This window comes from Spea bombifrons, chromosome 1 (genome assembly GCF_027358695.1).
Source record: "Spea bombifrons isolate aSpeBom1 chromosome 1, aSpeBom1.2.pri, whole genome shotgun sequence".
NCBI classification, from domain to species: Eukaryota; Metazoa; Chordata; class Amphibia; order Anura; family Pelobatidae; genus Spea; species Spea bombifrons.
Window position 1 is genome coordinate 137,654,547 of NC_071087.1, and position 116,117 is coordinate 137,770,663.

The 116,117-nt window shown below is 37.9% G+C and overlaps 1 protein-coding gene across 1 annotated transcript; it reads left to right on the forward strand.

Moving 5' to 3' along the window:
• Positions 1–5,274: 5,274 nt before the first annotated feature.
• Positions 5,275–72,339, forward strand: LIX1 (limb and CNS expressed 1). Its single transcript, XM_053474728.1, has 6 exons — positions 5,275–5,456; positions 28,857–29,020; positions 45,655–45,795; positions 58,055–58,150; positions 64,361–64,438; positions 71,717–72,339. The coding sequence occupies exons 1-6, from the start codon at positions 5,348–5,350 to the stop codon at positions 71,999–72,001; spliced, it is 873 nt and encodes a 290-aa protein (XP_053330703.1). The 5' UTR covers positions 5,275–5,347; the 3' UTR covers positions 72,002–72,339.
• Positions 72,340–116,117: the final 43,778 nt, after the last annotated feature.

Genomic DNA, 116,117 nt, shown 5'->3' on the forward strand with positions numbered 1-116,117 from the left:
TACTGTGCGGTTGCATTAGGTGACCCTACTGCTCTTCTGCTTCCTATTGCGGGCCTGTCCTGTTTAAACGATTGGGACTGGTCCTTTGTGTTGTACTATCAATCCAGTGAGTTGAAACAATGTGCCTTGCTGTAACTAAATATAACAAACTCGCCCACAGAGGTATGTATGTGTACAAAGCATGGGCTACCACATATGTACACCCTACGTGAAGCATACATGTCAGGTCTCCTGTAAAATTACTGAATATTATCTTTAGAAATATCACCTTTTTTTCATTTGGTGTATAGATATCACCATTTTGCTATCTGGTATATTAAGCATATTCTATTATATGAAAATAATGTATGGTGAAGTCATGAAGCACAATTATGTTGCAAACTCTCTCTTTAGTGAATAGACCCTTTAATCTCAGATGTATCGAAATGGCTAGCCCTCAAAAATTAATTCTCCATAGCGTAAGTCATGACATTTTAATACTCCCGAGTCCTCTTCTACCAAACTAAAATTTAAAAAAAAATGGTGTATCCACGTACCATGATGTTCCCATAATTGTTTTCTGCTGTATATAAGAAAACATCTGTTTCTTTTTGATTTATATTATATTTACGCCGTATCACAAACCAGTACTTTTGCTCGTGTAACTCTTAAAAGATCAGGATCCAACAGACATTGAAAGAAGTGTTGTGGTCTATTTTGCTCTCCCCATTGCCTACCAGAACACACAACAGTTAATGGAAGAACAAAAAAAAAACATTTTTGTCATCATTAAAATATTACAATTTGACTCAGACTTTGTTCAGAGTAACAACATTCTTGTAGAAGGTCATGTTTGGGTTTACAAGAGCCGGAGCGCTCAGTTCTCGTTTTACGAGTCAATACTCGACAAGTTCTTAACTAGAACAATTTATGGATAAGAAAGGTTATATTAATACAGCATTTGTAACACCTAATAAATGAATATCCTGTATAATTATGCTCTATTATTTTACCCCAAGCATTCAGGAGTTTCAGACCATGATGGTAACTACAGTACCGGTCGATTAAAACACTTGGTGGGAATGTCTCGTATGTACGCGATCGTTAAACCTAAACCACATTTTAAGGAAACTCATTTGTTTTTGTATAGAAGAGCCAGTTTTCAATCTGACTTAAGATCATTGGAAAAGAAAAATGATTATGGCGCAGAGATAGTATTTCCAAATAAAATGGTTGTTCGGTAGTTTAAATGCATGCTTTATTAAGCCGTCACAGAAAGTCCGTGATCAAGGCTCTGCGACACGTTTCTTTGATGGTGTGATAAAACATGTTTGTTACGCTGCTGACACCACATCGTTTCTTTTGTATTTGATGTTGGGGGAGAACGAAAACCCTTGACCTGTATAACCCATTTGGCTCCTTCTACTGTGTCCAGCCTATCCAGTTCTTATGGCAAGGCCCGATACAGTAAATCGATTACCTTTATTTATGTAGTGCCAACAGATTCCATAGCGCTGTCACAATAGACACAACTGATGATAACTTTCACACAGGTTAAGCCATATTGGTACAGAAGGTGAAGAGGACCTTGTCCTTGGGAGCTTACTATCTATTGTGACATATTACATCATCTCAAGGGGAGATTTTATTAAAACATCATTTAAAGGATTAGCATCATGCCAGCATTAACTTGGGTAATTTCCAATCTGTCCTGTGAGAGTCCCGAACATAAATCAGTAAAATTCAGGATACCTGTAAGGTCCAAACTTGTTGTTTTGAGGACTGGCACTTTTAGGATCTGTTGCAGAGGCATGGACTGTATTGCACCCCATTTTCTAGCAATGTGCTTTAGATATTACTACCCCCTTAAGAGAACTCAACTGTCATAACACCTCGGGTCAATAAAATGACTCAAGACTTTATTATAAAATTAATTTAGAGGAGGTGTAACTTTAAAACTCGGTTTATATATAGGGTAATATAGATAGGGTCATGTAATAAAACTCTACTATTTCCAAATCCTTTTTTTTTTTTTTTTTTTTTTACTTTCAAGCGCAATTTATATTAAGACATTACCAACAAGGGTCATAAAGGATCATTATTAGAATTATTTATTAATTTATATAAATGCCACATAGTATAAGAGAATTCTCTAAAAAAAAAAAAATAATTAATGTTTTTACAGGTAAAGATGCTAATTGTGTCACAAATCTGTTAGTTTTATACCACGTACACTTTTTATGGATAAACCTGTAGTTTTTAACCACATTTTAGAAAGATTAGCCTACTGTTGCCCCATCTGCGTTACGAGACAGCTAGGCCGGACTGAGGGGAATCCAGTGGCTTTTCATAAAGTTAAAAGCCTAAAATGTATTAAATTCAGCCACAAACCTTGTCACAAAGCAGGGAGGCAGAGGATGAATTGTTAAAACCACCATCTCCACCAAAAGCTTTTTTTTTTGAAGATCACATTTCACATTTTAAGCCAATAAATCCAGTATTATGAGGTTTGATCACATAAATGATACCAGAAGGAGCATTTTCTACATGCGCAATTATAAAGGAATTATTTGTCAGCGCATGGAATTATTGTGAATTCAAATTGATACGCTGAGCGAGAAAAGGGAGGGTGACATGATACAATAATGGCCATTGAAACCATTGAAAAATGAGTTGGCCCTGTTAGAAGGAAGTGCTCACGGTGAAACATGTTCTTTGATGGTTCAGTGAAACAATATCAACAGCAATTTGACAGATGAAATAAAGAGTAGTTCTGTGCTGTTTACTTTGAGATGTAGAGAGTTACGCAGTGCCTGGGACGTGGCTCTTGCACATTCACTCTCCGGCGCTGATTTTGGCCTGAAGCACCAAAGACTTTCCTGTGTCATTTCACCCAAGCCATTCATTTGTATCTACTTAGTCTGCAATCGCGACGGCCTGTCCTCTCTTCCCAAATCTAACGAGCACCATGCGGTCGCACATTAGTATCTGCGGTATCCTGAATAACCGCCCTGGAGCAGATGACGGAAGACTTTACGCTGGCCAGTTCCAAAGCTTTAGCTACAAGGAGACAGCTGCTTAGCACAACAGGATTGTGTTTTCTGGAATTGTGTTCCACATTGTACTTTGAATTGGGTTTTTTTTTCAACATTAAGGAACTTGAGATAACGTAACTGTTTATTTCTTAGCTCAACAAAGTAAAATATGGTCCTGACCACCTAAGCCAACTACCACGCTTTTAACAGCTTTATTACTAATAACTAGTTGCACTTCAGATACAGGGTAAATTTTGTAATAAAGAGAAAACACTGCACACATTATATTAAGGAACAACACAATCAACACAAAATCTCTGCATATAACATCAGCGATTCTGATTCTGTATGTAATGACAAAGAAACCTCTGAGCAATTGTACATAAGAAAACAGACGTAGTCAGTCCGGGTGAAAGCACGTCTGTCTGTCTTGAGACTCATTCCAACATCTGCCTATGAAGTCCACAAATCAAAATTGACCAGTCTGCTCTGTCGTGCCAAGAGTGGATGATCCTTTGTACACATAAGTACCCAAGGTCAGAGTAATAAAGAGCTCTTATGGGGCTACATGCTAAATGTACTTGAGTTGGCAGGAGCATTTCCTCGGTTGTTTCTTAACTGCACCACTATTACCACTATGGTTGTTATCAGTAGCGTAACTACAGGGGGGGGGCGAACTCACCTCTCTAGGGGGCAACCCCTGCAACCACTTGTTCCTTTTTTCTTATGCCTGTCTCTCTGTGCCATTTCAAAATTGTTCAGTAAGGGCCAGTTGAGGTCAAAAAGGCCCTTTCTAAAATATTTTGAGCCGACACATGACCCTACGGTGAAACCAAATGTGTATGTGTGTTAGCCTGTGTACATTTGTGTTGTTGCATATATATGTGCCATATTGTATGTTGGAGGGCAAGGGGCAAAGATGGCACTGTGGCGCATGTTGCTTGGTGAAGTTGGGGGCCCAAGGCAGTTTCTAGTTATGCCCCTGGTTGTTATACATGAGGACTAGCTAGCTGATGCATCCCACTTTGGGATCCAAGTGCCCTTACTTGCTTTCCTTCCCCTGATGCCCTCAGTGCGTAGGAAACAGTAGAAAATGTCTTTCTAAAATAAATTGTGTAAATCAGACACACTCTTACACGTGCATTACTCAGTTACATATATATAAAACTACAGGGTTATAGAATAATAACGCTGACTAAAGCTGACTAAACCTGACTACCACCGGGTCTCTAATACACCTCCTAAAGTGCCCCTCTTTTCACTTTGAAATGGTAGGATTTATCTTATGTTAAATGGACAGATCAAAATATCAGCGTTAGAAATATATTATTCTTATTCTTATTTTCTTCTGAAACCACCTGATTCAGCTATGCACTAATAGGATGCTTGAAAAACATGTCTAATTTATCTATGAATTATGCAGGGTCCCTCAAAGAAGAATTTACCTTTCATGATGCATAGTAAAAAAAAAATTGAAAAGTTTCAATTCGCAGTTTAGTGAATAATCCCCTTAATGAAATGTCTAAAAACATCTGGATAGTTTGGCAGGTTTGACAAAGTTTGTACTAAAGATCTCAAAACTAGTAGTGGTTGATCATGGGCTTGAAGTACAACCATGGCTTAGGGGCGACCCTAAATCACAGAGAGGCGGAATCTGGGGTTCTGACGTATCACCCTAACACCGATCATCGGATAAGGGGTAGATGAAATTGTAATTTGAAATGGTACAATGTTAAAACTACTATAATGCCATGTACTGCTGTTCCTTTGTTATAAAATTATTAAAATGTGTAAAAAAAAACTTTTATAAAAATATACAACCATAAGGTTAATTTAAAAAAATAAGAAAAATGTTAAAATAATCTTCTAACCAGGGGCACTAAATAAAAAGAATGCACTATCCAAGGCAACCCTAATTAAATACAATTAAATAGAAATCCTCAAACTAATGTTATATCCCCTCTGCAGATTTTACCAAGTTAACAGGTTTTTCTTAAACAAAAATAACCCAATACGAATGATTCCCTGGAATCCATGTAGGGAAAGTTTGGATGAAAAGAGAAATGCTTTTCTCATGGCTGGCTGTTCTCAGTGGCCTGTAGGTGGGTGTGTTGAACAGAAGGAAGCAGTGGGAATGAAGCTGTCAGCTAATTAGCTCAGCCTACAACAAAGATAAGCAAAGCCAGGGAGGAGGACCCCCTGAGGGTCTTTAGATCCTGGCCCATGTCTGATTGGCAGATGTTAAAAGAGATTTCTCAGTAATCCACTGCATCAATGAACTACACAAATTCAGAGGAGAGCTGGACTGACTCAGGCATGTGGACACTTTCTGCATGGACCTTGAAGACTTCACAACCAGCATGGAGAGAAGTCTGGATTCCCTGCAGCTTCTAGTTACCCAGGTGTTGCCCCAGAGTGACCCATCCATGGTATTCAGAGACTGTAAGTACAGGTTAATATATTATAAACTCCTTATAGCCCAGGACATGTCTGTATAAGCACATGGGAATCTAAATGCCATTGTTAGCTGATAGCATTGATTTTCTTGGAAAGTTGATTATTTTAAAGGAAATATGCATTAGACTTTGTGTAATGAGCTGAGAAATAATCATTTGCCTGTCTTAAGGATATGGAGGTGTATTCTATAAGGAGTAGAAAATGAAGAATAAAAGAATAAACAAAATAACAATAAGTATCTTGGTAATATGCATTGCTATTATAAAATGTTACTCCTTATATAAAACAATTGAATAACATTATTATAAATATATTTGTAAGACACTGAAAAACTCCGCCAGCATGTAGGAAAAGTTTTAGTGACTTTTAACCCTTTGTGTAGCATTGCAGGCTATTATGAAACTTTTATGAAACGTTTTATTAAAAATACCTTTTATGGATCCTCAAAAAAAATGTATTTTTTCATAGTCGGTAATCCAATGACATTCAATCAGCTTTGCTTTCTGATCCATGTATTAGAGGTTATTGCCTAATTTTTAATTTACATTCCTTAAATAATAAAATAGATAAGGCAATGGCAGTATGATATTTAGTATATAAACACGGTCTCATTGTACAGATCAAATACTAATATCCTCGTGCCTCCAGGCACAGAGTGGAAGATATTTTTTTTCCATCGCTAGTGTATCAAAATCTGTATTACTCTTAATAAAATCAATTTACTCCTCATAAGGCTCAATTTAAACATACGGAAAACAGCAGGAAAGATTTATCTTAAGACTTCCTGGAGGCATATGGCATGCCAAATATACATTTGTGTATGAAATGAAATTTTCCTGAACATGAAAATGAGGCATTTGATAGCTACAGACGTACCCAGGGGCTGCTAACTCATATTACTGTATGGAGCAAATAGCTGCTGGTATGCACAGTGCTTTACATTGGAGTTAATTGGGTATTTCAATTGCTATATAATTAAATCTCCCAACCATAGATTGTTACATAGATCTACATTTGCGCTAGATAAATACTGGTTAGATTTAATTTTTAGGCAGATTTGGTTGGGAAAAAATAGAAAGTGAGTAAAAATTAATCTGGCTCTCCGTTATTTTAATAGCGCTATGGTATCTGCTGGCGCTCTATCAATAAAATGTAATGTCAATTCTGAGTCTTTCCATCAGCTACCTTATGTGAGTTTATTGTACAAGGTGATTAGAATGTGTTACAGAAGCCAAATATATAAGTGGCTATATATATAATGTATATATATAATAATTTATGCGCTAATTACTAACTGGATTTATAACTCTTTGAGTGCCGGAGCTGTATACCTTGGAACCCCATATAGTTTCAAATTGCTGCTCTGTTTAATTGTTTGTGTTATTTTGTAGCACCTGCTCACCAATATTTTTGTTTTTACACATTATGCAGGGCTCTATGTGTGTGTTTTAAATATTGTTAACGTCGTCTGCATTATATGTGTGTCATGTAGGCTGCTGAAATCGTTTATTTTAAGGCAGCCAAACATATGTTCCCTAAGGAACGAGCCAGCGGCGGCTTATGATGTGTGGTCTGTTCTCTGCTGTCTATCACTATCCAGCTTTCCCTGGCATTGGATAACATGCATTTTCTGTCCGTAAACTTTATCCACAGTGTACATTTTTATATCTGGTTGGAGACGCTCCTTATAATATAATAACTGGCGTTTTAAGCCGTTTGAGAGTGGAGTATTGGGTAATAGCTAGTACTAGGTCTGTACTGAGCGATTGGGTATTGTGGTATCTATGTAACCCATTATTACTATTATTATAATTGTTATTATTTCTTAATTTATATAGCTCATATTATGTCCTGCTTTATCAAAGATGCAAGTGCATTACCCACTAGGGAAGTTTTTAAGGTCCAGCAGGTGAAATAATAATAATAATAATTAAATAATAGGGTCATTTAGAGCATTAGACAGGTAGATGCCAGCCGGCGCAGGGACCCCTGGAAGCATATACTTTCCCGTTCCTGGCGCGCTAGAGGCTCCGGCAGCAAGCACATGGGGGGGGGGGTTGGCGTGACTCTGACGTAGAGGTGCGGCTGTGAAGTAGGTTAGAGCTGGGCTAGAGCTGGGGAAGGATGTAAAAATACGGAAATGCTCTTCCCTGGCACCCTGTTGTGGTCCTATACAGTGTATTGTAGCCTGTGCTCCTGACCCTTTGCCTGTCTGACTATTCTATTGCCTGGTTGATTTTGTATTTCTGTCTGATCTCTATGTGTACCGGTTTGGTACACATAGACTACCTGATTCGTGTATGGACCCTTGGCTTGTATGACTGCCCGCTACGTGAACCCACCCTGCTATCCTGACTGTCCTGTTCGTTTTAACCCCTTGGGTTGCTGAGTTACCAGTTCGGAATCCTGTCCTTAGCTGGCACCCAAACCTTGCTGTATCTACTCGGTACCGATACTTACCTGCTTGAACGGAGGCCTCCTTGCTGTTGGGATTGTCTTAAGTCCTGGTTTACTCTTACCGAGGGCTTTTCTCTTGGTGGTTGTATTCTAGGCAGAAAAACTTCCACGATAAGTGCCTCTGGTGTGGGCACATGCAACGCTTCTCAGACATATAATGGGAGACATAGTAACACCCTATGACCCTCTCCATGGAGTTCAGTGGTGCTTAAATTTACAACCACATATAGGATACACATATAGGATACACAGTTTACCAAGTGAACCCTGGAAACCAACCATATATCCCAAATTTGACAGCAACCCCTGGCCATCTGTTTCTATAGTGCCTTATAGTCCCTTACCTTGGGATGAAGCCGTGCATGTTTACATGTCCATCAGACAGTGCTGCAGATGTGTCACTGACTAATCACCAGCTCCTCTTTACCATGAAGTACACTATATTAGCTAAAGTATGCGGACACCCCTCCTAATTATTGAGTTTAGGTGTTTCAGTCACACACATTGCTAACAGGTGTATAAAATCAAACACATAGACAGCCGTCTCCAAAGACAAATATTGGCAAGACAGTGGGTCATACGGAAGAGCTCAGTTACTTTAAACTTTAAGTCAGTTTGTGAAATTTCTGCCCTGCCAGATCCGGTCCACTGTAAGTGCTATAAATAAAGTATTTGCTCGATTATAAGACGACCCCCCAAAATCTGAATATTAATTTATGAAAAAAAGAAAAAGCTTGAATATAAGACAACCCTATAGGAAAAAAGTTTTACCAGTAAATGTAAATTCATGTAAATTTTTTTTTAATAAAAGCTATGATTGAGAAAAATATTTTGTTTTTATTTCCTTTTTTTTTCAACCTGCACCCCAGTTATGCACATCTGCCCCCTGTCTTGCCACTCTGCCCCAGAAATGCCTTATACCCCCTATATGCCACTGTGCCCCATGATATGCCTTTTAACCCTCTATATGCCACTGTGCCCCATGATATGCCTTTTGACCCCCTATGTGCCACTCTGCCTCTAGAATTGCCTTATACCCCTATCTCTGGCATTTAGGGGGTTAAAAGGCATATTATGGGGCATTTCACAGAGCACTCTGCCTACAGAAATGCCTTATGCCCCCCATTTAACAGTCCCTCCCTCCTCCAAACTTACCGGTGCTTCTGAGTCCCCGGTGCGTAGTCCGGGCAGTGTGTAGAGCTCTACGCGATTCGCGTAGACAACTTCCGCTGCAGCTGGGAGGAGGTGCGGTTAGCAGCGGGGGTTGTCTGCGTCCATCGCGCAGACCTTCCCCGGCTGTCAGAGATCAGAGTTCCCCGCACCGGTGCATAACACAGGAGGATCCAGGTCCCCTGCATCGCTGCGGGGGATCTGGATCTTAGTCTCATAGTCAGACCTAGTTGAGGTCTGATTATAAGACGATCCCGATCTCTGGAAAAAACCTCGTCTTATAATCAAGCAAATACGGTAATAGAAGCGTCTAGGGGTAACAGCTCAATGATAATGTTCAGGATTTTGGCCCCTTATTTTCTTTAAAGGGTAAAATGAATGCTACAGCATACAAGAGAGAGAGAGAGATTTTGGAAAATACTATACTTTCAACTGCAAAACAGTGTCACGGCGCACCAAGCAATGTCCATAAATACATGGTTTGACAGGTTTGTTGAGGAGAAATTCGAGTGTACTGCACAAAGTCCTGAAACTCCACTGAACACCTTTGGGATAAATTGAAACACCAATTGCGGGTCGGGCCTTCTCCTCCAACATCCATGCCTGACCTCACAAATGCTATATTGGCTAAATGGGTACAAGTTCCCACAGAAACACTCCAAAATCTTGTGGAAAGCCTTCCCAGAAGCATGGATGTTATAATAGCCGTAAATGGGGGGCAAGTCCATATTAATGGTCATGGATTTGGAATAGTATATACAACAAGCTCATATAGGTGTGGTAGGTGTACACATTTTTGGTTATATAGTGTATGTGTGTTTTAGCCACTGGTGACAGAATCACCCATTATCCTCGGCCAGATGTTGATCTGCTGTTATTCAAAGCAAGAACCATGGTAAGGCATAACCACAGGGGCAGCCATGCTCATAAAAACTAAATTCCTATCACCTTCATCCAGGATCTGACCAAATTTCCTTCCATTAGGTCTGAGTTTGCCATCCTACGCTGTGCAGTTTGTGTGTAGAAAAAAACCGCCATTAATATTATGGTTTTAATAACTAACCCCTGTTAGACAATATAGCATACAATCATTGCTTGATAATGAGTGCATGCTACCAATAAAATGCACAAATAATTGCTCTATAAACAAAAAGGGCCAAAGGTAGAACCATCCAGCACATCATTATTAGAAACCATCACCTCGCCAAACAAATTCCAAATCAAAAGAAGGCAAAAGAATGACTGCAGTACAGTCAATTATTGAAAGCACCTTCTATATGAATTGAATACGTTCTTCAAAGGTTTGTTTTTCATAGCAGTCTTATGAATCAAGATACAAGTGTCCATCTGCTTCTGATTTTCAGTAGAAAGTAGAATAAATGCAGAACAGGCATTCGTGAATGTGTGTGAATGTCGCTACGCAGCGCCCCTTCCTATATTTTCTACTCTTGATTCTAGAAGATTGTTTCTAATTGTCGGCCGTCGTACTGTTTGTAGCCCTAACGTCCTGTTGTCCAGGCGGCTTGGCTCGGAGGGAGGTGGGCATTTGCTCCCTGGGTAGCTCAGATTTCAGAAAGGAGGGTTGGCCCAGCGTGACTCTTAATATTAGGCCGAAATTCTGTGGTAGCCTCAACTATGTGCTCAAGGCCCAGTCAGAATGGTAAGGGCTGTCCTGCAGTATAAGCACGGTATAATTGAATAATATATTCCCTTTCATGAATTTATGCATCTCACATACTCCAGGGCAGAACTTTATATGTTCTGCAACGTGAAATTTGCATGTGTCTCGGAAAAAGTGACTAATGTGGTCACCCTAAATGTGTGGGTTTATTCACTAAGCTGCCAGTTGTTTAAGAGTTAAGGTAAACAGAGACATTTCATCTTAGCAACTTAACTATGCATTAAGAAGGGCCAACCCTATTAACTGTCTTACTCCAAGAGGTGTTGGGCTGGCAATGAATAATGTCTGCGCTTCTTACCCTAATAAAGTTGGCAATAAATATATAAACATAATATAAATTAGAGGTTTTGGTTATATGAATTGGCAAAAGCATAATTAAGCTCACCCGCCACGTCAAGGCACACTCTCAATAGGGTGAGAACCTACTCTCACCTCCTACATAGTGGACACAAAGCAGTTTATACTGCTACCAAAACCTTATTAGGCTAGGTTTCCACTTGGGTTTTTGTCCGGCGTTTTTTTCTTGATGAAAAACGCCAGGAAAACTGCCAAGAAAACTGCCACTGCATTTACCTGCGTTTTGGCGTTTTTTCTGCAGTTTTTTCTGGCGTTTTAGCCTTTCTGTGGAAATTGCTTTTTTTGAGCTTAGGCAGTTTTTCCAGCCTTTACAAGTTAGAAGTTTCACCCAGCTAAAAGGGATTAGGATAAATGGCAAGTATCTGCCCTCTCCTGATGTCATTTACTTGGTAGACCCTTTTGTCTCTTTTCTGTGGTTTGTAAGGCATGCTTTATTCCGAATGTCTGCTCCTCTGGGAAGATTGGCCCCAAATGATGGTGCAAATTGTTTGCTGTTGCTTTTGGCACGCAGGATCCAGTTGATGCGTTGGGTATGTTTGTTTGTAATGGCATGTTTGTTCCAAATGGTGTAAAATTCAATATGAACCAGTCCAGGACTTTGTTTTGTGTGAAACTGTTTGTTTTCAGCCTATTTCTCGTAGGACACACAGATACTGGGTCCATCCTCTGCATTGTAACTGGAAAAAACGCCATAAAAAACGCCAAGGCAATAAACCCACATGGCTTTTTCATGGCGTTTTTTCTCTCCCATAGACTTCTATTGGAGAAAAAAAGCCAAGATTTCTTGCAAAAAACGCCAGAATGTCAACATGCTGCGATTTTGAAAAACTGCCACAGAGCCCAAAAAAGCAGAAAAACGCCAAAGAGGACTGAAAAAACGCCAAACAGAAAAACGCCAAGTGGAAATGGCATTTTGCGATTTCCTATTGAAGAACAGCTAACATCTGGCTGCAGCCGTTTTTCACAAAAAAAAACGCCAGGTGGCGCTATTGGCGTTTTTATAGGCGTTTTTAGCAAAAAAAACCAAATGGAAACCTTGCCTTAATGTGTTGGGGGAGGTGCAATTAAACCTCCTCCCTATTAACCCCTGGACAGCAAGCTGCAACCAGACTGATGAGGAGCCAACAACCTCAAATATGTGCAAACAGGGAAAAGAAAAAATGTCGGTGCGCTAAGCTAGTCACAGGCTCAAATAATACAAATGTGTAATACGAGGCCTACCAAACAGGTGTAAGCATGCAGCAAGAAACAGTGTATTGGCTGTACAATGTATACAAAAAACAAAAACTGTCTGCGCTTCTTACCCTAATAAAGTTGGCAACAAATATATAAATATAATATAAATGAGAGGTTTTGGTTATATGAATTGGCCAAAGCATAATTAAGCTCACCCGCCACGTCAAGGCACACTCTCAATAGGGTGAGAACCTACTCTCACCTCCTACATAGTGGGCACACAAAGCAGTTTATACTGCTACCAAAACCTTGTACAGCCAATACACTGTTTCTTGCTGCATGCTTACACCTGTTTGGTAGGCCTCGTATTACACATTTGTATTATTTGAGCCTGTGACTAGCTTAGCGCACCGACATTTTTTCTTTTCCCTGTTGGCAATGAATAATGCATAGTTAATGTGAGAAGAATAGTGCAATGATTTGAGGATATATGATGCAGAAAGGCTATCTAAGCCCTCCTTGTAGGAGACCGTTGCAGGGTTGACCTTATATAATGTATTGTTAATTGAAGTGGAATTTCATCTCATCTTAACTCTGTTGTCTGTCCCACTTAATCATTCAAATGAATATAGCACTTCCTCCCTATTTTTATGTTGAACTCATATTGGAGTCCATATTTGCGCTTTACTGCATGCGAACAGGTGCAGCCATTCCTTAGTCATTCTTATCTTCCAGCTGCCTCTACTGAAATAAGGGAACATAACACAATGCATTTTTTGTACATTATGATATAATATATATACAGTATATAATCAACAATTTGCACAGGGCTTCTTATAATACATACATTATTTAAGGAGGGCCTGGCGGCTCGCAAACTTACAATATGTGAAAAAACGCAGCAAATCTTTATTTAATCATAAGTCTCGTATTCAATGGTTTAAGTAAAAGTTAAGTCCAGACGTTCTGTAGTTTTTTGGGGGTTTTTTTTTTACATAAAAATTTAATTCAGAACTCCTAAAACAGAAAGTTGTGACTACCCTTTCCACTGCCCGTCATCCATAGGGTTTTGCAATATGCTTCTCGGTCTGAGCGCGGCAAGCTCACAGTCTCATGCTTTAAGTTACAATTTATAATGGGTTACAGCTGCAAAAGGGCGCGCTTATGATTTTTATGTCTAAGTGATATGGTTTTAGTGATTATGTGCCATAGATTGATTTAAGAAATGTAATCTAGCCTTAGAAGCCCTCTCACAAAAGAATTTCTTTATGTAATAGATTTCATATTGGATTTTCAGCTCTAAATGCTTCTCTTGTGGTCTTTTCTTCTTCTTCACTTTAGGCTTTGTTGTAATTTTTTTTCTTTTGGTCGCGGTATTTTTTTAGATGGCGATATAAATAATCCACCTTGACGTTCCTGTTTTTATAGGAAGGATAAAATGGGCGAGGTGTTTTATAATTCCAGAGCCTCGCACAGATCAATCATTTATGTCGCTGATAACAGCCGCCTGTATATTGAAGACCTTGTAGCTTAAATGATGTCAGAGGTTTGTTCTGCAAGTTGATGAAGATATTTGACCCTTATGTCTTCTTTCTCTGTATAAGTCTCCTTAGTTTTCATTTTAACTATCCTGTGTTTAAATCTGTTAAGGGTACAAGAAACACCTCAAAACATATAAAAATGTCAACTTCATCACACAGCGCTCGTCTAACAAAAAGTGTAACATATTGGGATTTATTCACTAAGCAGTAATTGAAGCAGCACTATCCCCAGTTGTTATTCTTCTACAAGGGCAAGATTAATGCGGCAGGATGAAATCCTTATACAATGTAAGAGCCAGGCAGACTTTCTTGGTAGCCAAAATGGCAGATGTAAGAGCCAGTACAGAGGTTTGGTCCAAGCGTAGCAGCACCTGTAGCCCTCAATTAGATTACCACTAACGATTTTTTTTTGGGGGGGGGGTACGCTTTCCTGCCACTGATTGGCAGGTTCAAGCAGCCAATCCATGAAACATTGGAACACAAACAACTTTTAACCCCTTAAGGACAATGGGCGGTTCCAAAACCCATTGAAAAGAATGCATTTTGAGCCCGTACATGTACAGGCTTTGTCATTAAGGGGTTAATATGTGTTCTTTGTTGAATATCCTGTCTGGGACACTAGGGTGTCCTTTTAACAGAACAAACAAACATAATTCCCACACTGCCGTTCATCCTTATTTTTTTTCTTTCTGTTTATTCTTAGATGTTGTGGTCCGTTCTTTTCCTTATTTGGATGGCTCCACTCGTAGAATTTTATCACACTTCTCTAATCTTTTAAAGGACAACTGGGTAGATCTGCTGCGTTTTGCAGAATTTTCTCACGGCTACTTTCCTTATGAATCCTCTTAAATGTATTTGTAATTGTGCAACTATGAACATCCCATAGCATTTAAAAATTCCAGCTGTGGAATAGCATCTTTAAAAAATGATGTGTCTGCTTTGCTTATACCGCAAAAAACAGTGTTATCTAACCTAAAATAAATGAGTAGTGCTAGACATAATCTAATGTGCATTACCCATTGGTACAAATTGTTAAACCGTAGCATCTTTATTATGTTTTTTTTTTTAATAGTTGTTAGGGACTGTCTGGTGTCCCAGTCATCTCTTGATTTTTTTTAACGTTTTACTTAGGGAGAAGCTGCAGCTCCCAGTTTCCACTCTGGTGTGATCATTTGTGCCAGCAAAATATTTTTCCTTGCCTGCACATGGGGAATTATTAGACCCCCACAATGATAGCTGTGCTGGAGCTGACTGGAGGTAACTAAATCACGTTGTCAGGACTCGGGTGATCAGGTCGGGTAGGAGCCCATGCGCAGGGGTTACTTGGGGTTCAGTATGTAACCCAGGGTGCATGATTATGCAAACAAAGACAGCACCAACAGAAATCCAGGTAATCCAGTGTATTTTATGTATATAACAGAACCAGCAAATAAGGGTAATAGTCTAAGCAAGTAACCGGACGTATGGCAAAATAAAATACAGGTAATAAGTCTTTTGGCAGGGAGCCCACTTGGAAGGGCACGACAGACAGAGAGCCCGCTTGGAAGGGCACAAAAGGCACACAGCCCGCTTGGAAGGGTACGAAAGGCACACAGCCCGCTTGGAAGGGTACGAAAGGCACACAGCCCGCTTGGAAGGGTACGAAAGGCACACAGCCCGCTTGGAAGGACACAATAGCAGGGAGTCCACTTGGAAGGACACAATAGCAGGGAGTCCACTTGGAAGGACACAATAGCAGGGAGTCCACTTGGAAGGACACAATAGCAGGGAGTCCACTTGGAAGGACACAATAGCAGGGAGTCCACTTGGAAGGACACAATAGCAGGGAGTCCACTTGGAAGGACACAATAGCAGGGAGTCCACTTGGAAGGACACAATAGCAGGGAGTCCACTTGGAAGGACACAAAAGCAGGGAACCAGGAACAGTACAGGTGCAGAGCCACAGCAGGAAGGTCCATAGACTTCAATACAAAGGCCCTGACTGAAGGGCAGGGCAGGTTCATAAAGGCAGGGCAATGCAGGTAACAAGGCCCAGCTGGATGTATTCACTAGGGCTCAACCCAGGTAACAAGGCACACCTGAGTTCTGAGTGCTCCAGAGGGCGGAGGGTGGCCACAAGTGGTAGTAGATGTAAATGGCACAGGTATGAAAAAGCCATGGTTCAGGCAGCAAAAAAAGTGGTTCCTGACAGTACCCCCTCCCCAAGGAGCGGTCACTGAACGCGAACAGTCTGAACAAAATCTGTACAACTTTAATAAACTGAGCAGAAGGGTGTACTTAATGTGATTTCTTCTTCTTCTTCTTCTTTTTCTTTTTCGGTAAAGCTTGTTCACCGATCTCCAGGTCTTCCTTTCTGATTATATTGCCATTAGAGTTAATAACACAATCAAAGGAATCGTAGGTCAAATTATGACTGGATGCTGAAGAGGTTGAGGAGAAGGTATGATTCAGGGCTGTCTCTTTCCATGTACCAGGGGTCACATAGCTGCCCTGTACCCAGGGTACCACTAAGGGCAGTTCAGTATGGGAAGCATTGATGGAAGGCCCCTTCTTACCCAGAGATGGAATAGGGTCATGCATCTTTGTTACCAGTCCAGAGGTGATACTAGGGGCTTTGGTAGTCTCTGGTGTATCACACTTTGCTGAGGTAGCAGTGATAGGAGTTGCAATCACAGCTGAACAGAAAGCAATAGGAAGTTCATCCATATGGGAGCAACCCACACTGCCACAGACTGTAGGATCACAGCCGCTGCATTCCATCACAGAACAATCATCATCAGGCTTCAGCTGGACATCCACTGGAGTTTGATAAGCATTAGGAATCACAGGGGTTGGTATATACTCCATAGGTTCACTGTCCTGGGGAATAAAGCTACTTCCCCTTTTAGGAGAGCTCTGTAATTGTGACGTAGACTGTTCAACCGGTACAGAGGGTTTAGGAGGTTTCAGAGGACATTGGGTGATCCAGTGTCCCTTTTTGCCACAGTAAAAGCAAGATTCCTCATCACGCCTTTGTTGCAATTCGGTTGCGGTAAGGGGTTCACGTTTCCTAGATTTCCTAGGAGATTCCTTTTTAATACTGGTAACAGGCTCGTTGGATTTCTCAGGTGATTTAGCAGGTGTAGGTGAATGGTCTTCATGAGAGTGATTGGAGTTGGAGTCCCAGATTTGCATTAATGATTTGCACAGTTCAAGCAAACATTCTCCTATCACTTTGATGACTGAAAGTAACCCCGCAGACTCCTTGTAATGGCCTTTGTATTCTGTCAGGACTCGGGTGATCAGGTCGGGTAGGAGCCCATGCGCAGGGGTTACTTGGGGTTCAGTATGTAACCCAGGGTGCATGATTATGCAAACAAAGACAGCACCAACAGAAATCCAGGTAATCCAGTGTATTTTATGTATATAACAGAACCAGCAAATAAGGGTAATAGTCTAAGCAAGTAACCGGACGTATGGCAAAATAAAATACAGGTAATAAGTCTTTTGGCAGGGAGCCCACTTGGAAGGGCACGACAGACAGAGAGCCCGCTTGGAAGGGCACAAAAGGCACACAGCCCGCTTGGAAGGGTACGAAAGGCACACAGCCCGCTTGGAAGGGTACGAAAGGCACACAGCCCGCTTGGAAGGGTACGAAAGGCACACAGCCCGCTTGGAAGGACACAATAGCAGGGAGTCCACTTGGAAGGACACAATAGCAGGGAGTCCACTTGGAAGGACACAATAGCAGGGAGTCCACTTGGAAGGACACAATAGCAGGGAGTCCACTTGGAAGGACACAATAGCAGGGAGTCCACTTGGAAGGACACAATAGCAGGGAGTCCACTTGGAAGGACACAATAGCAGGGAGTCCACTTGGAAGGACACAATAGCAGGGAGTCCACTTGGAAGGACACAATAGCAGGGAGTCCACTTGGAAGGACACAATAGCAGGGAGTCCACTTGGAAGGACACAAAAGCAGGGAACCAGGAACAGTACAGGTGCAGAGCCACAGCAGGAAGGTCCATAGACTTCAATACAAAGGCCCTGACTGAAGGGCAGGGCAGGTTCATAAAGGCAGGGCAATGCAGGTAACAAGGCCCAGCTGGATGTATTCACTAGGGCTCAACCCAGGTAACAAGGCACACCTGAGTTCTGAGTGCTCCAGAGGGCGGAGGGTGGCCACAAGTGGTAGTAGATGTAAATGGCACAGGTATGAAAAAGCCATGGTTCAGGCAGCAAAAAAAGTGGTTCCTGACACACGTGAGGTGTATTGGACCGAACCCTGGCTATTCCTGACTGATGTCCACTTCCATTACTGACCCCCTTCCTCACAACTCTAGCCAGATCCCCCAACCTAGGTGTCCTAAAATGTTGCAGCGTATATTAATATCACTGTGAGCAGGGTCGGCCCTACCATGGAGCCAAGTGGGGCAGTTGGTCCAGGCCGCCCCAAGCCCTTCTTTTTTTTAAAGCGGAAGAGAGAGGGGGCGCCGAGTGGTTTTCACTTACCAAGTTGTCAGTACCCGCTCGGCGCCCCTCTCTCTCCTCTGCGAGCCCTCTAGCTCGGTCTTGGTGCCGGCTTGTAATGCTGAGCGCCGGAAGATGACGTCATTTCCGGCGCTCAGCATTACAAGCCGGCACCGAGACCGAGCAGGGAGACTTGCTGCAGGACTGCTTAAAGGTAAGTACAAGGGGGGGGGGTAGGGTAGATAATAGGGAGGGAGAGTAAGGGTAGATAATAGGGAGGGAGGGAGAGGAAGGGTAGATAATGGGGGGGCGGCATTTTAAACTTCGCCCCAGGCAGCATTATGTCTTGGGACGGACCTGACTGTGAGTCTCTGTAACTGTAATTCTTAAATCACACTTCCTTAGTACTTGGTGTTTTAACATGATTTCAGTTGTTGCCATTACCCCCAACCACAGTGTCTGATTTGGCTATTGCTCATACACAGTATCTAGTTGGCCTTAAATTCAGGACATTCGTTGAAAAATACGTCCGGCTGGTACATAAATCCTGTTGTCAGGACCGTCCTTACCAAATATGTTGGACTGTTGACAACTATGTGTTCTGTATGTAATAAATGCATTATAATACAACCCTGATATGTGTTATTGAGATATCATATGCATCATTGAATGGTTCTTCATGGATCCCTTGATAATTTAACAGTTTGAAATTATCTACTCTCTTCTACTAAAAAGACCATGCTTTGTTATAAAGAAAATAGAACCTTCTATTACAACATTTTACTACCCTAGAGGTACTTTGTCAGGTTTCTGGCAGTAAGAAGATGAAATTCCACACATGGTCACATAATTCCTATTTGTTCATAAATCATCTTCATTGGATGAAATATCTTGGCATGTTTCCACCTTCACATTATCACCGGTTTTGAGTCTGAAGAACAGCAGAGGCATTCAGTTGTACAAATCCTTTACAATTAGAAGTATGCTTGTTCTGCAGAGTACATACATGTGAATAATGTCACTAACTGCTAGTTTAACGCAACCGGCCTGAAATGGCCTTTGCTCTAATATAATACTTGCATATGTAGAATATGCATTCTTCAAAATGAAGAAAAGGAAAAATAAAGCACTTACCTAAGGTACAAGCTGCAGCCCTGAAGATTCAGCTGCCCTCCTTCGCCATAATCTGATGATTTTTCGCTGCTTGAGGCATTGAAATCAATGGGAATGCATGTGCCCAAAGATATGAACAGGAAATAGCTGGGGAGTGGGAAAAGGGGCAAATGTCCCGATTTACACGGGAAAGTCCTGATTCAGGGGCTGATCAAGTTCCATGAAGTGGAGATCGGGCCTCTGTTCCAGTCTTCCCAGTCTCATGTACTGCGTGTGGGATATGTTAAATTAGATTGGGGAGTGGGGGGTTGGATGCCAGCTTCAGGAGTGCTCCCCATGAAGGAGACGAGTGCAATGAGTTTTCTTCAGCCCTGTAATCACAATGTACACTAAAGAAAATGACTTTATAACTCAAATGTATGTGAATAAAATGTATAAATACCTTGCTGTTACATCAGTAGGTCATAAAGTCACTTGAGACATCTCAGTAGCACCCTAGCTACGCCACTGACAACACACATTAAAACAGTGTCCCCTTTTGGCCATTTTAAATGTTGGTGAGCAGGTTAATAGATCAGTCCCCTTCATTACACACTTTTATTTTTAATGTTCATTGTAACAAAACAAAGCTTGCATCAAAACCTTATGGTCTCATTTTGTATAACAACTAGATGCAAGTTAAATGTACCCCAAATACTAAACGGATGCAATGTGTCTGTAGTTAATAATACCGGCTATTTTGCATGTGCACTGAGATGGTGCCTTTTAGGTTGGATGCTAGCCATATTGCCATTAACACTCTAAAGGGACTTGAGTTTTTGGCACTGGATTCATTTTAATAACTTTGAATGATGCCATGCAGCCAGTTCTCATTAGCTAACAATGCCTATTAGTCTATGTTTATACTTATTTGAATAGTTTTTTTAAAATTGTTTATTTCATATACGCTAATACAGTTGACGAATTAACTGTAAAAGACAAATATGAATTACTTATTCTAATACTAATAGTCTAATACTAATTAATAAAGCCTGCGGTACCGCAGACACATTGGACGGGATAATAATAATTCTTGCATATAAAAAATCTCTTTCTAAACAACATTTGGGGTATAAACTGTTTTACTTGAGGGTACCAAGCAACCCTGAGTCATCTTGACTGCCTTTCCACCTGTCGTTCTAGAAAAAGTGACATACAAATATCCATCCTAAATACATGTTGGGATAAATATATTTAAAGTCTGACCCTGACTTTTGTTTCATTGGAAGACTAAAACGTAATGGAAATTGACTTTGTTTCAAAATGAAAGAATAATCACTATTCGAAGGCACCAAATGATACAGAGACTGCCAGGGTTTTTTTTAAAAAACTTTTGTGCAATTCTGTTCGTGAAGTCTTGTTTAGAATTGAAGGTGTCAATGTATTTTAAAATTCCTCTGGAAAATGTTGCTTTTTTCTGCTCATCATCAGTCAAGATTGTATCCATGCTACTGAACACAACAGTGTCTTCTAGTGTATTCAGTGCATCTTTGTTTAGTAAATCTTTGTTTTATTGTGCAAAGTATTGCACCGTCCATGAACAGAAGCGCATCTTCAGGCCTAAAGCAGGGGTGCCAAATATTTCCTCTACCAAACATCCAAAAATTCTCTGGGATGTCAATAGTCCCTTCTGAAAGACTTTCATCACCAAAATGTTTCCCCATTACCTAGCTGCATCAGTCCTCAGTTAATTTTATTTGTTGGAAGTACCTCCAAGCTTCACTGGATTTCAAGCTGTTTTCAACAGTTGAAACTATGTTGCCATGTTTAATTTTGCCGTTACTTTAGCTTTAAAAAGCCATTAAAGTCTTTAATGAGCTTGGTTGAAAACAATGTAGTGGCATACTGCATTACTCACTTAGTTACCCAAGTCTACCTTATTATAGAGATGCTCCATAGGCAACAAATGTAGTTGCTACACAAAAGTCTGATTCAGCATTTTATTCCTGACAACCTAAGTAACCTTGATTTATTTATCACTGGGGCTCCTTAAAATATATATATAATATTTTGATTTCATGCATCTGGTTTAAGTTATATGCTGAGTTCTAAGTAACCCATCCAGAGTCTTAATTGGCTTCCTAAAAACACATTTATCAAGATAGATAAAATAAAGACTTCTTTTTTAGCCCACAGAGTGTCAGGGCAGTAACTCATGACAGAAACAAAGCATATGGGAAGTCCAAAATAAGTTGAAAAGGTAAGACCACCCAATATGAACACACACAGTTTTGGAGATTATGTACCCCAGTCATCAAAACGCATTATCTGCCTCAGTCATGCATTATATTAAACATGCCTGAATTTAACCCTTTTGATGGTTTGCTTGATATTTATACCGTTTTGAATTAGGCATCCAGTAGAGAGCAATGAGCATAAGATTGGTATGGTCAAAGAAAAAAAACAACATGCCTCAGCATCCAGCCCTGTTCTGCACCAGCTGAAGACTGTTACAGAGTATCATGGTAAACTCTACATATAATATTCCCCAACGACCAGATATATACATTAAACTGTAATGGGGACAGTACAGCACATTAGGGAAAATGTCATAAGATGACCCATTCACCTGAAATAGCCAAGGGTATTTAATTGCACTATGGGTACCAACTGTGTGAAGTTTCCTTCCACCCCCCACCCCCCCACACTAAAATTATTAAATGTTTTTCATGAGCGGGACAGCTCAAAAAGTAGAGTTCATAAACATATCCCCATGTAATTTAATGCTGACATGTTTTCCCATCCTGTTCACTTTATGCTTCCTTACTGAATATTGAATCATACATGGTTCTAGGGTTCTTGGCTACTACTTTGATTTCAGAATAATTGATGGCAGGCATATAGGATATGTTTTTTTTATTCCGTGATGCTGAAAACAAGAATATTCTTTTCTGTACAGATACAGTATGCATTCCACTGTTCGCAAAATTAATTGGTCTGAATCAGAATCCTCTATATGATATTTGTTTTCAACTGGAAATGTCAAATTTCCCTGTAGTTTTGTGTGTATGAAAGTTAGAACTGAATAACATCATTGTCGGTGTCTGGAAATGGATCTGTGCAGTGATACAAATCCTGGAGTGATATTAACCAAGACATCTTTATTAGATTATGCATTCTTCTATAGATCTTTATTTGTGAAGTAGTATTTGCTAATGTACACACCCGCTGAATTATAATGCTTAATAACCCTGGCAAATAGTGACATATGAGTGTCTACATGAAACAAATTATCTGTCACGTTCTGCCCAGGCTGCGGAGCTTCATATCTGTCCTGCTTTAGTTTCTCTGCGTTGCTTTGATCCATTCCTGGATTTCCTTTTGCTTTGTTCTATTTTCCATTCCTTGCTTCTGCTCCGGCTCTTTGCTTTAGCTCTGCTTCCTTTATTAGGTGTGCCCCACCTGTGTGTTCTGTTTGTCTCTGTCTGCAGTCTTCAGTCTAAGGTATGTCTCAGTGCTGTGTGTTTGGTTTACATGTGTGGTTTGTTTTGTATCTTTGTCAGCAGGGATTAGCGTTAGGACCCACCGTCATTGGAGTACTTTGGCGTAGTGGTGGGCTAAGCATACTATGGCCATATCATGTGACGGAATCTCCAATAGTTATCATGTAGTCCTAGGCTAGTTTCTGTATTCATGTTTGTCTGTCTCTTATGTACCTTTGCCCTTCTTCCTTGAATCATCTGAGGATTCCGGTTCCTCTCTCCTCTCCCCATGTCCCAGTTAAGATTTCCTATCCTTGCTTAAAGGAAGAAGCGTCCGAGGGTTCCGGCTCCTCACTCCTTCCCCTGTGTTCCTTGCCTTCTTCCCTGTCCTTTGTTGTGCCCTGTACCATGTATGTCTTGTCAGGTTATGTTTATTCCTTGTCTTGTGCCTGTTTATACTTTACGCTATTCATGTCATGTTTCTAGCCACTTCTCGTGTATATCTCATATCATGTTTCTTGCCTGGTCTCCCTTTCCCTTGCTTGTTATGTGTCTGCTTTATTAACCCTTTGCTTAGCCTTCATTCTCCCAGCCTGCAGCATCCTGCTCGTGATTCAGTGATATGCTTCATGCCTGCTCCAGGGTGCCTGCAGGATTCGTTTGGTTCTGGATTACATCTGCTGCCATATCAGGGCGCTGGTGTTTGGCTGCACTAACCTAGGTGCTCAACGCCTGGGCGAGTGTGGTCACCCTGCAACCAGGCCCTGCCCCAGACTCCACTGCTGCATCGTGACTCCTGCAAACTACATCGGGTGCGCTGGGTCCTTCCAGTCACCAGCTTGGACCCAGTCCGTGACATTATCTTGGTAAAATATACATTGCAAAGGATAAAACTGCAAGTTACCATATATTTAATTATGATATAATTACATTTATAATAGAGAAACAAGAAACACATGTCGATTATTTTTATTAGGCCTCAAGCTGTGTTAGTTCCACTATGGTGTTGATGACTGTCAAATGTACATTTAACTTATATCATTTGTCCATTACAATTAAGTTGTGTTCATCCACGGTGACTACACTGGCCGTTTTTGGGGGGTTTTCCCATGAAATAGAATTAGAAATACAATGGAGACTATACTAGTGCATTTGAATTTGTACAAACTGCAAATTTACAGAATTCGGTAATTAGGTAATTCATATGAAGCAACAAAAACAGGCTATACCCCCCATCCACAAAGCAGACGAAAACAGCGCCAAATTTTTGCAGGCCCTTTAACTTACATTCTTTTTTTAAATTTCTTTATTAATTGGGAAAGTATTACTTGAAATAACAGTAGTAATGTGCAATACTACTACAATTAGCATTACAAATCAATACAATCCATAGATTTGTCAGACACAAATAAATAGTAGGATATCATTGAATGACAATGAAAAACAGCATAATTTGCGTCAGGAGATACAGAAATGAGGCAAACAGGAAAAATTAAACAGAAGGCTCTCAACCTCCATAGCCGGACTCCCCTGGGCCATCACAAAATTCCCTGCCCTAGCTCAATCATCCCTGGAACCCCGGAATGGGGCATTGACCTTTGAGGACTTGTACGCAATACCATTGAGTAGTATTGAAAGCTAGAAAGATGGAATTCTGTGTGGATCAATCTAGAGTCGCTATGTATGGAGACCACCTATTAAAAAATGATTGACCTTGCTTTCCTTATGTAGAATGGACTCAATACAGTCCAAAATTGTACTCGGGATATGACCATTTCCAGAGAGGGTGTCTGAGGGGATATCCACTGGGATAAAATAACTTGTTTACCTACAGCCGATAGGATACTAAGGAGAGGCCTGGCCCGGAAAGCACTGTGGTGCAAAGTTTGCGGAAATATTCCAAAGATCGCCCATTCTACCGTATTTTGAAAAGAAATACCCAGGACTCCTGTGATGTAAGCCTGCAGCTCAGATCAGAAGAAGGCAATATTAACTTGCATTCTTATTCTCATTCACTCACACTCCCAAATGTTTCCCTACCTTTTCTGCTGATCGCTTCTGCTTCCACTTGGACATATTCTATATCTTCTTTCTTTCATCTTCTATCTTCATCCGCATCTCCATGGCCATAACCTGGCACAAACTTCCGTCAAAATGTCACCACTTCTGACAAAGTCCTATTGTCTGATCCTCCCATCAGGGCACAGAACGTCACGAAAAGCGCCGCGATTTTGGTGGAAGTTCCCTTCAGGTCACGCCGATCCTCCAGTTGGGTGAGAGGACGCCACCAAAAGTACGGCCATTTTGTCCTAAGGTGACGTCCTCCTCCCTCAATTGGAGGATCAGGCAAGAGGACATCACTGGTTAATTCGTGGAGATGCGGAATAAAACAAAAGTGAAAAGATATGGGTATGGAAGTGGTTGGCAGAAAGGGTATGGAAAATTTTAGAGCGCATGAGAGAGTGAACATGAATGAGAGTGTGAGTGAATGTGGGCACCGAGCAACTTATTTTTGTTCTCAAACTACCCCCCCGCCCCCCAATTTTTATCCGAACTGAATGGGCAGGGAAAGTAATTCATTGACCAAAAACAAATGAGCTAAAAACAAGCCAAAAATGTATCCAAACTGTTTTTGGACCATTTGCATGTCAAGTAGACTATCATACCTGGAAGTGGCAGATTTCTAATATATATCTAAATAGTGCCAGGGGCGTCAAAAATGAGGCCCACCAGACATTGAGATCTGAAGCAGTAATGGCACTGTAGTGAGGGGAGCACACTACAAAAAGTGGTCCACTGCGGAAAAAACTTGGACACCTCTGTCATAGGCATACAGAGGCCCTTTTATAGCAAGCATCCCTCCTGTGTTCCAGTGGCACATTGTGTAACTTACATGTGTTACACAGCCAGAAACGTCCTTGAGATATATATATGTATATATATATATATATATATGTATGTATGTATATATTATTGGCCTACACCTGGCTATGTGCAGCTGAATCCTCTTGAAGATTTTGCTGAAGAAGCAATGTATTACATCTGAGACTAATTTACATGGAAAGAAATGTTTGCTGTTCAAATCCTGAGTGGATTTTATTTGACATTTTTATACAGTAAACCTTTGAAGTTGCAGGTGAATCAGGGTCTTTAAAATTTGAGTTCAAATTCTGGGGCTTCTTGGTTTTGACATGACAAGTGTTCTTTTAATGCACAATCCTAGCTAAATTCCTGTAGTTTTCATGCAGCCAAGCCAAAATTATTCTGACGGGAATTTCGTAAGTCTTTGTTGATACTTTTCACTTGGAGTACGGTTCCAGTCATTCATTCTTTTTAGATATCCAAACCAAAACCTTCATGCTGTTTATTTGATATCATCAATATGTGCTGCTAAATGCATATTATAGTTTTCTCCTGTCAGCCACTTCCATCTCAGAAATATAAACAGTTCACTCAAGCCAACGGCTAATGTGAACAGACAAGAAGAATCAGGATCTAGCGATTTTTGTGAGGAATAAATTCATGTCAAGGCCTTTCAATGCATTCTTAAAATAGAATTTTCATTCTTGTTTGATATTACGCTCTTCAGCACCAAGGGCTTTTTATACACTAAATACCATTTTTCTATGTTTGTAACCACACAAATTAGACATTCTTTTAATACAAAAGAAACACATAAAAGGTAATGCTGATTAGTGCTAGTATGTAAAAACACCTGTATTAAACAAAAACAAAAAACATAATTTTAGCAATTTTGAATCATGTACAAAATAACCTATTAAATATCCATGCTTTTTACATGATGTGGGCATTGTTAGACATATGATTATTGTGTTGGAATATGTCCATCTGCGCCATTTTCATAACTATGTATAACGTAGAACACATGGGCAGACAGGGAAGGCTGTGAAACAAAAGGTAAGCATGGAGAGATGGAAGAGTGGGCTACCTTTGTCTTTGACACATGCATCTTTGTGGAATCTGTAAAGTGCATTGGATAGTTTTTGGATATTATTGTATATTATTATTATTATTATTTTTATTATTATTTTAAATTTCCAAATTAGCTTGAGTCTTTTTTATTATGCTTGGTTGTATCTCTTTTAAAAACTATTAAGGTTTGGAATCTTTCATTGAGTAGAATAAGAGAAGGAAACGTTCTAACAAGGTAACAATCAGAAAGTAAAAATAATAGTAACAGGAAGAACAGTTTAGAAAATTTCCCAATCTACATGAAAATAAATGGAACTTTACTGATATTCTCCAGGTTTAACATTTGATTTAGTGCTGTAATTTAGTGCTGTAATTATGCAGATAACATTTTGGTAAATTTGGCGATTCTTACGAGGCCAGACCTCCACATGGGTTCACATTCACTCACACTCTCACACTTATCATTTACTCTCTCTCATGCTCTCTAAATGTTTCCCTAGCTTCTGTGTCGACCACTTTCACTTCTGCTGACTTCTTTGACTCCCGCAACTTCTTCATCTTCTATCTTCTCCCTTCTCTTCAATTTTCAATCTGCTTTCTTCTTTCTTCATCCGCATAATATTGATTGAATGTTTATTTATATCTGAGCAGATTATTCCACGACTTCACCTTCTTCAATACACCAAAATATCACATATAAGAGTTTATTGGCTGATTGCAATCAATTAAATAAACTCACATAGTGTATCATTCATTATACATCATCTCAGAATATTATTCTAGTATACCTGGTATTCTAAATACTGGGTTTCTAGAGTACTTCCAAGGTTTGGAGTAGCTATTTGTCTTTTACCATTAGTTCTCTTCCAGTATCAACATCATTCAGCCAAGCAAAACCCAACTCCACAAGTAGCTGATATCTGTATTCTGTCACTAGCCTCACATATTGCCAGTTACTGTTTTGACTCAATCCATTTGTGACATATTTTCCCAGAACACCCCAGGCTAAAAAAGAAGCAGGAGGCTTTTTCAATGACATGAATAACTTTAATTTCACGCCATATTAGAAACAACTTATATATACATAGTCAGGTCATCTGATGTATAAGTTACAATTACATTGGAAACCAAAGCTGGTATAGTTGATTCCAGATGAGTAATAGAAAGTTATTCTCAGAATTACATAAATGTCTGCATGTTCACCTCTTCATTGGGAATCCACTGATAAAAAAATGCAGTTTTTTAGCTGTTAGATCACTCAGTGTTCTGTTTATTTGTACAGACATTTGATTTTAAGGTCATTTAAAACATAACCAGCTGAAACAAGCATATAGGCTAATTTTCTTGAATAACTACAGTTGTTTTAAAGGCTGTTTAGCTTGATATGGTTACTGATGCTAATATGTCATTGTTTTGCTTTACTGTATAAAGATAAAAAATACTGTATGTGTGTAATAAATCTATAACATTTAAACACCACCCAGACTATTGTTTTAACAAATATTTTTCTATTTTAGTTATATGAAATAAGGTAATAATTTATTTAAATCCCCTTTTATGGACTGCATATACATGTGTGTAACAAGGTCCATTGATGAGTATACCTACAGCGAGCAAGTGCAATCACTAGCAACTGATGACAATTCTATAGATCATGCTATAAATATAGACATAAGGAAACGGATAGTATAAAAACTACCTTACGTTTCTTAATAAGAAGATATTGCATGCATTTAGAGTGCCATTGATTTCTTTAAAGCATGATGAGTAACGTAATGCTGATTCAAATATGCTCAAGCCATTATCTTAAGGGCTACCAACACTGAAACCCAGTTTGCTGAAAACATTAATGCACATTGATCGTCTTTGTTTAGGTAAGGATATTTAGCCATTTAAATACTTCTTTAAGAGTGAAAAAAAAAAGCCTTTTCAAGTAAAAATCTAATGCACATTTTTTTTGTTTACATTTTTCAATAGGCATCCACCATTCCAACATTTCTTACCAATATTATATAACATTTTCCATGTTGTGTTTTATTTCTCTAGTGAACGTGGTAGCGTTACTTCAAGATTTCTGGGAAACTAAAGAGAAGAGGAAGGCAGCTTTTCCTAGCGAAAGTTTGGTTGTTTATGAATCGGTCCCATCCCCAGATCCTCCGTTTGTGTGTTATGTTACTCTGCCAGGAGGAAGTTGCTTTGGTAACTTTCAGGTGAGAATCGAGTTTCAGCAGAATCTTAATTTATGTATAATTCCATTATATTAATATATTGTGATGATATATCTACAGGATGTTGTACAATTAAACTGAAATCATGCCGTAGAAACTGATACATTTATGTTTCTACAATTTGTAATTTTGAAAGAAAGTTCAGAGAGGACCATAAATGATGAAATATGTCAGTATCTGAGGACAAGTCAACTTAATTAAGAGGGGTTAAAGATATTGGGTTTGGGTGGATACAAAAAGGAAGCAAAAATATGGATCCATGTATCAAAAACAACTAAACTTACAGTACTGTGAAATGCTGAAAAATAATGTGACGTAAGCATACTTTCAAAAATAGATACGTTCATATTTTTTTTGTATTATTTAACAAAATGCAAGTCGAGTAAACAAAGAAAATCTAAATCAAATCAATATTTATCTTGAAAAGTGGTTGGACAGAACACCAGGAAGTCCCTGTCTGCCTTGAAATTTCTGTCTGATGCAGCATAACTACCTTGTGTCTAGTTACTGTGCTCTTGTCATGGCTTTTGACATTAAACTGTCCTCAGCAACCTCACCTTGTTAATTAGTTTGGTTGTTCCTCACCCAGTTTTATTCCTCCTCCACAGATGTTTCTGTTTCAGTGCAAGTGACTTTGTGTAAATATACCTAGAGGAATTGATGTTTTTTTTTAAAGCAAAGGGTGGTCTACTGAAATATTGATTTGATTCTGACATTTCTTGTTCACTTCCTTTGCATTTTGTTAAATGACCAAGATAAACCATTATCATGTCTATTTTTGTAATACTATATATTAACAATAATTGATTTCATGTGGTGGGGAGATCTTTAGACATAATAGCCATTGTTTACAAAAGTAACAAAGCAAGTGGTGCTGATTTATAATCCATGTAGCAACTAAACCCTCTAAATAATAAATTATAGTGTCCGGTATAAGCACTAGAATTGTGCATTTGCCTTGGTACATTTTGGTAATAGTAGATCCAATCTGTAGTATGTGCTTGCCTCAAACTTTAAGTAATGCACGTATACACACAGCTGGTACAGGGAAACTGCAAATGACCCATTAAGTCGGTTATGGTTACTTACTGGGGAGGAGAGCCATCTCATATCCAAGAGAAACACATGTTGTAATGACCACATTAAGGACCAGAGGTCACGGGACAATACTCGCCAGGAATGGGAGACCCCCTGCGCTACCCACTCCTATTTTCTCAGTACACCCCTTTCCTTAATCAAGTATTTGAACTGTGAACACATGAAACATTATTTGTTGTAATTACTTTGATGACATCCCATAGACATTAATTTGAAGTCGGTCCCCCCTTTTGCAGCTTAGCTTTCACTCTTCTGGGAAGGATTTCCACAAGATTTCAGAGGGTTTCTGTGGGAATTGTTGCCCTTTAATGCCGTTGAGCATTTGTGAGGTCAGGTACTGATGTTGGATGAGAAGGCCCGACTCACGGTTCATCCCAGAGATGTTCAATGGGGTTGAGGTCAGGGCTCTGTGCGGCCAGTCAAGTTCTTCCAATCATGTCTTTATGGACCTTGCTTTGTGTACTGGAGCACAGTGATGCTGGAATAGAAACATGCCTTCCTCAAACTGTTCCCACAAAGTTGAAAGCATAGCATTGTCCCAAATGTCTTAATATGCTAAAGCATTAACATTTTACTTTACTGGAAGTAAGGGACCAAACCATGATTGCAATAAATAAGAGGTATGTCCCAATACACAAAGAAAGATCCATAAAGACATGCTTTTATGAGTTTAGCCAGGCCTTCTAGTCCAACATTAACGTAAATATAATTTAGCATTTACTGAATTCTGAGTTTGAAAGCAATGCTATATATTATCAGTATAAACATTTAGCTTTTTATATGTTACATTTTTTTCACACTTAAACATTTGCATATATTTCTCTATTTTGGTCTATAGCTATACAAACTTTTATTATTGATAATCTGAGTTGTAGTAACCCTTCCGTGTAGCCAAAATGCACTGTTCCATAAAATAAACCTTACTTAATCTGTCACTTTGTTATTTCTTCTGAAAGCTTAATCATAAAAACACAGAACATTTTAATAAGCTAGCACAGTCGATTGGTGCTAGCTTTGTTTCACATGACATGTGTTTTTAACAAAAAATAGGAATAAAGCAACATTTTACATGATCAAAGACATATTTCCAGAAAAGACCATCACCAGTTCTAAGAATGATGGTTCTAATGCAGCATTTATTTATAAAAGTGTTTTTGGAAATGTGCTACTACCCACTGTGTATGAAACACCCTTTCAAAGAAATTATACAAGCAGAGAAATAGTAGTTTTCCTATGTATAGTTGGTTCTCCATTAAAGTCCATTTGCTAACCTCCCTTTACCTACTCATACACTTCATACCATAAAACGCCTTGTGTAAAAGTGGTAGTATAGCCCAGGGGGCAGATGGGCCCTTTAGCCCCAAAACAATATGACAAGCATTTTGGTGGTATCACTGTACTTAGGAGATGTTGCTGAACACATTGTGGTGTTGTTTGGGAGCAACATATACCAGAAGCTGTAAATTCTTACCCAAAGTGCAATATTCAAGCATGTATGGCTTGATGGGGGTAAACTGAATTGACCTGCTTCCAAATAGGACAAGGGCGCAAGATTTGCAAAAAAAAACCATAAAATATTGGGTGTTTCTAAACTCAGGAGAAATATTAGAACTTTTTGAGCAGTAAATTTAGGTGATATGATCAAAATCAAAAGAAGCCCCTATTGTGCTTGAAAAAATTACATATAATTTGTGTGGGTGCACTAAACGAGAGAGGAGAAAATTGCAGTAACATCTGCAAAAATGTTAAAACAGCCATTGTCAAGAAGGGTACAAAAAACACCTCTGTTCTTAAGGCGTTGATAAAGTAAATAAACACAACTTAATACAACCTTTCTGGTTTCTGGTTCTTCAAGTATCAGAAAAGTGTTGCGTGAAAACACACCTATCCAGTGTTTGTGTTTCAAAAATTAAAGAATGGATTTTAAAGTTAGCATTAAAACTAATACAGCCTTTTTAATATAAAGTTTGAGGATTCACTGTCCCTTTAACTCAGCATTTATGTTATACCTGCTTTTTATAATGAGAAGTGATGTTTTCAGGAACACAATGATTATATTTTATGAAATAGCGTTACCCTGCTGTACATTTACATTTATTTATCTTATATTCAGAAATAAATACATTTTGTTAGCTTGTATGAGCATGTGTTTGCATTTTGCCTCTAAAATTATTATCATTTATTTATACAGCGCCAACAATTTCCGCAGTGCTTTATAGGTTCTCTAAATGGAAATGATTTAAACTAATTGAAATGCCATGTTCCTCAAAACATTGTAAGATTCTGTACATGAACAAACTTAAAATATAAAAGATGATGTTCAAATTATTCTGCAGCACTACACATCTACATCCTAACCTTTCCCATAACTAATTGCTATATCTATGACAAGCATACCTGATGTCAGTGGGAAACATCCCCATTTAAAGGCAAAATGGGCGTGTCAAGACCCCGCTCCCACGACCCGGAGGATTCGGGTCTTGACCTGGAGAACCGGTGTTTCACCTGGCAATCTCCAGGCAAACCTGGAGAGTTCCCAGGTATGATTATAAGACGCCCCCCAAACTTTGGATCTGAATGAGAAACCCCCCCAAACCACTGATTTTTGTTGCTCATTCATATGCACACTTATTCTCTGCCATACTGTATGTATACTTGCACTTTGGCACTCATGCATACACACATTTATGTAAGAAAGGTATGTGCAGGATTGGGGGTTATAAAGTTTTTTTTTTTAATTTTAAGGACAGATAGAGCTTTCTTTTGAGACCATTTTTGCAAATTTTAATTTTCAACAAAATTTGCTAATTTCATTAATTTGACCCCAATGAAACGAATGAAAACAAAGCATAGAGCTCTGATTTTTGGTTTGCATTTTGTTGCTCTCTCACGCTCTCATTTATTCTCTCAGTGTCTTCCTACCTTCTTCGATAACCACTTCCGTGTTCCTGTCAACCCTTTTCCACCCCTCCACTTTATCTCTAGCCTCTTGTTTTTTCTTAATTTCGTCTCCGTTTCGCCAATTAGGGAAAGGGTGTGTGCAGAGGCCCCACCCTTTTGTCGAAATACCTATATAAAGGAGCTAACAATGGGGAGAAGCGGACAAAAAACAAAGAGACAAGAGAAAAAGCAGAGCGGTAAATGAGAATGTGAGAGAACATGAATGACAAAGCCCTAGGCTTAGTCGGCTTTGCCGCCGATCTGAGATCTGATTAAATAATGACCTTGATTATAAGACGAGTTACGTAGTTTTCTCAGATTTTTATAATAAAGCAAATATGGTATTTAATCGAGTAAAATTTTACCTTGATATTTTGCTGGCAACACTTAAATGCCTTGTGAAACAAAAGCAGGTACTCATGGAAACTTAAAACAAGTTTCTTAAAAATGCCTATGGTTTTATCTGATTAAACCTTCAGAGCAAGAAAATGACAGATCTGGCATGCTTTAATTCCTTTATACGCACACAGTATTATACCTTTTAAATATTACATATAAGTAATCATTTAAGTCATTTTTTTATATAGTGTTTTCTTTTATTTCCTCGTTTTTTTTTAAAGGTGCACCATTTCATTAAAATTTTGATTTGGAAATGGTAAAATGGTTGTGGGATTGTACATTGGCTTTGAAGTACCAGAGTTAATATATACCAGTTGTTTTGTTGTTCTGCAGGCAGCTGCTATTACAATAGTTCTGTGTTTAGGTTTTGCATTTTTTACACTTTCTATATATACACACTTTAAGACTGATTCAACAAAGCGGTTATTTTTAAACCCCAATACTTTAATCTGAATCCAAGAGGCTTCTGATGTCCGCATAGAGAACTGTAAACTCTGAGACTTTAAAAAAAAGAAAAACAAGTTTGTAAATTAAATTGACACTCCAGTGGCCCATGCAGCCACATATATGAAGAATGAATATGTAAGTACATTGTATGTACTTTAGTATTTATTCTACAGTCTGTTAAAAATAAATTACCTTTAGGAGAAGCTACAACTCCAGAACCGCAGAACTGTGGTCCCATTTTCGTGCCATTGATTGGCAGCTTGAAGCAGCCAGCCAGTGGCAGGAAAGTACTTTCATTGTGCTGGAGCTGAGTGGATCTGAATACATATTCTGGGAGCAGGGGATGTGTGTGTTACTTCCCAAACCTAGGGGAAGAGACATATGCTTACAGAGAAGTCCACAGAATTCCAGCATGCATTTGTACCTGAAAATATGTTATTTTTGAAAGTACATATGATGGCTGGGTTTTTCCTTTAAATATGGTAATGAAAGGTTATTAAATATAGAAACTAACTTAATTTATTTGTTTGGGTAGCTAAGATAATAGACCAGGGAGGAGCAGTTGATATAGCTTATCTAGATTTTAGTAAGGCATTCGACACTGTCCCCCTAAGAAGACACAGTCTTTGGGTTTAGATGCTGAATAGTTGAATGGATAAGGCAAGTGATAGGAGGCAGGAGTAATATAACAGATGGTAAAGTATGTTTTTTTGCAGATGTTACAAAGGTCTGCAACAGGGTATTCTGAGTGGAACCCAAATGGCAAATTATTTAAGTAACTTAAAAGTCACAAGTGTGGCACCTGCAGTTTAATGTTGATAAAAGTAAAACAATGCACTTGAGACGTAAAATTCCCCAGGCAGAATATACCATTGGGGACACTGTTCTGTCAGTAACAAGGGAAGGACTTAGAAGCCATTATTTCTGATGACTTAAATGGAAGCAGATAATGCAAGTAGGGTACTGGGTTGGCTAGGGAGTAGCATTAGTAGAAGGAAGGGGGAAGTGGTTCTGCAAATCTCTGGTCAGACCTCACCTAGTGTTTTGTGTACAATTCTGGAAACCCCATCTCCAGAAGAATATTGACACACTGGAGAGAGTTCAGAGGAGAGCTACAAAAATGGCATGTGGCTTGCAGGACATAAACTATCAGGTACTTGAAGGGATTTAACAAAATACAGACGGCAAACATATTTGGAAGGATGGGCAATGTCAAGAGGTCATCTTCTAAAACTAGGGTCAGAGGCTTAGATGTAACGTACGTTCTACTTTACTCAGAGGGTAGTAGATAAACAGTCTCCCAGCAGAAGCTTTCCTCACTATAGGGTGCTCACTAGGGATGCTCACAGCAACCAAATTCCTTACCGAGAGGAGTAGTTTCCAGACACCTAAATTAATCTTTTCATAAGATTCCAATAATTTTTTATTTTTTTTTAAAACATGAAAATTCTAATAATCACTATTTACTTTCAGAAAAATATGATGTCTGGTATAAACGTATAAGAAATATCAAGTGTATTCATTGTTTTAGATCTGTTTTTCTTGATCGTGTCCCTCATTATTTGGTTCTCATAGGGCTTAAGAACATCCTGAACCAGCATTAAAAATTTGCTGAAATGCAACTTAAAAAAATATTCTGTCTTTGAAGTCTCCATTTTAAGATGTGGGAACAATAAAAAAGAATTTAAATCTTGATAATGCAGTAATGGAGTCATAAAGGAAATACCATTATCACTAGATTCTGTTTCACTGCTTATAGAAATAAAGTTATTACAACTCATGAACATTAATGCTTAGTGGATTAGTGTGAAAATGTGTGTGCATACGGCAAACCCACAGAACTGTAATTTTAGGCTGAAAAGTCTGCAGTTTTGTAACCATTATTTATAATCATATATATGCCTGTCATCCCTCCCTCTATTTACTCTTTTTCTTAATGCCCTCTTTCTCGTTCTTTCTTTTTCTTCCCTCCCTTTTCCTTATCTCCCACCATCTCTTGCAACCTCTCTTTCGCATGTCTCTTCCCCATCTTCTCTTACCCTGCACTCTCTCTCTAATATCTACTTCCTGTGAACTTGCTCCACCCCATTTCTTCTCTTCTTCTGCCTTCCCAACTCATCTTCCCCAAAGCACATACCACAATTTGTCTGTCCTTTCCACACCAACCCTCTCCTAAAACACATAACCTGGATCAGCAGCCCCCGCTCTCTGCTCCACAACATGGCCCCTGCACACATGAATCAGAAGCCCCCCATCACAAAGTGGAACAAAGCACAACAAATTAGCAGCCAACCACAGCAATTGCTGGTTGTGCTGGGTTTAATGTACAGGTCCTGTCGGACTATTGTACCTATACTCTGGTTGGACCAATCACTCCCTACGCCTCCTGGTCTGCCTCTGCTCAGTGGGCCGTTTACAAAGGTGATCTCTTATCTGCCAAATGGCCCATTACACTATGTAGGATTACGTCATGCTGGCACAGTCTTCTTCGTATGCAGCAAAAGGTGCTGTGTTACCTTAAGATGCTCAGCAGTGAAGATGGCGGCCACAGAGGGAGTGGTTGAGGGTGCTGCCCAGGGTTCAAACCTAAGCCAGAGCAGGGCAAAGAAGCACACAGCTGTCAAAATAATATATTTTGCAACATTGTTTGAAGTAGAAAAAACTAATTTGTGTTAATGCCACTTGGATTTCTACTTTAACACAGCTTATACCATATTTTCACAGAATTGACATGTTTATAAAATAGATTATAAAATGTTAAAAGAACACATTTTAAAAATCACTAAATAACTTAAACTGTTTCAGATTTAAAATGATACATTTTTAGGAAATATATTTCTCTTCTGTAACACTTGATTTGATTTTTTTTCTTAAAATGACTGATTTATTAACGTGGTGTTTTTTTTGTGGCAAAATGTATTCCTCTTAATGTTTGGTGATGAAAGAAAGTAAGTGCCAGTGACATTAACACTACATAAAAAATCTAAATATTCAAGAATGTTAAAAAATATTTGCGAGTAAGGTTTTCAAACAATGATTTTTTATGCAAAGTACAATGATACTAGTAAAAAAGGTAAAAAAAAATATCGTAGAAAAAAACCACACTTTCCAATTGCCAATTTATTTGGTACTCATTCTTTTTTGAATGGTGATTGTGTTTTTTTGTCTTGCTAAAACAAAGCTTTTGTGTTATTTGCTGAAATTTCTACTTGAAAGTAAAGGTTTTGGTATAACATACTTTATTTGTGGTTAGATTGTGTTGGGTGGGTGTCTTATCCAGTAATCCCTCCATCTTCTATTGACAGTGTGTATTATATGTCTGCGCTTTTAAAAATATTTCTGTGCCATTTTTGGCTGTGTAATAAATCCTCAAAACCACATGGTATGTGTTGCAACAATGTACAATTTCCATTTCCCACAGTAAGGCTTGCAATAGCCCCAGCAGACTGACACTTGGCTCCCCTCTTCCTGAACTCGGCCATTTAGCTCCTCATGGTTTCTACAGATGGTTTTGCTTTTAATAACATTAGGGACTTTTTAATATTTTTGTTTCCTTTTCAGATTTGTTGTTTTTTTTTTGAGCAGGGGGGGTGGATTCTCTTGCCCTATGTATTATCAGGTTTAAGCCATCATGTATTTATCATCTATTATCTCACATGGGATTCTTTCGGTTCTCCCATGCATATGGAGATTTTTGCTTCAACAGGATATATTGAACAACTCCTGGCCAACATGTATTATTTATTAATACCTAGCCATGATTGTAGTGTTTATTATTATCCATTAAGCTCAGAAATAGTATGTTTTGATAAGATCATACAATGAAAGCGAAATAAGTAAATCGTAATAAAGGACTGAATATAATAATTTAAATTTAATTTTTTTTCATCAAAATAGTAAATTTTTCTGCTTTTCACAAATTACAAGTTGTCCATTGATCCTCATATCAAAAGATTATTTTTTTTCTGCTCAGACAGGTGGAGCTATCATATACGCAGCTTAAAAGAACGCTCAAGCCCTTAGTTTGAGCTTAGAAATTAGCCACTCACATGTATGCTATCTGAACACTGGTATTTTGTAGCACACATATGAATGGCTGCTACTTCAGTGACTTTAATGGGAATGCTACTGAGCAGGTTCAAGAAGTTTATGTACCAATGCTTGCTCGCCTGGTTTCAGTAAAGGCAGCCAGAAGAGGACTTAAGTGAGACAGAAGTCCTGTTTTTTAACTAATATAACTAAAGAATGCACGTTCCAATGTACATTGGAGGCAATTGTCCCTTGGGCTGCTACAAAATTCTTTAAAAAAGGGGGGGGCATAGTGGGGTCAGGAAAGCAGTGTTACATGACCCCATCATTATGAGGTGGGTGGGTATAGTGATGGTCAGGGGACTCTGCACTTACATACATACATGCATACATACATTTATACACACATTCACTCTGATCATCCATGCAGCTCACACACTTCCCCCTCCTTCAACTTTCATACTTGTTTTCTCATTATTTGAACTATACAGTTGGTCCCAACCAATTAAATTATGTCATTGGCAACAGTGATATTAGGAAGTATGTGTTTTCATATTTAACATGTTTGTGACTAATGTGTTTTTCAAACATTATAATTTAAAAATCATCGACTAGATTGAAAGCTCACAAGAGCAGGGCCCTCGTCTCCTTTGTACCAGTTTGTTATTGTATGGGTTATTGTATGTGTTTCTAAATTGTTCTACTGACTGTAACAGCGTTGCGGAATCTGCCGGTGCTTTTTAAATACATGTAATGTAATAATGTATTCCTTTTCTGAACAAAATATGTTGGGGCTACACCCCTACAAATGTACTGTTTTCACAATTAATACAGGGCTGGTATTCAATTATTCCCAGGGCTGGTTTTTATTCCCAGTCTGGCCTTGGAGCATGTAGTCTTTGATGTCAGACCCCCTTTAAATCATGATTTAAATGTTTAAATACATAATTAAACAATTGAATATTGATAAATAAAACAATCACATTGTAATGGTATGCACACTATGTCTGGCACAGCAGAGAAAGAATACACAGCGTAACTTCCTTGCCAGATACTGTGTGCTGTAGCCACCAAGAGCAAAGAACAAAAAATAAACACGCACACAGCTGCAGCTATTAATCAGATATTGTTATGTAAGTAATAGAAACACAGATCAGTAATGTAGGCTTTGATGGCATAGTCATTTTAGGTTTAATTTGAAATGCCTGGGTTGATACCTTCTTTGTATGGTAGTTGGTTGTTTTTACTGGACAAAAGCAGATACACAGTGGTGCGTTATGGAGGGTAAATCCAATGGACAAGAATTGAAAGGGCCCCAAAATGTATACATATGATACATGGGTATTTTCACAGTAGGCTTCTGGGGATCACTTAACATGTCCAACCAGCTTCAGCTAAAAGCTCTGAAGTTTGCTGTCATTGACTAAAGAAGAATTTATGTATAAAGAAAGTCTGCCAATTTCTGCCCCATCAGTGGTAAGAAGGCTCTCCAATCTAAATCAATGGGAGCACTTTCTGCAGTGTTTGCTGAGCTATAGCTGGTGCTGACTGGCAATAAGTATATAAGGTGAAAATAGCTGGGGGTGGGGAAAAGGGGCAAATACTATAGAGGGTGACACCACAGACATTTAGGGAAGCCATACATCTATCATATGCATTAAAGTGGATTTAATGACTGGAGTGTATGTTTGAAGAAAAAAAATTGATTGTCCTAATGTAGTCCTGTTCTGGGGTGTCTTTCCCCTACCGGTCACTGCCGTGACTTACTTCTGGCCTCCTACAGTGAGATCCTGAGCCCCCTCTACCGTGGAGTTGGGGTACATGTTAGTGGCAGTGCCTTCTCCCTACTGAGTATCCAGCATATGGATGGACAGGCAGGAACAGAATAAAAAAAAACTGCAATACACATCAGTAGCAATAAAACAGAATCAACATGTATTAAAGGATAAATGCAGATAAAAGTAAAGTAAATAATACAGTGGCTAACTGAACCAGAAGCTGTCCGACTGGGCCCACTACCCTCCCAAGCCCTGCGTACTCACCCTTAGGGGTCACCCTAATGACTGATGGTTAGCAGTTGGTGCGCTGAAGCTTTGGGGCCCTTTACTGAAATTAAAAATAGAGTCACGTTGGCGATAGGTGAGTGCCAAGTTCTTTCAACCACTTGCTGTATCTGGATGAGGATCCAACTTGCAGTACACATGCTGTACCAGTAACTGGATTCACCCTCTCCACAGCTACACTGGGGCAGCAGATCAGGTGGATGATGTAGCTGAGCAATGCTTCCCACACATTTTGGACTGTAGGCCCCTCATCATTCTTCCTCCTAGTAGAGTTTGAACTGGCCTAATGAGAGTCCCTCCTACAGCTTCTGGCTGCCATGTGACTTCAAGCTCAGGAATTCTCTCTGCTGGTCACTCCACAGATACACAACAGTGACACAACAGGAAAACCCAAAGGGGCTACACTAATGTTTCCAGCAAAACTAGCACATAGGCCACACACAATAAAACCATCACCACTACATGATTTGTTAGGTGCACATAATAAATTACATAAAATATTAATTGTGAGATCATTCTTAATATTTGTTTTTCTTTTTTTTTTATATTTTTTTTTTAAAAAAAGTATAACAGTAAGTTATGGGTAACTGGGTATAGCAAAACTGTACTCAAATATCAGAGCATTTAGCATGTAACATGAAGCTATAAATACATAAAGTTAAAACCTCAAGACTCCTTACAAATTACAGCCAAAAAAGTATGGATCTTATCTGGCAAGATCTATAACCAGAACAAGACCACAGACCTTAGTCTCAAATTGTTCCTAGGAAAAGATTCAAGACCTCTTAGTGAGGAGGGGCATGTGGTGAACGTCTGTAACACTCTATTATAGCTCCTTTGGCCGTGGAGAAAGTGTTTTAAATGTAAACAATTTAAAGCCAAAAAAATCAATACAAATAATTTATCAAATTATAGGAAACAAATCTGTGTATGATTCTAGTAATGGTAGAACAGCAAACTACCTGCAGATCTGTTTAGCTATAGAACGCCAGAGTTTCTGCTAGTGTGTGACAATAAGAACTTGAAGAAGATTTGTGACCAAGCCTTTTTACTCCCTATGTGCCATTTGCCCTTGTTGTCTAGCATGAGGGAACATATGTTGCTTTACTTATGGTATGTTACTAATCTTTAGTAGCAATAATTGAGGACATTGCTCTCTTTTGTCATATCCAGGTATGACAGTCAATGGTACAGTAGAATAAGGTAAAAACAGAAAAAGGTTCCCTCAAGATACATCACCAGGGTTCACCCTCCGCAATAAGACAGGTAATCAATGGCTACTGACAAAATTGGCATAGGTCCTTAGAAATGTCCCATCATGGCACCCTGTTTTGGTTTTTGATACAGCCATCAGAGCACAACTATGGTATGGAATCTCTTTTAATTTTAATATCTAAATAGTGTGCTTTGGCTCACAAATGATTTCCCAAAATCCTTTTTTCATTTATAACAGAATGTGAGTCATAGAAGAATCATTAAAGGTTCGTATATTTTCAAAAACATGCTTTGTATAAAACAGAATATTCTAAATGGCAAACTATTTTTCTAGTTTGGTGTCTCATTCCATGGAATGAATGTAGACAACAGTTCAAAATATAGCATATAAGCTAAAATGAAACTGATACATTTGATAATTTAGTTAAAAAAAGATATAGTTCTCCTTGAGGCCCAAGTCAGTAACTGTTCTGGAGCTGATGTTTCCTCACAGCATAATAACAAAAAACAAGATTATCTCCTGAAAACATAGTGTCTAATAAATGGCTCATTATGAGTCTTGTTTGACAGACACTATGTAAAAAATATAATCTATAAACATAGAATTTGATAGCAGATAAGAACCATTAACCCAATGTAGCCTGCCCATTTTCCTGATGTAGAGACAGTAATCAGTCCTTGTTCTTGTCTTAGATTCAGGAGAACTTTATGTCTGTCTCATGTATCTGTAAATTAGATTTTTTTTAGCCTCTTCTACATAATCTACTTCTACATAATCTACTCAGAGGCTGTTTCACTTATGTACACTGCTCTTAGTAAAGTAAAGCTTCCTTATATTCCCCCTAAGCCCCTAAACCCTCTAGTTTTAGTTCAAACTGAAAACTAGTTGAGGGGCCAGTATATATGAATTGAATCAGGCTAGGTTCCAGAAAAAAGGTAATTATATAACTGAATGTTATTTTTACAAAGAAAAAGAGATTATGAATGAGAGGTTCTTGACCCAGTTTTTGTAATAGAAATGATCATGCATGTTTAATCAGCAATATTAATAACATAAATCATACACAAAGCATGTCCATAATAAAATAATATTGCAGTAAGGTAGTTTAACCCATCCCCCTTCAAACGAGGAGAGACTGTGCCCGGGTGCTGAAGTGCTCCCGGAGGCCTGGTTCATGAAGAAACAAAAAGACACGGGAGAAGTATTAGAGGAAAGAAGACAGAAGTACAAGAAGAGGCAAGAGAAGAAATGTAGTTGGGGGAAAGAAGACAGGGACATGGAAGTGGAATGTAGGGAGACATTGAAAGAGAGGGAATTTGCAGGAGACTTGGGACCCCTATGTGGCACCCCCCCTTATGAGTGGCACCCGGGATGGATTGCCCCTCAAACACTGGTGATCCCTGCTGTCATTTAGGGGTCAGATATTGTGGTCTGTTACTTAAGGGAGAGTTGAAGTGAGTTCTAGCTACTTGATGTAATTAAATATTATAAAGAACCAAGTCCAATATATATATGCTGTTGGAAGATCTTGGTCCTTAACAATATATAATGAAATCAGTGAAATTTCTCCATAACACATTAAATTACACATTATACAGGGCCTGCTCAGCTCTTCTAGCTGGAAGAGTCTGCCAGTGAAGGCCTTTCATAATGAATAGCGGCATCATGGAATTGAAACCTCAACTTTCTTACAAACGCTCCTATTAAAGAATAGACCCTATTGTCACATGGCAGGTGTCGCCCACCTTTCAAAATATTCCATCCTAATAAAAAAGGACACATATATATTTAATATTTTAATTAAAAATGAAAAGCCGAGATGAGCTTTTGCAAACTACAACTTCCATCATCTTCAAACACAACACTGATGGGGGTTGTAAATTACTCTGGCGTGCCTGGTTTTGTATCAGCAATAGTGGCATAGAAATGTGTATTTTCTTTTTAGATTGTATTTCTTTAGTATAATTAAAGCACTTAACCAATGAAACGGCGAACCACTTGCTTGTCATGTCACCTGTGACAAATATATACGTTTCACCTCCTCTGTCTAGCTGCAGGACTCAAGGGAAAGATATTTCATGAGACGTTAGTAAATTCACAAAATGTTACAAAGGTGTTTTTGTTTTTACATGTGAAAGTAAATTATTACTCTTATTACTTATCAATTACCTTAGTCTTGGAGTGGGTTTGATATACATCTTGCAAGTGTTTTATTGCCAGAGGTCAGCTATGCGAATGGCCGTATAATCTAGAGAATATCTGATTACATTTTGAACTCTGAGATCTGTAAAAATGTGTTGAAACTCTGAAACTGGATTTCATTAATACAATATGAGTTACATTAAAGGTCCTTATCAACATGCATAAAATAAATCCATCAAAATGACACAAGTCCCTCTCAACAAAAGGTTTGAAAATCAGAGTTTAACTCTAGATCAATGAAAATAACAAATAAAACGGTACTCCAAAGTTAGAAAATCTTCATGCTGGCTTGGGGTCTTGGGCCAAACTGATATATAGTACTTGATTAGTACAAGATGTCAAAAAACCTTTGGACCAGATGTAATGACCTCCCCATCCAAATATGTTTTAAATATTTTAGTAGGTGCTGAGGGTTGAACACCTATTCAATTCCTCACACATGTGCACAGAGAACAAACACTGAACAAAGTGAAAATCTCTACGTGAAACAGGAAGTTGCGCTCATTTTATCAGGAATCTCTTGATATTTCTGTCTCTGTCAATGTTGGGCACTCTTTCAGTCTGCTTAAGTACTTACTACGCAGCTGATTTCTCATGTCATGTTTACTCACTGAACCCGCTGAGTCAAGCATCCGATATCTGCGCAGACATGTGTTGTTCAAGTACTTGACTGATGTACCCTCAGTGTCCACGCCAGGCCCCACCAATCAATTTAACTACTCAATAATTGACACAACACCAAGAGTGGGGTTGAAAAGTCCATAGCTGAATTATTTAACCTAAGCTTACCAGGCTATCCAGGTACCACCAACACAGGGGAGGACATATCCGGATGGCCAACCTCAGACCCGAGGTTCCATGCTCCACCAACCAGGAACTTCCCACCGAAATACCACCAAATGCTCTCCCCAGAGCATTTACCCCCTAGATGCCTGGTAAGCTTCTGCCTTCAACTGCGACACATTTTAACCACCCACCTAAACACCACAAAATAGGGATAGAGGGCGGGACAAACTACACAAGGTAGTGTGACACACAAAAAGGCCTCAAACCTAATGACACTGGTCCTTAAATAAAATGCCCTCAGGACTAGCCCTACTTGGCATCCCAGTCAAGGCCCACTCCAGCCCATTCTGGCCCCCCTTGGCATCATGAAACATGCTTACATGCTTTCCCAGTGCATTTGCCTGCTTGTGTCAGAGTTTAGCACAGAACCCAGGAGCTGTCTCCCTTTGGCCCACTGAGATCATAGTTGTAAGATTTTATACAAACATTGTCATAGTAACATCATCATGGCCGAAACTCGAATTAGAACTGTCACTTGGTTAAGAGAGAAGGTGCTATAAGGAAAGGAAGCTGAAAAACTTGGATGACCCCTTCCACCACAGTGTGGACTACGAGAGGACTAGCATTTTTGTTTTTTTCTTCTAGATGAGGATTAAGGGTGTCATGCAATTGCAATACTGATCTCTTAAATAATATGCTCTGACATATACCCTGGAGTTGATCCTTAGTTCTCAAATATTTAATGACATGGGCCTGTAATTATAGTAATATTGAATGCATAGTTAACCATTGTGTCATCCTTGCTTCTGAATTTTATAGTTTTAAAAATAGTATTAATACATTTTGGAACAAAGGAGCATAATATCATTTGCTGCATAGGATGAGAATTAAAAGCAATTAAGATACTCCTAATCGTAACTGGGAACCTCCTAGGGCTGGCCCTCCGGAGTGATCACTCTACTGCTCCCTAATGGAGGCAGGAAAGTGGGTGGAATGAAAGTGGATAACAATGTATAGGGATGAGTCAAGCCTTAAAGATAATTGATAGGGCCTGGGATGGTTCAAGGAAGAGTTTGAGTGCAGACCTGGGCACAAAATGGAGACAGACAAACTCTGCTCACTTGACTAAAGATTAAATAAGAAGTCATGGTAATCAGGTACTCTCATAATAAGGGCAGCAGATGGGAAGTTTTCAATGTTGGCCCTCAAGAAATGAAGAGCTTTCAACAACATGTAACTAGAGCATAGCTGAATTTGTGAGAAGGTGTTAACATTTCATTTTCATTTCAATTTGGCATGACTTATAAAGGATGTGTGATTGTGCTGTGTATAAAATGGACATTTAAGTACTGACTCTATCCAACAGGATCCTAATGAGTAATGTGGTTTGGCCATTATTGCAGTTATAAACCTCTCATTTTATTTGTGATTTACAGTGCTGTTCAAGCCGAGCAGAAGCACGGAGAGATGCGGCAAAAGTTGCACTTATCAACTCCCTGTTCAACGAGTTACCAACTCGGAGAATTACTAAGGAATTCATCATAGCAAGTGTTCAAGAAGCAGTCACATCAACAAGTGTAAGTCAAATCCCCTAAAATACATTGTCCTACTTAAGAAACCTTTCTTCTTTTTTTCGAAGGATGTTCTTGTCTTGTTGGTCTTGATCAAATAAATCAAATCTTGTAGATGTCTTTTCAGGACATTTCATCCCCACAGTTATTCATTATTGTTTTATTGCCCGTTTTAATATTAAAATATAAAACATGATCCCAATAATTCCAGTCGTTGTAAAGAGACAATAACATGTTTTCTTTTTCTTCAAACGATTTTCTGATTTGTTGATGTTAGGCTCTCCTTAATGCCTCTAAATTAAATATTTAGCTAGTACAATTTAACTAGAGGGATTATATAATATCCTCAAATTCTGAGCAGACAGTTGCAGTATCAAGATTGCACAAAGACCCCAACAAATTCTCCTATGTCCAGTCCAAGAGAGTTAGCTATCCAGCTTATATGCACAGCAATTTAAATCAATTAATTTCAACCTATCATACTTCCCCTAGTTCTGCTGTTGATTCAGAAAATAAAAAGTAATAACACATGTTGAATTGCTTTGTCAAACATTATTTTAAATAGAAAGAATCCTGTTGGCAAAACAGCAATTGATCTGGCTGTGGGATGGATAACTAAAATAGTTATTTTGTTTGTAGATGCTGAGCCTTCAATTCCAGCTGTATGCTTAACCTGTTGTATATCAGGACATTAGAAATAATGACCTTTTGTTTCCTTTTTTTGTCCTCAACTTTTGGAAGTAAACCCCATTGTCTGCTAGTTTACATTATTCCAAAATACATCTGCTTTTCTCATGTTTTTTTCTCCTTTTGGAGAACCTAATATGTTGTTAATTGTGTCAATAAATTGTGAATTTTATTTTATTAATTTTATTTACTTAGTCTTTATAAAATGTAACACTATAATGATTCATATTTAGTGCAAACCCAATCAAATGTCAATGGTGAGAACAAGTTAGTTTAACTGAGACGTTATATGATATACGGTATTGGCCCGATTCTAGGCCGCACCCTTTAGTTTGGTGCTATTTTAAAGAAAAAATACACATTAGTGGGATAGTGAACCAGTATTTTATCTAATGATACATTAGAATGTATTGTAATATTTTTGGTATCTATTATGCAGTTAGTCAGCAAAGGTTATGTACAAACAGAAACTTGGAAAACCAATAGCCATTCTAAGGTCCTTCTTTAATTCATAATGCACCTTACTTATAGATATGCCACTCTGCCCCCCAGATATGCCATATGCTTTATGCCCCCCCAGATATGCTACTCACCAACCTAATTTACCACATACCCCCTGATATGTCTTGTACTGCCTGATATGCCACTCTGCTCCCCAGATATGCCACTCTGCCCCCCAGATATTTCACTCAACCCACCTGATATGACACATACCCCCCTGATATGCCTTATAGCCCCAGATTTACCTATGCATCCTCAGACTTGCCCCCTGTGCTCCAAACATCTGGTGTCTAGTGGGGCAGCCGGTGGACATCTGCACGATGCGTGTAGACAACCTCTGCTGCTGTCCGCCACTTCCACACCCTTACTTTAAAGACTTAAATTGGGGGGAGTCCGGCCTATAATTGGGCAAATACGGTATATGCAAGTATACATAATATCACTGCATACGCTTTTCAGGTCTTCTTCTCTCATTGGACATATATCCTGCACAGTATCTGAAAATGTACACTATGTACCTTATAAAGTTGTTTAATGTTTACTTTAATGAGATTAACTGTATTATAGTCTTTAAAAAACACTGTAGATATGTGTGCGGTTTAAAGAATTGTGAAAATCTGTCAAAATGACTTTCCAACTAGTTCACGTGTTCCAGCACTAACATCCTCATGTTACAGTTTTTCTATTCAGTTCATTTATTGAGGAATCTGACATTACTTGGTTGAATCCACGACGCAGGTCTTTAAGTTCTCTTTGTTTTGTATCATATGTTAATCATTAGAAGGCAGCATTACTCATTGTCTCATAAACATTCATTGAGTTCTATAAACTGAATACAGGATTATTCCATTAAAGAATCTGTGGTTTTCTCCAGAACCTTTAAATCTCAATTATTTGTGTTCTTGGAAAGCACTTGCAAAAATTTGCAATGCAAGGTTTCCTGACCTTAAAAGCCTCACCTTGTCTCTTCCTCTTCTAGGAAACATCTTGGAGGACATATGTGATGTCTTCAAAGCCCATGCAACACAAGCCAATAAAGCACGATAGTATTGTGGCAGTTGTATAATACCTGTTAGTAAGAAGGTGAAAGAAAACAAGTAATTTAACCTATTCTTAAATATAAGCTTTGGAAATTGGGGACTCTCGTGTTAGAGCATTACCTTTGAAAAATCTGGCATTTATTATGCGTTTCCAATTTCATTCAGATGCAAACTGAACCTCTCCAGAACCTCTCCTCATTTTGACAATCTCAGGGTTTTTTTGTAAAATCATTCTTAACACATCAACAGATCATAAATTATTTTCAGGAGATATTATTCCACATGGTGCCTTAGAAGTACAATCACTTTGAAATATGAGTTCATATGTGGATTGAGCTGTATTCACTAAAGGGTCATTGGTGACTGATCTATACTGATTTTGCCCAGACAGCTGCCTTTTTTTTTTGGCAAACCCTAATATCACAGTTTAGGGCCCTACACACATGATTTTGAATTTAAGTTCATCCTTGCAATCACATGATTTCTTTTAAGATATAGTTCCTATCAGAGGTGATGTGGATGTCAAGGGGCTCAAATTATTTGACTGTCCCACGTAAACTGCTTATACAGGAGTACAAGGTACCCATTTATTAATGGGCTCTATATAAAGATACACATTCCTTATTACTTACATGTGTTCTCCCACCATAAATGCTCGTGTTTCCCCCCTTTAAGAATTAGTTTCTAATTATAAAACCAAAATGTAATTTCACCTATACAAGTCTGACCTCATGGTCATCTTGAAACTATACAAGCTGAATTATAACACACGAAATATAAAAAAAATATAATACAAAATAGTTAAAGAAGCACTCTAGCCCCATTTTGCGTTTAAACACACATTGAGGTCTGTTTTGCAGTATATGTACATACATACGTACATACAAAAAATGCTTCTGATAGTAGTCCAAAATCTTATAATCAAAGTACCAGATTGCTCCTCCTTTGGAAAACCCTTCCCTTTCATTGAACAGTATCGTAATATATCTATGTTTTTCTATATACCAAGTATCAGTCACTTGGATGAGAATCTAGTAATTCATGTTTAGGTGCATCTGGGGCTAGAATAGAAAGAAAACCTGAGTTCAGGTGTATATAGGATAGGACTTAAGCTTAACCCATATAATCAATATGTAGCATGGCATTTTTACTTAACTCTAGTCCACTTTGCATTCAGCCACAATCCAGACTTAAAAGGTTCCAGCCTTTATTTTAAATGGCACAGCATTACTCAAATAAGAGCCCCCTCTTTACTGTTTTATTTCATGTATAGTAATGGCACGCAGCCATACAGATTGTCATGATAGAAAACTTTGTAACGGCAGTCATACAACTTGAAACAACAGGGCTTGGAAAACTACTGCTGATAATCTAATTGTGGGTAACTGATGGATAGGGGCGATAAGTTATTTTTTTTGTAGAACTAAGCTTTCTTTGTGCCTTATGTCTGGAGTTTAACATGTGCCACTTTTCATGGTAATTTATATATTCTGCTCCCTGCATTTTCTTTTGAAATTGGAGGGCTATCTACATTACAGTATTCTGTACTGAACCTTACCCTAGCCCATCTATACTATTAAAAAAGTATAATTTGGTATAGTTTTACTTTCTTTTGTTTACAATATGCCTTTACTGTAGTTTTAATTCATTTATCTGGTATTGTGAATTTATGCTGTCATAAAAAAAACATATATATATATTGTTCAGGAGAAGCATATTATATTTTTTTCTGAACTGACAAACAGGTGCAAGAGTTAAGATGTATTATTAGAGATAAAGCTATTTGCGACCAATGAGGGTTGAGATAGAGGTCTGGGTAGGTGGCGTATCACCGTGGCCCGGGTATGTACAAATTAAACCAGGCAGCGTTCTGGCATGGTCAGGGATAGCTGAGGTCAAGGCAAGTAGCTTTCTGGCATGGTCAGGGATAGCTGAGGTCATACACAGGTGTTCAAAATTAGAAAATTACTAAAAAAGAGCCAAAAGGCACAAGTGGTGTTTCTTGTCTAGAGATTGGAAATATGTTGCATGGGTTGCTAGGATCTGATCCTGATGATCTTGACAAGTAGGCACCCTGGTTAGATCTACTGGGTCCATTTCTGGTCTGTGCAACAATCTGCAACCAATTAGTTGGACCCTAGATGCAAGATCACGCCGAGGTGAACAGGAAAAGTTGAGATAGAGGTCTGGGTAGCTGTTTCGATTAGAATACATTGGAGCCTACATAAAGGGTCCAACTAGGATATGCTATAGCCTGGTTTTACATGTGCCAGACTCCACCAAGATGGCTGCTGCAATCTTCCTGGAGTTCCTGCTGCTAGGAACAGAGGATCCCTGCTGACCACTGGAACCTGGAAGCACGACCTTTTTGCGTTTATCAATACATGTACTGCACTCCAATCGTCAGGTCATTTCCAACACAAAGCACATAGAAATGATGTCCCTGTATGTTATTGGAATAAATAACATGTATTCTAGATACTTGAAAGACGAACTGACGTGCTGGCGTCATGCAGTCACGTGTCAGTATATCCTTACTCGCAAGTGCCCTTAAAGCAGGGCTGGCCTTAGGGGTGTGCGACCTGTGCGGCCGCACAGGGCGCCATGGGAACAGGGGCGTCTGCCCGGGACTTAAATTAAAGCATCTGGGTTTTTTTAACTTTATATAACATCCTCCATATTTAATAAAGTTAAAACAAACAAAAAAACGATGTTTCAATTTAAGTCCCGGGCAGGGGCACCGAGCGGTCGGTCGTGAAGTTTTCAGCGAGCGCTCGGCGCCCCTCACTCTCCGTGACTCTGTTGCGGTGCCGGCGCTCAGCTGTGAAGCGCGCACCGCGGCAGATCGGGAAGACGGGCGCCTCCCGCTCCCACTGCAGGACTCCGGCAACGAGGTAAGTAAGGATAGGGAGAAGGGGCGGAGAAGGGGCAGAGGGAGGGGGCAGTGAGAAGTGGCAGAGGGGGGCAGTGAGAAGGGCCAGAGGGGGGGACAGTGAGAAGGGGCAGAGGGGGGGCAGTGAGAAGGGGATGGGGGGCAGTGAGAAGGGGATGGGGGGCACCAGAGGTGTAGTCCGCAGAGGGTGCCAGAACACTTAAGGCCGGCTCTGCCTTAAAGTGAATGTTTTTAAAGTGGGGTATGCTTCTTATTTGCAGTAATGGCTCCAGATTTGTTTATAGGCCTTTATATGTTTGCTTTTTGTTTGCTTCATTGATGTCTTTCATTCATACCTGGGTAGGTATGATTGAAAGCCATACCTCCCCCATTTCACAGTGGAGTGTTTTGATTATTTGTATCAATTAAAAAATATGATAATTAATACATCACAGTGATGTAAAAATAACCGTGTCCCTCAGATCATAGACAGATTTGTTTTAAAAAAAGAAAGAAAGTTGGTATAACATGTTTGGCAACTTTGATTTTCTTTTTCTTTAACAGTGTTCTGCAGTACCATCTTTGTGTTAAGGAGTCTTTGATTAATGGCCTCCCTCGCTATTTTAATTGGCTCTACACTCAATAACAGTTTTTGAATGTTGAACATAGTCCATTGGTACATCATCCAAAATAAATACAGCAATATGTTTTAAGTGGTTTTCAGATCTTGGCAAACATTCAGCACTTTAATCCATACATGCCAGAAGATTGAGCATTCTAGAGTGAGAACTTAGTTCTATTAATTCTACAGATAGTACAGAAGCATTTACTGAATAGTTGGATTACTGGCAACAAAAGTGGACAAAGTCTCTGGTGTCAAACGTATTGGACAATATCCACTATTACTTGTCCTGTCCTGTTATTGATATAAAACCCCAAAATAATGTACAATCTCCCTAATAAAAGTTGAGGTTTTGGAACAAATACCTATGGCTCTGGTATTGTGAGTATGATTTGGTTTACAAACACAAAGATAATCTCCCATAAGAGTTTTATTTATCCTAAATCCAGTTCTCGTTTTATCCTAATGATCAATATATGTAGAGGAGCCATTGTAATCCTCCTTGTTAAGCTAGTTCCTGTGAGGTTTATAGGTCATAGAAGAAATTGGCAGGGTTTAATGTTCCTGTTGTATGTCAAGTAATTTGACCTTGCAATAATGACTGCTAGATGTTGGGCTGTCTCCTGTGCTTTATTTAACTTCTGGGTGGCACGTATACAAAACCAAACCACAAAACTGTCCTCCATTGTATTTAAGCTTTGAAAAGGTGTTTCTTCTATAAAAACATGTACATGTGTACTTTAGAAAGGTGAATGGAGTTCCTCAGGATTGTAAGCTTGCCAGCAGGGTTCTCTCCACCTAATGTATCAATTCTGTCAATTCTAGTCTTGTCATACCTCTTGAATATATGTATTGTAAGAAGCGCTGCGTAAATTGTTGGCACTATATAAATAAAAGATAATAATAATAAAATACTCATAAGGTATGCAGTAATTTTTTTTCTAGAGGTTTAGTTAGTAGAATTACATCTACAACAAGGCTGCTAAAGTGTAACCTCATATTAACGTTGGTTTAGATTGTATAATAATTTTATAGTCAAAGTTAATACCTTTGTACTGGGCCAACATAGGAATAAATGTGACATCACATAAGTCTTTAGGACCTCAGAGGTCTTTTCATCAACAGACAGGCATAATCTGGTTTGTATAACTCTAATGCTAATATGTTGATGTTGTTGTGGGTCAGTCTGTGTACTCAAAGTATTTTTTAAGGTTCTATGGCTGAACTTAATATCAATGGACTCAACAGCTAAACTAACATCAGTGATCTCTTGCTGCTTCTCTCAGGTTGCGTATATTGCTCTATATCACATAAAACAACTTGGTACTCATAAATCTGAATTTACAAATGTTCTGCTGACCTGTCAGTCTGCTGAATCCTGATTTGCCTACGAACATATTGATGGAGTTGCAGGATTGTACCTCATCATTTATTTATTTACTCTTTCTGGAGAAGTAAGAAGAAATATAAGGTGATGATTGTACATCATTTATATTAACATAGAAACATAGAATTTGACAGCAGAAAGAACCATTCTGGACATCTAATCTGCACATTTTTTCCGATATAGAGACTTTAATCGTCATTGGTCATGTCTTTGATTCAGGGTAGCTCTTTGACTATCCCACTCTTGTTTAAGTTCTCTCACTGTGTTAGCCTCTAAAACTTCTGATGGGAGACTGTTTAATTTATCTACCACCCCCTCTGTAAAGTAAACCTTCCTAACATTACATTATCCTGCCTAGCTGCCCTACTGTCCTGCTTTTGCAGGAAGTGGGTATCATGGGCCAGTTGTCATGATACCATGTTATCTTCTGTGACCATCCCAGGTAGCTATATAATTTAATGGATGCTTGTGCTGTTGCAGCACCCACTTGGTCATCTTGTAATGCTCTGTAGCTGACCACTGCAATGTGGCTTTTCATGTATGATAGGCGGGCGGTCCTGCCCCAGGCCATACCCCCTTTGGGTCCAACCACGCACCTCTAGTCACACTTCCAGAACAGATATCCCAAAACATTTTAGAGACTATGGCACATGGCTGCCAATGTTCTTGAGATCTACTTGGTTGTCAATATTTCCCCAGCAAAGTTCCCTCTGTTAGCCGCAAGTGTATTGCAAGCTCTCTTGCTGTGCAGAAATATATTTGTTAAAACGTCCTGCAGCACATGCAATGTCCTACTATGAAATTCAGCTTTGCGTGGCTCACTGGTCAAGCCAAATTAGTCATGGTCATCCAATACAGTTTAAGAGATTGCCTCAACTAAGTTAAATTGTCAAGAGTTACTTTGGCTTCAAGTGAAATATTTTATTTTTCCAGGAATAGTGCCCCAAGCAGGCAGATTCAACTTATTTTGATGTTTCACATCTTCATGCATTTATTGTACAGGATTCCCAATATTGCTTGGTCCTAGAAAAGTTGAAGTTAATTTCGGGGGAGTATTTTATTAGTTTAGACCTTCCAGTGACGTCAGTTTACCCATTAGAGACAGAAGACAAAACTCTAATGTAGTTAAACCTAATTTAGTAAGTTGTGATTCTGACAAGTCTCATTATTTAAAAGCTATCTGGAGAAAAGTCAGAGAAGCAGACACAGCGGAGAGACAGTGTGGTTTGTGGTATTAAAGCGACATTTGGTTAGCACAGGCACAGAGCTTTGCTTGATAGCTCAACAGCTACTTCTTATAAAAGAGCAAATTGTACACAAAGCCTTCTATGGTGAACAGAAAAATATTAACTTGGAGCAACAAGCAATTTTCAGTTATTCTTTCTTCGTAAATTGTCCTAATGTCCTTTTAATGTGTTCACTGTAAAGAGAAGAAGATGCTGAACAAATGAATGTGTGTAAATAATAAGTAAACCCTTATGTATTCATTGATAATTAGGTTCCATAACCTGGAAGGTTTAGGTCAAAGATTATACATTACAGCACAACAATATTGCTATACATTTACAATAATTTAGGTATTTGTTTTTTTCCCAAAGTAACACCATTAAAATTATTATTTAATGAAATAATTGTTGTTGTAGCTTTGTTGTCAACTTTGTATTTAAGACCAAGACATTATGAAATCCATTAATTTAGCAGAAAATAAACGTCCAACCTGGCAGCTGGCAGAGTCTCATACACCTTCGATACCAGAATATTTTATATTTATCTTAAGTTTAGTTTGTATTTTCCCCGCATTGCAATAGTGTTACGGAATTTGGCACTAAATAAAGAAAATGCATTAGCAATAAAATAATAAGAAACATTCCAGACAAATCCTTTTGAATTTCTGATTAACTTAAGTACCTTACTATTTGGCACGTTATCTCTTCTTTTTTTTGCTCCACGGAACTGGATAAAGAACACAAGAGGTTAGTTATCTTTTAAAATGAAATAAAATCAATAATTAAATGCTGAACTATGAACAAACACAAAGGGACCATTAGTCCCTTGAAATAAATTGCAAGTTTTACCTCAGCATCGCCAGTTACCTCTTAATGTCAGTGTGACCATGCGCCTTGCCCTCAACAACATCAAAACACTCAATAAACAGTACCAAGCAAGATTCTGTGTTCTTTGGCCAGATCGTAGAGTATACGAAGAAAACTTTTTGTAAACCAGCCATAGTAAAAAGTGATGGAATTAATATAACCCCATGCCAGTTTTAAAAGAGTTTACAAGGACTTTTCTGTAGCTGGCCTCTGGATTGTACAAACTGGCCATATTTTACCATTCTATAGCAACCTCTTACAGTGTAATTTTGTTGACTATTTAATGTAATTGATGAGTACTCTTTCAGTACTGGGTCAGAGAGTTATATGAACATAAATGAAAATGTCCACAAAATACTATTCTTCTGTCTCTATATTGGCTTTATTGTCCATCTGTACCATAGTCCTCCTATGGCCTTAAGTAAAGCAACTTAAAAAGAGGATTATGTACAAACACGTAAAAATATGAATGAGTTTTAATACAATGTCCAATGGCCTGTCAATATAGTTTTTAACCTAAGACAATGTTCGGTGTTTCTTCACAACTGTCCTAACACCCCGTCTTGCTTTTTGCGATGGTGAAGAACATGGACTAGTTGAGATCCTCTGATCTCCCCTGACTGGTCCAGCAAGTTTGTGCTTTGTCAGTACAGACCTCGATCACAGCTCCCACGTGACCACTTTGCTGTATATATTAACTGAGGCCCAGAGGTAACTAGACAGTAATGATAGAAAAGTGGTCCATGCCTACCCCCACCCTGCCACTAACCATGTCCCGATGTGGATATCTTCAGGGGGTATACCATAGATGTATGTGACATGGATACCCATGACCAGAGGAGCCAGGCTAGAACCCATATGTAGCACTATCAGGAAACGCAATTCACTTAACAATGTTGTCCGGATATTCCTATGCAAAATATACTCTCACTAAAATGTTCTCAGAATCCTACAGGAACAAATGAAGGACCAAAATCTACTTTTAAATATCAACTATAGAAAAGTGTAGGATATTTCTATCCCCAGGCTAGTATATTGCTGTGAACGCAAATAGAAAGGAGGTACAACTAGCACTAAATTAAGTAAATAAATTATCATTTTAGCTGCAACCTGGGAATCTGAATGTTTATGCCTCTTATGTGTTTTAGGTTCTGCGCTCCCCTTTCTGTATTTTTTTTTTTTTTGGCTGTGCATATTTGCAGATTCTGACCAAACTTTAAGGCCCCTCCAACCACACAAGGTAAAATGCAATGCAGTCCCACTGATTCAGACCAAGACCCGCCAAACTTGGGGTACTTTGACACAGTGGCGGGCTAAGCAATAAATGGCCAAGTATTGTGATGGATTCCCCAATATTTATGCCTTAGATAGATGTTTTTTGAATGATATTCACTGGTTATGTGCTGAATTCTTGCTTTACTAAATTACATTTTTGGCTGTTTTTCTGCTAGTTATATGGGAGTGCTGTTAAGCAACTTTGACATGTTAGCAAGTTTTCAATAGCGTCCTTAGGAATTACCCCCCACGCTGTTCTATTACACAATGCTTTCTCACGGGTCCGATGCGGAGAAAGGACCTCTTACCATGTTTCACTGTTTTGAAATACAGACCCAATAGTTGCAAAAGTATTAGTTCACACAGTTGTTTGCCAGTACTTTCTTAACTCTATATTAGAAAATTTATAGCATCTGAATCTAGAAACATTAACACAGGGCCTCAGGAATATTTACACTGGCTTTAAAATATCCCAAAGGAAGATCACATCTAGAAGTCTACAAAGTACAATTTTTTTAAACTAAGAATTCACCGTAAAAACTATTAATGACTTCAAATCACCATCTCATATCAAGCTAGCATAAATCAATGGTGGAAAACCTGTGGCTCTGGGGTTTTATTTAGTTAATTCATTTGATTTTCATTTGTTAATGAGTGAAAAAAGTGGAATAAAAAGTAATATTTCTTTAACCATAATATTAAACATTAATAAATTATCATACAGTATAAAAACTGTTTATAAACTCAGAACATGCTCTTGATTCCATTTCAGTGCTCTCCAACCTTTTAATCAAATGTGGTATATATATCTTTGTTTTGTGTACAGGGGTGTTGGAACCTGTTAAACTAAGGTTGTAAATATAATACATTCTGAAGCAGTAGGGATGGCCCTAAGATTTCTAGCAGGCTATCCCTATGCCCTAGACGGCTGCATATTTTGCCTATATGGTATGGGATGGACCAGTGATATCCAGATGATATCCTTGGAAGGTACACTTTGCCATCTGGCCTCCAGCAGTAGAAGCCCTAAGTCTCTGGTAGGCATTCAAACACCACATGGAGCTTTCTGTTTCCATTCTAGTACACATATGCCTTCTGTTATATAGTTACACCCCCCATTTACTCCTGCATCCAAATCTTTTTTGCCAGATGACACATATTGAATCTGTTCATCTTTCTTATGTTAGGCCCAAGAAAATAGGTTACGTGTAATGTGTAGTCGTTTTGCCATTTCTGATATATATGCGTGCCAGTTACTAGATGTTATCACTGGGATGTGCGTTTTCGAGGCTGATAGAAGACTATGAATTGGCATTTTATTTGGTTTTAAAAACAGAGCAGAGAAATTCTGTTTGTTCCAAGACAAGCTGGGTTCACCCTCCACCATTTAAACCTAGTATCTTTCATAGTATCCTATGAATATGACCCTTATAAAAATGCTATTTCATAGAAAGCATAAATTTTTCATATTATTTATTATTGCATTAACTAGGTTATAAAACATTTTATGTTTAAATTAATCGTAATCTATTTCAACCAAGTTTAATAGTGTAGATATTTAAATATATTAATATTAATACTAATATACTAATTAAAAATTATTTTCAGGTACCTCGGCATTTTCAAGATCATCTAGAACTGTATATGTCATCTGACATTGCATAGTACTTTGTTTCCGTACATTAATGTGTGCCCTGATATTTGGGTGGTCCTACCAATATTTTCCTACCAAGACTTTTTAATAGTTTTGTAATGTAATATACCAATTTCTGTTTATTTTTCCCCTAGGGAAATGCAGACGATGCAGATGACCCAAGTACAAGTATCGGTGCCTATCACTATATGCTGGAAAAAAACCTTGGTAAAACTATGCTGGAGTTTCAGGTATGAACAAAACTCTTATTGCCTGGACATAAATTACATGTTAACTAAGTGTTATCCCAATCAAGAAGCATAATGATGCGAACACAGTAGAAGATTATCCAGTTGATCAATACTCATTTGTCACTGAATGTTATCGTAACCGTTCTACTTATCTGTAACAATATATCTTAAATAAGAAGAAATCATATTCTATATAAACATGGTATGGGTGACCAGTATCAAATAGAGAGGCACCATTAAATCAATGTGTAATGCAGTAGAGTTTATGGCCACCATTTGTGACCATCTTGACGGTACTTTCCCTTTAAAAGTCAAATAACTTTAAATTCAATCATATAATTTTATTTTAGAAATAGCATAGAAATTTAAAAGAAAAAAGAATACCATTGAAATGTCCCATTACTGGAATTTTGGATAATTTGGTTTTCTTGGGTCTCCTAACAAAGGCCACCTTAGGAATGCCATACATGGAACGTTGCCTAAGAGAGTTCCAAAACCACTATGAAACCCAAGATGTTGGATTAGGAACTGCCAACAATTGTTAAAATCTCTATACATTAGGGAAATATAAGGAACCTGAAGAATAGTTATATAGTTAATATAACAAATTTAATTCAGCCCAAGGATTTTGCTGTGCACTCTGTCCCAGTACTAAACATTTCTCGAAGCACCACATAAAAGAACTGGAAGAGGTGCCAGCACATAGCACAGGCACCAGATGATTGTAAATGAGAACAACGATGGATCCAAAAATCCACTGGCCAATTATCAGAGCAGTTTAAGTAAACATTTCCATCTCGCCGGTCCTGCTTATTCAGAGAGTGGGGAGTGTATCCCTGTTGGGCTCGTTAATGCAAGTACGTTTACATAAGCAGATCTTAAGATGTCTGTGAATAAAATACGTCGAGGGGGTAACGGTAACGGTAATGTTCCCTAAGGTAAAAGACCTTACATATTTTTTCCTGCAGGAAATTAGTTACTTCCTTATCTCAACACTTCCATAGGTGGATAATATTGCCGGCCAAAATACATTAAATAAAATGTTTTGATATTGCCCTTTTGGGACAGTTAATATAAAGGGGGAACAAAGATTACTGATTTTATATGAATATTTATATTATTTACCATGTCACTATCACTTAAGCAGAAGTTGACTTTGGTTCACAGCTCCAATGCTATTAAAAACGTTTCTGTTTCAGAACTGATGAATATTTTTCAGATTCCAAAGTGCCAAAAAAAGGCAAACAACACCTGGAATGCCCCCACTTAGGCAGCGTTCTGGTGCTTGGAGAAGACAACTTATGTTTGTTCCTTATGCTCATTGGTTTTCTCTCTTAAAAATACAATCTTTCTGTTAAATTAATATAAAAGGTTATTTGGAAATTACTTGTTTCTACTTAGCTGTAAAAGAGATGTGAAATATATTTTCAGAGTTTAGGACTTTTTTGAATTGCGGCCAATTGCGATACAGTTAAAAACTAGAATATGTATAATCACACAAAAAATGCCTGGTTCTTTAGTCATAGAGACAATAAACCTGTATAGCATTGTATACAGAGTGCTGAGAATAAGGGTAGAACCTAAATCTTGCATTATAGTAATTTCCGTCTTTATAAACTTTAATCATTCGACTTGCATTTGCAAAGACAGCTCTAGAAAATAGAGTGATGATTATAAGATTTAATATGCAATCTTTGCATGATTGGCAACGGCTATCATTTTGTTCAAACCAATATCCTGGCAGCCTGGCCTTCTGTGCGCAGTGAAACATCGTGACGCTGTGTCACTTATTGTAGACCGACCTAAACGTAGCGTTATGATACATCATGGACTTTATGCATCTGATAGCCAAGCGTCCCCTTCAAATTATCGTTTCTTCCCCTTGCAGCAGACTCTTCTCACCCCAACACATTTGCCTCTTTCCCAGCATCTAATCATCTTGGCCTGCAAGAGGTGTGTTTTCCAGCCAAACATTTCCTGATTCCCGCTGCACATGTGAGCCGTACTTACAGCCAGCTCCAGCGTTGGCTTCTGGAAGGGATCCAGGGGGATTATTATCGAGAATTTACTGAATTTATATATCTTATATTTAAAGGGGGCTGTCCAGTCTCCACTACGGCCCCACCAACAAACAAGAATGCATATTACAGTAAAGTTAATGCAGAGGAGCCTGGAGGCCGATTTTGATGAATCCCGCCATACATTTTCACTGAAAAGAACATTAATTTACAGATGACCGCCATGATATGCATTAAAGTGCGTACGGTGGCTAGAGTGTTCCTATAATTTTTTGGTCATGTAATTGGCAATTTTTTTAGTATACAGCTGCGGTTTTTTTTCAGTGTCTAATTGATCCAACATATGAGAGCTGCTTCAGGATCTTCCACATAATGGCTTCCTTGAGGAAAACATCTCCAAAACAAACAACAAAAAAAGAAAACCAAAAAGCACAAGCTATAATATTCCATTTGTAATGTTAAAAGTTGTGATCAGCATAAATCCCCTTTAAGGAACAATATATTTGGAAGGACATTTTATATATTTTGTATTATATGCAGCGTATAGCCAGTCATAGTAGGCATTCTTGGCCTAATACCTTTTAGAATTCATCATAGGAAGTGTTAGTTAAATATTAGTTTATATGAATCATAGGGCATTTTGTACGTTCTTCCATTACCGCTTTAATCTCTCTACTCCCAGCACTTGCTTTAGTAATAAAAGATGCATTTTCTGAAGTGTTGGTAATCTAAGCTATAAACGTGTCATTTCCTTCCACATTCACAGGCCACCCACAAATTGTTATGCCCTTTTAACCACAAATTAAGTAGATTGCACAGCACATCTGATAATGATAATATCCCGTTGTTTTACTGTTGGTTTTTAAATTTCATAATTTGTGGTATGCCATTTAGGTTTATTGTTAATATATTTGCCTGGTATGTATTCCATATGTCTGTTTTATAAAGAAAGGGCGCAGTATATAAAAAAAAAGGTTCTGTCGGGTTGATGCCGATTTTTGGACAGTTAAACTGACTGGCACTTTATGCTGAAATTCTATTAAAACCCAAGTAAATGAGAACCAAAGAGGAAAAATCGACTCTCCTCATTATGCAGAAATTTACTGTGCATGCCAAAGAAAGGGATAGTTTTCAGGAAAGCCTGTGGTTGGGTCTAGAACCAATATACAATCTATTTGTATTCTGCGGTTAGAATGAATTTACCTAGAAAAAAAAAAAAAACTTTACTTGAAGAACATGAGAAATAAAGAAATATTTAATTTATAGGGTATGCTTCTGTTGTATGAGAGTATGTGTGTATATTTATAATTTATATACTATATATATATATATATATATATATATATATATATATATATATATATATATATATATATATATATATATCACACAGTTACAGTAACCATACATGGTTGCAGCTGTGATAAGGAGTTTTAAAGAGACACCCTAGCCATTAGTTGCACTTTAATGTGATTAACCTACTGCCAGTCAGCTCCAATGCTGGTTTAGCGAATGGTTTATGTATGAGGGGGTTAACAAGACCCCCTCACGTGCATGCACAGACATCTCTCCCAATAATTTCAGTGGGACTGCTTTCCTGCCACTGATTGCCCAGTTCAAGCAGCCAAATGATGGTGTGTGTGAAATGTTGGTCATGAGCTGCAGCTTCTCCTGAATTTTGTATTTTTGTTTGATGAATGCATATTAAACTACTTACAAAGAAACTTAATATGCATTATTTGTTGACGATCCTGCCTGAGACATGGGATTGGAAACAAAAGATTGGAAACAAAAAGAATCACTTTAAACAAGAAAAAAAGACCAGACCCACCTCTTTTAAGCACGAATGATATAAAGACCTAAAACATTCCAAGGTTAAAGACGTTTCCGGTCTATGAACAGGAACTGTCATGTTAGTTTAAAGGAGGTGATGGTGAAGGTGGCATACTAACATATGGTAGAAATGTGTGTGTGTATGTATGTATGTATATGTATGTATGTGTGTGTGTATATATATATATATAAGTATATAAATATAAGTGTGTGTGTATTTCTGACAGAACAAAAAGTTTGCCAATATTGGCATAGGATGGGACACAGGGGTCACATTTTACTGTATTTTATCTCATTCCATAGAAAAAGCATTTTGACTATGAGATTTCTGCCTTATTTCACAAAGTTTTGTCACCAAAATTATATTTATTGGAAGATGATGGTACAAGCTAATTCACATATACCTGGTGTGATATATGGTCAGGAATTATTGGTCATACTACACATTCAACATATGTGATTGCTAATGTATTTATGATCTTTGGTAAACAACATATTTTTTTTCTTTATGCATACGTGGCATAAAGGTTATTTTTTATTCAATGAAAATGCATACATACTGTATATCTTATTGTATTGTTTTAGTGTTTGTGCATTTATAATTGGTCTTTTAATATATGGTTAAACAGCTGAACACTTTATAGCTCATTTTGACCACCACGTTCTTTTAGTTATATCCAAAATATTCAAATGCTTACTTTAGATGTTTTATAGAACACACCTACAAAGAAAAGCAATCCCCATTTACATTGGTGGAAAATGTAAATCCAATTATATTATGTGTATTCCCGCTTGCACATCTTGGACTACAATATGTGATTGCAGTGGAAACACTGAACACTATGTATTATTTCCCAGCCAAGTAGAGGCTTTATGACCTGCGTGGGACATGTAGTTGTTTTCATATGCTGAGACGTAACAGTGAAAATATAAGGCAAACATTCAAAAAGCAATTGTGGGCAGCCCAACAGCACTTACAGCTTAGTAGTGCTTCAAGGGAAGATATTCTATTCATTAACAAATATATAACATAAACTGCACAGCACGTAACGTGATTAATAAATCAGTAAAAAAAAATATAAAACCATTTTTTCTGTGCTTGTTGGTTCCTGTAAATTTGGCAGGCTTAACGCATGATGGATATGTGTATATGTATGTATGCATGCGTATATATATATACCATTACCATCATTTATGTACACATTTGTCTTAAAATATGGTCTGATCTTCATCTAAATTACAATAATGAACAAACACAATCTGTTTAAACTCATAACACACATATTATTGTATTGTTCTCATCCATATTAAATACAGCATTCAAACATTCACAGTGTGGGCTGGAAAAGGTATGTGAATTCCTAGGCTAATCGGCTCAGCAAAAGCTAATTGGAGTCAGGAGTTATCAAACCTGGAGTCTAATCAACAAAACCCGATTGGAGGTGTGTTTTAGAGCTACTTTGACTTAAAAAACCCTCAAACATTTTGACTTTGCTGTTCTCAAGAAGCACCTGCTAATGTGAACCATGCCTCACAAAAATGACCTTTGACCTATGAAATCACATCATTCTGTATTGACTGCGACTAAGTTTTGTTCTGTTAAACTAATATCACAAATTTACTGAGTCAGCTATGATGTGAGAGCAATATGTTAACATGTAACTGCCAAAACATACATGTGTTCAGAGTAGAGCTGCTTGGGTAGCATGGTGGGCAAATGTCCCCAGACTGCTCTAATTAAAACATTTAAATATTATTCACATTTCTACATGATATCTGGTTTCTATGTTTCTGTTATAGGCTTTCTAATAATTTTCTTTCATATACTGTGTTTTAGAAAGAATGTACTGTATATTGCGCATGAAACCTTTTGTCTGCCTTTTATGTTTTGGGCTGCTCTATTAAGAGCCACTTAGATTAACTTGCTCCTCGTATTGAACAATGCCAGCCCTTCCCTGAATGTATTACTTACAGATGTGAAGAATAAAACTGAGTGATATTATGCAATTTGACAGTTTCTCTTACTAATGAAACTTAAATAAGGAGAAATATTGTTACATGGATTTACAAACATATGGTATCCTGTCGGTGTTAAAGCAACCTGCTACTTAATGGGTTAAATACAATCACTAAAGTGGGATTCCTTCATATTCTCTTCGTATTGTCTTGTTCCTAAAATTCTCCATCATAGAAAACATAAGTACAATAACAGTAACAACCGTTTGAGTTATGTTTTATGATGCTTCCTTAATGGAGATCCTGATTTATACACCATGTAGTCCACCTGCGTATTCTTCTCCAAAAAGATGGAGTGGTGGATTAAATCAATAATGCTGTATGTTTATGTTTTTTATTGCAGGAATTGATGATAGTCTTTCAGCTGCTGCACTGGAATGGAAGTCTTAAAGCCCTCCGAGAAACAAAGTGCTCTCGTCAGGTAACAGATCATTCAAATACTCTCCAGCACTTGCGTTCAGCCCATAAACACTCACCCATCATGCATCTGCTTATTGATCTGTAATTCTAATGAAGAACAACTGTGATTTTTTTTTAAAAAAAATATGTATTTCCAATAACAAACCAAGTTCCTAAATCGTCTGGCCAGCAACAGGAAAAATGAAACTATGTTTTGTTCAGAAAATTTATATGGTTGTAGAGGAGGAAGCATAGTGTTCAAACACAAAAGTATATGTATGGGTAACTGCTGGCATGCTAATGCAGTGTCCACTTACATGTACCTTGCGTCAGACCATGATATTTTAATTGTAAAAAGTCTAAAACAATACATCCCTTGGTCCAGTGCAGTTTAGTCACACACGCTATTTTGCCAGCGAAGAAAGAAAAACAGTAATTGAGGTTGCTCTTGAGGGAATTGCATACAGAGTAAGTTCTCAAAACAGATGCTAACTTTGAGTATGAAAGTCATGATTAAAATACAATCATTGACCCAAACAAAACAAACCTAAACATTTGGCCCTGTTTTTACTGAAACAGATAATGGAAAAAAATCATCACCTATCATTATTGCAAAGCAAACTGCAATGTGCAGCTACTTTGCAGGATATCTGATCTCAGGCATACTTTGCCTTGTTCTGTGGGAAATTCAAAATAGTATGATCTCAGTGGATTCCATAAAGTCACGAATAGTGCTTTATTTGTTATAGACCCCCATTATTTCACAACATGCATTTTGCCATTATAATGTCAAAATATATTTTATTTTTAATTGCACAATAGGAAAGGCATTTGAGTGAGGTACAAAAATAGGTAGTAAAAAAGTAGCTGAGCTGAGAATAGGGTTTGTCTGGCCTTTGGGCAGCCTTTGATCTTTGGGTGGATAGAGTGGTGCTTGGCTTCACACACTGCCCACTGTTTCTGTTCACTCTCTAGGCTTGTACCGACATCTGCCATCACCAGGCGTGACAGCCTTCAAATGGTGCGACCCCTTCCTGAGTCCCATTTGGAAGGGGAAAGGCATCCAGGCAACCATACATGGGAGCTCTAAACGTACCTGGGAGCTTTGCAGGGTATGCCATCTAGAGATCTCCATCATTTGGAGGACTGGCTTCATGGCAGGGTGAGGCTAGTCATATTTATGGGTGAAGCTAACCCTAGACAGCCTTTAGTGGGTGAGCATGGCCAAACAGTGCTCCCCTACTTGGAGAAGGAGGACACTGACCTGGGGTATGGCTATGAACATTAACCAGTGGGGTAGGAGGAACTACTGAGCTGAGTTATATCCCAAACCCCCTCTTGACACAAAGAATATTGGGACCCCCAACACCATAAAATTTAAATAAAAAAGGTTTTTAGATACTAGGAACTAGAACACGTTTGCTTCAAAATTAGTGGGAAATTGTAACAAAATCATGCACCTATCATTAACAGTACTGAAATTACATCCCAGACCACCCCCTGCCAAACGCACAAAGAATATTAAGTACCCACCTGACCTGATAGTTGCAGTACAGGCAAGTGTGAAGTCATGTTGGCAGACAATGGCAAGAACCAAACTGTCTATGGTTTGACCATAAGGGAGTCCCTTACACATTGACCCAACACTCTTTATTATTCATTAATCATTTCTGTTGTAGTTATGTATACAAGATGATACTTATGGTCTTGTCACCATAGCAACCATTAAGCAGGAACATTGAATTGGTTGCTGCGGTGAAAGGATCGCTTTTAAAACCTTACACTGGAATCAACCCATTGTCTGTCTCTTTGCTGGATACACATGGCCTCTTTACAACAAATAGGACATCTTCCTAATACTGCCGGTCCACACAAAGTAACCCCCAAATGTAACTAGCAGGCTTTTAAAATGGCTGGATCAGCATTTATTCAGCAATTGCATAAAACATTCAATCCAGGCCTTGTAAAACATTGTTTTATAACTCCATTCTAATAAATATTTCCAAATACAGTACAGTAATAAGTCTAACTCCGCTCTAGTGACTCAGTACCAAAGCAATCTTTATTAGCTGCAGTCTTTATGAGTTTGTTTTTTTATCTTATTGTGCCAAAATATTTGTAGAATAAAATGTGGAGTTGCAGGCACTTTTAAGACATTAGAGGTCTATTTATTTATGCCCTCGTTAATTTATAGGTAGAGGTAGACAAATGTATTGTCGGTGACAGAGCAACTCTATTATTAACAGTCATTTTAAACAGATCAAGAGAAACTGATAATACCCTTTTATAAGACATGTTCATTTTTTGAAATCCTTTTTCTCATGCATTTCCTTATATTTGGATGAGAAATTAATCTGTAGATCAAAAAAAAAGAATTACAATGTTAGAAAAGGCCACAATAATGCTATTTTCCTAGTCTTTGAGACTGTCCCAAATCATGCTTTTTAGTGTTCTGGAGCCACAACCAGCCTACAATAAAAATCTATAATGCCATATGTTTGGTGTTTGTCTAATAATCTTGATAGATTAGGTCACAAATAATCATTCATGTTCTATTTTAGTTACTTTGACCTCCGTTCTGAACATCAGATCCCCTGTGTGGGTTAAAATATTTGGATTTCCTTTCTGCTGAAACGGGAAGATGGGTACGATGATCACAATAACCCAGCACAATGTTTTCTGACAGTTACATAATTGACTGTATCTGGTTTTAATGCATACATAAAGGGATTAGACTATCAACAAAGGATTATATTCCTATTTAATTGGATTTATTTGGACCCGAAAAAAAGCTAGGGAAAATTGGAAAGTGATTAAACGCCATGTGGCGCTGATTATATTTGCTAGGATCTGCTTTGTAGTTTGAATATGATGGATTGAATACATTTGTATGAGGAAGCTATTGTTAAGGCACTATAATGATGACAAATATTGTAAAAGTCAACATTCTAAACATCTTCATAAATGCTACCTTGAAAACGTATAAGATTTTAGTTTCGGATGGTAGTATGTGGTTGTTTTGAAATTTACTTGGATGTTGGATTTACTAGGACTGTCACTTTTACCAGATTGTGCTTTGTTAAATCCTTTGACATATGCATATATTGTATATTTCAAGATGAAAACGAGATTTATACTTTTATTTATACATTGTCCATAGAGTTTTATATTTTATATATTTTATACTTATATTTTAAAAGTATCTCTCACATTGATACTTAGTCTCTCTAGAATAAAAGGAACAGAAGGACATTTGTCTTACCACAGTAGAACATGTCCTAATCAAAGAAGGACCTACTATACACTGTAAGCACCTATAAAGCGTTCCAGGGGCCTGAACTGAACGCTAGGTTTCCCATAAGTGAATTCAGGGAGAGACATACCCCAAAACATGTGACTACGTATTCTTTAAATTGTGAATCATTAAAAGCATTACTTGTGTTAGAAATCGTTGTGTTTGTGTCCTAGAACCTATGGCCAGACTAGGAGAATAGAGAAGCCCCAGCAGTTCTTTTTGTTCCAAGAGTTACTCCCAAGTCGAATGACTCAAGTCAAAACCCTTGGGGGTCTTCAAGATGTTTTTTTGCAAACCTTTGTGTTATTTTTGGTCACTAGTGGTTTTCACATTGCAACCCTCCCATGGATGACATTTTTGCACAGTCTCTTTCTTATTGTTGAATCATGAACACTGACCTTAACTAAAGCAAGTGAGGCCTACAGTTCTTTACCTGTAAGTCTGTGTTCCTTAGTGACCTCCTGGATGAGTTGTTAATGAGCTCTTGGAGGAATTTTGGTAGACTGGCCACTCCTGTGAAGGTTCATAACTGTTCCAGGGGTTCTCCATTTGTAGATAATAGCAGTCACCGTGGAGTCCCAGAGCCTTAGAAATGGCTTTGTAACCCTTTCTAGACTGTTAATAAATATTTTTTTGTTTTTGTTCTTATATTTTTAGATTGTTGCATGATGTGCTGCTTTGTGAGACTTTTTAGTCTACTACACTTTGCAGGACAGTTTATATTTAATTGATGTTTAGATTTAACATGGCTGGCAGTAATCATGCTCATTAAATTCCCCTCTCTGCACTTTTCTTTACTATTGGACAGTTCTAGACCAGGACTTTTGGAGGTGATTTAGGAAATTGCAAAACATCACATAATTAATATTGTCTGCCCATTTCTATGTGCAATGCCCAACTTGAATTATTTTATTTCACACTCTGCATCTATTGCAGGTGGTGTTAATCTACTCTGGGGTATTACCCCACACCACCTTCCTCTTCTAGTCTTACACTCCCTGCTGAGAATGCCACACTTTTAAATCCTTTAACATATGTCCATATTTTTTCACACCACCTCAACACTTCTTCTGTGTAAAGTGTTTCAGAGCAGACAGTGGCTCTTTAATATGATATGGCCCCAGGACTGAAAATCAAAATCCAAGTTGGATTACTGGCTCTGCCCACTACTTGGTTTTGTGAAGGGAACCGGCACCATCAATAAGCTTGAACCACCCCCCCAGCCGCAAATTGATTTCCCACCATGGACCTCTATTTGAAAGGAAAGGGATAGCATTAAAAGTGGCTCCACAAGCTGACCCTTGTCTTTTCTTGTGCCCTTGCTCACCCCTTTTGTCATCCACATAAAGTTAAAAAAAATACACAGACAGAATTTGTTAGTTTTTTAAAATATTTATTTCCAGGAAAACTCCTTAAAAATAAATTGAATTGCCTTGATGTTTTCAAAACATTAAAATAAAAAAAAACATTGTCTGTCCCGTAGTCTGTTTGATCAGACATTGTCATGTCTTCAGGTCATAATATTTATATTTAACAATTGTAAATCAAATACACTAGTCGTGTCTCTGCTACACTGCTAGGGTCCCGCCAATATTAAATTTCACTATTCGGCTTTACAATGGCATATTTGAGAGGACCTCTCTCTTTTTATTGATGCTATACTGTTTGTTTTGACATCTGCTCTGTTCATCAGTGTTACATTCTGGGCCTCACGTTTATTGTACAGTTCACTCTTTATCCTCACAACCAGCAGCCAAACACACTTAATTAATCTCTAAATCTTAAGCGCCCCATTTTATTTTCTTTTTGGCTTTATGAAGTAATTCTTATTTGCAACATAGTCTGTGCTTCAGTCACTGCATTACCATTGTGTTTAATCTGTACAAAAATCTGGAATAAATTCCATGTGTTATACAGGAAGAACCTCCTATACAAACCATGTGTTGGAGAAGGCCCGCGCTCAATTTTCTTTAGTTAAGTCTGAAGCTGAAAATATAAGCGCGTTTGTTTATTTTGCGGGAATAAAAGGCTGAAAAGAGAATTTTGAAGGTTTCAGAAGTTTTTTTTTCTCCTTCTTCTTGAAACAGTTGTGTACCCAAAAATGGTAGCTAAAGCCTAAGAAAAGAGCAAAATGAAAATGTTTTATACTTGGAAAAACATTTTGTAAATGTTTTCATCTCTTCACTAAAGTTAACATGCATGTCAAATGGGTTAGCAGCACTACCTTTTTTTATTTAATCTATTCATAAAAAAAACACTTTCTTTTACTGAAACAAAGTTGTTAAACTGTGTTAAATGGAAGTGCGTCAGGGACAGTTTGTCAGAGTTGAAAGCGATGAAGAATTGTTGCTCCGTTGGTAATTGAAGCTCCATGTGCCTACTGAGACTGAGTCCATTTATTGTGCCAGATGGCCAGTCCGGTCCTCTAGTGACATGTTGATTACATTCCATGCAGCTTCATACCAATGTAAAAGGTGCCACCTCTGATGTACATAAGTATAAAGCAATATTGGAACAAGTGTGACAATTATGTCACTTTATACCAGACTTATAAAAGAAACTACCGTATTTGCTCGATTATAAGACGAGGTTTTTTCCAGAGCAAATGCTCTGAAAAATACCCCTCGTCTTATAATCGGGGTCGTCTTCTCAGACCCCCCAAAAAATGTCTGCTGGGGCCATGCTGCTTACCGGTCGCGAGCAGCGTCTCTTCTGTTAGAAGCAGGAGGACAGGAAGCTTGCAGCGTCCTCACAGAGCTCTATCTCCCCCTCCCTCCTCTGGGGGCGGGGCCAGAGAAGTTGCTCTACAGCCGGTCCCCTGCAGAAGTCTTCGAGTGAGAGATCTGCAGTTCAGGTAAGGGGGTGGGGGAGGGTTTTTGGGTAAGTATGTGTGATTAATGTGTGTTTAATGTGTGAAGTATGTGTGATTAATGGAATGAATGAGTATTTAAATGTGTTTGTGTGTGATAGCATGGATGTGTAAGGGGGGTGGGGGTTGTAGCATGGCATAGGGAGGCTGTAATCCCACTACTATCATCCCCAGGTTCCAGCATGTACTGGCTGCCTTGGCTTGATAGGAGTGTGATTGCTGTTAGCAGTTTGATATATATATATATATATATATATATATATATAATCAAACTGCTAACAGCAATCACACTCCTATCAAGCCAAGGCAGCCAGTACATGCTGGGTTAAAAGGCATATCATGGGGCTGAGTGGCATATAGGGGGTTAAAATGCATTTCTGGACCTCCAGAAATGCATTTTAACCCCCTATATGCCACTCAGCCCCATGATATGCCTATATACCTCCAGAAATGCATTTTAACCCCCTATATGCCACTCAGCCCCATGATATGCCTTTTAACCCCCTATATGCCAGAGTGGCATATAGGGGTATAAGGCATATCATGGGGCAGAGTGGCAAATAGGGGGGTATAAAGCATTTCTGGGGGCAGAGTGGCATAACTGGGGGGGGCAGGTTGGCAAATAAAAGGAAATTTAAAAAATATATTTTTCTCAATCATAGCTTTTATTAAACATGAAAAAATAATTTACATGAATTAATATTTACTGGTAAAACTTTTTTCCTATAGGGTCGTCTTATATTCAGGCTTTTTGTTTTTTTCCTAAATTAATATTTTGATTTTGGGGGGTCGTCTTATAATCGGGGTCGTCTTATAATCGAGCAAATACGGTATTTCTAATCAAATCACTTAATTATTTCTGATCTATGGGCGGCCCCTAAACCCATTGAAAACAATGCATTTTGAGCCCGTACATGTACGGGCTTTGTCATTAAGGGGTTAAAACGTTTTCCGAACTTGTTTGGCATTGTAGGGAAATAATCATGACCATCTCCACTCACAAACTATGAAAACCTTAACCTTTAAGGTAATTTGGCTCTCACTTGAGGTGTGTGTGTATTTACAGCAATCTAGATTAATGAAACATTTTTATTGTTATTTTTAATGTACATAGTAATTATTATCACTATTCACAGGAGGTAATCGCCTACTACTCCCAGTACTCGTTAGATGAACGAATGAGAAGTCACATGGCACTGGATTGGATAATGAAAGAGGAAGAGACACCAGGAATCATATCTCAGGAGCTTCAGCTTGCCCTGAGAGAGCTGGAAGAATCCAGGAAAGCAGGACGAGAGCTTCGGTTTTACAAAGAGAAAAAAGAAATACTGAGTTTAGCTCTCAGTCACATCTACAGCGACTGCATTACGCCACCTACAAACGCCGATCACATGAGCCTCATTTTAAATGGTTACCACTGAAAAATCTGCGTCTTTCGTGTACGATTAGGCACACACTGAATAGAAACATGTCCTGGAAATGCTTATCCCTATGGCCACCCAGGTTAGACCAAGGTTTCCCCTTTAAACTCTGTGAAATAAACTTCAAAGAGCAGAGTATTGTTTGAATAACAGTATCATTTTATGGTTCTGATGTTAGTCCTGGATGGATACAAGGCCAGCTGTGTACTTAGTCATTTTTTTGTAGTTCGGCTAATTTAATTCAGCTAATTCAAATGAAAGTCTTAGCTTGTCTGTAAGGTCTGTGTGTCTTTGTGTGTCTATATATTACACACTGCTTTATGACACATCATGAACTTTTGTAATTACATCCTGTTACTATACACAATAGACAGCAAAACTACCTGCTTCAGATAAATTAGAACTCATCATTTTTAATTGGAACCCATCAATTTTGACTCCATCTCCTTTTGGGCCAATACTGCTTTATAAGTTTTATTTAGTACATACATGCACATACAGTAAAGTAACTATGGGGAGGGTTTTACACCTGTTCATAAAAGCTGTGTACTTAGTCATTTTTTTGTAGTTCGGCTAATTTAATTCAGCTAATTCAAATGAAAGTCTTAGCTTGTCTGTAAGGTCTGTGTGTCTTTGTGTGTCTATATATTACACACTGCTTTATGACACATCATGAACTTTTGTAATTACATCCTGTTACTATACACAATAGACAGCAAAACTACCTGCTTCAGATAAATTAGAACTCATCATTTTTAATTGGAACCCATCAATTTTGACTCCATCTCCTTTTGGGCCAATACTGCTTTATAAGTTTTATTTAGTACATACATGCACATACAGTAAAGTAACTATGGGGAGGGTTTTACACCTGTTCATAAAAGACACTGATTAAGTCCTTGACATTCAAAACAGTAACTGAAAAAAGCTGAATAACCTTACATTGTGACAGTGGCATTTATTTATGTGGCTCCTAATTGCTGCTTTGCTTCTCCTGTGTTAAGTGCAGTTGTACGTTTATATATATAGGGGTTTTCAGTTTCAGAAGGTTGAGCAATGGAGTATATTCGCAGAAAGAATTTGGATCTCATGATTTCATATGATTATAATGATAAGTTAATAGGCAATGTAGCAAAGTAGCAGGAGAGGCCACCCTGAAACCTAGTTGTATGGGAAGAAGCAATAGCAGCTAGAAACAGGTGGATTTAGATTAGTGTTAAGACCTCAGTGGGGGTATGGAGTCAATGTGGTCGCATGTCTTCAGACGGATAGAAGTTATTTAGGAATCCAGTGGTTTGAATGCAGTGGCATGGAATCCTTTGGTCTATAAATGTAATGTAAGTGTTAAAAAGGCCACTAGAATTGTGCATGGTCTTACTAACCAAACATATCAGGTAGAGCATTAAAAGTACAGATATATTATGATTTAATGTTTTTGGATGAAAGGAAGGACAAGGGGATATATGAAGGAAACCTTTGATATATTACGTGATTAACTATAGTCCAAGAGGGTAACATTTTTTAATTAGAAGATGGAAGACTGGGCTGTAATGGTGAAATTGATTTTTTTACAGAAAGTGTAATAAAGGCTAATAGAGTCATGGAAATTGGTAATCATGACAGGTCCATAAACCACAATTTTGCAGGAGAAACAATAGAAGGACATCCCTGTCTTTCCACGCGCAATGTGCCTAAATTCTCCATTTGTATGATATTAGTGACATCACAAGCATTTTGATGAAATAGTCTGCTGGACACAGAGTGGCACCGTGATTACTTATCACCGGGATTTGATCACAAATTCTCACTGTGGGCTTTTGCCGGTTTACTAAAATCTGAATGTGAATTTTTAAAAATATTTTTCTACCTAAATCATAAATATCTCCAGCATCAGGTTAATCTATAACTTTTTTTAATATGCTTATTTATCGTACGGATATTCATCATCAAAGTCCAGCGCATTTTATTATGCCGAAATGAACGTGTGCATTCTTTTGTTATTGGTGCTGTAAAATGAGACTTTGTCTCATTTTCTACCTATCTTTGGCACCATATACTGACAGTTTAAGTGTGTAAATAAAAAAAAGTGTATATTTTTCATTCCAAAAGAGAGGGTGTGTTACCCTGATAAAAAGGCAGGGTACATCTGTTGCGTGCTCTCATTACACAATCATAAATATTGCTTACATTTTGTATGACTATATGTGTGATTTTCAATGGCAAATCAGTACAACAGAAAAAAAAAGTGCTTTAGTTGCTTTCTGAAACCGAGCCCGAGAAGGCCAAAAACTAATTTGTTATTGATATGTATAGTTGTCTGTACATAATTGTTCACTTTAGTGTCTGGAACTCATAGCGGCAAAATGTTGCCATGATTATAGTGTAGTTTAAATAGCATAGCTAAATGGTCTATGCGGTTAGCACTTAAAGTTTACTTCTCTCATAAACTACCTTCATTTTAATGTTCACAAATAATATGGTATTCACTATTTGGAGAGGTTGATGGTACTTGGCACTATATGATAAAGCTTCAACAATCTCATTTTGCGTCCTGACTGCAGTCTATTTAAACATAAACTTGTTGCCCAAATAATTCTTGCACTTAGTATGTGTAGCATAACACATATATGTTTAGCTAGTAAATGTATATATTTAAACATAACAAATTAATATTTGGTAGCCCCCTTTGTCATCAAACCAACCTCAAATGCAAATTGTCTTCTGCAGTGGAGAACGATTCATAGACATTGTTGCAGTGTGTCATTGCTCATTTGCTTACAAGGGTTAAAAGATGATTAGTAATGTAAATGGGCCACATATTCTAAATTTCATTGCAGTCTGTGGGGCAAAACGCAGATAATTTTATAAACTGCACATACTTGTCCAAGAATGTGTTTTCTGTGATTAGTTTCTGCACCACAACAAGGCACATAGAGAAATAGGTAATACAATACTCACGGATAACTACTGTCCGGCTTGTTAGGCTCTATAGCCGTGGTAAATGGTTTTAACACCTAAAAAAAATGCTTTTACTAAAAGAATGCCTGGGCTATAAAACCTCTGTGCAGAAGCTTCTTGTCTGAGACGGGCAATATGGATTATATAGAGCTATAAATCTCATTTGTGTGGCTGGAACCCCAATGCAATCAGTTTCTCCCAGTGCTTAATTACTTTTTTTTTCCTATGGACAACTCTTAGCTCTTAGCTCTTTGAGTGGCGGAGTTTGGTGTAATACATTAAACACACTTGGCAAGATGATTAAAAATAATTAGTCTTCCACAGTGGTTTAGGAGATGTTAAATTATTCACTATATCTAAAAGCAAGTCTATGGATGTTCAAAGACAGAGCATTACTCTAGTCTACTTTTCAGTGACTAAAATTGTCTTTTATCCTGCAGCAGTCAATACATGTATTTTTATCACTTTTCCCAAATATTGCAATATTATGTGTTCAGTTCTGTATCAAAGTTTGTTTTAGGATGATATTAGTTGTAAACTTATTTCCAAATAAAGATGTACATTTATTTCCCATTTTAGGATGTTGTTGAGATTTTTTCATTTCAAAACGCGAATCCTTTGTGGTTCTGATTCTCTCTCATGGATCTTTTAAACTGACATATTGCAGACATTCCCTAAACCTCACATTTGTATACAATTAGATATGGTAACGGGCATTCAGATACTATGGAAGCTATGTAGGTAAAAATGAATGGCAATAATACAATTAATAAATCATTTTTTAATCTGCTTAATATAAGTGAATAAGAAGAGATCCAGTTACTATAACAAAAAGGTTGTCAAAATTATACTAATTTTAACTACCCAGAAATCAACTGATGATACCCCCTCCCAAAACAAGCATCATGCGACTTTCTTAGTTTTTGGTTTTGCTTAAGCCGTTTGATACATTGTTTCATGGGAGGAAGGCCTTGGTATGTTAAGCTCTGTATGAGGTTATTGCATTGGGGATTCTTTATCCATTGGACTGAACATATATCAAGATCACTTATTATGGCCCACAGTTCAATTGTACACAAAATATTGCACTCTTTATGACACAACCTAAAAAGTTCTGAAATGCGATGGAGTATTTTGAGAATGAACTGGAATCCTTTTTAGGAAGGGTTCTCATGTGCACACATAGTAATTTTTGTTTGAGTCCCATTAAAATATTTGCTTTCATGCGAGAAAAACTGTGCAACTCTGCAGAATATGATGTTCTGATATAAATCAATAATATCAAGTACTTTGTTTACCCTCATATGGATACATTTAATTAAAACTGTCTTGGAAAGATGACTACATATTATTTCTTACAACACTGAAGACAACAATCACTTGTGCCAACACATTTTAAGCAAATGTTTTCTAATTTTCTAATCATTCACTCAAGATTGAATTGTTTAAGCAGACAACATAGTTGCATAGCTTAAAAAATGGTACTCTCCGATTACCTATATCCATTGATGCTGAGGGCAAAAAACAAAAACAAATTTTATCCAACGTTGTCACAAAAAGTAAAAGATTCCTACTTGAACCCAAAGTTACTAAATGCAAAAGAGGAAGCTAATACTGAAATGTAATGTTTAATACTCTCTAAACGATCAAAGAAAACAAGTTATACCTCAAATTGAGGTTAACTTAGTTTAATAACACTCCTAGCAGCTCATATCTTTATCACCACAGATCGGAGTAACCTCCGATTGCCTTGTGTCACTTAGGGTAGATAATTCAGTCAGACCAGAAGTTAAAAAAAAAAAATATTTAATATGTGTTTCTCCAATACACTGACTGGCATCCTCCAGAAAGTCAATGTAAAATTACCATTGACTTTCTGGAGGATGCCAGTCAGTGTATTGGAGAAACACTAATGTGTTTATAACCAAAGTATTTGGTCAATTACCACAGGGATCAAGATGCCATGCTTTTAATTAATTTAAATGTCTAAGATTTATATAGTTACCCACAACCTTTGAATTAATACACATTCAACCCTTTATTTTTATTATTTATTATTATAAGTTGAAACATCTTCATTAAATTCATAAATTATAATATATATTCCATACATTTTGTTCATATTCATAGTTATGGTTGATTGTGCTATATTCATATTGCTACTTAAAATAGGCCATATACATTATAAATACTGTATATATTAGGTTTGAGCATTGGATATGATGCCCCATATATTTAAAGGATTCTCCATTCTGTATCCCTACCTGTTCTTAATAGTAAGCCTTGATATAAAGTATGTTTGTTTTTCATTTAGGGACTATTATCTATTAAAAATTATGTTTTAGTATTAGTTTCCTCTTTTGTGGTTAGTAGGAGGATTTAGTTCTCTTTCAGTTTCGACTCCAATGTTCCATCTCCCTGCTCTACATTGTTACTTAGTGTTTCATGAAAAAGCACGCAGGTTAGTTTGACATGATGTATTACTCATATACCATGCCACTCTTACTCATTATATTATTTCACAGAACAATTTCCTGGGTAGCATATATTGGTAATCTTTCAATAGTCTTTCCCTCTATGGATGTTAGGCTTGCCAAACTATGGTTTCCAAGCTCACAACATGACCCTTTTTTTAAACAATGGTATCACCATTGATTTCCAATCTAGTGGCACTCTCTACTCTCGGATACAAAAGAACACCAAGAAAGAAAATAAGCAAGCACATCTGCTTTCATCTAATCATCTGGAATCAGTGTAACTTTGTGGAGTCCACCATTTTTTTGTTTTCATTCACATTTTTTTTCACTAAATTTAAAAAAAAAAAATTAGTCTTTATAAAAATTGTGTTTAGCTGGTCCCATATAATAATGTTTAACAATATTCAAAAGAGACTATGTTGGTTATTGGATAGAAATTGGGCAGTGTTGGAGAAATTATCTTTTAGCATGCCGTAGCTGTAGGAATTGCGTTTCTCCAATCAAATTCAGCATAATTAAAATCTCCATAATTACTAATTTGCCTGGGTTGGAGTTGCTAACACAAGTAGAAAATGCTGCTTCCAATTGAAGCTCAACAATACGTGGGAATTTCTAACAAATACCCTCTAATATGTTCTAATCAAAATTTCCCCATTGTCAATTTATACCCACAAGGATTGCACAGTTGTTCTATTCCCATGAAGAAATAATCCATTAAATCAGGCATTAAGGCTGGTTTCTCATGCAGGCAAATACCATTACCTCTTGCAAGTGTCCTATTCTAAAAGGTATGTAACCCGCTGGCTTGATTGACCAATCATGATTGTCACTCCACCAAGTTTGTGTAATAAAACCAAGTCCAGTTCATCTGTTTTACCAGTTAAATGTCTTACATTTGCAAGCATACATTTAACATAACTAGTATATTAAACTTGATTTACAAACTTATTTTATTATCTAAACTTTCCTTTCTTCCTTCACCATCCCCCTGGACCTTTTCCGAGTTCCACCTAGTACTAAGATACATAAAGCACCTAATCTAAAATGTTGCACGTGGAACCCTTTTTTTTTTTCTTATCAGATGCTATTAAAAGTGATACAGAGATGTTTTTAGGTAAGAAAAGTTCAGACATTTTTGTTACTGCACAAAAACATGGAACATGATTCATTGTTGAATTCGATCTCACAAAAGAAGCTTGTTTTGCACAGACTGAAACATCAAAATAGTTATTTCACAGCTGACATGTTTGCAAGAAATGTAAAAGTTGGGCAGCTGCCTAAAAAAATATAGTTATAGGGAGTAAAATCTGCTGACCAAAACCATAGATCTTTCTAGTCTTTTGAAATCCACTGACAAACAAAAAAATGTATTTTTGCATTTCACTTCATTTAGCATGAAACATTAAGTGAAATGGAGAGACTCGGCTAAGGTATATAGAAAAATATGTAGCAAATTATAATCAATGTTAACTCAAAATACAATGTATGATTGTCTCTGGCACACTAACCAAACAAGCCAACAATTACTGCATGTAATAGATGTAGTGTGTTTTCTGGTTCCATAAACAACCCCCATTGGATAATCTCAAAATAGAGCGTTAGTAAAGCAGTGTGTTATTTTTGGGATATAGTATTTGGCAAAAAATTAAATTAGAAATAAGAAAAAATAGATTAAATCCAGGAAAATGAACCTTTATTTTATTTACCCCCATAGTAAAATGGGAATGAATAAAAACAAAAATAAAATTTGCATGATAAAAAGAAACTAAGAAATTAGTCCAACTGCAAAATGAACTAGCAATAGATACATAGATAAATAGACTGATACATAGACATTATAAACATCAAATATATATATAAAAAAGTGTTATAATGGGAAGGCTATATGGCCAATGTGTATAGAGTAAAAAATGGTTTCATTTTTAAAAATCAGGTCATGTCATAGTTGGCATGATTCTCGCAACACACATCTCTCAAAAATACTGATGGTAGCATGTATCATCAACATTTAATAATCCTAGCTCAGAACAACAGTCTATACCCAAACTAAAGACACTGTTTGAAGTCTAAAACATGCTAAGGATCATCCACAGGATAAGTCGGGACTCTAAAATAGGACTGAAGTTCCTGCGTCCCTCTTTCTTTCGTTGATGTTCTTCTTTTCTAGGCATTTAGAATATTTTATGGGTATGAGTGTGTGTTACAAAGTTCTAAACAATGCGTTTAAAATAGCAGGGAATGGGTTTAGAAATTCTATTGTGTAAATAGGACACATCCTTCCTCTTCTATATGCCTTATTCAGTTGCGTAAATAGAAATCAGCTGGCCACAAGTCACATAAAATGACACTGTTTCATCCAGCCACACTTCTAAGCTCACCTTGTAAAACAAATGTGTTGGGGGATATGATGCTGTCAAGAACTAAGGTATAGCATTCACTATTAACATATAGGAGGTGTTCTGAGAGAAGTATAAATGAAATGACTCCACCAATCTGCCAACTTGGTGATGGACACCCAAGGATGCACTTTTATGAAGCAATAATTCTCCTTTCACCATAAGCCATGATGTCATCCATTAAAAATGTTATGAAGGAGAAAAAGCGAACCACGGGCATCATAATTTAAATCAGGATCTTTGTCCATAGCCTATTAAAGAATTGGTTGTTAAAGGGGAAGTCCAATTGAAACACAGATCTTTTTCTTTAAGCTGTTAATAAAGTACTATATGAAAATAAATAAAATAGAAAAATTATATATTTTTAGGAGTTAGAATTTTGGTGGAATTTACAGTTTACCATTGAAGAAAACTTGTATTTCATTTTGATCAAATTAACTTTCTTTATATGCAGAAATGGAGGGCACCACTGTTGTTAGTCATGATATTTTGGGTGACTTCCCATGCTCAAACACCACTTTGAGCAGATTCTTTATGGCAATGCTAACGAAATCTTTTTCTCCATAGACGTTAATTACTTAGGGTGTCTGGCTCAATGATTAACACCGAGCCATTCTATTGTATGATAAGGAGTCAATATCTTTGGGCTACTAAGTACACTGCTGTCTGAGGTTATTGTATGATCTAAAAAATATAACTGTTTTAAACAGAAAACAAAATATTTTGAAAACTATTTTTATAATAATTCCAAATATTATACTAATTATACTAATAAATAAAAACTGGACAGGACATGATGAAATTACATTAAATGTGAATTATAATAATAGCCATTTGTTACATTTCTTATGGGCGCAAAAATGTTCTGTTTTTAGCTCAGTTAGCAACAAAGCACATGGGGTTCAGTAACACTACATGAAACAAGGGACACGTGTAACATGTAATATGTATATTGTATATTTTATACCTTTTTATAGTAAATAATATGATACAATCTAAACAATGACATGTAAAGAAAGCCCTTCTTGTCCTAAAAAAAACCAATATATAACTTGTGTGGGTTCAGAAAACCAGAAAGAATAAAGTTACAGCTAAACACAAGCAGCGCAGAAATGTAAAAACAGCGATTGTCACGAAGGGGTTAAGATGTATGTCCTAGGTCTCTTGTGGTTACACTGGTTTTGCAGAGTACAATCAAATACATTCTCCCAGTAACATCAAGACTTTTATTTTGGAAGATGTTGAAAACTATTAGAGAGCGGGATGTCTGTGCATATGGGATCTTCATGCTTGCCTGATATCTCGCTTGCTTCAGTCATTTTCAATAACTCTTGAATGTATCAGATTAGCACTTTGTGATTGTAGCTTTATTCATCGGACGTTCCATTTCAAACATGGCCTCGGGGAAACATTTAGCTAACATATTAAAAGACTCATTTTGCATGTTAAATAATAAACAGTCAAGTCTTTCATTTTACATTTAAATGTACTCAGCCAAATTGTCAATGTCACCAGTCAGAAAATACTTATTGTGGCAGGCATCCAAAGAAATGAGCCAAAATACCTTCGGCCTTAATGTCACTACATATTTGTCCACACTTCAGATCATCTGCCACCTATCAATCTCTTTTCCTGGTACACTAACACAACTGCATGTATTTTTAAGCATGGGATCCCTAATATGATTTTCAGATAATTTAAGGTTTAAAGGGAATTTTTACTTTGTTAATAATTTGATCTTACTTATCCTAATGCTATACAAAATGAGAGTTTTTAGGTTAGCATTATCTGTGAGAAGAATGCATTATGGTATTAATAAGACTTGTGCAAATGGATCAAAAATTATTCGGACAACTTTTTTGTTTAGTTTTTGATCCATTTGTTTACAACAAATTTTGTTTCCTGCCCTTTTGGTCTTGACAAAGCTCAGAGGGCTCTTTCCGCTCGAAAATGACATTCATTGTCATTCACTCACACTCTCTCTCTCATTCACACTATCATGTTCTCTCATACTCCTTCATGCTCTCTCACACACTACTTTCTCCGCATTTACGTCTGCAATATTTTGGAATATTTTAGAAAACTTGGAGCTCTTTGCTTCATTTTTGTTTGTTTCGTTGGGGGTCCATACCTTACTTTTGGACTTTCGGATGAATTAACAAAATTGGCAAATTTCCTTAAACTTAAAATGTGTATGAATCCAAATGCTCACATTTAGTATTAATGATAAAGTGAACCTGTCATCTACATATACCTAGATGATGTGGCCAAAAATCATTAGGAAATTAAATAATTACTCCTGACTTTCCTTCCCCAGCAACTGAAGGACATGCATCCCTATACACCAGGGCCAGACTGAGGTTGGCTAGACAGCTCTGCTACTTAATGACATAAGTGTGGCTGACAGCTAGCTATGATGGGCTGCACATTACACGTTTATGCTAATGTCGTGTGAGGCTGGGAATAACCAGCAGGTAGCCCCACACTGCAGCACCCAATCTGCCACTGATCTGGTGCGTATGAAGCCATATTTGGCAGAGACCCACAGGTCATTTGCCTGGTGTGCAAGATGGCAAGTCTGGGCATGAATACATTTGTCTTTAAATAAAAAACATACCAAGAACTTCCCAGCATTGACTACCTGATGCTTCCCCTCTCCTGGTGTGTGGCTGCAAACGGGGTTTGGGGTATACCTGCAATTGGGTATAGGGTTAGCCCCAATTAGTGGGTGGAAGAGTGAACGGAATCTGGAGGGCATTGGAATCCTTTGGCCATTAGGTGGGGATGCCTAAAAGATAGTAACTGAGAAACAAGGGATAGTATAATAATGTTTAACTCAAACATATAAAACCAAATGAAACTTTAAAGGTGTTTAACTTAGACAAACCACTAGTGTTACCCTTGTTAGGAGGCAATGGCTTAGCAATTGTTCATTATCACACCTTAATCTAGTACGTTGTACACACTAAGGTTTTCATCTTCATTTCAGAGGAAGGCTTGGTCACTCTAATCCTTATCTGTTTATATATTTGTGACTGCTTTTAATATTTGTAGCCCCCTGACTTATGTCTGTAAATGAAACATTCCAGTTGCATGCTGGTCAGGTTTCCTTTGTAGCACTTGACACAACATTGGGCAACGGAAAGTTGCCCTGCTTTAGAGTTTTGCGTGTTCCTGGTTACTAAACAGACAGGTATGTTTTCATTTGCATCACTTTTAATTTTTCCATGCAAGGACTTGTGCGCTAATCTGGAAATCTATTCTTTAAGGCTTCACATACTACCGTCATTCTATACACTGTAATTGGGTTCAATTTATGTCTGGCAACTGACTTGGAAACCAATATTTTTCAGTCCGCTTCAAGGATTCAGGACTGGGGCTAATTACTTGCAAGGTATTCAAACTGTTTTATCATTCAGTATGAAAACCATGGCTGAAATTATGTGAATTGCATTAAGGAATATGCAAGACGGTCATACAAGGAAAAAGATATCCATCTATGAATCATTTCTTGGTTCTTGCGATTTTTGTATGAGTTCTAGGAAAATGAAAAAACTAATTTATTTGAAACATGCATAGGTTCAGAGGAAATACCTCCATAATTTCCTTAGTCCTTTACATTCATATTTCACTCATTATCTAGCAGAGTGTTCTTTAATACATATGGATTTTTCTTTCATAAATGAAATGAAAATCAAGCAATCACAATTTTGAGGATATTCATAGTGATATTATCCATTGATAGGCCTGTGGTAACAAAAAGGAGACAGAGATGGACTTGTGTTCTCCCTTTATGTGGCAGGTGAGCTTATGCTCTTTATACAAATTGTCTATTTTCATCCCACCCATCTATTCCTATAATTAAAATGCATTTTATAAAATGATTTCCCTGTGATTACATATTTAAAGTGATATAAACTATACCTTTATGTACTAGCCTTTTATTTTCATTTGTTCTATATTATTATTATTATATTATTATTTATTACTTTATAAAACGGCATCATATTCTAGCATGCTGTACAAATGGGTAAATGTGACATAACAAATAGTACGGAACAATAACTTTCTCGTACAGAAACAAAAGGTAAGGAAGACCCTGCTTAAATGAGCGTACACTCTAGAATATGGTTTGCATTATTGTTAATGACAACAGATTACAAAAAATTAGTTCTCAATTTCCAGGAAGATGATTAAAAAAAAATATATGGATATCATTCAGCAGTACAAGCAGATCTTTGAAAATGCGCTTTGAACTGGACAGACTACAGCAGAATTATCCCCAGACCACAATACGTGGGAGGTAACAGGAAGATTTTAAATAGTTTAATATGTTTAATTTTTGGGATTTGGCAATCTGGTGTTACTTCATGACTTAAAAAAGGAAAATATAAAAAGTGTAATCTTAGTTACATTTTAAAAAAGTATTTCTTTTTAATTAAGTAAACAATGTGATCATTTGATTACCACAGAAAGAATAATTCCAAAATGAGCAAGTAAATCATCCACATGGTAAAGATTCTGGAAGACAAACTCCCAGAGGTGTGAGCATTGCTGCTATGAAAACATAATTTCAAAACTTTCCACTTTTTTCACATTTTGCATTTATAGTTCTGGATTATTAAGGTCCACAAAAGATTGCTGATACTCAATTTTGTGGCATGTGTTTTAAAAATTACACTATATAAACAAAGGTATGTAGACACCTGACCGTCACACATATACTATATGAGCTTGTTGGCTATCCCACTCCCAAACAATGGGCATTTATATGGATTTTCCCCATCCCCTTTCCAGCTAAAACAGCTTCTGAGTGGAAGACTTTCCTCAAGAGTGTGTCTGTGGTCATTCATCCAGTAGAGCATTTGTGATGTTGGATGAGACTGTCTGGCTTGCAATCAGCTTTCCATTTCATCCAAAGGGTGTTCAGTTGGGTTGAGTTCAGGGCTTTGTTCAGTTCCCCCTCACCAAACTCATCCAACCATGTCTTTAGGACATTGGTTTGTGCACAGGGGCACCATCATGATGGAACAGAAAGGGTCTTCCCCAAACTGGTGCCACAAAGTTGGAAGCATACAGTTGTCTAAAATTTCTTGGTATGCTGTAGAATTAAAATTACCCTTCACTGGAACCTTGGGACTCAAGACCCGACAAATACCCCCAGACCATTATCCCATTAAAGTAGGCGCTATGCATTCTGGTAAGTAGTGTTTCCCTGGCATTCATCAAACTTCCAGATAGTGAAGTGTGATTCATCACTCCAGAGAACATGTTCTCGTTGCTCCAGAGTCCAGGGTGCGTTACCCCATTCCAGTCGACACTTGGCATTGCGCATAGTGATCTTCTTTGAATGAGCTGACCAAATAAACAGAATGACCTTTCTATAGACAGTATGAATATAGCAATTCAATCAGTCTAGCGGGAGAGGCAAGAGTTTCTTTTTTTGAGGCCTTTGCTTTCTCAATGGAGCAGCTTTTTTAGAGCTTTATGACAAATATGACTACATAATTCATCCTTTTGCATTGTCTCTGAAGGTCGTGACCTCCACAGAGGAAGTGAAGAGCAGGGAATAGGTTAAAATCCACGACAGGAGTCTGCCCCCATGATTCTTATATTGGCTGGTGGCCTGACTCCATTCTAATTTAGATGCCACAAGCAGTTGCCTAGGGCTTCTAGTATTACAGGAGGCCTTTTTTGTAATACTTCAAAGGCATTATTAAATAATAGTTATCATGTCCAAATAGAACATATTATGACGCTCCAATATTTTCAGGTCCAGAAGACATCTTTTCCACTTATTGCTATAAATGATGCGTCTTTGTTTGCAATAATACATAACGATGGTTAATACATCTGCACACAAAATTAATTATTTCAAGGAAGGCATACTTAATGCATTTTCCACCAAGCAGTAGTTTCTCAGGTGACAGATGCCATAATACCTTTTTGTGTGAGAACAAAGTGTGTTGGTTTTGTGCATCTGAAATCCATTTACATAAAACAGTTACTGTCCAGATGGATTATTTTATTAGTCTGTTTTCTGTTACCTGCAGGTATTTGGCAGTGAAGAAGTATGCAGCCATTCACGTGAACCTGGACAGGCTGGTTTGCAAGGCAAAACTATGAGTAATGTTTCAAATCATCAACCCACTTCAACAAAAGTGATAGACGCTGATGTGTTTTGCATTATATACAGCCGAGTTAAGTTACTTCCATCTAGGTCTTGCAATAATTGGAACATTGTGAGTTAGTTTGTAATCTGGAGTCAACTATCCAAGGCGAAATGTAAAAATTGCTCACTTTGTTCAAAGCTTATATTGCAGTAAAACAGCAATACAGATGGTTAAGATTCATGACACCTTATTAAGACCACTGTATAGCAAAAATCTTCATGGATTTCCCTGTTATTATTTATGTATTACAGACAATTTGACAACAGATAAAAACCATCAGACCTATCAAGTCTGTCCATTTAGCTGAATAAAGTATCAAAAGGGCCCAATCAGAACCCCGCAAAAAATGAAATAGAAGGCCCAACAAATTCACCTTTGCAACATCCTCTGTGAAGCAAGTGCTCCAAACAGAGCCAGGTTAACAGCGAAGCACACAAAGCAATTGCTGCCGGTCCTGGCATTCTGAGTAGCCTAAATGACATCACTCCTTGATCTCCTCTTGGCCTGTCAGAGAGACACAGTTATTCCTGTGGGCAGAGGGCCATCAGGCTCTTAGGGAAAATCACTCATCCCAACCCACCAAGAGACATAACCTGCCACCTGCCAGACTTTCGCCTAAAAGAAAACATTATGCAATGAGCTTGTGAGGTGGGGGCATGGCACTTAGATGGTCACCCAGTCTTTGTTTTCAATATTTCTCTGATCTCACCCTTTCCCCTAATAACGTGACAAAGATCTCAACTTATTTGGCAAGGACTATTTACCATGGGCTCCCCTTCGAGATTTGATGCTATAAAGGCCGCCCAAACTGGGAAATTCTCATGGTCAGACAGCCTATAACTGAAATACTATAAGCAGTTTAAAGAGACCTTGGGACCGTATTTTGTAAAATCTTTAAATTCAATCTTAGAAGGCAACAATATCCATAATTACACACTTGCAGGTAAAGACCCGGGTTATGTGGCAGTTACCTCCCCATCTCGCTCCTAAATACTGACCTTTATGTTTAAAAATGAACATAATGCTGTGTCTTCTATATCTGTTTCGAACCAACCATGTGCTTTTACTGATTATTGCCAAAAACTGTACATTGTCAATGATGCCTGACCTATGCTCTTAATCTTGCTGCATCATGTGAAGTAATATAAGATGTACCCATGGCTGTGTGCTATATTGTATCTTTTTTACACATGGTTATTCACTTAAAAAAGACTTAATTAATGGCAGAGGATACTTGCTGTTCTGGCTCTCCAAGGCTTAAAGAATCATCAGCTATAATCGTCAAAATAAAAAAACACAAAGGAATTAACAGTGAAACTGATAATCATTTTCAAAGTTTTGGCTTCAGGGTATTTTTATCAAAGGGGCTTATTTTCCATGTGTGATTAATAATGCACACTGTGTTAAATTCTTTGATGAGTGTGCTACATTAAATAACACAGTATCATGGGTTTTATGTAAAAATATGTGTATAAGTAATTGTAAAACGCATAGCTGTCACGTTTCAAACTTTATGCAAACACATTTTTTTCCACATCAGAAACCTTTTTATCTCAGGAATTCATTCATCTTTGAAGTCTCTAGAATTTGGTAGTGGAGGGACTGAAAATCAATGAAAGGGAGTATGATTTATTAATGTGTTTCAGAGGATATGTTAGTTGGATATTCAAAAGATTTAAAGGTTAACACAAGTTTATACCATCATATCTAAATATATGGGTAAAATATTTTGTTAGCTTGAACATCAGGAACATAGAATTTGATGGCAGATAAAAACTATTTGGCCCATCTAATCTACCTATTTCTTTCCTGATGTAATTGATTCAGATCCCTGTCAGTCCTTGGTCTAGTCCCATAGTGAGGATAGCTTCATATCTGTCCCATGCCTGTATAAATTCCCTCACTGAATTAGCCTCCACCACTTCTGCTGTTCCGTTTATCAATTACCCTCTCAGTAACTTGCAATGTGTCTATATCCTTCTGGAGATGGGGTCACCAGAACTGTACACAATATTCTAGGTTTCAGAACCATCTCCCTCTTCCTGCTTCTGGTACATCTCGCTATACAACCCAGCACCCAACTAGCTTTGTTGGGGGTGGTGCAATTAAACCTCCTCCCCATTAACCCCTGGACAGCAAGCTGCAACCAGACTGATGAGGAGCCAACAACCTCAAATATGTGCAAACAGGGAAAAGAAAAAATGTCGGTGCGCTAAGCTAGTCTCAGGCTCAAATAATACAAATGTGTAATATGAGGCCTACCAAACAGGTGTAAGTAGGTTCTCACCCTATTGAGAGTGTGCCTTGACGTGGCGGGTGAGCTTAATTATGCTTTGGCCAATTCATATAACCCAAACCTCTCATTTATATTATGTTTACATATTTGTTGCCAACTTTATTAGGGTAAGAAGCGCAGACAGTTTTTGTTTTTTGTATACATTGTACAGCCAATACACTGTTTCTTGCAGCATGCTTACACCTGTTTGGTAGGCCTCATATTACACATTTGTATTATTTGAGCTTGAGACTAGCTTAGCGCACCAACATTTTTTCTTTTCCCTGTTTCTGATCATGCAAACCATTTACTTCCAGATATTTAATAATCATATCCTTTAGCAAGGTTTCCCTTAATTTAGTCTGTAGTTGGCTCTTGTATTCTCTGCTACCTTTTTTTGTGAAGTAGTACTACCGTTGCCAACTTCCAGTCTTATGGAACTACTTCAGCCAACAGTGACTGGTTAAGTAAGTCTGTCGACGGTTTTGCCAGGACAATTTAAAGCTATTTTAATAACTCTGGGCATGAACTAATCAAAATATACAATAAATTAAAGGGACAGGTTAAAGTTTTGCTTCGTTCACTACTTGTTGCACAGTCTGGTTGCTACTTGTTTTTACAAGGTAGGGCCTATCTGCATAGGATCCCAGTTTCCCAGGTAGGTCTTAACAGGTAGATTTGAGAGAAGGATAAGGTCAAACCAGAAATGCCCATAGCAGCAAAATGGTAAACTGTAAGAATGTATAAACAGACAGCAGTGGTCTGGATACTGGCAGACTAAGTCAACCTAAGAGACAATCTTAGTTCCAGGGGCAAGCAGAAATCGAGGTCCAAATACCAGTTCCAAGTCAGTACCAAAGAGTTAAGCCAGGGGTATAGGGCAAGGTATTGAGCAGTAGTATATACACGGTTCAGGTTCTGGTTCAGGATAGAGTAGGTATCCGATGCACCTGATGCACCTCTTCGTATAAGTTTATTTTGGGGTTGTCTCCTATACAGTTTTCTTCAAACTACTCCAACGTTTGCACTGCATGCTCCAAAATTTTCTTGGTTAAGGAACTTTGCAATGGTGGGATGAAGAGAAAAGAGATAATGACTGCCCAGGAAATTAACTGTTGTGCTAGTTTTGTCATGCCTCTCATGTTTATTGTGGTAAAATACTCCATTCCCATTTAAATAAATATCTCTAAAACAAATACACTGGCAAACAGCACATACTATAGATAGTGTGTTTAAACTAATTCAAAACACTTTCACTTTAAAGAGATCCTTGGTTTTCTGACTACAATCCTATATAATTACCACACATCATCCTTATATCGTCCTATATCATTGTCACACATCTGTCTTCTTTTATAATTTCCTCACTTTTTTCTTTTTTGTTATTACTGCTAAACTCCATGTTGTAGATTTCAGTCTGTGAAATACCCACACTTTATTGCTTTTTGTGACAATGTGAAAGCAAGGTTTTAAATCACGAGATCAATTTAAAAGCTTTCCATCCAAAAGCTTTTAAATGCTTTATGCTATTGTGGTGCACCCCTCGCTCTGTTGTCAAGTTTTGCTGAGTTCCGTTCTTACCTGTTTTTAATTTACACAGTATCTGTTTGGAATAAGTTTGAGTCTGAGATGTCTAAACAGGAAAACCATTCTCCCATTTATGACATACATCTGGCCTCTGGAGTCAGGCATGAATAAAATCATATTAATTTTATTATAATACAAAGCATAATGTCATTCAATTTTAACATGTATTACGAGACCAGTTTTATATTTATGTTACGCACTTTGCTTATTGTTCCGTTTGCAGCTTTTTAAGTTTGAGAATGTTAGTTTAAATGTCTAAATTTTTCAGTCGATGGCTCACATTATTACTCTTGGTGACACAGGAACAACGGGTCTCATTATGAAAACCTTGGAAAGTTCTCCCAGAGTACCGTAATTGAAGAGTGGATCGAGCACATCCAGCAAATGTTAAGGGTAAATACATGTACAGAAGTTGTTTTAATTAGAAACCAATTTTCAGATTATTAGCTGAGGAAGAGAAGAAAAGTTCTAATTTCTCACATTTCTAGTTGAATAACCCTTTTTAGGACATCACATACACATTGGCTATTCCATACATGGTTTATGAATGGACACATATCTATATCTTTCTGTATGCATCTCAGCCTAAACATTCCACAAATTTCAACCATTTTTAAAAAAAATTAAAATGTTGAGTTATTGCCACCCTGTGTACAATAAGGTCACCAACATATAAATTATTTAACACTATAACCTTATCTAATCTGAGCCATTGTACCATACCATCAAATATATATATATATATATATATATATATATATATATATATATACCGTTATATAAGTTAAATATTGTTGTAGATAAAGACACAAGCAGTCAGCATATACCTTTTACGTACCCCTTATCTTTCAGGTGTACAAATTGGGATACCTGTGTTGGGGGGTGTCAAGAGGAGTGAAGGGGCAGGCCAGCAACAGAAGTGGGTGGCTACCTTCCTGCCTCACCTGAAGAGTCACCATGTGGTGTTCAGCCACAGAGCAAAGCAAAGTAACAGCATAGGAGCTGTAGTGGAGGTGTGTGCTGCAACAACACAGACTTTTATTCATGTTACAGCTCCCTGGGCCGATTAGAGGAGATCACATGAGATTGCAGAGACCCCAATTGGTCCATGATCCCCACTGCCCACAAAAAGCGGAAAGTGGAGCAGAAACCCCTATTAAGGGTAGATGTGTGACCTAGTAGGGAACCCAGCAAATAACTCACATGAGACCACTTACTGTAACATTGATCCATAATTCCACCTTCTTGGGATGATACTAGAAGCTCACAAGGTCTAAGCTTTATTAAAGTGTCCATCATAATGGGTACCAAATGATCATAGGGAAATTTGATGGCTATATCACACACATTTATGAAAAAAAAATTTCCTTATTCGTATTGTTTATGCAGTACTGTATTAGAAATTATGTTTCTAAAGCTATTTCGAAATCTAAGCCAAGACCAAGGACTACATCTGAGTATCTACATCAGGAAAAATAGGCAGACTAGATGAAAAACATATATGTATCTAACAGGTTTGCATTGTTTTAATTATTTAGAAACCTAGAGGTTTGATCAAGTGGTATGTCTTTGGTAAAGGAAACCGCAACGTGATGAGAACACACGAGTACAGCAATGTATATTTTTCAAATGTATGAAATGAGATTAATCACCAATCATTCAACAAACCCATTAAGACAAGGTTACTAGGTAATGTCCTGAGCAGCACAAGAGCAATTTGCATGACAAATGCTAGGTCTGTTATTTTGGGATGCTGTGTGGAGGCTACAGCAAGGTAATGATTTAGAAATGATTCAAACAATATCCTAGACATGATTTAGGCACATGTGAATAAAATAAGCTCCAAACAGTTATGGATAGCTGCCTGTAAGTATTAACTTTTTCATTCTAGAGACTAGAAATTCAATACACAACATGGGATCTTTTCACAAAACTGTGAATTGAGCCGAGGTGAGATGAGACAAGAGTTAATGTTAGGTAAGATTACTTGGGGATGAATAATTACAGTGGTGGTTTAATCTCGCAGATTTAACTATGCAATAAGAAGGATCCTATTCATTCAAAGAGTTAAATCAATAAGATTAGAATTTTTTCTCACCTCTAGCAGCCCATGGTTTAGTGGCCAGGTGTTCCAAACCATGTCTCAACACTCTTAGTTTTTGTAGAAGAGGCGTTGTCATAAGTAGCTACTACATGAGTTAAGTGATCTTCCTAGAATGGCCTAGAAAGAGGTTTGTGGTTTAGGTGGCTCTTTGGGCAAGGTGGATGGATTGCCATTCTTCCTCCCCTGCCACTTCCAGCAGCCTCACACCTCCCCACTTATTACCCCCTAACACAGGTATCTCAATTTGGACACCTTCATTGTTGGGGTGTCTGCTACAAATGGCAACCTGAACATTTCCTATTCCATGCAGCATCATTAAGTCTATTAGCTATATGAAAACATTTCATTTCGCAGACCTATATTTATTTAATAACATAGAGAAAAACCTCATTTCATCAAGCAATGTGGATTCAAAAGCATTAATAATTCTGTTTCCTCTGATGCCTTATAAAACATTGACTGTAATTATAATTAGGCACAGATGTATGAGCATTAAGGGAAAAACTCTGCTCTGCAATTAATCTATTACAGATTATACCAAAATGGACCCAAACTACACAAACGTATTGCACACAAATACATATTAATTATGCATGGGCTCAATTCTATCCCGAAACGCACATATTTCTTTCTGCTAAGATAATATTCTGAATATCAGAAGTTTCATTTGTAAAATGAAACAATTGAAGCGTTACATTTTTATGTTTACCCAGATATTGTGCGAGGAAATTGTTAATCATTTTAGCATCGGATAATATTTTTATTGTTAAGAATTCACTTTGTTGGAAATCCTCTAACATTCTGTGCCAGGAGAGCACAGTCCACTTGTCTCGGGAGACAACTCACACAATATACACTATCAGACCCTATCCAGCACATTAAGAGAAGACCACAGAGCCCCATGAAAGGAGGGCAGAAAGCTTCCAGTCAGGGTATGAATACTATACTATGTACGATACTATGACCCCTTGTTGTTACATAGAATAAACAAAAATCTTCAGGCAATGGTCCAAAAATATTCAGCTTAAATAGTGGCAGTGGGCAGTTGCCCCACAAACCCCCTTGGCAGCTGTCTCCTGGAATTTGGTAAGCACGGCATGATAAGATAAGGGAGCTTTATAGGTGAGGGCCTTCTGCATCTAAAGAGGATGCATAGTTTTTATACCTGATCACATTTGGCCACGGGTCTTGAAAACATAATCTAAATAAAATTACAAAAATGTAAACTTGATTGTATATCCATAGCCAAATGATCTGCCTAATTAAATCCCAATGCACTACATGGTTTGAAAAACTAATGTATCAAGAAAGATAGTTTAGGTTAAATATATATATCATTTTGATTTTTTTTACCAGGGTAATATGCATCTTAAGTTAAAACACACACAAGCATATCTACACAAACAAAGAAAAATATATGAAACGGAAATGCAATTTGTCATGCAATAGTCATAGAAACTGGAATTCTAAACATTTATAACAAACAACAACTTAGATTAGAGAGAGCCTGAGCTGAACAGACAGCTTAGTTTATCATGAGAAACATGATATTCACAAATGACCATCTGAGGAAACTAGGTATCTGTCAGTGTGAATCTGTTCAAACTACAATCTTCAATGAGGAACTTCAAGAATAGCATTCAAAGCCAAGAAATGGATCTTGATTTTTGTAAAATGTATTTTGAATTTTAGTTTATTAAAAAATGTACTGATTTTGCATTTTTAATAGTTGGTAAGATTCAAAGGGTAAGACAGTGTCCTACTTCTGTTCCGTTAAGATGAAACATTAATTGTACTTGCTAGCATGTTACTCAAATACACCTTAGTAGACATGCCATGTCATTCTTTCATCCAAAATGTAATCACTTAAAAACAGCACAGAAATATTCTTTTAAAAGTGTTTCGCTTTCTGTGGAACATTCTTTGTGAAGAACATTTGACAAAAGGATCTATAAGCAACAATGACCTCTACAAGCCTTGTCACAGACACTGACATCTGGGCAGCTAGGCTGGCACCTTCTAGCCCAGCACCTTGCCCCTCCACTAACATATACACTAGCACACACTACCAGATACACACACACTCGCTATAACACATACACACTAACACGCACATACATTAACACATACTAACACACTCACTCTAAAATATGCTTATACTAAATGATACTTGTTTCATTGCACCCTTTCTTTGCTTTGAGCTGTTCCTTATAGCTGCTTGGACACTGTGCGAACAGCTGCCGCTATTATCTCATACTATGTACCTACCTCTGAAAGAGGGCTGGTTCAAGATGGACAGAACACTTTTCCCCTGCTGGGTAGAGGCATATTGCCTACACCTGCAACAAATTAATAATGTCTGCTTTTGTATCACATGACATTTATGACATTTTAAGCGTTCTTGGTGAAAATGATGAATAATACAAAACTGATTAACATGATGACACTGTAGCTGTAACATTCCTCCCATAGTCCAAAACAGGGGAATTGCCAGCATTTAAATGCTGAAATGGACCTTTTAAAGTGTTTGCTGAAAGTACCTCAAGAGCCAAGTCCCACTCTTGCACGCTCCAGCGGATGTCCGTAAACACAGTACCCCATAGGACTACAGGAAGGGAGAAAGGACTAGAGCAAAAGATTTGACACTCTATTATTCAAATCGTGACAGACGACATACCAGGTATGTCATGAAAAGATTGACCCAAACTACAGGCCCAAACTACAGGAAAATAATGTTATTTAAGGTTATATTTTATGAATAAAGATGTCTAGCTGTTAATTACTCACTTTTTTCAAAAAGAGAAAAAAATCTTACTTAGTGGGCAGCTATAAATATGAGCAAAAATGAGTAAAATACTAGTAAAAATATTGGAGTAGTATATGACTATTTGAAATGCCAGGATTTTAAAAACCAAATGTTATTAAAAAAAAATCAAACACACCTTCACTCAATGCAAGGTTAACATTGTCTGGTCTCATTTTTTTACAGATATTTGAGATATTGAAACTTGAACACACCTGGGGAGGCAATAAGAAGGCAGAACATGTGTAAAGCATTCATTAAAATGTCATGTGCTCAATGAATCAGGAATGTGCTATGTGCAAGAATGTACTCAACACAAAGGTTTCAGATGCAATAAAGACATCTTTACCTGGAACAAAACCATCCTTTAAAAAGTCAAGTAGGTGTTTAATTGAGCTTTACGCAAACGTATTATTTACACCAGAGAGGCCAGGGGCTTAAAACACTACGGTAACGGGTCCTTTCTGGCGTTCACTGCTATTTATTTACCATAATCTTGTAGCTAAATGAGTTAATCTTATTTTATTTATTCAGACAATTTGTAATTCAGTTACTCTCCAAATTCACTAACAATATATTTTTAGATAATTGTGTTTAGACGCAGGGAGATGAAAAACGTTTTAATATTCCATATGAAAGCTGAATGAAATGCACAGCTGCGTTACGTATTGAGACTTCTTCCAAATGACACAGTTGTAATAATATGATTTGGCTTCCGTTTAACACGCTTTTGGTGTTTCAGTGTGAGTCACCACAGAATCTGTATTAAAATAGTTGTGGGTCATATTCATAGTCTATATCCTGGACAGGTGTGACCCTGTATACATCCCAAGTGTCCCTCTTTAGTAGGGATAGACCCTCTTTGGGACCCAAATCCTCATGTCCCTGTATCATCCTCTGATGCCCCTGTTTCTAAGAAGAGAGTTTGGCAGGTTTTGAGTATATGACAGTGTTCTATATCCTTAAAAATTCCCAAAAACATGTTTAGAAACTAACCTGTTTAAGTCACATGTACTGTTCTTCTGAATGCCTTCCTCAATTACATAAATGGTTATTAATAGGCCATAAAGCCATAAAAAATTTCCTGGTCCTTCAATTTGGAAAGGTGGAGGTATGGCTCTCTACCATCACCTCTGGTCCTGGTTGTCTAGAGAAGCAGACAATAAAATTCACATTTTTGTTGTCACTAAACAGCTTATTGCATCATATCCTCAACATTTCAGGTGTCCAAAGTGGGACACCATTGTTGGGGGGTCACAATTAGTGGAGGGACTGGAGGCAGGATCAACCACTTATTTTACCCACACAGCCATCTAGATGCTCGTGATGTCACATCTTATTGCTTTGCTTATATGTGTCACAAGGTGGCCATGTGGGAGCTGCAATTGATGTCTGTACTGAAATTTGTGACTATCATACTTAAAATGTGACATTGAAGAGGATTGTTATCAGTAAGGGCAAAACAAAAGCCATCAGGATCAGTGCCATAAAATATTTTAAAAATGTATATTTTTGTGATGGTCCTTTTTTATTTCTACCTTTTATTTTGTACATTGGAATATACTCTATAGTGTAATATGAAAAAGGAGTTAAGGTTTATAGGTGATGTATGAATATCACATACACATTGTAAGGGGTAATGTATACGGGGTCAAGTAGTAGACATATATATTGCTGTCGGGAGCCTGCGTTCACAGGAGCAGTTTTACAATGAAATGAATGCAAGGTGTTTGGAAGAAAGACTTCAAAGTTGCCAGACTGGCAAATCCATCTCCCTGTGGAGATTGTACTCCTTTTACAAGCAAGGTGAAACCCTGCAGTCTTCGCACACCAGAACAATAAAACCACTGTATCTTATTATATTTCTAATCATAGACGGAAAATAAAGCCGGTACACGGGTGATTTATTGAAAACTTTGGAAAGAAAAATTAAATAGAGTAAAAGGTTAGTTAATAATGATTTTGATGACATTTTCCTTTCTCACTCTCCCCAATACTTTGTTATATCCTGTGCTAGAGTGAACTTTTAATTTTAAAATATTTTATTGTATACACTACTCTTTAGAACATAAGCCTCTCTGGGGTCAGCTGTCTACGGCTGGCTAGTGTAACAGAATAAGTAGTCTTATATTTCTGGAAACTCGAGTGATTGTAGTTTAGGAAATATGGATACTATACAGAGAGCATCCCAAACCTCTAGGTTTGGTCTTTATACAAATATACCAAAGCACAAAGAGAAACAAGAAAACACAGAGAGCTCATGGCATTTCAGATGGTCTGTTTCTAGGGTGTTTCCCCCCTTTTGTGATATCTTGAGATTAAACCGTATAAATTAGTTATGGTTGTGGCATTCATTTATTTCTACTGCCGGTAGACTTTCTGGCCAGGGCAAGAAGGCTCACGTTAGTGCTCCGGATTGCTTTTTTCTGTTTTAAGAAGTCTGCTTTCATAGTTTTGATCTTGCAAGATTATTTTCTGTGTGCATTAAGTCTCCATGACTCATCTGACTTATACTACAACTTACACAACATTGTAGGGTCTAAGAAGCCTGAAATAATAAATGAGTGAATTCTACATATTTAAAAACCAACCTTATCCAGTATCTTACTGTTAAGATTTTCACCTTTAGCAATGCCATCAGTGAGTTGTAGCCAGCTCCTTACAGGGTTTCGTAAACGTATGGTGATTTGCAGGGGTGTAACTAGAAACCACGGGGCCCTGGTATGAAAAATTGCCCCAGGCCCCCCAATATCAACAGCCAGTCTGTGCCATCATTGCCCTTACACAACTGGTCTGTGCCTTCTTTGCCCCTTGCCCCCTTCCAATATACAACATATGTAAACACACTTACACAAATTACACACACTTACTCATACTCACTAACACACACTCCATCTCACCTCACTTACACAATTACACATCCATGCTCATAAAAACACACAATTACACATCCATGCTCATACATACCCATGCTCTCATACACACACAAGTACACATGCATGCTCACACACATCCATCCATACATGCCTATGTACCTATATCCCACCTCTTGCCCCCGCTTACCCCTCACTGCTCCTGCAGCTTCTATTTCACTGTGGTTATTTGTCTATAAGGGATATCATTAGATATTTTATATTTTATGAAAAATATATACACACATGAATGGATCATGTTAGATTTTACAAGGCAATTTGAAAATAAATGCATGAATATGCAATAAGACATAGTTGAACCTATGTAACATTGATAAGCTTCTCATGGAAATAATATGTAAAATGTTCATACACAAAAAATAAAGATCTTAAATCTATTAAATTATTAAATTATTGTTGGATTGGAGGAAGCTAACATTTTGTTTTATTATTATTTTAAAATTGTTTTAGTCTTACAGCAATTTTTCATAATCATGTATTTTTTCTTTTCACCAGAACTTCGTAGGCTCGTAAAACAAGAGATTGTGCAACGGGGACATGCATCTGACTTCAATATGTTTTCAACTTATAACATTACACACATGCTACAATTTAACATGTATTGTGCCTTTTGATTTAAATCATTAACATATTTTCCAGAGATCATGAGCTTTTATATCGATGACATAAACAGAAAGCACATATTGAGAAAATAAATAGCAAGCATTCAATTTGAAAGGGAAAAAAAGATGAAAAGTCAGCGTGGCCATGTGATGAATATGGAAACATAGGAGCTGTGGGGGTTGATGTGTGTGAGGAAAAGCAAATCTCTAGTTAATTGAAGAATGAGGCATCTTTCCGGACTGAGTAGAACAATATCTTTAGTGTCTGGAAATAGGTTCATAGGTTTTTTATTATTTCATAGTCCAGGATCTGAATAGACGGGCCATGAGGTACATCACGATTCCATAAAATAGAAAAATTTGGAATGTTGAGGGAGAGAGGTATTTTGGACCCAGAATGCCACACATTTTGCACCCTTTATAAGGTTTCATGGAGGAAACTACATTTCCCTTTAGGCAACACATCACGTCAGGTAATGTTAATGAAGCACATCCAAAGCTAATTAGAATAGATCAGATGGAGCTCAGTGCCTTCCACATCTCCCCAGGTATCTCATGTGGGTAAGCTGCTTTTGAAGGCACCTTGCAGCCAATACATTTACCTTGCTCAATTCTTCTCAGTGAGTGGGTTTAGCCACCCAGTATCAGTCAGGTAGACACTTGTTTAGTTCTCTGGTGAGAGCTAGGTTTTTCTTTGTGTGCACATTTTGGAAAAGATTTGAAGACTTTGTCATTTGTGACACTGGAAGACCGTGCTAACATCCTTAACGTGTGCCAATAATTTATCAATCCAATGGTAAACAGATAATTCCCTTATCTTTTATGTATCCTACATACAGATTAGGCTCTTATTTGTTGTGACGTGCACTGTATGGGGTAGATTATTCCTCCCAATAAAATATAATGGCAAACCTACACATTATATGATTAAGTAGCATTAAACATTCAGATAAACCTTATAGCAATGCACTGACGTAGAACTTTTTTCACTTATCTCTCTTGTATGTATCCCCAATTAGTGATTCCCTGAATACTGATGGCTATATTAAATAACAATATTTCCATAAATCAAGTGCCCTGGGCTCATTTCATGTAACTGTGGGAACCACCTATTCTATTAGTGCTATTCTAATGAAATCACACTTCCAAAGAAGAATTGGTACTTTGGGGTAACATCTATCAAATGAGACCAATGAAGACTGTGCATAGTGGCAAATACCGTACTATACTATATTAATTACACCATACATTGCATATTAATCCATTCAGAATCAATAGGCTTAAATAAACGGATGTGTTTTGGTACTACATTACATTTATTTATATAGTGCCAGCAGATTCCATAGTGCTTAACAATTAGTTGGTAGGATAAAATTAAAATCAAAAACAGTAACAAACTGACCCAAAAGGAGAAGTGGGCCCTGCTCTTGACAGTTTACAATCTAGTTGGTTGAGGGGAAATGGAAACAGTAGGAGAGGACGCCTTGGATGGGGATGAGTTGGTCAAGTCTGGATGAGCTGTTGTTGGTCGTTCAGATGGCTTAGACAGGGTGTTGGCTGAGAGTGTTATGAGGAAAGGTTGTATGCTTCTCTAATTCATATGAATAATGGGTGTGGGGATAACCCCTAGGTACCAGGTGTCTGTGGCCTATTTGAAATCAATAGAATAATATATTCCTTTGTTATAGATGCTACTCATTATATTACATTAAACCTGATTGCATATGCCTGAAATGCAATTAATACAACTATATAGTGAGAGCAATCTCTAATACAGAATGGTAATGATGAGAATGGCAGACATTGTCTCTGCGGTAGGGAAAGGAAGTGTGAAAAAAGACAGTTGAGTAAATGCACGTGGTGCAGATGTATAACATTTATGTAAAATCTAAAAATAATGAAACAGCATTTTTAAACATCACCGTATGAGGATAGATAGCATCTTGCACTTCAGAGAAAATAGAAATGTTCTGAAACCTGGAATGTTTTACAAAAGAACAAAGCTGCCATCATCGGATTAAGGATTAGACTTGATTTGTTTTAAAATGTACGATAACTGGATAGAAATGTGGCTGCGTTCTAATTTCTAAAATATAGAATTATCACTTTGATACGTATGAATGTTGAGTGATTGCTTAGAATTAACGTTATTGGGTTTTTTTTTTAACGTGAGGAGGTCTCCCTTGATTGTATACATTAACATATGCTCACAGTACAATATTACTGCAGTACTTATACCCATGATGATATCACATAAATTCAAGCAAACAGAACTTAACCCTTTTACATCGAGTACCAAATAAAACAAGAAAAAAAGAAAGCTCATAAGTGTCAAAAGTCCACATAGTGGGAATCTTTGGAAGTTGCAAAATGTTGCAAAGTGTATAATGGAGGTGCTAAAAAAAAGTTGTCATAGAAGAGATGATATCAATACTGCGAATGTAAATAAAGAAATGAATAAGTAAACTACACTGATTAAGAGGGATTATGTAGAATCCTGTATATAAATATATATATATATATATATATACCGTATTGGCTCGGATATAGGCCGGGGCGGCCTATATCCGAGCCAATACGGTATATATATATATATATATATATTGTATATATATATATTGTATATATTGTATATAGGCCGCACCCTAAAAGTTTGGTGCTTTTTTAAAGAAAAAGTTTTTTTCTTTAAAAAAGCATCAAAAAAAACATGCTGCCACTCTGCCCCCCCCCCGAGATATGCTGCCACTGTCCTCCCTCCCCGAGATATGCTACCACTGTCCTCCTCCCCCCCCGAGATATGCTGCCACTGTCCTCCCTCCCCGAGATACGCTGCCACTGTCCTCCCTCCCCGAGATATGCTACCACTGTCCTCCTTCTCCCCCCCGATATGCTACCACTGTCCTCCTCCTCCCCCCCGATATGCTACCACTGTCCTCCCCCCCGATATGCTACCACTGTCCTCCCCCCCGATATGCTACCACTGTCCTCCTCCTCCTCCCCCCCGATATGCTACCACTGTCCTCCTCTGCCCCCCCTCCTCGACTTACCGGAGCAGACTCCCGGTTGTCTTGCGGGGCTGGCGGGGGACATCTACGCAATACGCGTATGCAACTTCCGGTGCCGGTACCGGAAGTTGCATACGCGTATTGCGTAGATGTCTCCCGCCGGCCCCGCAAGACACCCGGGAGTCTGATCCGGTAAGTCGGGGGTGGGCAGAGGTAACACGCATCGTGCGGACAGTCCGCACGGTGCGCTTAGACAACCTCCCGTGCCGGCACCCCCCCCCCGTGGGAAGTGCTGGTAGGGGAGGCTGTCTGAGCGTATCGGGGAGAAGGATGCAGGTCCCCTGCACCGCTGCGGGGGATCTGTATCCTAACCCCGCTGCATGTCCCGGGCGTCGGGCGCTAGACCCCGAATATAGGCCGCACCCCCACTTTAAAGACTTAAAGTGGGGGAAAAAAGTGCGGCCTATATTCGAGCCAATACGATATATATATATATATATATATATACATACTCTCTTCCCTGCCACACAGGGAATGCATTTGATCAAGTTACTCACATCCAGCCAGCTCTAGTTCTAGCTCTGGGATCCATTCATTTAAGGGAGAACGCTTTCCTGCCGGTGACTTGCTGCTTCAAGAAGCCAAAAACCAGCAGGATTTTTGGAGAGTGGATGGATGTTTTTAGTAGGTAAGTGTTTTTTACTTAAAAAGTAAAGTGAAGAATGCATATTAAATTACTTACCAAGAAATCAGCTTCAGAACTCAAAGAAAGCCCTGTAAAGAGATGTTCTGTACTAAATTAGTACAAAATAGAGATAGAAAGTCAGTCAACAGTTCATTTGCAAGGATGTCTGACTATATAACTCGTTAGCCAAACACCCTTTTAGTTATTAGATCGTTATAACACATAACTGAAAAAGAAAGATCTCTGATGCCAAATCTCTTCTACAATCTCAAATCATCACATGAAGGAAACCTATTTCCTTAGATACAAAAAATGTATCTGTCCATCCAAATACTTCCCATGTAAGGTAAACCTTGTAGGTGGTACACGGTTTCAGAGAACACACATCATAGTAACAATTGAAACATTTCGTTATAAACAGAACATTTTGTAACCTCAAATTATTCTTCAGATTTGAAACCGCGGTTTTAAGAAATTTCATCTGCTTCCAGTAAAATTACTTCTTACATATCAATGCTATCAAAAAGAAATTTGCAGGTTAATTTATTAATAAGATGCCATCTTCAAGAGCAATCCGTAGTATGATTTTTTAAATCTATCACTTTGGATTTTTTGTTTTTTTAATCAGGAAAATAATTTTGGAAATATCCAGTTTAAAAGAAAGGTATAATTTTATCTCAGTGAAGATGAAGTCTGTTTTGACTTTTGCTGGAAGTCCTGACCCTTCTTCTTGTTCCTACCATGCAAAGGCTACCAGAACCAATTAGCTTTTACCAAAGCAGAATAATACTTTAGTTGAGAGGAACAAAATCATAAAATTCATCTTTCCTTTAAATTAACCCCTTAATGACAAAGCCCGTACATGTACGGGCTCAAAATGCATTGTTTTCAATGGGTTTTGGGACCGCCCATTGTCCTTAAGGGGTTAAAGAAACTGGCAGCATTGATATAGTATCCAGCCCCTGTCAAGCATCTCCTACACTTCATCTTAAATGCACTTAGGAACTCTTACAGTATAGGGTAATCCATGCATGGATCACTATCCACATATACCAATTATTTCCCACTGACGGGGCTTATCTAAAACAAATTTGAGGTTGAGTCTTCTCTTGGTTTGGTTCTGAACTGTTCATCAGATAAAAAATAAGAATGATACTTTTTCATATTTTTCTTGCATAAAAGTGAGATAAAACTTGAAATATTCCCAGGTAGGTAATATCCCAAAAAGTAAGCTCTTTTATGTCTCTTATGTCACGTTCAGTGCCATTATATGACTTCGGGTACAGCATGTTTTTATGTACTTTAATAGGTGGCACTTTTAATGAATGCAGTCTCGTTCCCCCATTGGAAGAGCCAACAATATTTTAAGGAGCAGGATTTTAAAATCTTTAAACGTTTGCGTCGGATTCTCATCTTACTTCTCCAAGGTCTTGTAATATCTTTTATAACTTGTCTAGTGTCTAATGCAGTGTGCGCTATCAACGAGAAACAGGTGCCAAGGGTTTTCAGTAAAACTTTAATACATCTTGTTAACTGCAGCAGGTTAAACAATGCTAAACAATGCCAGAATACCTCTAACCGTATGAACGTAATTATAGCAGAGGCTGGGGCTGATAAATGGCAGCTCTACTACACTATGGAAATTTGCCCACAGCATGAATGGCTTTGCAGGGCCCATCGGAAGTGTCAGGAACTGAATGAGATAACATTAGACTGAGATAATGGTATACTAAAATACCAGATACTGTATAACAGCTCTCATACCCAAACACCATAAGAATGGATTATATGAACACCTAGGCACAAGACAAAAGTGGATGAGAAATTCCCTGGCAAAAGCCCTCAAAGATAAAGTCAACTCAATTCTACCAAAATCACCTCAAGTTATAATGGAACCAGATTGAGTTGGAGGCAACATCTACGTATTTACGCCCATTACCATTGAATATAGGAGACGATCGACAAGGTAACTGATTTTTGTCCAGTACTTTGAGTTTGCATTATCAGTATAAAGCGATAGGTAAGTAAGCCTGCAATACCTGAATGAAAACAACATATAAAGACTGATGTGAGGATACAGAAGTCTTTTACTGTGAATGTCTAATTCAACTTAAACCAATTGTTCTCATTTCAAGTAAATTCTTGAAAGGCCAACTTTACAACTGAGCATTAGTCAAGCAAGCACTTTTTTGAACGTTCTCTTATGATGTCCAGAGGCGGAGGTTGTCTACGTGCATCGCGCAGACTGAAATAAGTTAGTAGCTGCCAGACATTGACAGGAAACTCTGCTCATAGCTGCATGAGGTAAATACGATGGAAGCTGCTGGAGATTAAGTACCGTATTTGCTCGATTATAAGACGACCCTGATTATAAGACGACCCCCCAAAATCTGAATATTAACTTAGGAAAAAAAGAAAAAGCCTGAATATAAGACGACCCTAAAGGAAAAAAGTTTTACCAGTAAATGTTAATTCATGTAAACTATTTTTTTTAATAAAAGCTATGATTGAGAAAAATATTTTTTTTTTGTTTTTATTTCTTTTATATTTTCTATTGTATTTTCCAACCTGTCCCCCAGTTACGCACATCTGCCCCCAGGCTTGCCACACCAATATGGCACTGTGGCCCATGATATGCCTTTTAACCCTCTATATGCCACTGTGCCCCATGGTATGCCTTTTGACCCCCTATGTGCCACTCTGCCTCCAGAAATGCCTTATACCCCTATATCCCATTCTGGCATTTAGGGGGTTAAAATGCATATTATGGGGCAGAGTGGCATATAGGGAGGTATAAGGCATTCCAGGAGGCAGAGTGGCATTAAGGGAGTTAAAAGGCATTATATAGAGCACTCTGCTTCCAGAAATGCCTTATACCCCTATATGCCACTCTGGCATTTAGGGGGTTAAAAGGCATATTATGGGGCAGAGTGGCATATAGGGAGGTATAAGGCATTTCAGGAGGCAGAGTGCACTATTAAATGTCCCCTTAACGCCACTCTGCCTCCTGAAATGCCTTATACCTCCCTATATGCCACTCTGCCCCATAATATGCCTTTTAACCCCCTAAGTGCCAGAGTGGCATATAGGGGTGTAAGGCATTCCAGAAATGCCCCACACACACACACACACACACACACACACACACACACACTTACTTACCGGTGCTTCCAATTTCCTGGTGTATTGCCGGGGCAGCGGGTTGACGTCTCATTCCGCGGCAGCCGGAAGGAGGTGGAGTTGGCAGCGGGGGTTTGTATGCGTCCGTCGCAAATACCTTCCCCGGCTGTCAGAGATCAGGAACTATGGAACAATGATCTCTGACAGTCGGGGAAGGTATTTGCGACGGACGCATACAAACCCCCGCTGCCAACTTCACCTCCGGAAGCACCGGTAAGTGTGTGTGTGGGGGGGGGGGGCGACGACAGGAGGATCCAGGTCCCCTGCAGCGGTGCGGGGGATCTGGATCTTAGTCTCCTAATCAGACCTCTATTTGAGGTCTGATTAGAAGACGACCCCGATTATAAGACGAGGGGTATTTTTCAGAGCATTTGCTCTGAAAAAAACCTCGTCTTATAATCGAGCAAATACGGTATATGTACATTAATAATTACCTAAGACACCATTTTAAATGTAGGAAACTCAATGGCAACTCCAGACACAGCTTAAATTAATCGTATGGCAGGATTTGTACATATTCTGACGTTATTATAAAGCAGATTATTGACTGACGTGCTTAGTCCAACGTACTGGATGCCCTAAGATGTCTGCCAGGTTAATTTAATTCCCTTCAGCCCCTTCCTGCCCTATACCGAGCAACTTGTTACCACCAAACTCACTTCGGTAGCTCAGAGAACTGTCCACAGCTTCCCTTATAGCTTCAGCGCGCTGTTCTGGTCATGTGACACCGTAACGGGGCTTGAGCTAAAGGAAGGCGGCTGGGACAAACTTCTTCGAAACGCAAAATGGGATGACAGTAGAAGCCTATGATACTATGATGTCATAGTGAGTTACTGATTTCCATGCATAGTGATGATCTCACAATAGCTGCTGGAGGATCCTTTACAGAATGTTTACAACCAGCACTAAGGTGCATAGACAAACTCACCAAAACTTTGCAAAACCTTTAACGTTAAAGTCTGCTTCTGAATAAGTACTATTTCTCTGGCCTAGTACAGTATAGACTGGCATGTTTGCATTAGTTAACAATATGTTACCTCTCCATTATTTGTTCTATTTCTGTCAAATATAGAACTCATTTCCCTCTTAATTTTGTTTTGACATCCTATCCAGTATGAGAAAAATGTGGAATATTCGTATTTTCATTACTATGTCCTCAAGTTACTACTAAAACATAAATATATTAGCACTTGGCTTTTGTGTGATTTGTCTGTTATCCATGTACCACTAAACCATAATTGTTCTGGAAGCAGAAAAGTTATACTTTGCGTGGGGGGATTTTTGTCTGATTGGTAAATTTATTTGTCAAAGAGCTCGATCAGCTATTAAAAATTGGCATAGACATGGTCAAATAGGTTTAATGACCCCATGTCTCTGTCATGTGGAAACTTGGAACAATATTCTGTTCAATAATTATCTGTAAATTTTATGTAGAACATGAGCTCAATGCTATTTTCTGAAGAGTGGCGGGGAGAATAAAAGTGTTAAAAAGAGAATTCAAATATTAAATGAAGGAAATAAAGTTATAGTCAGAGAAGAATAAGTATGTGTTGCAGGGAAACTTATAAACCGTATAAATACCATAAATAAATAAAACACCAGACATAATTTGGATGAAACAGACCGTGGTCCTTTATTTAGTTTACCATTCAAACAATTACCATCAACAGTAATATTCATAACAAATAAATAAATATATTAAACCATATATACCAGCTCTTGACCCAAGCCCAGAGCATACCAAACTAAATAATATAACCTTTGCTGACCGCCCTAAAAGCCAGAAGGCATAATTTAAACCTTAAAGTTCACCCCATGATATAGGGCAACCATCCCCTGATAAAAGACCACGACAAATACAAGCAACAAATACACAATTTTAAGGGTGGGAGGCAGGGCCGGCCCTACAATGGAGCCGACTGGGGCAATTGCCCCAGGCGGCACTTTAGAAGGGGCGGCACTTTGCCGCCCCAAGCGTTTTTTTTTTTTAGCGGAGGAGAGAGAGAGGGGGGCACCAAGTGGTTTTCGCTTACCCGCTCGGCGCCCCTCTCTCTCTCCTCTGCGGCGAGTCTCCCTGTTCGGTCTCGGTGCCGGCTTGTAATGCAGAGCGCCGGAAGTGACGTGAATTTCCGGCGCTCAGCATTACAAGCCGGCACCGTGGCAGCACAGGGAGACTCGCCGCAGAACTGTTTAAAGATAAGTACCGGGGGGGGGGTAGATAATGGCGTCGGCGAAGTTTAAAATGCCGCCCCCCCCGCCCCAGGCGGCGTTAAGTCTTCGGCCGGCCCTGGTGGGAGGTCGCAACTTCATCAGTTCTTCCAGCTTTGCTGCTGCTCACCACACTCAAGGTCCGTGCAGACAGCTCAGCGGTTCGCCAGGTAAGTGATCCGTTCTTTCACGGGCGCAGCTTTTTATAACCGAACTTCCCGCCAATAGCGCAGCGCGAGGCACCCCAAAAAATGCGGCAACGCGCTTGCACGAGGGCAGATGAAACTTACATTATATAACAAACACATTTTTTTAATCTCTACCTGCTGACCTCTCTGTGACCCCTCTGCCTATTCTTTCCCTTTATAACTCGACCTCTACTTGCCCCCACAACCCCATGTCAGTAAGCCCTAAAGGTGCAGGCTTTATTAAAAGGAACATACCAACTAAAAGAAAGGGGGGAAAAAATCAACATGCATATAAAACTAATATTGCTGGTGTCTGAGAATTTCCGAGTACTTCTATACTATGGGGTTCCAAATTATGTAGATATCTTTATCGAGCGGCTCGAGAGAAATCAGGAGAGACGGGAGTGTATGTATAAAAAGATCTCTGTTTATTCTGGCGCATTATGGATGTATTTATATGCCTATCACAAAGACCGGCAATAACCTATTCCAAACCAATCATAATACAACACATAGTAATATGTCCTTATAAGCAGCATATTTACAAAATAACAGGGACAGAGGGTGGGCAATCGATACTTGTTGTTGCATCCACAAGAACCTGGTACCTAGTTCCAGCCAAAACCGGTGTTCTCAGATAATAGTGTGGACGTGTATTAGAAGAACAAAATATGGGATCGAGTTCATCCTGTATTCTTCAACAGAAGGGATACTATCCAAACCTTAAAAGATTTTGGGCCAATCTCGTATACCAGATGCCAATACATAATAAATAATACAGGTGCCTGTCCACATTCTTCATTAAATAATACATATAATATTATTATATAGATATATTATATAAACAAGGCTACATCAAGAAGTGCAAACACACAAACTGATTATGGTGCCACAGTTTGTATGCATATTTTAGTGATTTACCACCGACATACATACATAATGCTTTACAGTTACGGCACATTATTTGTAGTCATATCGTAAGTACAGAAATTGTACATTTTGATAGGGGCACAAAAAGTATGAATAGATTAGGAGAAGCGGTCCCTGCCCCTTGGAGCTTACAATCTAATCTATTACTAACTACTTCATGTTATTTTGGGCTCAATTGCTCAACACTTTTGGTTGAGATACATTAGAATTGACAAATTTAAGAAGAAAGGAATAATTGCTTAAAACAGGCATGTCTGGCCACCGTCTCGAGACATGGAAGTAAAAACTCCTGTTTTCCACATTCCAGAGCAAAATAATAACTTTTTGGCACTAAGATGCAGTATGTCTTAATATGTATGTCTGAATCGTTGGTACTGCTACCAAAACAAAGCATATAAAGTGTGTGTGTGTGTGTGTGTGTATATATATATATATATATATATATATATATATACACACATATAAAACACACATGTTAAAGTTGAAATACACTGTTGGTGTAATAATGTGATGGGGTGTTATGAATTATAGCTCTTGTATGAATTTCCAGAATATAGTACACATGTATTCACTTATATTCTCAAATGAGCAGATGGCTTGTGCAGCACAAAGGACAATAATAAAACATGGAAAACTTTTTGAACTTTGTATTCACAATATGGAGAGTTTTAAGAGCAAAATAAATATCTGCAGTATGTCTAAACATTAGAAATATGTCTTTTTACTTCCCATTTCAATCATAAATGCCGTATGTCTTTAAAGTGGGGGTGCGGCCTATATTCGGGGTTTAGTGGGGGGGCACATCTTGGGGACAGAGTGGCAGCATATCTTGGGGGGGGCCCAGAGTGGCAGCATATCTCGGGGGGGGACAGAGTGGCAGCATATCTCGGGGGGGGGGGACAGAGTGGCAGCATATCTCGGGGGAGGGCAGAGTGGCAGCATATCTCGGGGAGGGGGTGCAGAGTGGCAGCATATCTCGGGGGCGGACAGAGTGGCAGCATATATAGGGGGGGACAGAGTGGCAGCATATCTCGGGGGGGACAGGGTGGCAGCATATCTCGGGGGGGGACCGAGTGGCAGCATATATCGGGGGGGACAGAGTGGCAGCATATGTCGGGGGGAATGAATGGCAGCATATGTCGGGGGGGCAGAGTGGCAGCATATCTCGGGGGGGGCAGAGTGGCAGCATATCTTGGGGGGGACAGAGTGGCAGCATATTTCGGGGGGCAGAGTATTACAAAAAAAATTATTTAAAAAAGCACCTAACTTTTAGGGTCCGGCCTATAACCGGCTGCGGCCTATAATACGGTAAATGTTATTGTGCCATAGAAGCTCAGGTAGTAATATAATGAATCCTGCGTGGAATCACAGCTCTATGGACTATACCTAGAAAAATGGAACCGCTGGTTACATTTAATCATGTATGAAAATACAGTCATTAAATCCTACTAAAATGGTGGTTCTGTACATCATTGGTTTCATATAGTTTCTTTAATTAAGGCAAGTGGCTTGTCGTATAGGGCTCTGAAAACACTGGGGAAAAAGAATGTAAGAATGGGTTCTATCAAACTTTTGTGTATTAGGTCACTGAACCAAATAAATACTGGATAAAGTAGTACCGAAGTTCTTTAACGAAGATCTTAACTATCAAGAGAAAGTTAACGTTGTCAGAAGAAAAGAAGAACTTTATGCCAAGATATGATGTAATACGGTCAAGCTACATGATCATCTGTAGGAAGCTATCCTGTATTTTCTTTTTCAAGTTGAGTTCCTTATGGTGTTAATTAGATTTATTTAAATTTTCAATGCATGTGTCAATTCTGCCAGCCCAACCGGAATCAACAAATAAGACCACTGTTTGGCGAATTACACTTGTTATTTTCTAGTAATACCAGCACACATCTCCTTGAAACTGCAGTCGACTCCTTCATATAACTGCTGTCTGTCCGACTTGCCCAAAGGGTATTTCCAGGACATCTGTCCTTAATGAACAAACGTTTTTCCATTTGGCACAAGAAAAAAAAAAATCACACAAAAAGGCTCTATTTGGAACCTTATCTAGTTCTATTTTCACCTCTAAAGAAGTCTCATAGAGAAACGCGTCAGGTTTTCTTTGACTATACAAGCACTTGCAAGAATAACCCCATATGTTTTATACATAACCTGTTGCATGTATTACGTTATTGTCTTTTATTGTGAATACATGAATAAAAAAATGTATTTTAATACATTTGGTTCTGTTATTAGTATTAGTTTTCTGAAGCTACCACCAGTTATTTCTCATTCTATAGTAGGGATGTCAGGAACATTAGACTGTCCCTTTAATAGCAATAGGTTATTGTTCCCTTATAATTCTAAAATAACCAAATTACTTATGATAAGTTCCTTTCAGCACAAATCTTCACAGCTACACCTGCATTTCAGGGTCCTGAAAGTTCATCCCCCACTTTAGTTATATCATTCTTTAGCCAAATAAGAGAATAAAGACAAATTTAAGGTTATTGCAGATTGATGTAATCGACACAAATAGGCACATATAGGAATCTGGCATTCAAAATAACGCTGCTAGCTATATTATGGAAAATATATCAAGGACAGTGAAGTCTCCACTGTTGCTCTTCAGCAACATGCTATCTTTGTTTAAGCCAACACGCTCTCCATGGACTAGGTGTTCACTTGTGTTACAGCTAAACACAGCAGGGAGCTTCTGAATAACCTTCATGAAGAAGAATAGCTTTAGAACAGGAGTAATAAATTTAAGACATAGTTTGGCAACCGAGGCAGATGCTTAGTAACAGGTCCTGTGCAGATGTTTGATGATCTTCCCTTAACTGATAACTGGGGGATGTGTGTCATAAAAATTCTAGGACATTGGCTCACAGTAAAATACAATAGTTTTTTATGGATATATACTTGTTTTAGAGAGTGGTGTGTCATGCTTAAATGTGCAAAACCTTAATAAAAAGGAATAAAATTACTTTTGGTATAGAGAGGCGGGATCAATTACCGGTACTTTCTTGAACTAAAGATTTAGCAATGTGTATAGCATGGACATGGAAAAACATCATCCATGGCAAAATGCGAGTGAACCTAGAAGTCCAATGGACAGCCTACAGGAGGGCACTAACTTACATGCCAATCCTGCCAATGGCAACTGATTTTAATGCAAAAGCATGGGGAAAGACATATGTTGACAAGAGTTTAGTTATGACTTTAAAAGTATTTTGGCTGAACCTAGGGATGAGAACAATGGCCCCAGCAAAAACTGAATGACAATGTTAGGACCAGTCACCGGGAGAAATACTTCTGAGATCATTATTCTATTAGGTATAACATATCATAGCACCTCATCTCAAGAGACCAAACTGACAAAAGTCCTCCACGGCATGAACCATTTCAGTCTCTATCATGCATTGGTAAACTCTAATTAAAGCAGCTTTATGTATGTAGAATGTGCAGGATCATCTGGTACAACCTTTTGCTGTGCTCTAAAGCTGTGATTAAAACAGCAGGCATGATGAAGCCCATGTCTTAAACACGTCCATATTGGCATATGTGTATTTTATTTTGGAGACAAGACCGTTAGATCTACCAGACATTGTTACAGACTAATCATTTAATTAGCTGCATTCTCCTAGGTGGTTGTAATGGCATTTCCTCAATGGCTCTCATATTTCGTATTATCTATGGATGTCAAAGATCTAATCACACGTGTATTGATGAGAGGCAACATTTTTAAGATGCTGTTCCACCTAATATTTTCTCATGGCCATAACTTTCTTCAAGTCATCAAAATAAAAATATCAATATTAACAAGATTGTTATGTTGATTTTCTCTCCATATTGACTTACCATCTGGGTTGTCATTCGATGTTATGGACAAACTATTGGATTTTTTTTACACTTACCAGTAATTTTTGGACATTATTATTATTATTTATGAATTATTGCTGTTTCGGATTAACTTTAATATTTTGATTTCTTTGCATATGTATTCCTGCCAAAGTAATACCAGCGAGTTTCTTTTTTTTACGTTTTTTACTTGAATGAATTTCTGTTCATGGACCTCTATTGCTATGATTTTATTCATGGAATTAAAGTTTTTTTTTTCTTATATACTGTGACTGGATGAACCTGCTCGGAAGATGCTATTCATGTTTTGAGAATGATTTATTTATTACTTTTTGGAAAACAGAACTTTACAAATACATATGTGAATCATCATCGACTCTAGAGCATATGTGTAGAAGGTCCTTGAGTTAGATATTCTTGGCTGTAAGTTAAAAATGTTTTTTTTTCTTTGGTTTTCCCTTGGTATGTTTAATCCCTTTTGTTTGGTATTCCCTTGTAAATGATGGAATCGATTGGTTAATGTATATAGATAGATAAACTTTGATTACTTATGTGTTTATAGCACCATCATAATCTGCAGTGCTATCCAATAGGCATTACAAATAGTAGATCACATAACAATTTGGTTTTACAGAAACAAATACTGAAAAAGATCTTGCTCAAACAATAAATGCCCAAGCCCTCTGCATAAACCCTTCTTTAGTCAAGTAACATTCTGGTTTATTAATATTTCTTGCCCGGAACACTCCTTAACATGTGGCCTTATAAATTGAAAAAGGTTCTTACAACTTTCTGTGTTTTTTGCTATTAAACCTTCAGAACAAAGCATACAATGATTGTTCTGCTATGGTTTATTTAACATACTAGAGGAGGCAATAAATAAGGGGATCATCACGTTTATCAAGGTATAATTTTATATGAAGTCACGTTATGCATTATGGTTCTGTTACTGACGGTGGACAGTTTTCTGCTGACCCTGAGATTATGGACACATCAAGTATTTTTCCTTGTATTAAAACAATGCCTGTGTTATCCAAAATCAGATTTAGTTATTTACCTATTTTCCAAAGAGATTACCGTTGCTTGCCATAAAGATAACAAAAATGTGACAACGCAAACTTCTATAAAACATAAGAGGTATTAGTATTTTTGCAACAAAATTAAAGTATTCTGTTATGTTACTCTGTCTCGTGGAATTGATCTATACCATATCATCCCATAAATAGTATTCCTGGAATACGTGTTATTACATAGAGATGATTACACAATTACATTGAATGATGGGATCTTCTCATGTGACACCAAACTTCTTGTTCAATACAACCTACATGAAAACATAGAATTAGGCAACATATAAGTCATTCAGTCCATCTACTCTGCCCATTTTGTTCTGTGTTGACTGTGTGTCATTTGTCATCTAAGTGCTGGTTTACTATGTGCTGCAAGCAATGGGCTTCCAAATGGACATCACAGGTGGATAAGGGGGATCCCATGGCAGCTCACTAGGGGTGCTGATAGACTTATTTCTAGGAAGTCTTTGGACATTCAAAAGTACTACAAATGATCTTTCCAAAGATCGCCACTATCATAGGATGTCACCTTTGCCACAGGTCATCTAAATTGCTGCCTTGTTAGATCTGCCTCTGTCCATTGTTAGCGCTATTATTGTGGAAGTGCCTAGGAATAACAAGACGACACACGCGTCTTTCACGTGATCTCACAAATGCGCTACTGGATGAACGGACAAAAAACCCACAGAAACGCTCCAAAATCTTGTGGGAAGCCTTCCCAGAAGAGTGGAAGCTGTTATAGCTGCAATGCGGGGGCCAACTCCATTTTAATATCCATGGCTTTGGGATAGGATGTGGAACAAACTAGGTGTTAAAATACATTTGGGTCATATAGTGTATATTCTGCATTCCAAGTGAATATATGTTTTTATAGAAAACCGGTATCTGGTATCTACATTTCAAGGCATGTACACTATGACTTTTCTATATTTAAAAGGTTAAAATGTCCACCATTTTCCCAGTAGCAAAACACAATCCAGAAAGGACACCTGTGTCGCAGTTTAAAACCACTTACTGAAGAAACTGCTTTCCCTAATAACTTAATTTGGAAACTTTGTGGTTATCAGAGAGTGCATCTTCCTCTTGTAAAGAATCTAAATATCAGGGTCATTAAATAAGTTAAAAAAATGTTAAACTTCCTCTTAAATCAACAGTAAGATAAACTTTTCTGTCACTGGTATTTCCCTTGACATTTTTAGCAATATAAAAAAAGCAATATACCCAAGATTGAATAAACAGATGTGATGGTTTACACGGTCGACAAATAACGATAAAATATTTGTGTGCCCACATCCAAAATAAATTAATTTACTTTAGTTTTTGCAAATAAAAAGTACATTTCCATTAACTAAATATTCCCAACTGGGTATGGGTATTGATATAAAGTTAATATCTGTGTTACTGCAAATATGCTGTTTATCAGTGGTAAAGAAATCTCCATCTTTGACTACCACCAGCGGGGCGATATTTCTGCTTGTTTTTATTGCAGGAATTTTTATATATTTTTGATTTCTGTGCTTGGGCATGCAGGATGCTTAAAGCCACAAGGTATTTTATACATAATAAATCTGAAGCTTATATCTGTCTATTTCTTCATTCATATGCCTTTGGTGGAAGAATAAGAAGCTTTTTTTTTTTTTTTTTTTTTTTTTTAATAAGCCTGCTTGTCTCTATACACATGAAAGTTCTTTACTGAATGGTGCTATAACTTTGAAATCATACAATATTGTGCTGTGACTATTTTGCCGTCTCTTTTATGTCCAAGCCTGACTGCATCATCTTATTAAAGGTTGTAAATTTTCTGGTGGATTGCATGGAGTACATTATTTTTTTTTTCTTTATGGTTTTACGTTTTTGTACACTTTTTTGTATGTAACTATTCAGCTGGTGCAGGGTAAGCGCCAAGTATTTCTTTTGTATTTTGACTGTAAATATGCTTCTATCAGTGGTATATTAATCTCTATCTTTAACTACCACTAGTGGGACAGGTCAATTCTACTAGATCATATAACAATGTGTCACTTGCCTGTGTCATGGTTTTGCATGGCCCCATTTTTATATGCAAGTACAGGCATAAAAGGAACACTGAAGAATCAAATTGTTCATCCTTACAAAGTTACCCATAAAAGCACAGATGTTGGTACTGGAGCAACCAGTTTAATGTCTTCCAGATGCTTAGGTATAGCCCATTGCAAATAGTGTTGACAAATTATAATTAGGGGCTCGAGATGATCCCACTGTCTCTGTGGATATAGGTAGAATCACAAAATAAGAGGAGATTGGAGGGTCCTTAGTCTATATGCAAGTATAAGCATTTGGGGAAAAGTCAAGAGAAATAACTCTGAAGCAACGTTCTTTCATACAGATGCAAGTAATTCAGTAAAAAGAATGTATTTTTAGGTTTTGAAGTAAGATGAGACAGAAGCATTCGGTCAGCGACAAGGTAAAAAAAAAAAAAAAAAAAACAACAAAAAAACATATGTATTAGGTTAGCCAAGGTAGAGAAGGTGAAAATGGTTGCAAAATAAATGCCGTATATATTTTTTAATATATCAGTGTCAGAAGAATGCAAACAGAAAATGTTCCATCACTGAGAAAGATACACGGGTTACAAATGACAAGCTCAAAGCTCATGTGAAATGCGGAACTTTTTTTCTAAAGGTTATTTCAGTCAACGACCAATGTCAGAG

What these genes read in the sequence shown, in the direction of transcription:
- LIX1 (XM_053474728.1), top strand. Translation starts at nt 5,348, where the DNA reads ATGGACCTTGAAGACTTCACAACCAGCATGGAGAGAAGTCTGGATTCC. An exon ending in AAGCAGTCACATCAACAAGT is followed by an intron (nt 45,796 to 58,054) that starts GTAAGTCAAATC and finishes TTTTTCCCCTAG; the next exon opens with GGAAATGCAGACGATGCAGA. An exon ending in AAACAAAGTGCTCTCGTCAG is followed by an intron (nt 64,439 to 71,716) that starts GTAACAGATCAT and finishes CACTATTCACAG; the next exon opens with GAGGTAATCGCCTACTACTC.